Source organism: Beta vulgaris, chromosome 7, assembly GCF_026745355.1.
Source record: "Beta vulgaris subsp. vulgaris cultivar EL10 chromosome 7, EL10.2, whole genome shotgun sequence".
NCBI classification, from domain to species: Eukaryota; Viridiplantae; Streptophyta; class Magnoliopsida; order Caryophyllales; family Amaranthaceae; genus Beta; species Beta vulgaris.
The window spans coordinates 43,932,308-44,076,486 of NC_079208.1; the positions used below are offsets into that span (position 1 = coordinate 43,932,308).

The following is a 144,179-nucleotide window of genomic DNA, read 5'->3' on the forward strand; positions in this document are numbered from 1 at the left end:
CCTTGATTCAAGAATCCCCCGTTTTTTTCCACAACAATGGCGGAAGATCCAGTTCAAATTCATAGAACCCAAATGAGGAGAGCGAAAAAAACTGATATTTTTAAATAACCAACTAATATTTTTATTTTTAGCTGTAATTTTTTAAAATTTTGAAATTTGAAATTCAAAATTGAAAAAGGACTTTGGAAATAATTTATGGAAGCGATCTCAATTATATATTTATTTATGTTTCAAAAATTTGTTAAAAATGAAAAATTAAAATCCTATGTCACAATTGATTTTCATGTTTTTCAATAAAACACAATTAAGAAGCACAATCACATCACTACAATTTATTGCTAAAATAATTATCAATTATATCATCTTTAATAACTGAAAATTATATTATATGTTTATATGAGAACAACTTGCAATATTAGATAGTATTTATGTATGAGTTATGAAAATTGTGTAGCTGATATATTGATTATATAATTTAATCCATACATCTTTAAACCAAAAATGTACAATGTACGGGTGATAAGACAATTTCAATTATTCTCAATACAACAATAAGTATTACAACAACAAACACTTCTCCCTAAAATCATAACTACACAACGACGTACCAGTTTTAATTATTCTTAACACAAGATCATAAAATTTAAATCACATGTTATTAGTTTTAAATTTTAGATAGAATTGTTCTCATGAAGTTCTCAAAGTCTAAAGCATTGACTATAGAGTCAATGATATTTATGGTAATATGTAAAAAGTAGTCCCTCTGTTCTTATTTATTGTTCTCACTTAGAATCTTGGCACTATTCATACTTAGAGAGAATCTTCTCAATTTTTTTCAATTTATAAGAAAAAATATGGTCATGTGGGATCTTGTTTGATTCGTCTCAATTAGTACATTATTAATACTCAATCGTTATAAATTTTTACTAATATATAATGAAAGATATTTAAGTTCAAAAATGTGCGTTGGGAGATGTGCACATGAAAGTGAGAAAGATAAAAAAAACAGAGGGAGTATTTCATATTACCAATTTAAAAGTATTGAACAAAATTTTCAAGTATCAAATTCATTTTTTACAAAAATCATAATTATATACATAACATACGGGTCCTAGTCACTTTTAGTACTCCCAATACATGATCATACAATTTTAAGCACATGTTATTAATTTTAAAATTTAGATAGAATTATTCTCATGAGTTCTTAAAGTCTAAAAATATTGACTATAGTCATTGAAATTTATAATAATATGTACAAAATATTTCATATTGCTAATTCAAAAGTATTGAACAATTTTTGTTCTTTACACTACAAAAAAAATTGGCTATAGAGGCACATCATTTGGCCGACTTGCCTCTAAAACCCCCTTTTACCATCACATAAACATGGTTGCCTCTAATTATATGGTTTTTAGTGTCAAGTACATTCTGGTGCCTCTAAAGATACATTTTAGCATCAGTCGAATGTTGGTTGCCTCTAAAACCATGTTTTTAGCATCACATGAATATTGGTTGTCTCTAAATCCATATTTTTAGCATCACATGAATTTAATTGTCTCTAAAGCCATTTTTTTTAGCATCAACTGTAGTTAGTTGTCTCTAAAGCCATGTATTTAGCGTCATATGACTTTAGTTGTCTCTAAAGCCATTTTTTTCAGCATCAACTGTAGTTAGTTGTCTCTAAAGCCATGTATTTAGCGTCACATGAATTTAGTTGTCTCTAAAGCCATTTTTTCAGCATCAACTGTAGTTAGTTGTCTCTAAAGCCATGTATTTGGCGTCACATGAATTTAGTTGTCTCTAAAGCCATTTTTTCAGCATCAACTGTAGTTAGTTGTCTATAAAGCCATGTATTTAACATCACATGAATTTAGTTGTCTCGATAGCCATTTTTTTCAGCATCACATAGATTATTGTTGCATCTAAAGATATTTTTTAGTGTCACTTGAATTGTCGTTAGTGGTGTCAAAAACAGATCTGACTGCTAGGTCAACCTGATATTGACTAGATTTGAACCTGGTTCGACCTGTGAGGGTCAGTTTCTAGACCTGATCGAAACCTAACCTGGGATTACCCAGACCTGACCGTAGTGGTGTCAGAAACAGATCTGACCGTTGGGTCAACCTGATTCTGACCTGACTTGAACCTGGTTCGACCTGTGAGGGTCAGTCCTCAAACCTGACCGAAACCTAACTTGGGATTACCCAAACCTGACCGACACCTGGCAAGATTATATGTTGACCTGACCAGACAGACCTGCATTCAAACTCAAACCCGACAATACTCAACCAGATATTACTAAAATTTAATTTTTTTTTTATATCTACAAAATCATTTAAATATATAAATTTATTAAATTACATACATTTAATAATTAATTAAATAAAAAAATTAAATTAGATTTAATTTAAGAGTTAACTCCAATTCCTTATAAGTTATAAGCTAACTCCAATTCCTTCAAACAATACTAATATTTCTCAACAATATAATCTATATTCTAATTAAACCCTTTGCCATAAATCATAAAACTGATTTTGTAAGGCTTTTCAATCTTCAATGTTACCAAAAATTCAAGTAATACTAATTAATTGGAATCCAAATCTGAAACTAACCAAACCCTTTAGTAAAAAACAAAGAATAAAGAAAACTAAATTAGAATAACTTGTTGAAAAATTATAATATTACAGCCCTAGATATATATTAGTAACGATGCAACAAATGCAAAAATACTCTTGAAATGCCAAAAATAATTCTCATATATATTTGTATCATAATTTCCAAAACTAATTGAACTAAGAGTATATACGATAAATCCTAATTAATGAAAATTAACGTAATTAATCAAACCCAACTAATAAATATTTGTTTTAGTACCACACATTCCTTTTTACATATAGATCATTTTCCTTCTAAATACCGCTCCACTTGCTCTGTTTTGCTGCTCTCCTGAGTTTCACTAATTAAACAAAGGTTGTCCAGCTCGGTTAGATCCCAAATCTTCAGGAATTTCACCAAGTCTCTCCTGAAAAGCAGATATAGATGTTGATGATTGCCTTAAAAAACAGAAATCAAAAAGTTTCTTCTAAAAAAAAATTAAAAGAAGAAAAAAGTATATAGATGTTGATGATTGCCTTAAAAAACAGAAATCAAAAAGTTTCTTCCAAAAAATAAGAAGTAAAACTATTAGACTGTTCCAAGTTAGAATTCATATGAAGGCAAGGTAGTTTTGATATATTATTAATATATGTTGACTTCTAAGGTGGAATAACAAATGAAGGCAAGGTAGTTTTGATATGTTGAGATGGTAGAGATATGTCATGGAGTGATATCGAGGTTTGTAAAGTAAAATATACACATAAGATCACGCTAATCCAATGAAAGTATGAAGAGAACATAAAGAAGGTAAAAAAGAAGAAGATGACATATGATTCATATGTACGTAAACTCTAATTATAAGGGGAGCAAACAAAATCTACATAGACACCCTCAATTATACAAGATCAACTTGCTCCTTAGCTAGTCAATGATGGAAGAAACAACTTAAACAAGAGCTTCTGATCATGTATCTTCTACATTTTTAAATGCCAACATCCACAGGAAAAAAAATGTTCATTTTTCTCTGACATGACTTAGACACTTAGATTTCACTTCACTTCTTATCATCTGTCAGAATAGTCACCTAAGCAAAGCCAAGACTATGTAAATCTGACCCTAACAACCCCGCTTCAGGTGGCAACAGGCACAATACCCTAGGAAGATATTAAAGACTCCTGGTGGAAAACAAATGCATCAGCTCAATGACACTGTAAGCATTATGAACCGTCTGAAAGTCTCCTTAGTGATCTTAGATTGATCAATCAATCAGCAACCGAGAGTAACAAACAGTTTATTTTACTTGACAAAGAGCTCCATATGTACATAATTAATGCTAAAAAGGCCAGATAAATATAGAATAGTTTCATAACAGAGTAAAATCAGTGTAAGTTCATAACCAATTAGATACCGAGTATCAAACTAAAAACCTTGAGTAAAGATCACAAAAGAGGCAGATAATATAAGAGCAAAATAATTGCAGGACATGCCAATGTGTTCTATCACTTAGTTCACTACTTCAATACATGTTCCCAACAGATGCAAAAGAAATGAAAAAAAATTACCTAATAGTTAACACTTACCCTGAGCAATATGGTAATTAGAACCCTGCAAATCATATTTCACGGCGCTAGCAGGCCACCAGTAGTTGCACACCTCGCGGCGGCGCGCCGAACATCAATGTTGAAGGCAGACGACCGACACCACATAACCGCGTAAAACACTAACCACCAACACTTCTACCACCACCACCACAGAACCGCCTTCACCACCATGAACCCGACCACCATAGACACCGCCGACACCGCCTTAACCTAACAAAACAAACCACCAAAACTCAAATTCGAACTGCAAAGCCCTAATTCGAGACCATCCTAAAAGCCGATTTGAAAAGGTTTTCTTAATGCACAATATGATTATAAAAATTTTACATCACAAACAAATATTCTAACCATGATTTTACGAGACCATCCTAAAATCTTAAATATTCCCGTGCATTTTTATGTGTTTTTTTGTTTCATTTACGTACTTATCAATTTATATATCATAATTATAAGATTTTCAAACTTTAAAATGTTGTAATAAATATCGTGAATATAATTTTAAGTTTTATAGTCTTTAAACTATAAATGCATGAATTTAATTAATTATGAATACAATAAATTTGAAATAAAAATACTGCTTACTAAATAAAATGCAACCCATTTATTATACAAGTGTAACAGCCCGAATCTCCCCGACCATCTTAAAAAGGATTAAGCATAGCGGAAGAGACTCTAGTCGAGATAACCTCGACTATTACCATCACACTCACCGAACTATATTGGAGAGCGTGGAACTCAATTCCTGATTCTATCCAAATTGATTTACTATTAAAACAACGCTCTGATTCTCAGGCTCTATTCTCATAAATTTCTACAGAAAATCCGACAGAGTTTTTTTTGAAAATAGGACAACGCTAAAGTGAGAAATAATTTAAACCTGTTTGCAATATCAATAAATAAAATACTCCAAGCTCAACAACCTCAACGCTTTCGCGGAGTAACAACCAATCAGAGAATCAGGAGCACTAGCTAGCAATTCTTAAATAAATAATTATTCTATAACTAATTTAACTACTAACTACTACAACGTCGAACGTCCTCACTTCGATAAAAACTACAACACTACTCCAGCTTGTATTAGCTTCAACTTGCAAAAGGTTAACTTACGGCTTCAACGTAAAACATTTAGGGAAACTGCCACCCACCTAGTGACAGACCACAGAAATGACAAAACGACATATACACATCAGCAAAGCTGAGTACTAGACCCGTAAATAAGCTTAACACATGCTTTGGTGGTTTTTACTTGAAAATGACTCTCACACAATCAACATAAGTTCAACAATCACACTAAGCATAGCATGCTTAGCAGCAATATTCTTGTTGAACATTACATATTACATTTCCAAATTCAACGTTTCATAAAACATCATCAATCACATAATAACAAAAATAATAAGGTGACTCTCAACAATGATATGTTTCTATATTCTCATTTAATCAACCTTTCAACTCACCACGATTCCATAGTAGGAATTTGAGGTCACCAACTTTGATATAAACAATATCCTTCATTTCCTTTTAGTCGATTTCTTAACAGAAATCCAAACATAAGTTTTCATACTCAATCAATCCCTTTCTTATATTTTATAAACAACCTCTTATTAGGTAATAAATATCATAAATTCTCTCACTATAACGATTCCTTACCGGGAATCCACATAACAAGATATGATTCCTTATTAGGAATCTAACATTAGTATCACTTACCATGATATGCCTCCTTAGCAGGAAACTAATATCGATATTCATATACGTACTGAATAAACACTCATTACTTACTTGATATGATTCCTTATCGGGAATCTAATATCAAAACAACTTTCATACTTTGAGATAACATTATTTTTTAACCAGGCGGAAAGAGAAGGCGACGGTGGAGACAAAGCTTACACTTCGGCAGTGGGGGTCGTCACCCAACCATTCGCTTTACTTTTAGCCAATAACCGCGACTAGTCCGGAATATATTCTTTCGCTGATTTCATCAGCCATCCACAGGTTTCACATTACATGATATATCACCCGATTATTGCCCGCACAGAACAATGGGAAGGTTTCCCTATGGGACCCTAAGGTTCACAATCCATGAGGTACTGTTCGTGTCACCTCATCCGTCGACTCAGACGAGGCTACTTTCCCCTTTTAGATTCCTTTCGATTATCATTCATTACTCATCAATCATTCTTGGACTCATCCAATAATACTCATGATTCTTAACATCTTTTGAACAAGCAACCTTACTAGGAGATTTGACTTTAGAAAACTATAAATCACATGTCATAGTTCTTCCATACGTAATTGAGGTTCAATATATATATGTATGCATTTAGGTTCAATCCAATTCCAGTCATAATACTTACAGATCAATTAATCCACAATCATATTCAATAGCACATCCAATGACAAAAGTCGCTCAATTAGAATTAACTAACGAGAGTTACTAAACCAATTACGCACGCATTAACTTACTCATTAATAGATAGCTTATACTCTTTTACAAACTTTATCAATCTTCATGTACCTCAACAAAGACAATAACCATTGTCAAACACCATCAATAATTACAATAAGTCTCTCTCTTAGAATTGATCAAGGAGAGTTAGCGTAGATTTCACAACTTGAGATTCATGAAATAAAGGTTGATTAGACCTAATCAGCTATGGGCCATGTTATCTCGTAAGTTCGATTCCAATACCATTATAAATGTCAACCATTGACGGATCATATTCTTACATAATATAGCGAGTCAACCTCCCTTCTAATTAGAAGTCATTAAATTATATAACTTAAACTACTTTAAAGTAATGCACAAACTTGTACTTACTTAAGTAATCTCATTTATTAACTTGGCTTTGTGAATATCCATAAACGATGTAACTTTATTATATTACTTCATTGTCAATTATTCAACTAAATCCCTTTTCAGAAACTCTACCTTGGTAATCTAGTCCACAACTAGTTAAGTAACTCCAATATCTTTTAATTTCATAACGGTAATAAATTATCACCTTTTCTAACCTCTCATGAGGAACTAATTAAGTCATCAACTTTCATAGCTCAATTAGGTGGTTCTTCTTCATAACATTATTAAGCAACTTTAACCATAATGTATACTCCTTTCATATTACCTCCATTAATAAATGATAAGTATCTATAATTTTTTATATTAACTTAATTAACTTCAACTTAACGACGAGATTTATTATCGTTTTTTGCGTGTCCCCGGAAATTTAGAGTTGATGCAAATTCTCCTAATTTATGACCTACCATGCGATCTGTTATGTAAATGGGCACGTGTTCATGAATACACCTTATTGTAGCCTCTCATCTAATTAAACACCTTCTTAAAATTATACTCAATTAATCTATTTGTAGTTATAACATTATCTTAAGATTACGAGGATTATTAAACTTATTACTACAATATAACCTTATAAACTAACAATTCATAGTTTCACCTCTTACTTTTTACTTACGATTATATCTTCCATAACTTAATAACCACATTCCAAACTCATAACCAGATTCGACGATCCGAAAGAACGAAACTTGAATTGAACATAATTTCGTTCTTGCATACTTTATCTCTTGGTCACATTAGACACCAATACAAATTACTTACCCAGATCACATTAGACAAATAACTAAGAATATTATAAAGTGATAAACAATTTACATTCAACCCAGTTGTTAAAATCAGATACAGCTTACAATACCAACTAATCCAGCTTTCTCACGTTATTAATTAGAAATGCACTTTTGATGCATTCACAACAGTCTATCATCAAGTAAAGTTAGAAAGTAACTAGCTTACCAAAAACAATAAAGTGTGTCTAATTGAACTAGTTATTGTTTTGAAATTATAAATAAAGCCACTAATTCCTTCGTTGACCAATTCTACCAAGACACTACAACCTAATCACCGAGAGCATCTAAGTCTTATCTTTAATGTTTATAGTTCATATTGTCGAAATGAGCTCAATAAACAAACTCACTAAACAATAAATAAGACTAACTATTAGTTATACTTCAAACAATAACAACATTTAACTAGCGACTTTATTAAACTAAATTTATCACTCATAGTTATAATTATTTTCCAACCATAACAAATCCTCAATTGAGATTATCACTCTATCTTAAAGGGTTCCTATAATTTAGGATTCCTACCAACAATTGTAAACATCCACCAACATCACAATCATCCGATAAACTAACACAATGTTATTTCATTTCCCGATGACCACAACTACAACAACAACATCATCAACCACACCGACAATCATAACAACAATAACAACATCATCATCAACCACACCAACAATCATAACAACAATAACAACACCATAGCATAGAGGACGAAATACAGAACAGGACACCAACACAATAGCAACAACGACACAGCAAGAGCAACAACCCAACAACCACAACAACTTCGCAACAACCACATTATACAACTAGCATCCACAGTTCATACTCAAACTATTAACTTCAATTACAATTTCAAGGAACCAAACAAGATTAAAGAAGCGAGAGAAAAAGGTGTAGTACCTAACAAAATCAGAAGGGGAACAGAGAAGGAAGAAGATAATAACAGCAAGTAGAACCAACGAGGACCAGTAGCAACACGATGGCAGCGACGACGACAATCAATAAATGTATACCGGAGGAGAGAGAAACACGGAACAGGGAAAAACCATGACAACAACCCACAACAAAAACGAAACCAACAACAACGAGAGCGGAGCAGAGGGAAGTTCCGATGAAAGAGACGGCAAGAACATCAACAACCGCAGCGACGAACAAACAACAGCAGCGTGGTGGCTTGCGAGCAGCACCACGCACCACGCACAACAGCAAGGAAAAAAAAAGGAAAACTGGCTGCAAAGAGAAGCTCCGGCGAGATTGGGACACCGGCGAGCTTAAGGGAACGCCCGCGAGGCAGGAGCACAGGCGAGAGAGAATTCGAGGAATATGGGTTGCGAGTTTTTACGATGAAGGTGAAGGGCTTCGGGTTTTCACGAAGGGTAGATAGATATGGGATTTGGGGTTTTAGCTTCTTCAATTGATTGAAGAATCAAAAGGTCAAATTGGAGTGGGTTTCTGATGATTTTGTGAAGAAGCTTTGTGGCACCTTCAATTGAAGACACGAAACCAAGAGGAAGGAGTGCTCTGGTTGTCTCACAATGAGACACGAAGTGAGAAGGGAGTATAAAGTAAATGGGTTGGGGTTCTTTTTCCCCTTTTTCTTTTAAAACTACAATACTTAACCCCATTAGACCTATTTTATGAAAACATGAAATATAACCACACCTTGACTTATGAAATTTAATTTCGTAAATAACTTTAATATATCATAATAAATATAATATTCATAGTTCAACTCAAATCAAATAAGAACATATGATAAATAATTACAATTATCATTAATAAAATCTTTTAATTTTCAAGGCTGTTACATACTACCACCCTTATCAAAAGTTTCATCCTAGAAACTTGTAAAAAATTATTTTTAGAAAACCAAAAACCTCATGCTCCAAAGACACGAATGGCCAGCCTCCATTCTACCATCATCTTTTGTATCTCTACTTCGACTTGACTCGCGAAGTCAAGGAGCAAAGAAAATCTCTACTTCGACTTAACATGCAATATCAAGGAGCAAAGAGCAAAAGGGGCAAACTTGTTGGCATTGGATTTCAATCATCCCATTTGCAGACATCTCGTTTGACAATCATTTACTTAAGCAAATCATATAAGTTTTCTCGAAATACACACTTTTAAGTAACTAATATCATAGATAATAATCTCATACCAAGATAACCTTATACACATTAGCAAGTATACACACAAGTAAAACCTATTCATATGAATGGATCCATATAGCACACGCATAAGCAGAAACACTCATACGACTTGATTCATTTATACCTAACTCTTTAGTCAATCCATTAAACCTACTTTTTCAACTCTTGCACTATGATATGGAGATCACAGCGTATCCAAAACTACTCAAGCTCTGAGACCACTTGTAACAGCCCAAATCTCCCCGACCAGCTTAAAAAGGATTAAGCACGGCGGAAGAGACTCTAATCGAGATAACCCGGACTATTACCATCACACACCGAACTATATCGGAGAGTGTGGAACTCAATACCCGATTCTATTCAAATTGATTTACTATTACAACAACTCTCTGATTCTCAGACTCTATTCTCATAAATTTCTACAGAAAATCCAACAGAGTTCTCTTTGAAAATAGGACAACGCTAAAGCGAGAAATAATTTAAACCTGTTTGAAATATCAATAAATAAAATACTCTAAGCTCAACAACCTCAACGCTTTCATGGAGCAACAACCAATCAGAAAATCAAGAGCACTAGCTAGCAATTCTTAAATAAAGAAATATGCTATAACTAATTTAATTACTAACTACTACAATGTCGAACGTCCTAACTTCAATAAAAACTATAACACTACTCTAGCTCGTATTAGCTTCAACTTGCAAAAAGTTAACTTACGGCTTCAACCTGAAACATTTAGGGAAACTGCCACCCACCAAGTGACAGGCCACAAAAATGACAAACAACATATACACATCAGCAAAGCTGAGTACTAGACCCGTAAATAAGCTTAACACATGCTTTGGAGGTTTTTACCTAAAAACGACTCTCACACAATCAATATAAGTTCAACAATCACACCAATCATAGCATTCTTAGCAGCAATATTCTTGTTGAACATTACATATTACATTTTCGAATTCAACGTTTCAGAATACATCATCAATCACATAATTACAAAAATAATAAGCTGACTCTCAACAATGACATGTTTCTATATTCTCATTTAATCAACCTTTCAACTCACCACGATTCCATAGTAGGAATTTGAGGTCAACAACTTTGATATAAACAATATCCTTCATTTCCTTTTAGTCGATTTCTTAACAGAAACCCAAACTTAAGTTTTCATACTCAATAAATCACTTTCTTCTATTTTAAAAACAACCTCTTATCAGGTAATAAATATAATAAATCCTCTCAGTATAACGATTCCTTATCGGGAATCCACATAACATGAGATGATTCCTTATCAGGAATCCAACATTAGTATCACTTACCAGGATATGCCTCCTTAGTAGGAAAGTAATATCGATATTCATATACTAAATAAACACTCATTACTTACCTGATATGATTCCTTATCGGGAATCCAATATCGAAACAACTTTCATACTTTGAGATAAAATTATTTTTTAACCAGGGGGAAAGAACGCGACGGTGGAGACAAAACTTACACTCCGACAGTGGGGGTTGTCACCCAACCATTTGCTTTACTTTTGGCCAATAACCGCGACTAGTCCGGAATACATTTTTCGCTGATTTCATCAGCCATCCACAGGTTTCACATTACCTTATATATCGCACGATTATCGCCCCACAAAATAATGGGCAAGTTTCCTTATGGGGCCCCCAAGGTTCACAATCCATGGGGCACTGTTCGTGCCACCTCATCCATCGACTCAGACGAGGCTACTTTCCGCTCTTAGATTCCTTTCGATTATCAGTCATAGCTCAATCAATCATTCTTGGACTCATCCAATAATAATTGTGATTCTTAACATCTTTTGAACAACCAACCTTACTATGAGATTTGACTTTAGAAAATAATAAATCACATGTCATAGTTCTTTCATACCTAATTGAGGTTCAATATATATATTTATGCATTTAGGTTCAATCCAATTCCAGACATAATACTTACATATCAATTAATCCACAATCATATTCAATAGCACATCCAATGACAAAAGTCACTCAGTTAGAATTAACTAACGAGAGTTACTAAACCACTTACGCACGCATTAACTCATACTCATTAATAGATAGTTTATACTCTTTTACAAACTTTATCAATCTTCATGTACCTCAACAAAGACAATAACCATTGTCAAACACCATCAACAATTACAATAAGTCTCTCTCTTAGAATTAATCAAGGAGAGTTAGCGTAGAGTCCACAACTTGAGATTCATGAAATAAAGGTTGATTAGACCTAATCAACTATGGGCCATGTTATCTCATAAGTTCGATTCCAATACCATTATAAATGTCAACCATTGACGGATCATATTCTTACATAGTATAACGAGTCAACCTCCCTTCTAATTAGAAGTCATTAAATAATATAACTCAAACTACTTTAAAGTAATGCACAAACTTGTACATACTTAAGTAATCTCATATATTAACTTGGCTTTGTGAATATCCATAAACGATGTAACTTTATTATATTACTTCATTGTCAATGATTCAACTAAATCCCTTTTCAGAAACTCCACCTTGGTAATCTAGTCCACAACTAGTTAAGCTAACTCCAATATCTTTTAATTTCATAGCGGTAATAAATTATCTCCTTTTTTAACCTCTCATGAGGAACTAATTAAGTCATCAACTTTCATAGCTCGGTTAGGTGGTTCTTCTTCATAACACTACTAAGCAACTTTAACCATAATGTATACTCCTTTCATAAACTAATTATTCATGAGTACACCTTATTGTAGCCTCTCATCTAATTAAACACCTTCTTAAAATTATACTCAATTAATCTATTTGTAGTTATAATATTATCTTAAGATTACGAGGATTATTAAACTTATTACTACAATATAACTTTATAAACTAACAACTCATAGTTTCACCTCTTACTTTTTACTAACGATTATATCTTCCATAACTTAATAACCACATTCCAAACTCATAACAAGATTCGACGATCCGAAAGAACCAAACTTGAATTGAACATAATTTCTTTCCTGCATACTTCATCTCATAGTCACATTAGACACCAATACGAATTACTTACCCACATCACATTAGCCAAATAACTAAGAATACTATAAAGTGATCTTCAATTTACATTGAACCCAGTTGTTAAAATCAGATACAGCTTACAATACCAACTAATCCAGCTTTCTAACGTTATTAATTAGAAATGCACTTTTGATGTATTCACAAAATTGTATCATCAAGTAAAATTAGAAAGTAACTAGCTTATTAAAAACAACAAAGTGAGTCTAATTGAACTAATTAATGTTTTGAAATTATAAACAAAGCCACTAATTCCTTCGCTGACCAATTCTACTAAGACACTACAACCTAATCACAGAGATCATCTAAGTCTTATATTTAATGTTTATAGTTCATATTGTCCAAATGAGCTGAATAAACAAACTCACTAAACAGTAAATAAGACTAACTATTTGTTATACTTCAAACAATAACCACATTTAACTAGCAACTTTATCAAACTCAATTTATCACTCATGGTTACAATTATTTTCCAACCATAACAGATCCTCAATTGAGATTTAGGATTTCTGCCAACAATTGTAAACATCCACCAACATCACAATCATCCGATAAACTAACACAATGTTATTTCATTCCCCTAACCACCACAACTACAACAACAACATCATTAACCACACCAACAATCATAACAGCAACAACAACAACACCACAACACATGGGACGAAATACAGAACATGACACAAACACAGTAGCAACAACGACATAACAAGAGCAACAACCCAACAACTACAACAACAACTTCGTAACAACCACATTATACAACTAGCATCCACATCTCATACTCAAACTATTAACTTCAATCACAATTTAAAGGAACCAAACAAAATTAAAGAAGAGAGAGAAAAGAGGTGTACTACCTCACAAAACCAGAAGGGGAACAGAGAAGGAAGAAGATAACAACAGCAAGTAGAACCAACAACCACCAGTAGCAACATGGCGGCAGCGACGACGACAATCAATAAATGTATACTGGAGGAGAGGGCAACACATAACAGCGGAAAACCAAGACAACAACCCACAACAACAACAACGAGAGCGGAGGAGAGGGAAGCTACCACGAATGAGGCGACAAGAACATCAATAACAACAGCGACGAACCAACAACAACAATGTGGTAGCTGGCAAGCAGCACCACACACTACGCACAACAGCGAGAAAAAAAACGAGGAACACTGGCTGCAAAGAGAAGCTCCGGCGAGATTGGTACACTGGCGATTTTAAGGGAACGTCGGCGAGACAGGAGCACAGGCGAGAGAGTATTCAAGGAATCTGGATTGCGGGTTTTCACGAGAAAGGTGAAGGGCTTTGGATTTTCACGAAGAGGAGATAGATATAGGATTTGGGGTTTTGGCTTCTTCAATTGATTGAAGAATAAGAAGGTCAAATTGGAGTGGGTTTGTGATGATTTTGTGAAGAAGCTTTGTGGCACCTTCAATTGAAGACACAAAACCAAGAGGAAGGAGTCCTCTGGTTGTCTCACAATGAGACACGAAGTGAGAAGGGAGTATAAAGTAAATGGGGTTGGGTTCGTTTTCCCTTTTTTCTTTTAAAACTACAATACTTAACCCCATTAGACCTATTTTATGAAAACATGGAATATAACCACACCTTCACTTATGAAATTTAATTTCGTAAATAAATATAATATTCATATTTCAACTCAAATAAAATAAGAATATATAATAAATAATTACAATTATCGTTAAGTAAACTCTTTTAATTTTTAAGGTTGTTACAACAAGGGTCTAAATCATATCTACATAAAATCTCTCGTACATTTTTACACGGGTTTAAGCTAGTTATGTGTGTAAATGTATTTTGTAATCATAAAGAGAAAACAAGAAAAGATTATCTCAAGCTTTTTTTCTAAAAGGAACACATAATGAAAAGCAAGTTGATTCAAATCAAAACTTCCTCCAACTCGATCAACCAAGTTGAAAATTCAGAGATAAATTGTTGAACGATGTAAAAGTTGATGTATTGTAGATCGATTCTGAAATTTGAGAACTCGACAAGAGTAGTTATAATTTTTTTTTTTATTAAAGTACTTCGAGATTGTGTTTGGATCTTGTAATATTTTGAATTTAGTAGTCACAACTTTTTTTGGCATGCAACGTTAAATTACGCCATAGACCCCTTTCCTGAGATATTGAGGCAAATAGAGTTTAGTGTTTAGTTGTTAGAGTTTAGAGTTTGTTGTTAGAGTTTTAACTTTTTGTTCATCAGATTTGACTGCTGATTTGACAAAAAAAAAATTATAAATATATTTGGTAACAATTAATTGATTGCTAAAAGCTTATTGTCATTTGTTTGAGTAAATGACATTTATAGACATTTCAATTCAATGTGTAGTAGTATTATTAGAGGCAAAAAAGTCATTGGACATATTTGTACCTTATTCTCTAAAGATAAAGCTCCTATTAGGAGCTTTTTTATTTCAGTGCGTTTTTTGTGCAACACACCACACGGAACCCAAACCGTGTGGCCACATTAACTATAGCTCTTCCTCCTTCCCCACCCAATTTCTATTCCCCCTCACATTTTTCACTTTCTCTCTCCTCCTACCCCAATTCCTTTTCGATCCTCCTTCACAAGTTGCTTGACATGAATTGCCATCATTCATGGTCTCCACTCACCACCTTCACAACCTTCAACCGAAACAACGTCATCTTCTTCCTCCTCAACATCATTGCCAATGTCGAACAGAGATGAAAGAGAGTTACGACCGCGCACATAGCAAGATCTCCCCTGAAATGAAAAAAACAATCGAACACCAGATTAAGCCTTCCGATGAAGGAGAAGACGACAAATTCCAATGTAATCGAGATCGGAATCCACAATAATTGGTTGAAGTAAGCAACTAAAAGTTCTGGATCTATACCGTCTGAGTATAGATCTCCAATTTGCTGCCCCCATTGCATTTTGATAGCTTGGAGATCAACTTCTTGTCGCCGCCATAGTTGGATTTAAAAGATCACCTCGACGCTCAGTCTACCTCTACCTTGACGTTTGTTGTCTAAGTCCCCTTTTTTTTCAACAAACTCTACATCTTTTGGAAATGATAGTGCTTCTTTGCTGATTTTGAGTTTGATCTGAATTGGGTACTTCTGTTTTTATCAATTTGTATTGCTTGCTTTTGTTGCATGGAAGGAAATATGGCTTGACTCTTTGTTTTTTTTTCTTCTGGTCTTTATTTATTTTGATGGAGATGGTGTGTCATGTATTTCCTATATCACAGGCCCATAATTTTTTTTAGAGAGAGTGGAGATTCAAAGGAGTGAGAGGAAGTGTTTTAAAAAGTAACCCCTTACCATTATTAAAAGTAACCTCTATTTATAACCCCTTATAATTAAAAGGAAAATTTGCACAAAACCACCTTAAGTTTTCACTTATTTAGAAACTCCCACCTTTATATTTTTTTCCTAAATTTCCACCTAAACTTTACAAAACCTTTATAAACTCCCACCACTTAACGGATTTTGCCAAATTCCGTTAGCGGTGGGACCCACATCAGTTATTTCTTTTGTTTTTCCGTCCAAACAACTCACTTCCCCCTTCTTATATAAAAGAATTTCCCTCCAACACAAGCAACAAAGGGGGCAGACCTCCTTCTGATAAGATGTAGGTGAAGGATTAAAGGGTGAAAAGGGAAATTCTCTCATATAAAAAGGGGGAAGTGAATAGTTTGGAGGGAAAAACAAAAGCAATAATTGATGTGGGTCCCACCACTAACGGAGTTTGGAAAAATCTGTTAAGTGGTGGGAGTTTATAAAGGTTTTGTAAAGTTTAGGTGGAAATTTAGGAAAAAAAAATATAAAGGTGGGAGTTTCTAAATAAGTGAAAAATTAAGGTGGTTTTGTGCAAATTTTCCTAATTAAAAAGTAACCCTTAATTTCAATAAAAGTAACCCCTTATAATTACAAAAGTAACACCTACTTTTAGTAGAAGTAAAGTAACTCCTTAACATTACAAAAAGTAACCCCTAGTTATAGTAAAACTAATCCCCTTACAGTTACAAAAAGTAACTTATACTTTCAGTAAAGTAACTCCTAATTATTGGTAAAAGTAACCCCTATTTATAGTAAAAGTAACCCCTTACAGTTACAAAAAGTAACCTATACTTTCAGTAAAAGTAACCCTTAGCATTATATAAAGTAATCCCTAGTGTCGGTAAATAACCCCTTAGCATTCGTAAAAGTAATATCTAATTCACTAAAAAGTAACACCTTAGCATTGAAAAGCAAACGTCGATTTACTTTATAATGAATAATTAAAGATTACTTTAAATATATAATTGGGATACTTTTTATGAACTAATTAATGGGTTAGTTGTACATTTCTTATTATTATGATTACTTTCCATAAATATTTTAAGCTATTATATAATAATTAGAGTTACTTTTGCAAACATATGAGGTTACTCGAACAAAAAATTAAGGTTACTTTTATTAACTAATGAGGTTACTTTTATAATATAATGGGTCATTTGAAAAATATATGAGGGTTACTTGTAGAATAAATGGGTTACTTGTATGATAAAATAAGAGTACAAATAATAATAGTTACTTATTATGAAGTAATGGGTTCCTCGTAAAAAGTAACCTCTACTTTCAGTAAAAGTAATCCCTTATAATTATAAAAAGTAACCTCTAGTTTCAATAAAAGTAATCTCTAGTTATAGTAAAAAGTAACCTACACTTTCAGTAAAAGTAACTCCTATTTATAGTAAAAGTAACCCCTAGTTATAGTAAATGTAACCACCATATAGTTACAAATACTAACCTATACTTTCAGTAAAAGTAACATCTTATAGTTACAAAAATTAACCCTTATTCACTGTAGAAGTAACCCTTTATAATTACAAAAGTAACTCCTTATAATAACAAAAAGTAACCTCTATTTACTGTAGAAGTAACCCCCTTATAATTAAAAAGTAACTCCTAATTTCAATAAAAGTAACCCCTTATAATTACAAAAGTAGCACCTACTTTTGCGAACATATGAGGTTACTCGAACAAATAAATAAGGATACTGAAACATGTAATTAGGATTACTTTTGCTAACTAATGAGGTTACTTTTATAATATAATGGGTCATTTGAAAAATATATAAGGGATACTTGTAGAATAAATGGGTTACTTGTATGATAAAATAAGGGTACAAATAATAATAGTTATTTATTATGAAGTAATGGGTTCCTAGTATCATAAAATAAGGTTACAAATAATAAGGGTTACACGTACATTCAGGTAGGGTTATTCAAAAACGGATTCATGTTTGGGCTTTTTTTAAAGGGGACATGAGCATCATTATAAGGCCTAGCTTGGACTTATTATTAGTTGGCCACGTCCTTATTTATCAATGTGTTAATGGTAAAATTATAGAGGAAATAAGAGGAGAAAGAAAATAGGGAAAAAAAAAGGAGAAATAAGAGGAGAGAGAAAAAAAAGGCCAAAAATAGGAAAAATGAAAGACGCATCAAAGAGAAAAAAAAAAGAAAAAAGAAAGAGTTTTAAAAAAATGAGAGAAGGGGGGGCGTGAGAGAAGGGGAGGGGAATTAATGGTAAAATTCTAGAGGAAATAAGAGGAGAGAGAAAATAGGGAAAAAAAAAAAGGGAAATAAGAGGAGAGAGAAAATGAGGTAAAAAAAAGGAAAAATGAAAGACACATCATAGAAAAAAAAAAGAAAAAAGAAAGAGTTTTTAAAAAAAAATGAGATAAGGGGGGCGTGCGTGAGAGAAGGGGAGGGGATAGTGAGATGAAGGGGGTGGCTACACCATTAGTTGAAGGTGTGGCCCGCCTCATATAAAAGTTTGTGAAAAAGTAATCCCTAGTGTCAGTAAAATAATCCCTTAGCATTCAATAAAGTAATCTCTAATTCACTAAAAGTAACATTTTAGCATTGAAAAGCAACGCGTTTTACTTTTTATGCATAAATGAGATCATTTTAAATATATAATGAGGATACTTTTTATGAACTAATTAATGGGTTACTTGTACCTTTCTTATGATTACTTTCTATAAACATTTCAAGCTATTATATAATAATTAGAGTTACTTTTGCGAACATACTAGGTTACTCAAACAAATAAATAAGGTTACTCAAACATGTAATTAGGGTTACTTTTATTAACTAATGAGGTTACTTTTATAATTTAATGGGTCATTTGAAAATATATATGAGGGTTACATGTAGAATAAATGGGTAACTCGTATGATAAAATAAGGGTACAAATAATAATAGTTACTTATTATGAAGTAATGGGTTCCTCGTATCATAAAATAAGGTTACAAATAACAGTTACACGTACATTAAGATATGATTATCCGAAAATGGATTCACGCTTGAGCTTTTTTTAAAGGGGACACGAGCGTCTTTATAAGGCATAGCTTAGACTTATTATTAGCTGGCCACGTCCCTATTTATCAATGTGTTAATGGTAAAATTCTAGAGGAAATAAAAGGAGAGAGAAAATAGGAAAAAAATAGGGGAAATAAGAGGAGAGAGAAAATGAGGCAAAAAAATAGGAAAAATGAGAGACATTAGAGAGAAAAAAAAAGAAAAAAAGAAAGAGTTTAAAAAAATGAGAGAAAAGAAAATAGGAAAAAAAATAGGGGAAATAAGAGGAGAGAGAAAATGAGGCAAAAAAATAGAAAAAATGAGACAGACATCAAAGAGAAAAAAAAAAGAAGAAAAAAAAAGAGTAAAAAAAAAAATAAGAGAAAGAGGGTAGGCGTGAGACTTAGTGAGAGAAAGGGGGAGGGGTGGCCACACCATTAGTTGAAGGTGTGGCATGCCTCATATAAAAGTTTGTGTTACTTTTTATAATGCTAAGGGGTTACTTTTACTGAAAATATAGATTACTTTTTATAACTATAATGGGGTTACTTTTTTTATAAATAGGGGTAAAACTGAAAGTATAGGTTACTTTTGCTATAACTAGGGGTTACTTTTACTATAACTATGAGTTACTTTATATATATGCTAAGGGGTTATTTTTACTGAAAGTATAGGTTACTTTTTGTAACTATAAGGGGGTTACTTTTACTATAGGGATTACTTTTACGATAATTAGGGGTTACTTTTTATGAAAGTATAAGTTACTTTTGTAACTATAGGGATACTTACTATAACTAGGGTTATTTTTGTAATGTTAAGGAGTTACTTCTACTAAAAGTATGTTACTTATAATTATAAGGGTTACTTTTATTGAATTAGGGGTTACTTTTTAATCATAAGGGGTTACTTCTACAGTAAATAGCGGTTACTTTTAGTAATGATAAAGGTTACTTTTGTGATTATAAAGGTTACTTCTACAGTGAATAGGGGTTACTTTTTATATTATAAAAGTTACTTTTACTGAAACTAAGAGTTTTTTTGTCATATACCTTATATGCACGCTATGCGTCCGAGAATCGTTATTGAATTTAATTAATTGCATAAATTTAAGGTTTGATGCATAATTTAAAATTTCTTTTTTACATCATTTAAGGTTTCATGTGTTTTATATGCAATTTATTAAAGTAACATATCTAATACTTTTACTTACTTCTAATGCTTTATCATAATTTTTTATACATTTTATGAGTAGAACTTGTTCTGTTAATCTGATATGTTTTATAAAGAGTAGAACTTGTTCAATATCACACTTCTTAGCTTTAAAACACTTCCTCTCACTCCTTTAAATCTCCAATCTCTCTAAATGCTTTGCCCTTCTCTCTCTTCCTTCCTCCACCACAACTACCACCTTCCACCGTTCGTCCAGCTTGTCATCACTTTACTAACACCACCCTATCCAACGCCACCATTCCACGCCTTCAACACCACCACTCTGTCCAACACCACCGCCGACCACCTTCGTGCAATCGGTATGGAGGTGGTGGTAATGGAGGTGGAAGATGAAGAGGAGAGAGAAAGTAGGTCCCAGGAATTGAAATGGGAGAAATTTTACCAAGAATGGTGCTCAGTGTTGAAGCAGATGATTCTCCATTATTTTGCATAAATTCATTTCTTATCCACTGCATATTTCAAGTAATTTGTGAAAAAAAAACCCTTTTTTTGTAAAAAAGAAAAAGAAAAATGTTGGGTCAATGTACAGTGAAAGAAAGAAGAATAGTGAGAAATTAGGTGGTAATTAGATGAGTCGGTGATGATTGATTTTTTTTTTGTAGGTATGGTTGATTTTTGTATGTTGAGGACGATGAGTCGGTGATGATAATTTGATGAAGAGCTGTGAGGTTTAGGAAAGGTGGCGTGAAGAGTGTTGTTGCTGTCGTCGGATATTGGTTTGGGGAAGGAAGAGCTACAGGAAATGTGTGGCCGCACGGTTTAAGTTGCGTGTGGCGTGTTGTACAAAAAACGGACTGTACATTATATATCTATGTATCTCTTTAAAATTTCATTTAACTGGGATCATTTAAATGGCATCACTTTCTTAATTTATGTGTATTATTATCTGTGACACTTAATATTATTAATTGATGTCTAATGGAGCAAGAATTGCCAACAAGCAATAATTTACCCCATCGCTTGGGGTCTTGAGTGTCTTGGGGTATGCCCTTGGGGGTTAGTTACCTTTTATAGCAAGGTCCCACTAACGTACAAGTTATATTAGTGTCAAATTACCCAAAATAATACTTAACAAAAGGGATCAACGAGAAATAAGAGAACTACTTTTATTCAAATACATCCACAAGCATATATAAATTCAAGTTGGACAATGGTAGGGAGTCATGGTGGAAGACAAAATTACTTCACCTTGACAATTGAAGAAGAGCTAACCAAATGATTATCCCAAGAGTGCATCTTGGGTATTAACATGTTACACCATAACTTATTGTGTAACAACGTCTCACATTTATGAACTAATATCAGTGTTTCACAAAATTGTTACTGATTTTTATGTCATTATTGGCGTATTTTATATCATCTATGATCTATTTCATATCATTTTTTATTAAATTTGTTTTATGTCTCTTATTAAACTCTTTCATGTCATTATTACTGACTTCTATGATACTTTTCAGCAAACTTTTATCATTTTAGAGCTTTTTCATGTCATTTTCCCGAATTTCATTATTTATTTGTCACTCCTTATGTATCATAACAGTGTACTCATATCTATGTCACTTTAACTCATTTTAAATGTCATTTTTCAGCAAACCTGTATCATTTCCCCCTATTTTAATATAAATTTGTAAACTATTTATATACGACGTCATTATTATTACTCATTTTTCAGCAAACTTCCCTAATAGAGAAATGATGATTTGTGTCGGTTGCTAGTCCCCTATTTGAGCCAGTTCCGAATTCGACGCAACAACTTTCAACGCAAATTATCCTGAAACTGTTTGAATCGATTGATAGATCGACTCAATACATGTGTCATTTGCGTCAGTCGCAAGGCATAAACCGACACAAATGACTTTTTTATATATGTGAAAAAGAGTCATTTACTTTGGTTCTTATTTAGAACGGCGTAAATGAATCTTTTTCACATATAGAAAAAAGCTATTTGCCTCGGTTCTTCTTTAGAACCGAAGCAAATGACTCTTGTTCATATATTTAAAGAATATGCATTTGCGTCGGATTTCAAGATAGCCACCAATGCAAATGTCAAATCTTTTTTAAAAAAAAAATCACGCAATCAAATATGCAATTTATCACCATCTGGTTATATATAATCACCAAATTAATATATGTTACACAATTTTTTTTGCTTTAACCATATTACTTGTCAAACCAAGCACAAGCAATGTAACTAAAAAGCTGTAAGAAATAGTCATAACCTACTAAGACATGCATTTTTTAAGATAAGTTACACACATGACATAAAAAAAGGAAGGTAACGCGAATATAGCATTCCCTTTGATCGAGATGAAATATATAATGTTCAAGTTGCACAATGTACTATAATACCCTATTTCAGTGACCATGAACATAGTTCCACAAAATAGTTGTTACAACTAAACTTTTTCAGATTGAAAATCACAAAATAAATAATGAAATTCGGGAAAATAAATAAGGCTTTGATTTTTCAACATCAACATAAGCTATTGCCAAGATCCAAATTACGTTAGATCTTTTGGATCTGACGTTAGATCTTGGCTATCCCACATAGAAAGTTGAGGAGAATGAAACATTCTTTATATAGGGTAGATACATGAACCTAGTAGAGGCCTTTTGGGTAGAATTACAATTCTGCACGAAAGCAAATCCTTGTTGGCTAGGGCCCTAGAGAATGTAATATCAACTAGTGGGCACCGGATGGTATTATACGCATGAAATAATCAATCCATTTGATATCAATCTAATTCATACCATAATTTCAATTCAACAACTCAATCCAATCATGAATCACCATAATCTATAGCCAATTCCAAACTCCTCAATTATTGGACATTTACACTTAGAACATACAATACTCGATCAGAACTTCAAATAAATTCAAGATATATTAGTTGATTCAAACTCATGTCTAAAATTTAACTAAACAAATAGATACTATAGTCAATTAATTTCACATTCTACACTCAAAATCCATAATATAAATAATAATAGACAAGTATCAAGCATTAGAGAAAGATGAAGAGGAATAGTGCATGTGGCACCTCACACTAGTGGAAAAAACCTTATCTCTCACTTAGTAACAGATTCGGTTTTTGTAAAACCCATCCGAAAATCAACATAAAATTTGGGACAGGAAGCTGGGAGGACAATCTGATGCGGTCCACAAGTGGACCGCATCAAATTTTCTTATTTTAAAAAAAAAACCGTGTGGCCCCGTTTCTTGTGCCCCACTTTAAAAAAATTGTGTGGCCCAGTTTCGTCCTAGCCTCACACCCTCTTCCCTTTCTCCTCTCTTCGTCCTCTGATCTTCCTAACCCCATTCAGAGTGCATTCTCTTCCCAACCAACCTTTGCAAACCCTAATTTTTACATAACCCCTAAATTCCTGAGCAATCATGCCGTTATTTCTCAACGACGACGAATTCGAGCGCATCAATCTCGCCGGCGACGCTTTTGCAGTGGCGGAGAAGGCAGATTCTTACATTCGAGACCTGAATCTAGGAGTGAGAGGAAGTGTTTTAAAAAGTAACCCCTTACCATTACTAAAGTAACCTCTATTTATAACCCCTTATAATTAAAAGGAAAATTTGCACAAAACCACCTTAAGTTTTCACTTATTTAGAAACTCCCACCGTTATGTTTTTTTTTCCTAAATTTCCACCTAAAGTTTACAAAACCTTTATAAACTCCCACCACTTAACGGATTTTGCCAAATTCCGTTAGCGGTGGGACCCACATCAGTTATTTCTTTTGTTTTTCCGTCCAAACAACTCACTTCCCCCTTCTTATATAAAAGAATTTCCCTCCAACAAAAGCAACAAAGGGGGCAGACCTCCTTCTAATAAGATGTAGGTGAAGGATCAAAGGGTGAAAAGGGAAATTCTCTCATATAAAAAGGGGGAAGTGAGTAGTTTGGAGGGAAAAACAAAAGCAATAACTGATGTGGGTCCCACCACTAACGCAGTTTTGCAAAATCTGTTAAGTGGTGGGAGTTTATAAAGGTTTTGTAAAGTTTAGGTGGAAATTTAGGAAAAAAAAAACATAAAGGTGGGAGTTTCTAAATAAGTGAAAACTTAAGGTGGTTTTGTGAAAATTTTCCTAATTAAAAAGTAAATCTTAATTTCAATAAAAGTAACCCCTTGTAATTACAAAAGTAACACCTACTTTTAGTAGAAGTAACTCCTTAACATTACAAAAAGTAACCCCTAGTTATAGTAAAAGTAATCCCCTTACAGTTACAAAAAGTAACTTATACTTTCAGTATAAGTAACTACTAATCATGGTAGAAGTAACCCCTATTTATAGTAAAAGTAACCCTCTTACAGTTACAAAAAGTAACCTATACTTTCAGTAAAAGTAACCCCTTCGCATTATATAAAATCAATCCCTAGTGTCGGTAAAATAACTCCTTAGCATTCGGTAAAGTAATATCTAATTCACTAAAAGTAACACCTTAGCATTGAAAAGCAACGCGTTTTACTTTATATGAATAAATGAGATTACTTTAAATATATAATGGGGATACTTTTTCTGAACTAATTAATGGGTTACTTGTACATTTCTTATTATTATGATTACTTTCTATAAACATTTTTAAGCTATTATATAATAATTAGAGTTACTTTTGCAAACATATGAGGTTACTCGAACAAAAAATTAAGGTTACTTTTATTAACTAATGAGGTTACTTTTATAATATAATGGGTCATTTGAAAAATATATGAGGGTTACTTGTAGAATAAATGGGTTACTTGTATGATAAAATAAGAGTACAAATAATAATAGTTACTTATTATGAAGTAATGGGTTCCTCGTAAAAAGTAACATCTAGTTCCAGTAAAAGTAACCCCTTATAATTATAAAAAGTAACCTCTAGTTTCAATAAAAGTAATCCCTAGTTATAGTAAAAAGTAACCTACACTTTCAGTAAAAGTAACTCCTATTTATAGTAAAAGTAACCCCTAGTTATAGTAAATGTAACCCCCATATAGTTACAAAAACTAACCTATACTTTCAGTAAAAGCAACATCTTATAGTTACAAAAAGTAACTCTTATTCACTGTAGAAGTAACCCTTTATAATTACAAAAGTAACCCCTTATAATTACAAAAAGTAACCTCTATTTACTGTAGAAGTAACCCCCTTATAATTAAAAAGTAACCCCTAATTTCAATAAAAGTAACCCCTTATAATTACAAAAGTAGCACCTACTTTTGCGAACATATGAGGTTACTCGAACAAATAAATAAGGTTACTGAAACATGTAATTAGGGTTACTTTTGCTAACTAATGAGGTAACTTTTATAATATGATGGGTCATTTGAAAAATATATAAGGGATACTTGTAGAATAAATGGGTTACTTGTATGATAAAATAAGCGTACAAATAATAATAGTTACTTACTATGAAGTAATGGGTTCCTCGTATCATATAATAAGGTTACAAATAATAAGGGTTACACGTATATTCAGGTATCGTTATTCAAAAACGGATTCACGTTTGGACTTTTTTTAAATGGGACATGAGCATCATTATAAGGCCTAGCTTGGACTTATTATTAGCTGATCACGTCCTTATTTATCAATATGTTAATGGTAAAAATTCTAGAGGAAATAAGAGGAGAGAGAAAATAGGGAAAAAATAGGAGAAATAAGAGGAGAGAGAAAATGAGGCCAAAAAATAGAAAAAATGAGAGACACATCAAAGAGAAAAGAAAAAGAAAAAGGAAAGAGTTTTTAAAAATGAGAGAAAGGGGGGGGGGGCGTGAGAGAAGGGGAGGGGAATTAATGGTAAAATTCTAGAGGAAATAAGAGGAGAGAGAAAATAGGAAAAAAAATAGGGGAAATAAGAGGAGAGAGAAAATGAGGCAAAAAAATAAGAAAAATGAAAGACAAATCAGAGATAAAAAAAAAAGAAAAAAAAAAGAGTTTTAAAAAAAAATGAGATAAGGGGGGTGTGCGTGAGAGAAGGGGAGGGGATAGTGAGAGAAAGGGGGTGACTACACCATTAGTTGAAGGTGTGGCCCGCCTCATATAAAAGTTTATGTTTTTATTTTGAGAGTTTTCATTTCTAAACTTTCTCTAAAACTCTATTTTACCAAACACCACTTTTAAAGTTTTTGACTAATCAAAACTCTAAAAGTGGAAATTTCTCTTTTTACTCCAAAACTCTAATTGCCAAACACCTCCTAAATCCTTCCTTATTTGCAGCCAAATCCTTCCTAAATCAATGATATTTTCTACTATATATATCAATGATATTTTCTACTATATATATCAATGATATTTTCTACTATATATCTAATATCAATGATAATTTTCTACTATATATGGAGTACTACACCGAGAATAAATAGTTTCGATTCAAATTCTATCTAAGTTAAATGTTATGTGATTTTAGCTTCTGCATTTAAAAAAATAATAGAAAAAAAAATTCAGAACGAAGCAGCATGGTTAACCCAAAAAGTTGTTTAATGGTGTTGTCTCTACTACTTTTGATGAGTCAACTATGCAATAGCGTGCCTTATCAACCTCGTAACGGTGTACCTTCTATTAAAAGCTCATTATACCCGAAATTTACAGTGCATGTAATCAACGACTTGCCCAATCTTGAGATGCTTACGGTCCATTGTAAATCAGATGATACCGATCTAGGTATTCACACACTCGCTGTGTCACAAGATTTTAATTGGCATTTTAGACCAAATTTTCTATTGACAACAAAGTTTAACTGCTACCTTCAATGGTCAAAGGGCCACGGTGACGACACGCTATTTTTCTGCAATGAAAGACTCTGGAAAGAATGTAAGTTCAGTGATTGTTCATGGTATGCAAGAAATGATGGTGTGTACTTGCACGATTTGAAGACGGATACCTATGAATTAATTTATGATTGGCAGTCTTTGTAATTGTTATGTCATATGAGCAATAAGATTAATGAAACTTCGTTAATCATTAACAATATGGTGTATTCTTGCAGCTCCGTCTGGATTTAATAGTCATAATCACAAAACTCACAAGATGACATTATTCAAGTGACTATATTAAATTCATAATAAAGAAAGAATACATTACATATCTATGTATCTCTTTAAAATTTCATTTAACTGGGATCGTTTAAATGGCATCACTTTCTTTTTGAGGGGAAAGGGTTAATTTATGTGTATTATTATCTATGACACTTAATATTATTAATTGATGTCTAATGGAGCAAGAATTGTTGCAAGCAATAATTTACCCCATTGCTTGGGGTCTTGAGAGTCTTGGGGTATGCCCTTGGGGGTTAGTTACCTTTTATAGCAAGGTCCCACTAACGTACAAGTTATATTAGTGTCAAATTACCCAAAACAATACTTAACAAAAGGGATCAACGAGAAATAAGAGAACTACTTTTATTCAAATACATCCACAAACATATATAAATTCAAGCTGGACAATTGTAGGGAGTCATGGTGGAAGACAAAATTACTTCACCTTGACAATTGGAGAAGAGCTAACCAAATGAATATCCCAAGAGTGCATCTTGGGTATTAACGTGTTACACCATAACTTATTGTGTAACAACGTCTCACATTTATGAACTAATATCAGTGTTTCACAAAATTGTTACTGATTTTTATGTCATTATTGGCGTATTTTATATCATATATGATCTGTTTCATATCATTTTTTAATAAATTTGTTTTATGTCTCTTATTAAACTCTTTCACGTCATTATTACTGACTTCTATGATATTTTTTAGCAAACTTTTATCATTTAAGAGCTTTTTCATGTCATTTTCCCGAATTTCATTATTTATTTTTCACTCCTTATGTATTATAACATTGTACTCATATCTATGTCATTTTTACTCATTTTAAATGTCATTTTTCAGCAAACCTATATCATTTCCCCCTATTTTAACATAAATTTGTAAACTATTTATATACGATGTCATTATTACTCATTTTTCAGCAAACTTCACTAATAGAGAAATGATGATTTGCATCGGTTGCTAGTCCCCTATTTGCGCCAGTTCCGAATTCGACGCAACAACTTTCAACGCAAATTGCCCTGAAACTGTTTGAATCGATTGATAGATAGACTCAATACATGTGTCATTTGCGTCAGTCGCAAGGCATAAACCGACACAAATGACTTTTTTATATATGTGAAATGAGACATTTACTTTGGTTCTTATTTAGAACGGCGTAAATGAATATTTTTCACATATAGAAAAAAGCTATTTGCCTCGGTTCTTCTTTAGGTCAAGTTGTTTTGTACCTAAAGGATGAGGTTGATTTATGGTGGAGAGAAAATGGGACTAGACTGAGTGCTGTAGAAGGTTTTAATTGGGATTCTTTTGTTACTGCCTTAAGGGGGAAGTTTTATCCTGCTTTTATGAGGAAACAGAAGGCCCAAGAGTTTATCAACCTTAGGATGAGGAGTTTAACCATCTCTGAGTACTATAACAAGTTCATAACACTGTCTAGGTTTGCACCTAAGGTAGTAGCTATTGAGGAGTTAAAGGCTCAAAGGTTTGAGCAAGGTCTGACTAAGAAAATCCAGCTAGGGTTAAGGGGTGAGACTTTCTCATCTCTAGATATTGTGTATGGAAGAGCCACCCACATTTATGGTCTTTAGTCGAGGCGTGACAAAAAGAATGTTTTAGTAGGCGAGAAAAGGAAGGATTTCAAAGCTGGGGGAAATCAAGGGAACTTCAAGAAGATTAGGAATGGAAATAGGAATTTCTAATGGAGGAATAATCACGGCTACAATAATAAGGGTCAATTTAAGAGAGTGTACCACTATAAGAAGTGCAGTAATAACCATCCTAGTAGAGATTGCAAGGGAGACTTAGTGACCTATAACTACTACCATAAGAAGGGCCATATGGAGTATGAGTGCTTCGCTAAGCAAAAGAAAGAGCAAAATGGCAATGGGAGTGGTAACCAGGTCAGATATGGGTCCAACCAGTTGGGAAATCAAGGTTTTAAGCTTGTAGGGTCGCAGAACAACCAAGGGAGCTGCAATAAGCCTGCTAGTGAGAACCACACGAGAATAAGGCTCCAGGTAAACTGTTCGTGATCAATCGCGATGAAGCTGAACGATGTGCGACGTAGTTTCTGGTACTTTTTCTATTAACTTCGTTCTCGTTAAACCATTATTTGATTTGGGGGCGACTTATGCATTTGCTTCATCGTCTGTTAGTAAAAGTTTGGGGTTAGAAGATTTTGAGGTGATTGATTTGCCAATTAGTATATATACCTAGTGGAGAGATCATAAGGGATACCAAGTTGTTTAAGAATTTGCCACTGAAGATAGGAGATTGTGTTTTCCTTCTGATTTAATTTAATTCAATTTAGGGGACCTAGATATTATTCTTGGGATGAATTGGTTAGGTTTCTACAAGGCCAAAATAGACTGTCAAGCTCATAAAGTAATGTTAAGAAGCCCTTTGAGGAAAACGACTTCATATCAACGATTTAGGAAGCCTAAGAACATTGGGATTGTCTCTGGAATACAAGTTAGGAAGTTGATGACGAAGGGATGTGAGATCTTTTTCTATAGTGTACAAGATGTGAGTAAAGAAGTTGGGGTGACTGTTGAGGATGTTCCAATTGTGAATGAGTTTATGGATGTATTTTCGAGTGACATTTCGGGTATGCCACGTTTTAGGGTTGTTGAGTTCACCGTAGAATTAGTTCCTGGAACTGCACCTATATCTAAGGCCGCTTATAGAATGGAACCTCCGGAGATAAGTTAGTTGAAGATGCAATTGCAAGAGTTGCTGGATTAGGGTTATATTAGGCCCAGTGCATCACCTTGGGGAGCTCCTGTACTATTTATGAAAAACAAGTATCCTTTGCCTAGGGTAGATGACCTATTTGATCAGTTGAATGGAGCTAGCGTGTTCTCGAAGATTTATTTACGTTCGAGGTATCACTAGTGTAGGGTAGCTGATAAGGATGTACATAAGACTCGTTTAGGATGTGTTATGGTCATTATGAGTTCACTGTAATGTCGTTTGGGTTAACCAATGCTCTTGCCATATTTATGGATTTGATGAATAGGATTTTCCATGAGTTCTTAGATAAGTTCATGGTGGTATTCATTGATCTTTTCGAGGAATGAAGTATAGCATGATGAGCATTTGAGGATTTTAATGGAGACACTTAGGAAGAATTACTTGTATATAAATTTCTCTAAGTGTGAGTTACGTTTGGAGAAAGTAGCATTTTTGGGTCACTATGTATCTAAAGAAGGAGTCTCTATAAATCCTACTAAGATTCAAGCTGTGAGTGAGTGGCCAACTCCAAAGAATGTGTCAGATATTAGAAGTTTTATAGGTCTAACTGGCTGTTATAGGAAATTTGAAAGAGATATCTCGAAGATAGCGAGGCTAATGACCAACTTGGTGAAGAAAGAGTTAAAGTTTGAGTGGAGTGAGAAGTGCGAGGAAACTTTCCAGATTTTAAATGATCGTTTAACCTCTGCACCTGTTTTGACCCTGTCTAATGGAAATGAGGGATTTGAGGTGTATAGTGATGTTTCAAAGAATTGTTTGGGTTGTGTGTTACAACAGAATGGGAAGGTAATCGTGTATGTGTTGCGTCAGTTAAAACCTTATGAGGCTAATTACCTTACCCATGATCTAGAGTTAGCTGCTATCGTGTTTGCGTTGAAAATTTGGAGACATTACCTTTATGAGGCAGCCTGTAAGATATTTACCAACTATAAAATTTTGAAGTATATTTTCACCAAGAAAGATCTCGATATGAGACAGAGAAGATGGTTGGACTTGATTAAGGACTATGACCTATAGATTCAATATCATGAAGGGAAAGCAAATGTAGTTGTCGATGCCTTGAGTAGAAAGTCGAGCCATAGCATGAATGCCTTCGTCGTTCCTAAGGAATTGTGTCGAGATATGCAAAGGCTTGGCCAAGAAATCTTAAATCTTGGGGAGATCGAGGCAAGATTGAGCGCTTTATCATTAGGATTGTCAGTTTTTGACGAGATCAAAGAGGGTCAAGTTGGGGATAAGCACCTAGACAAGATTAAGGAGAATATGAAGCAAGGTAAGGAACTCGATGTTAAGATTCATGATGATGGTAGTTTGAGGTTTAAGGGAAGGTGGTGTATACCACAAAAATGTAGTGAACTTAAGAGACATCTTATGGATGAGGGACATAACACTCCATATTTTATGCACGCTGGGGGTGACAAGTTGTATAAAGACCTGAAAGAGATCTATTGTGGCCAAACATGAAGTGTGAGGTTGTTGAATTTGTGTCTAAGTGTCTAACATGTCAGAAAGTGAAAATAGATCATAAGAGACCCGTGAGGAAGGTTCAATCCATAGAGATTCTGAGATAGAAGTGGGATTCCATTCAATGGATTTTGTGACTGCTTTGCCTAGGACGAGAAATGACAATGATACTATTTGGCTTATTGTGGACCGTCTAACGAAGTCTCCCGTGTTCATACCAATTAAAGAGAAATGGAAGAAAAAACAACTTGTGAAAGGCGTATATTAAGCATGTAGTGAGATTGCATGGGGTTCCAAAAGATATCATTTATGATCGCGACTCGAGATTCCTATTGAAATTTTGGAAAAAGATCCAATGAATCTTGGGACAACATTAAAAATGAGTACTGTCTTTCACCTTACAACTGATGGTCCGATTGAGAGGACTAACCAAACTATGGAAGATATGTTGAGAGAGTGTGTTATTGATTTCCAAGGTAGTTGGGAAGACCAATTAGACTTAATTGAGTTTTCATAGAACAATAGTTGTCATGCGAGTATTTAAATGGCACCTTTTGAGGCAATGTATGGAAGGAAGTGTAGAAGTCCCATTTGTTGGAATGATTTTAGTGAGAATATAGTGTTTGGGACATAATTTATTGAGGAGATTGTTAAGAATGTCAAGTTGATTCAGGCTAGAATTCAAGCTGCTGAAGATAGGCAAATAGGTTATGCAGATTTAAAGCAACGAGAAGATGAGTTCGCAGTAGGTGATAAAGTGTTTCTGAAAGTATCACCAACTAAGGGAGTGATGATATTTGGGAAAAAGGCCAAATTAAGTGCCAAATATGTAGGCTCATATGAGATTTTGCAAAGAATTGGAAAGGTAGCTTATAGGTTGGCTTTGCCAATGGAGTTTTAGAAGATGCACGACGTGTTTCATATTTCTCAACTCAAGCGCTACATCCCTGACGAGCGTCACGTTTTGGAGCCTGAGAGGATCCATATTGATAGCAGCCTCACATACGAGGAAAGGCCTGTGAAAATTCTTGATAAGAAGGTGCGTAGTTAATAAGGATCTAAATATCGTGAAAGTGCTTTGGTCTAACCATATATCTGAAGAGGCAATGTAAGAAGCCCAAGATGAAATGAAAAAGAAGTATCCAGATTTGTTCCTTGAGGTAAGTTACGATGGGGTAACTCGTTTTCTTTAAGGGCGGTAGAATGCAATAGAATTTCGTACTTTTTACCTATTTTTATGACATTCTATGCATTTTTATGCTCATTTTGGCGATTTGCACATATTGGTGCAAAAATTAATAGATTCTCCACATGCAAAGTGTCACTACTACATAAATGAGCTATTGCAACCCCTGAAAACCGTTGCAATAGACTCAATAACCGTTGCAATAGAACTATTGCAACGGGTAGGCAACCGTTGTTGTTGATGCCCTTGCATTAGATCTAATGCAACGGTCTTGCTCGCCTAATGCAATGGCCAGTTGCAACATCAAATACCCGTTGCAATAAGTCTGAAGCAATGCATGTTTATCGACTAATGCAACGCCTCTATGGTATCCCATGAACCGTTGCATTACATATGATGCAACACATATGAAAGTCTAATGCAATGCCTCTATGGTATCCCATGAACCGTTGCATTACATATGATGCAACACATTTCAAAATCTAATGCAACGCCTTTTATAGTATCCCATGAAGCATTGCAATTTCCTCTTTTTGCATATTGAAGCGAGGGATCTATAAATTAAATATGGATATATTGACCTATTAATTTGATGTTGATGCAAAGCTGCAATAGTACAAAAAATTCCAAATAAACATGATGATAATTTAGATTTCCAAAAAGAGCCATAAATATATCCAAATATCATCCAATCGGTCGACGCTTTACAATACCAAGTACTTAATATAATACTATCGTATATATATCAAATCCCAAGAGTAGTTTGACCATCAAAACATATTTACTTCCAACCTAAAATGTATGCACCAAAAAATATCTACTTGTAGCGTAAATATATTACCAAAAAAAATAAGATTTATAGCTAGTTGTCCAATTAATTCCAAAATCATGCTCCACTTTTAAGCGAGATCCACAAGATCTATACCAGGATTAGCTTCTCATAGTTATTCTACTAACCCCGTTTGAATGCTTTGTAGGAATTCTTGAGGAATTATGTAGCGACATTTTGTGCCTCCTTTCTTTAGATCAGTTTTGGTCACACCTTTCCCGCAGAGGCGGACACGTCCACTACGCCCCACCTTTTTAATCACTTGATTGTATGGATCCTCACTATTAGCACCTTCTTCATGTTATTTAGATGCTAAAGTCTCCATTTGTTCCTTCCATGAAAAAATGTTGACAAATTACATACATATTAAATATATATATATATATATATATATATATATATATATATATATGTATATATATATATATATATGTATATATATATATATATATATGTATATATATATATATATATGTATATATATATATATATATATATATATATATACACACACATAACACATGCAAGCATATAGTAAATATAACTCACAATATTGTCTTTTGTTTTCACGAAGCTTGTTTTGTATGTCTTTTTCGAATTTCTCAACCTTGATTCTTTGTATACCTTCGCTCGAGATGGTTCTTGCTTGTGTGGATCAGCTTGTTGTACATACAAAAGATTTTAGGGTATTACATAAGATTATTTTTTGTCAAAACCATCTCTACCGAGCAATAAATAATCAGATAAACATATTTGACCACATGCATGGCAGTAGATAATGAGTGATGAACGTAGCTTAGTAGTAGAGCAGAAAGAAGATGAAATAAATTACAGGTTACGGCAGTTGGAGATGCAAGAAAAAGTAATCACTGAAAGTCTAAAAGGGTTGGAATTGATAGAGAAGGAAGTTGATGAGCGTTTTCGAGCAGTAGAGTTGAAAGAAAGGGAAATAAGCGAAGGTTTTCAAGCTCTTTACTTGATAGAGAAGCAGAAAGATGATAGTCATAAAGGTCTTGAGTTGATAGAGAGGGGACTGGATGAGCGGTTTCAAGCTGTAGAATTAAAGGGGGTGGGAAGTGAGTGAAAGTATTGCATAGCTCTTGAGTTGAGTAAGAAGCAATTAGATTAGTACTGCAGAAGACTAAAGTTTAAAGAGTTAAATGTTGTCAGGGGATTAAACTGAAATATCACCAAGCAGCAATATCTTGTTGGATTCTTGAGTTCCATGCAAAATTGCAGATTTTGGACTAGCCAAGATGACAGACCAGACAGGTGAACCTCACACTGCATCTGCTGTTGCCGGCTCTTTTGGTTACATAGCTCCAGGTAGGAACCATTTCATATCACAGTTTCTAAAATTTTCCCTTGTCATGACTGTTTAATAAAGTGTGTTACATCTGAAATCTATTTCATAAACAGAAAGCCACAACAATAATCAAGTATGTATCCTGAGATTACACGATTCTACAGAGGTGTAGTTACCCTCGGAATCATAATGGTGACAGAACTGCATCATGCAATTTCATGTTTAAAATCAACTTGATAACTAGTCATTGACTCGCAAGACACTCTTTTTTTAGGATAGTAAAATCAATTCATTAATAAGCATTCATATGACATCTACGAAAGAAATTTGAAACTAACAAATACGTAAGCAATTGAAAACAAATTAAGGATTTCTACATTAAACTATGAAATCATCCTCGCTAACAAATCATTACACTATCTCTCCGAGAAAACTCACAAGATACATGTAAATCCTCAACATAGATTGTATCTTTCCTGAATCATATACTTCTCCCTATTTTTTTCTTTTCAATGAAAAAGCACCACATTAATTTTTTTTACTAATCTCTACTTTTTTGCAGATTAATCTGCAGTTGTTAGTGTAATTAATTAGTTCTCCCTATTTATTTATTTTCAATGAAAAAGCACCACATCTTACTTTAGCGTTCTAAAATCATTCTTGGCTACTATACTGTAGAACGAAGAGATGAAGCAAAAGGTATGCAGCTATATGAATGTAGCTATGTAATTCATTCTTTGGTTTTGTTACCCAATCTAACATATAGAACCATCTTAGTTGTATTAGACAATGGGACCAAATCTAGATATGCATAAATTATCGCTAACTGTGCTACCTCTGAGAGGCACATGGGTTGGTTGTTTACTGTTGTAAAGAAGAAGTTGAAGCCTAAATCTTTCTAGGGAGTTCGAAGTTCTCAGATTGCTGATAAAATAAAATAAGATTTCTAGACTTAAATCTCAGTTACATGTACTTATGTTTGTAAATGGTCGCATATGGATATCACAGTCTTCTCAGTCAAAGAGTAGGTGCTCATATACACAAGTAAGAAACTAATCAAACGTAGTGAGCACTACAAGAATTTCTACTAGGCATTTCATCGAACACGTAGTGGGCACTACAACTAACATTCAAAAATAAATCCAACAATTTCAAATAATTCAATAAGTTTTTATATCAAACAATATACTTATTCTTGTGAATTATTACTAACAAACAATGAACAAAATCCAACTACATCATTAATTCTCATTTGGCAATCAATTTGAATTAAACCCCTCATTATTTACAACTAACTATCAATTCTTTGTTCTTTTGGCAGGAACTTGTTATAAATAATTCTAAATTGACACATTATAATCATTTTTTTAGAGATTGAAACTCAATATGTAGATTAAGGAGAACAAATTAACAATTAATTAAAAGAAATAACAACTCAACGACAATCAATTAACGTTAAATTAAATTTCGATTACCTAAATTCGAATTTCTGGAGATTAAATGGTGGGACTCGATGGAAAAAGGCTAAGCACTTATGGCCGACTAGATAGCAGTGGCAACAGGCAGGGACGCGTACATTGCAGTGACAAGTTTGGTGAAAATCTTCGTTGCTCGCATAGAGGAGATCAAAGAATGACTTCGGCACCGGCGAACTGGTGGCCTTGTGCAATACAGTGGTGCGACTTACGAGAGAAATATGGTGTGTGCGGTGGTTCGACTTGCAAGAGAAATATGTTTTGGTGTTGCTTGATGTATGTTAGGAGATGGCAGATCAATGAAGGAGAAAAGGTTTTTTTTGTCTAGAGAAAAAGAAGGCTCTTGGGGTATTAGAACTTTTGGGAAAGTTTGATGCAATTGTGGAATTTAATCAAATGTCATGGTTATATCATAACCGTTGCTATATTTAGTAAAGGTGTTGCATGTCATGGTGTAATGCAACGGTTCCTAAAAATCATTGCAATACCCGTTGCATTAAAGCAAGTCGTTGCAAACCGTTGTTGCAATAGCTGATGTCGTTGCAAATAGCCGTTGCAATAGCTTATACCATTGCATTAGACTGTTGCAATAGCTCATTTATGTAGTAGTGTGTGTTCATGAGTAACACAAGTGATTTTAAAGTTGGTAAAAGTGTGCACATGAGTGACACAAGTATTTCTCAAAAGGAAGCTGAGTTAAAAACTTTTGAAAATTTGTGAGATTTCGTGTCAAGTTTCTAGATAAAACTTCTTTAAGATGGCTAGACTGTAATCCCCCGTAAATTTATGAATTTTATAAATATATTTTAATGTATAGTTATTTATATTTGAATATATTTTAGCATTTAAATGATTCATTTTTTCAAAGGTTGACTATTTGAAAGTAAAAGAAATTATTTTAATGAATTAAAGAAGTAAAAATATTTTGTTTAGGCACGCTTTGAAAAATATTTGAAAAGCTTAAAACACTCTTTATATTTGGAAAATGATTTCTAAGTGGGTATGAGGAACTCAAACACTATTTGGATTAGGAAAAGAACTCCTAATTGGGTAGGGGGAGCCCAAACACTGATCTCATTAATCATTAAACTCTATTTGAGCCCAACCACCTTTTTATAAGCCCACGAAGGGGAAACCTATAAACCCCCATAAACCCCAATTTTTTCCCACACAACTTTATTGCCTCTCTCCTTTTCCCGAAAAATTCGGCTTGGTCTCCTCTCTCTTTCTTTTTCTTCTGCTCTCGATTTCCTTCCTCCCCATGTCGGACGATGCCGACTACCAGTGCTGGTCACCGCCAACTGCTAGCGCCGTCAGCGTCGACCGAGGTTGTCGTCCCTTGCTCCGACATCCTTCCTCCTTCTCTTTCCTTGGTTTGGTTTAATTTCTTTTCTTCCTCCTTAAGTTTTATTTAAAGTTTATGTTTTTAAGATTTATTTTTAGTATGATTATGTTTAAAAGCTTTACTTTGGTGATTTTATCATGAATCTAAAATTATATAACTTATGTATTGAAGAAATAAAAATTCAGATTTATTTATTATACTGGAATTAGATTTTAATTATCAAAGCATGAATTTTTAATGGTTTAAAAGGTTGAAAATCATAGTAGTATAGTATAGTTTATGAAATTGATTATTCTTATAATTTTAAATATGTTTAAGCATGTTTAAAAAGAGTTTTAATGTAAAGTATATTGCTGAAAATTTGAAAAGACAATTGTTAATGGAGATTTATGATTTTAAAATATGGGTTTCGAGAGTTGTTGGCAACCAGTATAGTACTACTATACTACGATGCTTTAATACTTAAGCTCTAATAATGAGAAAATTTTTTAAACACTTTTAAGAAGGTTTAAAGTATCTTATTATTGCTGTAAATTCATCGATTGATTGTGGATTTATATTGGTTACATAAGGTAAGTACATACCTATGTGTTATTTGGATTGGTATCATGATTTTAAGCATGAGTATTATGCAGTAATATGTATAGGGAACTAATTGAGTTCATATGGGTTTAGTGTTAAGTTGGATTTGCATGTTTTATGCCGTTGTGTGAAACATGGTTTTTATGAGATTTATATTATGTGTGTATGAAAGATTGATGCAAGCATATGGGATTTGGGAACTTTATTGTATTAATTCATATGCGGGATTAATATATATTTATTAGTTTGGATCATAATTGAGTCATGTTGTTTCCTTTTTTATTATTTCATTAGTGTATGAGGACCGAGGGCCTTATTTGGTAAGTTGATATTTTATACCTTTGAAACGTTAGTTGGTTATTGTCTAGGTTGAACAAATAAAGAATATTGGATTGAAGTTGGAATTAATCTTGGGTTTTTAAGTTGTTTGATCACTTATCTAATACTAAGATAAAAAATGGAAGTTTATGATGCTTGTTTGATGATTGAATTATCTGTGTTGCTTGTGAGTCATAACAAGTAATAAATGGTTAATCATGTAAAGTAAAATGTGGATAACAATAGCTTTAGACTTGTGCACGTCTGAAGTGTGGGACAAGTAGAGAGTTGGAGTACATGATGGTAGCACATGGCTTTTCCTGGGATCGGATTGATCATTCTTCCTATTTTTATTTAAAGGTTCCTCGATATCATAGGTCATAAGAATATGGAGTCGCGCCCGTGTTTCATCTTCCAAAGGGAAGGCCAGTTTTTAGTCAGACAACTCGTTCCATTGACTATTCCATTTAAAGTACTTAAATTATTGTTTGTGAAGTTTAGTTCAGCAAAAGTTATCTGCAATGTTATTATATTATTATTTATTCCTGTTTCTTATGTAGTATCATGTTAGGATTATTTATTTATTTTTTATGTAGTACTCAGCTTTGTTGATTACATACATTTGTTTGTGTATGTTGATCATGGCTATGCTTTATTGATCTTGTGATGACCCATTTTGGTGAGCAGTCTCTTGGGATCAATAATCCATTGTCCATCTAAAGGGTTGAAGAAGATGCATCATTGGGTTTGGGATTATTGGAGAGCTTGTGTAGTCTATTTATCATACGTTCAGTTTATATTTTTATAAGTTGGTTTGGTTTTGAGTGATTTTGTTGGTTTGTCTTTTGGAGTTGACATTGTAGTTTACTAAGTTTTATTACCCTTCATTATAAGTGTTGGAGTAGGGGTCAAACTTAGGACCATGTACATTATTCATAGCATTCACTTGCTCCATAGAAGGGGTGGGAGAACAAGGATCATTCTTCAACAAATAGCAATCGGAAGGAGCATGATCATTGTTTCCACACAATTCACATGGATTGAGTTGCATGGGCATATTGTTATGAGAAGAACTTGAAGCATGCATGTGTTTGGGAGGGGATGTAAATTGTGCATCAAGCCTAGATGAGAGTGCATCAAACTTGGATTAACATATTAATTGCATTAACATCATACCTCTTCCCTTTTATAGGGGTCTCTCGCTCTCCTTTGGTCCAATCGGCATAGTTTTGAACGACATCCTCAATCATTCGGAGGGCTTCCGTGGGTTGTTTCTTCATTATGGGTCCCCCCCGATGCCGCATCGAGGCGCAATCTGTTCTATTTTGAGAGCCCCCTATAGAATGTGTGTAGGAGTATCCAATCATCCATCCCATGTTGGGTACAATCTTCCATTAAGCTCTTGAACCTCTCCCATGCCTCAAAGAGAGTTTCATCTCTTACCTCATCAAAGCTAGCAAGCCTTAACCTTAATTCGGCCGTCTTCTCAAGAGGAATAAACTTTGATAGGAAAGCCGATGTGACTTGGTCCCAAGTAGTCAATGAATTCGGGGGCAGCTTATCAAGCCAATCCACTGCCTTCCCGGTGAGGGAAAACTTGAATAAACTCATTCGGATGAACTTCGGGATGACTCCATTTGCCTTCACGGTGTTGCAATATCGCAAGAATTGTCGGAGATGGGCCCGGGGGTTCTCATGTTTTGCTCCAGAAAATTGGTGACCTTCAATAAGACCGATGAGGTTAGCCTTGAACTCGTAGCTGTTAGCCTCGGTGGTGGGAGTAGCAATCCCGCTCACATCTTCATATGGTGGTGGGGCACCAAAATCCCTCAATCTTCTGTTTTCCGCCATTCCAAACATATTTGCGAAGTCCTCGGGCACACTAGACCTGGGTGAATCTAATGGAGTGTTACTACCACTTGATTCGAGTGAGTTGAGGGTTTCGTGCACCGAGTCCTGCCTAGGACCCCTTTGGGAGCTGCTTGAACCTGGTGTATTAGCTATCGCTCTTCTTCCTCTTCGGATAGCCTTCACGGTTCTTTCAAGCTCAGTGTCAAAAGGTAGAAGTGGTAGAGCTCTATCACTGCGCCTGGGCATACAACAAAATAACTAGAGTGGAGATTAGTTTCCGTTAGTAAAAAAAATAATCAAAAAAAAGAAAACAATGAGTTAGGCTCATAAATTTCACAAAATACTCAATGCTTAAACGCCATTCCCCGGCAACGGCGCCATTTTGACAGAGTGCGAATTCTAATTTGTTGCACAATTCGCTCAATCAAAACCTATCTAACCAAATAACAAGTATAGGGCAAGTAAGGATCGTATCCACAGGGAATGACTTTGAGACACCGAAATTTGCGAAACAGCTACAAGCTAACTCGATCAGTAATTTGGGTTTGTTAACTAGGAGTACACCGATTAATAAAATTAAGACATTTCCAAGACGGAAAAACGTTAGGGGTAGACAGGATCCAACACCAACCAAGCCAATGAGTCAACCAAGTTCGGGTGAAAGAGTAACAATCCGGGGTAATCTATGAGATACTTGAGAAGCCTTCTCTCGAAGCACAAATCAACGATGCATAAACCAAATAGCTAGCTAGAAAAAGAATTTATAACTCAAGGAAATGAAGGAGATTTTACTCACTGGGTCTCACGATCTTGTGAGAAGAATTAAGCACAAGCAATTGGGGTCTCCCTCCTACATTACTTTGACTAATGCATCCACAACCATGAATTAAGCAACTAAACTCCGACTAACAATTTAATCCAAAAATCCAAACAACGACCCACAACCTAACTTCATCTCTCAATTCAAGATTAGGAGTAGTAGCACAAGCATCTTGTGGCCACCAAAACACATGCAATTAACCAAAACATGAATAATCGTAGTTTAACCCGAATTCATCACAAAACACCCAAAGTTATCCAACCCATGGCTTAGTTGGGTTTTCACCCAACCCCTAACTAGAGAACTACTCACACATCATATTTAAACTGAAATCAAAGCTTAAACACAATCATTAGCAATATGGAGTAAAACTTAGTTCAAATCAACATGCAACAAAAACAAAAACAACAACAAAATAAAGTAAGGGAAAGAGAGAGTATACTAATAAGCTTCAAATGTAGAGATGAGAAACCGAAAATGCTTGAATAAGTCTTCAAAGTTGAGCTACAAACTACTACTAGTAAGAGTTTTTAGGAGAGAGAAAATCTAGATCTAACAATGGAGGAGAGAGATAAACTAAAGGGTAAGGAGTAAGAAGGCTAAGAGTTAGAAGATTTTCATATCACAAGCCAAAAACTCTTATATACTCCCCCAAACCGTGCAAAACATACAACCCAAAAACACAACTAAACAAAACGACGTAGTACAAAACGTCGAGCAGAGCAGACCCATACGGTCGTGTCAAATGTGGCACAGTCGTGTGAGGTGGTTGCAGAGAGGCCAGGACCAAATTGAGAGTTACTGCCTCCCGAAATCATCAGCAACACGGGCGTGTCATATGTGACACGACCGTATGCTCAGCAGCAGCACAAAAATATAGCATCACGTCCACACGGTCGTATGAAAAGTGACACGACCGTGTGGCTTCTCCCAGCAGCAATCCAAGGACTTCCTGCCTTCGAACACACTTCCTGGAACACACATACACGTGCGTGTCTGATTTGACACGACCGTGTGGCCTGGAGCAGGGGCAAGCTTGCTCCATTTCTTCAACTCAAAGCTTCGGGGCATGGTCCATTTGTCCAACAATCGTGCGTAAACCGAAGCCCGTGTAAGCATGACTCCATAGAAGATGACCTACAAGAACCAGACGAGACCAAGTGCAATAAACCATAACCAAAATAGCAAAAACACACATATATACAGAACATGGTTAAAGTGGTTAAATATTGCAAAAACTAACAAAAATAAACTAAGAAAATTACAAAAAATACTACCTAAAGTGGGTTCAAGAACCCACTTATCAATGGACTCTTGTTTGGTCTGGTTTAGGTCAAGGCTGAAAAGGGTCCATGACTAAGAGATTGATCTCATGCTTTATACCCCTGCTTAAAGAGGTGGCCACATATAAGACGCACTCCAGTTCTCAAGTCAGGAACAAGAGAATAATGCCATGGTTGGGTAGGTTTTCTTATGACTAAGATCTAACATCGCTCATGAAGCTTTTTGGAAGGACAAAGCACAAACCCCCGGGGGGTGACCTCACACATAGAACATGTGCTAATGAGGCAAGTTAGTTTCTCCTTATGGTGGCTGAACAATAGCCATGCACATGCAAAAGAGTATATTATTCTAAGGCATAAAAATAATAACTAATCTTATTTTTCATGTTTCACCCACTCATTTAATTTTTTTTTAAATCCTCCCTAGTGGAGTTGTCGAATTATATGCGTGGATTTTGTTCCTTTAGGTCTACACGCGGTGTGAACGCGTTTATCTGACTACCCCATTGTTAAGGTTTTATTAAAAAAAATATTTTTGAAGTCGCCAACAATTCTTCAAAGAAAGAATCATAAACATAATTGGATATTGGAACGGTATGGACATCTTAGAGACTTATCCAATGTAGATATCTCCATCATGACTCCATAGATGGTCAGGAACCAAAAATTGAGTTTGGGGTGAGGGTACAATATAGTCAGGAACTATATTGCACATTGCTGGCCTCTACTAAATACTGAATCATTACATATTTAATGCAAAAGAATAATCAAATGACGTTTTAAGCACTCTAAAAATAATTAATCTAGGTTGGTTCAAGAAACACATAAAAGGACTAATTATTTAAAGACAAGTTATTATGCAATCAAGTTACAAAGTTTCTAGCAGGTTGTCCAAATTATCAGAATTAATTAGAACATTTCTTTAGGTCTTGTTTAGCAATAATAACATGAGAGTGATAAAAAAATCATGCTGAACAATCATGAATTGTTTGTGCTGTGAATTGTTTGTGCCGTGTGATTTTGGTGAGGACGAGTGATATTAGTCGGGAGTTTTTGAGTTGTTAGTCGAGTGAGTATTATGTGAAACGTGGGTTTATGAGAGTGAGAGATATAGATAGGTTTAGGTAGTTGGGTTTTTAAAAGGTTAATTTAGAACGTTTTAGAAAATGGGCTTTTATAAAATTATTTATAAAAAGAGTGCTCGGAAATGGGTTAATAAAAAGAGGTTATTAAATGGTTTGGTCTTAAAATATTTTATTTTATATTTGTTCTGTATTCTTTTCTCTATCCGGACCAATTGGAGCAAGGTATTAGTCATCATAGGATACTATATGAGGAGACACAATTATGTTTCCACACTTATCACTGTGTGATCTTATAATGCGTCTGAGCACCTACCCATGGACTGGTTATTAGGGTTTTGAACCAAAAATCTTTATGCTTTTCAATTTTTCCATTGATGAGACATGATGAAGTCCTCGACAGAAGACCTTGGTGCTTTAATAATATGTTATCTGTTGAAAGAGGTCGACCGTGATGAACAAGAGGACAATGTAACCATTAATCAATCCCCTCTTCTAGATTCACATTAAATATCTTCCTTTTAATATTTGGTTGGGTGATGTGGTTAGGGCTTTGATTGGGAATATGGGTGAAATCTTCAAAATGAATAAGGATGTTCTAGGTTTTAGAAGGTATAGGCGTGTAAAAGTGATGCTTGATACAGTGGCGGAGCCACGTGGTAACAAGGGGTAGCACTGTTTTTTCAAAAAAAAAAAAAAAAAAAAAACATCGAATCGAAAAAAATCCAAAAAACCAGGAAAAACCTAAACTTTCCTCTGGGCCGTTTCATTTCACATCTTCAGTCTCTCAAACTCAGTCACTCTTTCGGAGATCGGTCGTCACCTCCTCTTTCTCGGCTTGTTGGTCGTCGGTCCGTTCAAGTAGTGGTCGTCGGTGCGGTCGGTCGTCGCCTCCTCTCTCAGTTTCTGAGCAAACTTACTCGGCGAGTTCACTTACCGGCGACTCGGCGAGGCCTCTTGCCATCTTTGACTTCGAATACTTGGCGAAGGACTTATTAATTGTTCTTCCATTCTTTGCTGTTCTTCGCCGTTCTAGCCTCTTCGCCATCTCCGTGTATCATCTCTCTCCTTCCCTATCTTCTTGTTCTTATTTGTTGTTAATTTTCTCATGTTTTAGTGTAAGTAGCAAGTTGGTGCTAAATTTATCTCTAGTTTAAAAGTTTAATGCCTTTAGATCTTATGATTTTTGAGGTGATTTTTGGTGATTTTTTTCGATTTTTGATTAATATATAATTGTTGTTGATTGTAATTCAATTTTGCTTGTTCTTTTACTGTTTTAGTTAAATACCTAAAAATTGTTCGTTTACCTAAAAATTCTAGTGTTGTGGGTTTGTGATGAGTTGTGAGATTGTTTTTTATTGTTCTATTGTTGAAATACAATGGGAGTAATAAAATACTAGTTGAGTTGATTAGTGAATTTTTTATTTGAATGTATGTAAAATCACGAAAAGAAAACAAGAGAAGGATATGTGAAACTTTTTTTTTTCCCCAAAGGGATACCTAACAAAAATTGAGTTATTTCTCCTACAAAAAACCAAGAAAAAAGAATTTGCTCCTTCAGATGTAAAACTTGATGCGATTGTAAATTGGTTCCAAATCGGTTCCAAATTTTGAGAACTCGTCGTCAACCCTTTTTGTTTTTCTTGTATTTATCTAAGTACTTTGAGGTTGTATGTGTACTATGTAACATTTTGTATTTAGTTATTTTGGCTATTTTTGGTATGTGATATTATGCAAAATTACGCAACCCCTGACTAGGAATCTTGGATCCGCCCCTGGCTTGATATCACAAAACCTTTAAGGAGATCCACAAAGATGAAAGATAAAAGAGGGAGGGAGATACAAGTGGATTTTGCTTATGAAAGACTTGCTTTATTCTGTTTTGCTTGTGGAATTATGGGCCATTATGAGAAAGATTGCCATTGCTGTTCTTGAAGAAGATAAATATGAAAAATTGGGATGGAATTTAAATTTCAAAGCAACATGTCAATTAGGGAGAACAAAAGAACTGGAGGAGGAGGCAAAGTTTTGCACCCATTACAGGAAAAAAAAAATGAAAACAGCCACGGATTTACATAGGATTTCATTTTATCTACTAAAAAATAAATCCTTTTGAATAGTTAAATTTTCGTGAAGACTAACTTTTTTCAAAACAACTACTCCCTCCGTCCCAAAATATAGTTCTCATTTCCATTATAAGTGTCCCAAAATATAGTTCTCATTTCCATACTTAGTTTCACATTTTTTCGTAATTTTTCTAGAAAAACCGTATCCCATCATATATTTGCTTCTTGAATTTTGTTTTTTTCTTTGTTTATTCAACCAAAATGTTACAATTAATACTCTTTCACCAATTATTCTCCATTCTCTCTCCTAAAATCATCTTTTCCCATAAAACATTTATTTAAATAAACAAAAAATCTTTACCATCCCTCTTAGACTCTACTTGCATAAATTAGCGTGAATAAAGAGAAATAGGAACTATATTTTGAGACGGAGGGAGTATTATTTTTTCCTCACAAAATAGCGCATAGATTCAAATAAAGTGGAAATCTTACAATGGACACAACTAATTAACTAAACAATGTATGATTATGGGTACATAAATCCTATATAAAATCAAAGAATAAAGCTTATTTTAAAACCTAATATTATAGGTAAATCTATTTTATAAACATGTATAAGGGTCTAATAATTCGTGAAAAATTCCGGACATATATGAGAATATTATTCCAATTCAACTCCACACGTAGACGAGAAATCTAAAAGTGCCTTTTGGGAGCTCGAAATATCGAATTGATTTGGTGTAATTCCTTACTTTATATTGGAATTTACGATTTACCACCCGTATCTACAAAACACAACCCTTACTTTTATACCTATTTTTGTATTTTTTATTTTACTTTTTTTACCTCAAAAATATAAAATTTTAGAATTTTTTAGTAGGAACCAAATCAATTATTCATCTCCACCATGGTGGAATTGACCATTTTCTCCGGTTCCATCATGGTGGACACGAAATAAATTCGGTTCCACCATGGAGGAATATAATTTTTTCGATTTTACCATGGTGTAACTAATAAACTCAGTCGGTCCCTTAGAATCGAACAAACTGCTCGATTTTTTAGTAAAGACTTTTCGAAAAAAAAATTTAGAGTAGGGGAAGAAGAAGGGAGAAAAAGGCAGAAAAGAAGGGGTGGGAACTGCGAGGGGGAAGGGGGTTGCCAAGGGAAGAACACGGGGGGGCTGGGTTGCGCATTGTGGGAGGTTACGAGGGAGGCAAGGGGGGAAGGGGCTGGTAGGGGATGGTGGTAGTGGTGGTGTTACTAGAGGAAGCAGAAGTAGAGTTGAAAGAAAAAGGAAAAAAATAACGTGTAAGCATAGATGTTATATGGTAAATACGGGCGGCAAATAGCATGGAGATCTATATCTTAAGGAATTGTTAATCGTTGAAACATAAACAGTTGATTGAACAATACAGATGATCAACAAACAAATGCCAAAAGAAGTAAAATAAAAGAAAAAAAACAATTCATCAAAAACTAGTATCATGAAATTTTCAACGAATGAAGAAGTAACAACCTAAGTGACATAGAAAATATAGGATCAAAATGAATCGAACCCTGTAAATACTTGGTGTCGTAAATGAAAGAAGTGACAAGCAAAAAAATCTTTTCCAATTTGATCTTAATTGTTTTTGTCCTTCTTCCCTAAAATCACCTTCAGTTCTATTGCTAGCTCAAATACAAATTAACTAAAGAAAAGCAAAATGAAAATCAAGGAATTGACTTCGAAATTCACTAAAATCTAATGAGATAGAAAATGTTTTTTTGATTTGCCTAAACTGCGAAAATAGATATCTTCCTATTTAAATTCAATGACGATAGATTGAGATCAATAATTTTATTGGATGCTTCTTTTTCTAATGGATGAGGAAATTCAGAAGACTAGAGGATGGGTACAAACCGTGAAGACATTGCTTGGAGAGAAAAGGTAAATCTTACCTATTCTGCGTTAGAATAAGGTATTATTTGGTAAATAACATGTGGAGCAAATTTAACAAAAAAGCACATTTAACAACATATTGTCAAATTATCAAAAAAAAACACACCTAATCTAAATGTTAAAAACAAATATTAAAAAATTTATTTATGAAGTTCATTGCACATTAAAGATAAAAATTATTGTTCCCTCCTTTTCATTTTATTCTACATACTTACATTTTTCACGCATGCCAATGCAAAACTTTGAGGACATATATTCTTAATTTTGTACTTGTAAAAATTATAAAAAGTACATATTAATAAAATACATGTTATGATGAATCTAACAAGATCTCACACGACTATATTTTCATCCGCATATAAATCACAAATGATGATCAAAGTGAAATTTGTGAATAGTGTAAAATATCAAAGTGTAACAATTAAAATGAAACGAAAAAAGTAGTAAATATATCATCCGTTCTAAAATAATTGAAATTTGGGGGAAATAGGAATTAAGGAGATTAGAGACATAGAAAGAATTATAAGAGGAATCCCCTCAAAAAAAAAAAAAAAGAATTGTAAGAGGAATCCATATAATGAAGATAGAAAAAACAAATTTTTTTTTGTCTCAAATTAACTTGAACTTTGAAATTTTTACTACCTTGTACAAAATCCAAATTACCTTACTTTTACCACTTTATTGTTGACAGCTACATAATGCTAGTTTTCAACGTTGATTTTTTTTTCAGTTCAAAATTATGGGAGAAAACAAAATTACCCTTATGAAAATTAAAGGAGACTGAAAGGGTGATTGTTTCAATTTAAGTTTTAAGTAGTTAAAGAAGAATTTAGTGATGTATTAGTTGTACAAAAATGCCAACACAAATATGAGAGAGGGCGCTTACAAGAAAATTTGAGCAGATAGACTGAGGAAAAAAAAAGGGTTTAAAGAGATCAAACAATATTACGTAACATTAAAAAAAAAACTCTACACCGATAACCGGCGCAAGATATCTATCAACAACAAAATGGTAAAAGTAAAGTACTTTGGGACAATATTTTTTTTATAAGGTAATTTCCCACAAAAACTTGAAAATTAAATGTAATTTGGGACAAAAAATCAAAAAAAAAAAAAAAAAAAAGAGGTATTGCCAAAAAAAATATAAGTTCAATTATTGAACACAAAATTCCTGTGCATTATACACGGCCAAAAGCTAGTAGCCGTATGATTAACAAATTAGTGAATTACTATACACCGAAGGTACACACTGCAATTAAGTCACATACTATGGTAACTGGTAAGTGGTAACAGAACACTACCCAAAAAAAAGTGTGATCACTACTTCCAACACGAAAGCCCGTTTCAGAAAAGAGTTGTGGAAAATGGCTAATTAGGCCAATTGAAACTAAAATTAATCAAAAGTAAACCAAAATCGCTTCACGTTTTTCATCAGACTCATCACTGATTGCAAAACATCATAAGCTAATCATTCAGAACCTATGTCAACTCCTTTTTGACTTAAGAATCCCTTCGCTTCAGCAATGTCCTAAGAAAAAGATGACATTAAGGTTATTTTGAGTAACAAGAAACTCAACAACAGAATATGTAATACAAACCATCATTCATGAAAATATCAGCCACCGATCATGACAAATGATGCCCACTTTAAACATCATTATCAGAAACTAATTAAGAGCACTAAAACGTAAAAATGGAGAAAGAATTCATTACTTATTCTATACATGTTAACAGGGTGAAGAGAAGTACACAGGAATATAAAAATAAACCATTTACCATAAAGGAAAAGGGCTTACAACAGACTGCCATTTGAAATCAGGCAAGAAGAAATACACATATGCAGGCTAATATGACAAACATTGCGACTTGAATTTCAGGCAAAAGAAAGAGCACTGGAATAGGGAAATAGCCTATTGAGAATCAACCAGCTTCTAGTTTGATGACAATTCAATTAGATGAATTTTGATATACAAAAAAAGATCCGTCTCTTTGACTTTGATAAAGCTCCTTGCTCTACTCTATCAAGCAAATTGAGTTACCGTGACTATTGGAAGAAACTATGGGATAAGCAAAATTGAGCTAACATGACATTGCTTACTTTATGACCAAGAAAATGCAAGCTAAGAGCACGAATTTTACACTCTTCTTTCACAAGGGTTTTAGAAAAAAAATGTGTCCCCTCATCCTATGAGGCCATAAGATCAGAAGTTAGAAAAAGACTTCAAAATCCAATTAAATCCCTCTTCTACACAAAAGCTGGGTCTCCTTTTCTCTCCTCAAGCAAATGTGCACAGTATATTTCCAATGGAAAAGAATAAATGGAATGCCCTCTTCTTTGATTAACGGGATCTATTAGAATGAAAGCCTTCCTTCCAGAAAGTATTAATTTAGACAACTCCCAAATCCTTTAGGATTTACTCCCCCTATAAATGCTGCCACTCTAGTCCTCAACCCAACCCCACCCCTACACCACTTTTTCCTTACCCCAAGCAAGGGGGAAAAAAGTGCACCATTAAGTACATCTTAAACTTAACAAATAAAATAAGGAAAAAGAAAGCCTTGTGCGTTTTAAGGGCCAAAATGAAAAACTAAAAAATGAAACATAAAAAGAAAAACAAGACTAACTACCTGTTGTAGCAACACTGCTTCTTCAGGACAGGTTGGAAAGCGCATCAAACCTATGCCAACCATCAATAGGCCATAACATGCCAATGATATAATCAAGTATAAGGGCAGCTGGAAAGCAAAGGCAACTTATACTGAGACATGTATTATGTTATAACAGTAAACCAGCAAAAAAAAGTGATAAAAAATAAAAAAAAAAATCCACGAATTGAACAAGTAATTAGAGGGAAACTCACCAGCCAAGCCTGGGTACGCGGAACTATTGAAGTATGAAGAAGACCAATCCAGAATGCAGCAACAGCCACCAGTATAGACAAGATCTTCACAATATGCTTCATTTAACTAAAATTAAATAGATATTTCCCTAGTCCTCAACCCTAAAGATGAATCACCATTGCAAGACAAGGTGTATCAGATTAAACCATCATAAAAGTCTGTTGTTATTGTGGGGGGGGGGGGGTCGCATCAGAGATTGTCAACCACTCAACTAGTATATACTCAATAATTCAGCTATTACCCATGAAGCTGATCCCTCTCAGCAGATAAAGGATTGCAGGTCAGTTGCAGAATGATAGACAGCTAAAATAGAGAAAAAGGGCATTTGTCAACCACTCAACTAGTATATACTCAATATGTCAGCTATTACCCATGAAGCTGATCCCTCTCAGCAGATAAAGGATTGCGGGTCAGTTGCAGAATGATAGACAGCTAAAATAGAGAAAAAGGGCATTCAGATGAATATGACACACATGACACAGAGAATAAGATAAGCCAAGGGGAATACTATAAAAATAGACCACTTGAGCCTTATCACAACAATTGAATTGCTGCCATCAGAACTTAGCAAATTTTCATGTTCACTTTAAGAAATGAACTCAAAGCCCATGCGCAATGTTCAAGTATCATCATTTGGCAACTCAAGAGGTGTTCAATTTGGAAAAAAATCTTGAAGTAGGCCAGAGCTGTACCCATCAAGAAGAGCCAATCCACAGACAATCCCAGGTAAGGTCCCATCCTAAAGCCAATAAGCAATGGAAGAGTGACTCTCTAGGTTTAATTCTAGGCATATCAAAATGTAGGACAACCCCCATGTACATACATATCACAGGTTGGGCAGATGTCATCAAATATTTCATACTGAACATAATCCCACAGGCTTGAACTCCAAGAAAGTCTAAGATGACACAATTTTATCCAAACCAGTCTAGAGCACTACAGCAGAATACCACTCCCCTCCCCGCTAAAAAAATAGATCCATAGATAAAGAATTTTGCAGGTCAGTTGCACTCAACTAGTATATACTCAATAATTCAGCTATTACCCATGAAGCTGATCCCTCTCAGCAGATAAAGGATTGCAGGTCAGTTGCAGAATGATAGACAGCTAAAATAGAGAAAAAGGGCATTTGTCAACCACTCAACTAGTATATACTCAATATGTCAGCTATTACCCATGAAGCTGATCCCTCTCAGCAGATAAAGGATTGCGGGTCAGTTGCAGAATGATAGACAGCTAAAATAGAGAAAAAGGGCATTCAGATGAATATGACACACATGACACAGAGAATAAGATAAGCCAAGGGGAATACTATAAAAATAGACCACTTGAGCCTTATCACAACAATTGAATTGCTGCCATCAGAACTTAGCAAATTTTCATGTTCACTTTAAGAAATGAACTCAAAGCCCATGCGCAATGTTCAAGTATCATCATTTGGCAACTCAAGAGGTGTTCAATTTGGAAAAAAATCTTGAAGTAGGCCAGAGCTGTACCCATCAAGAAGAGCCAATCCACAGACAATCCCAGGTAAGGTCCCATCCTAAAGCCAATAAGCAATGGAAGAGTGACTCTCTAGGTTTAATTCTAGGCATATCAAAATATAGGACAACCCCCATGTACATACATATCACAGGTTGGGCAGATGTCATCAAATATTTCATACTGAACATAATCCCACAGGCTTGAACTCCAAGAAAGTCTAAGATGACACAATTTTATCCAAACCAGTCTAGAGCACTACAGCAGAATACCACTCCCCTCCCCGCTAAAAAAATAGATCCATAGATAAAGAATTTTGCAGGTCAGTTGCACAGCAATAGATAAGAGAAAATGGCATTCAGAATTCCAGATGAATATGAGACACTGAAGAGGGTCATAGACAGAAATAAACCACTTGACGTTTATTGCGGACACAACAATTGAATTGCTGCCATCAGATCCTAGCAAATTTTCATGTTCACTTTAAGAAATGAACTCAAAGCCCTTGCGCAATGTTCAGGTATCATCATTGGCAGCTCAAGAAATATATTGAAGTTGAAAATAATCTGAAAGTAGGCCAGGACTGCAACCCAAGAAGATGAGTCAATTGATATACAATCCCAGGCAAGGTTTCATTCTACAGCCATTTGGTACTGGGAGAAGTAACTCCCTTGGCTTATTAAGTGGTATTATTCTCTTCTCCACCAATTACAAATAACCCCATGTACATGCATATATGGGGTGGATCAGATAGAGGAAAGCAAATCCTCAGTAGCCAATCTCAAGTGCATTACATTCCCTACCTATCTCCCGAGTCCGGATCCTCTAGAATTTTAGTGAAACTTTACAAATAAGAGTTGTGTCTGAGCCATATATTTTAAAATCAAAGGCTCATATTGGTAGAAGGGAAAAATTTAGGTGTAGATTTTGATGAAATAAAATAGGAGGGATTTTGGAAAGAGAATATATGAGCCATCGATTTTTTATTCAATAATTGATATTAACTCTAGAGGATCCAAACACCTACCTCCCCCTTCAATGTGCATTTACCGGTCCCTATGTTGTAAAACTATCTATATCACATCATAAAAACAAATAAAACCAACCAGATCTCATATGTATATTATAATTCAGAGAAGAATAGTCAAACACTACGTATTGTACCAACTATTGATTATCATCATCCAAGTAATATTTTCTTTGAAAAGAACTACACTATATAAACTTTGAGATTTGTGAGCTAACATAAATCCTAAAACAGCGAGAGAGGAAATCAGAGGAGATAAAGATTTATGACCAAAAAAAAAAAATTAGAAGCATACTGGTATGAAACATTAACCTGCAATAGCTGCATTCATATATGATCTACCCACAAGATTGATAGGCAAATACTTAATAACATCCTAACTTAACACCACCTTTGAATTTTCCTTAGTTAAATATGTCTTTCACTAACACCACCTCTGAATTTTCCTTAGTTAAATATGTCTTTCACTCTACAGTAACATTCAACAGCCACATGCTTGTGTTTCTTATTGAACCCTACACACAATAAACATTCAAAAGCCACATACTATCATTTTACAACAAATATGTAATCTGTAGCTTGATTTTTCACAGCCTGCTTTCGAAATATAACATAATCAGATTTGAAAGAAAAAAAGCAAATTAGAACTATCAGATTCACACAATCAGATTTGAAAGAAAACAAGCAAATTAGAACAATCAGATTCACACAATCAGATTTGGAAGAAAACAAGCAAATTAAAACAAGCAGATTCACACTCAAATCAAGCAGATTTGAAAGAAAACAAGCAGATTAGAACAAGTAGATTCACATACAATCATAATTGAACAAAGAACAAATTCGAATTCAACGACAATCAGCTACAAAATATGAAGATAAAAACGATAATCAGATCTACTCTCAAATTCGAAGAGAAAATATAAACGAGAAGAAAACAAATCAAAAGGACTGCAATCTTCGTCGAAATTTTTAATACAAATTTATTTACCGAAAATCTATTCAAATGACTTAAATTCTCACCTCAGATTCACTTCAATTCAACTAAAAACTCGAGCAGATCGTGATGGATGAAATCATCCGGCAGCCATGGATGTAGATATGAAAGGAGAGAGAAAACTAGGGTTTTTGATCAGGCTGAGATTAGATTATGGGAGGAGAGAGAAAATGAGGGTTTTTATATTACACGTGTCTAATGAAAGACGCGCGTGTGTTGTTCATTACCTTAGGAATGATGCATTTTCATTCCCTTCTAATAAAAATAGAATAACTAAGGGGGAGTTTGGTTCATATAATGGTATGGGTTTAGAATCAGGAATGAAACCAAGATGTATGGGTTTGGAACTTGATACTTAATATCTTGTGTTTGGTTTCATTTAGGAATGAAAAATCTTCTTTTATTTGATACCTAGAGGTAAGATATGAGTCATACCCACCTCCCCCCATGGGTTTCTAAACCCATACCTTATGGGTTTGAGGTATGGGTTTAAAATTTAGAAATAAGTTAAACAAACACTAGGTATGGGTTTTGTTCATTCCAAACCCATACCTCATATCTAAAACTAGTGAACCAAACACCCCCTAAGCCATTTCATTACTAGATCTTATTACTAGGCATTACCATTCCAAATTACCAAACATCCAAAACACGGTAATAAAATTTTCTACCAAACGAGCCGTAATGGTTTGTGAGAAATGAGTAAAGACTTCAAAATTGAGAGGCCCATTAGTGCATTAGCGTGAGATTAGAACAGAAAAACGTGGGCCACTGTTAAGCGAATCAAAACATTAAAAAAAAAATCATACATTTGAGACTCGTTGGCCCTTGCCTTTGTTAAGGTATGACAATTTTTTATGGATTTCATAAAATGTGTCAATAAGATTATAAATAGCCTGAATCACATTATTAATAATATCAAACTTCAAGAGCAAAAAAAAATTAATTACAATGATAATTTCTAGAGTAAGAGAAGTAAAATATTTAAGTCAATATAAAGAAAAAATTATCACCATAAATCACATAATTGGTGTTTCTTTCAATATTAATTTGAAATCCGATTTAAGTCTATTATATACCTAAACGCACATATTAAGGTTTCGTTTGATTTAACTTATTTTGACTTATATTATTTTATCTTTTAGTTTATTGTGCTGTATGACGTAGTTAATCCCTTTTCTTCAACTTATTATATCTTATCTTATCTGAACTTGTTATATCCTTATTTAGTTTAAAATAAGTTAATATAAATTAAACAAAATAATGTATAAGATGAAGATCAAACTTGGCATCTTTTTTGCCAAAATCGAACAAAAATCCCAAAAGAACAATATTTAATCAAGGGCATGGTAAACCCTAACTGGAAAGTTATCGTCTCATGATATCTAGTATAATTAGAGAAAGATTATTTTTAGATCTATACAAATATATTGAAACAATGTGCAGTTACTAGGCTTCGAACACATGACCTTTGAAATGAAAGGTAAAGTTTAACCACTAATCCACTGCAATACCAATACTTAATGTTTAAAGTAAAACATAATAAAGTCTTATAATTATATGTAATTATAAAAATATGCTAGACAAGCTTTTTGATCTTTAACCCTTTTATTAAGTAATAACATTTTTACCCAACTTTCATTGAAATTGATTTTTATCCACAATTCTTTAGAAGTTTTTTTGAACAACTTATCATGCCATAACGTCCATTTTCTGATCTCGCATTAGACAAAACACTATGAAAAGCTAATAGTATCAATTATGAAATTTATGAATAATAATACATTTGATAACTATAACTGACCCGGGCCATCGCCCAGATCAAAAATACTAGTTTGTTCCAAAAAAGCACTATTGTGGAATCTAGTTATTCAGTTATTCTTTTGTGTGCCAATGAGCACAATCCCCTTATATTTAAAAAACTTAAGTGATCTCAAATTTGGTGATAGCCTGTTGCATGTGGTAAAAACAGATATTTAAAATTTGCAAGAGCAGCGATATTCGTGAAAGGAGATGAAAACACAAACACTATCAACTTCCACAACGAGTTTACATGTATAGCTAGCTACATTTTGGTTTCAGCTAAAATACACACCTGTTAGCCAAACAAACTAGTAACTTGGTATCTAACTAAGACAACAATTGCAGCTTTGCCTACAGCTTTACAATATCAGGAAAGAAGAGACACAAGAGAGACAAACTCTAATGTCACACGTCCCTTGGACCGCGTATTAATGACAAAATGTTCTGGATATTTTCTCAGCAACATCAGCAAGCCATACCACGGTTTTCCTTTGGATTCTGGACCTGTCCAGTCTTCAGATGTGAGGTATCTCCTTACCCGGCTGTGATGCCAAATACTACCATACTGCTCCATTAACTGCAGAAAGATAGTACACAGGACGATATTAGACCATTTGGCACAAAATCATCCTCCCTAGATCAAAGATCTGCCATAAACTGCTTCAAATTGGATGAAACATTTATCAATTAGTACATGTTTGAGGTGGAAGGGGAGAAGGTGACTTAGCAGAACATATCATAGGAGAGGCAAAGATACAAATGTCCCCTGAAACAAATACATAACTGCTTGCAGGCTGCAGCTTAAAGAATAGTTGCATAATGTATACAAGGGAAAACAATGATCTACCCGCTACTATTACACAACTCACAAAATTAACCCACACCCACCCCCATCCCCCCCCCCCCCCCACCACACACACAAAAAAAAAAAAAAAAAAAGCAGAACAGGCCCCTCTATACAGCACTACACTACAAATCTGATCCTTCACTTGCAAGGCTTATCAGAGCTGCCTACTATGTACAAGGGTAAGCAATCCAGGATTCAGTATACAGATCAAGTTTGACTTAAGATAATCGGGGTTTCTTTCATAAAAAAAAAAAGATATTGAAGTTTCACATATTATGCTATGGAGAGGCGCAACAAAAGCACAATCTTTGCTCCCCTTGCCTATAAGGTTTGTGCATTCTGCCCAGAAATACATTATTAAGACCAACAGGCCATGATCTGCGTATCCTCAATATTTTGACAATTTCAACATGGTAGAGATCATTTTCTTGGGTAATATACTAAAACCCTTACAAGACACAGGTCTTTGCTCATGCACCAACAATAGCAGTCAATGGAAATATGCTTACTGATCAATGAAGAAACCAGTGTGACAAGGCAGTCGTGACTCGTGAGGAATGAGGAATTTATTCATAAACACATAATGCTAACCAAATAACACACAGAGAACAAATGATAATGGAAAAGAAGGGAGAAACATAGACCAGTTTAAAGAGCATCAAGTATTTAGATTGTATAAGACATCCTTAAATTACAAAACCAAGTCAAATTAAAAGATGCTCCTACTACAAGGAGTCTGGATACGTAAGAAGGACCTTCTACTCATTAAGCTCGGAGTTCTTTCCTATGAAAAGCCAAACACACACCCTTTCCCCCTCCCCCAAATAAAAGTAAAGGCTTACAGGATCGTAAAGCAAGTTCTGCATTGCTGGCTCTGCCACATACATATATATACTGAAGAAAAGAAGGGCAATCCAAGAGGTCATAAACTACACATGTGGAAATATACACTGCTGACATAGGTATGTAATATGGTAGTAATTGCACCATTTACAAGTTACAAATGGCAGAAATGCACAACAGTGAACCCAGAAAAGTCTTATAATTTGCTGAATGACTATTGTTTCATATTCTTTACTCTCATTAAACTAGCATTTTTGGCATGCGATGCGTGCGTGCATAGGTTTTAGCATTTATTTTGAGCACAAGTAGGTAATTAAAAAGATGATATCATTAACTTATGCTTAATCACAATTTTATGCGCAACATAATGTGGAATAAAAAATTATCATTTTTACATTGACATGTTTTTACATGTAAAACCGTAGATTTTGAAATACTGTGTTCTTAAAAACAAAATTATAGTAAACTTAATATGTTTAAAGGGTAGAGTGCTTTTTTTTTTTTAACTATTATCACTCCCTTACCATTCCTTATATGATAGAAATTGTAAATGGTAGGCAATAAGCAATATAATATGAGTGTATAAGTTTGATATTCTGTAAAATAATATGAGGTGAAAATGTGACGTTATTATTATCAATATTTGGAAACTATTTTTTAATTGAAGATTCTCATTTTATCAATGATCTTGAAATTTTTTTGTGTAAAGCTTTTCAATCAAATTCATTTTTTTTACTTGTGTCTTAATTAGGTAATTATTTGTTTTAATCTTAGCTTGTTTAATATGGAAGTAGCTTCTATCTTCTTTCTTTCCTAATATTTCTTTTTCTTAAGGGTATTTTTGCATTTCCAAAGGAGGACACCATGCCTCCTCCCTTCACTTATATAATAGAGATTACGACTTCCCCCTGTACTGGCATCGATCAGACAATGCGCTTACCACAGACTAATAAATAAGTAAAGCAATATATCACTTTGACAAATTCAAGGATTCATAAGGTTCCATGAAGTCCTTAATATTTGCTGAATACTCAATGAATAGGTATTTTAATATTCATACTAAAACTAACCTCAGTGTGAAGTTTCTCCATAGGCATCCATTCGCCTGGACCACACAGATCGGACAGGACAGTGGCTACAGATGATACAACATCTTTTTCCTCCAATTGCATAAGTTGCTGATTATCAGCTTCAGGATCAATTCTTGATCTCCCGTCAGATTTCTTTTCTGCAATAGCAAACCCAGAGTAAATAAATTGGAGATAAAATAATGGAAACAACATATCAAAAAAAAATCAAATAAACTTAAGCCTCTGTCCAACAGGTCAAATAGCTACACAGAATTAAGCTAGGGGGGAGTGACTAGTGACTGAGAATCCATGCAAAAATGCAAGAAAAAAGTTTCACAGAGGGCACTAGCTGACTGAAAGCAACACTCCACTGATAAGATGGAAGATAAACCGCTTGGTAGAAGCATGACTCCACTGATAAGATGGAAATGGACCGCTTACTAAAAGCAACACACTATGATCAGATGGAAGATAAACCGTGAAACTAGTGACTAAAAATCTGTGCAACAATGCAAGAAAAAAGTATAACAGAGGGCACTAGCTCACTAAAAACAACACTCCACTGTAATGGAAGATGGACAGGTTACTAGAAGTGACACTCTATGATCAGATGGAAGATAAACCGCTTGATAGAAGCATGACTCCACTGATAAGATGGACAGATGGACCGGTTACTAAACGCGAGATGGAAGATAAACCACTTTATAGAAGCATCCAACATTAGTAATATATCACAGAGCTATAACCTATGGCAACTGGCAAGAACAATCTAGAACCCCCACCCCCTCTGCTTCCACTCTTTATCACTCAACTAGTCTTTAGGCCCGATAAGCCCAGGGTAATTATATCCTTCATTTATTAATATTAAACTTTAAAATGATAACATCAAGTATCACTTGGTTTAGTGGTTAAGACTTTAGCATATATGTTTGTAATCACGGGGTCAAATCTTATACAACGCATTTCCTATTTTGTTTTATTGTACATGGATTACATAGAGTTGAACACACTAAGGGAAGCGCCACATGGCGCCGTTCCTTGTTTAGGAACGTCTTTTAATATATTAGTATAGATGTTGTCCACCAATCCTCGCAACTGCCATTTCATATAGAGCCAATAACCCACAATTTGCATTGCAGCTTTATAAAGAGCAAAGACCACACGTAATTCCTTGAAAATAATGTATATTGCCCTTTCACTGCACAAATCTACCTTCCAATTTATTCCAAACCCTACGCCTCAAATTTCGTCATGTGGCTCAAGACTGGCCATGGTTCATGGGTCATAGAGTCATATCTTTCACGTCTTAAGTTCAACAAGTTCACAGGGTCATACTGAGAAGTGACCAGAAAACGTGGGATAAGTATGAACTTAATAATATCATATCTACCTTCCAATTTATTCCAAACCCTACGCCTCAAATTTCGTCATGTGGCTCAAGACTGGCCATGGTTCATGGGTCATAGAGTCATATCTTTCACGTCTTAAGTTCAACAAGTTCACAGGGTCATACTGAGAAGAGACCAGAAAACGTGGGATAAGTATGAACTTAATAATATCATAGCTACCATCCAATGTCCACCTCTGGTAAACATGACAGCAACTTTGAATTTCTAAATCATTACAATGTAGATAGATTTAAATCATGCAAATCTATTTCTCATCATGTCCTCATCCTGTGATGTTTTACATGCAAGAACAATGTGGTACCACAAGCCATAGCTTGATTTGACTCTCTTTTGCATATTCAGCTATATGTATCAAACGTCTTAATGAGCTACATAGTTCGAAACTTAAGGAGATAACAGAGTTAATCATGCCAGTAGCATGGTCTTCTGATCTTCTCTGAAGAGCATATTTTATAACATAGATCTGGTACCTATGACATATTTGCTCATGGTCCATGGATTCACATTTTAAAGTCCACAGAAATCTAGTTCAGCAACCACTTTTTACATCTTATCCATTAGGCTTGTTTTCAAAAAGTACCGACCATTTGACTTACAAAAATGGCACCGTGTTAGAAATCTGATGATTGTCAATTTAATTCATGATATGCTTATAGATTGATATAATTACAAGAAGCACATTCAGACTAAGCCATGCTTTTAAAGCTTGGAAGAACTGTATTCCGTGGAGTGTACTGTAGTATACTAGTATGTTCACAAGTATAGTTTTGCCTACCTTTTATTGCTTGAAGATACTGTTAACCTTCTGATACAAATGCCAATAAGGTCAGTCACCTTAGATACAAATCAGATCTATTTGCATTTTCACGTGATTTTCAGGCTGAGAATACCTTAGGTTCTGAATTTATAAAAACAAGCAACGATTACCCGTATCAATCTAACCCAACAGGTTAACTAGAAGCTTTTGATCTTTATTGTTCTCTGATTATCCCATATATTTCAGATCTTTTAAGTCAGGGTTAAAGTAATATCTTTTCTTGACAGGAGGGAAATACCCAATTCCTGTACTTTCAGAAGTCAGTTAATTTGTCCTAGTCTAATAAATAGAGCGCTAATAAGTATATTGCCTATGTTATTAATACTTCTTCCAATGCAATAAGCCAATGACTTGTAGGAAGGCTAAGAATAAATTGGAAGGAGAATGACATTTAAACAGAGAGAGAGTATCAATGAAGAGAACAAGTATAATCATGTCATGCAAAATGAAGCACAATGCTTAAACACGCACCTCAAAAACAGAACATAATAGTCACACAGTATTACCAATCCCATTTCCCGTTGTGCTAAATTTGAATTGCACATTCATAAAGACATGGTTGATTTAGTCATGAAATATTGGTCGATCTTCAACACGAAACACGGAACTTTCCAGAACAAATGGATTCAGGCAGAACCAGAGAAATAGTTTGATTGGTTAGAAGTACTTAGAACTCAAAGAGAGAACAGAAGGGAATCAAACTTATAAAGGAAAGAGAAGACGAAAAATGAGCTAGGATTTTACTTGCTAAGCTTCCCAGCATTTAAAGGAATTGGTTCATTAAAGAAGGAAGGAAAAAGGAACTCTCTAATTCTCTTCCTTTCCTTACGTCCGTTCGATATCCATAGAAGGAAAGGTAAATTCTTCACTACAGTTATTTCCCAAACTTACTATTATCTCCAAATTCTCTCATCTAACACACTGCAAGTGTTAAAAATTGCTGTTTAAACTCCAAAAGGGAAGATGTCTATACTCAACTTTTAATGTCATAGGTACTCTATCATTCTCTTCCCTTCCTTTAGCCCATTCAATATCCAAATAAGGGAAGTAGAATCCTCACTCGATTACTCCCTCTCCTTCCATTCTCTTCATATTCCCTCATTCAGCACATTGCATTGTTACTCAACTTTTACACTTACCTAATTATCTTTATTAATTATAATCAATGTTACTTTAAAAACCTCATCAGTCAGATTTTCAACAATCCTCACAACCTTCTTACATAGTATGTAGCAGACCTATACCCCCACACATCCAAGATCTTAAGGGAATATATAAGCCACTGACATAAAGAGGAAAAGAGCACAGGAGGTTCTTCACTATAACAGCTCCGAAAACTATTACAACTAGGAAAAAAAGCTCAAGAGGAACTGAAGATTGTAATTTTTAAATGCCAATGACTCAAAGAAAAGCAAATATGTCATGTTGCTCTAAGAATGTACATGACCAGACTACCAGAGAATCAAAGGATATCAAAATATGGACTGAAGTCTGAAGTATCAAGCCAAACAAGCAACAATTCTATCAGCAATACTACCTCTGATCCTTTTTAATAGTTACACTTTCACTTTTGACACTATTCACAAATTTTCCTTTGACTATCATTTGTGATTTATGGTTAAGAGAATATATAGTCATGTGGGGTATTGTTTGATTTGTATCGATATGAAATTTTAGAATATCGACTTTTTATATTTTTTAAAAATGCAAAATTAGAGATATAAAGGCTCAAAGTAGTGTATCCGCATGCGTGAAAAGTGTAAGTGTAACTATTAAAAGAGGAATGGAGGTAGTACAATTTTACAATGTCAGACTGACGGCACCACAGCTGCACATCCCATATACACAAGAGACAACTGGTTTGGCAATATCCGAGACACAAGTAATGCGTGTCATACTGTCATTCATATATAGATATATATGGTGAAATATTGGTCATCTATGTAGGACTGAAATTGTTTACAACTTGAACAAGTTATATCTATTGTTATCTGGCCTTTCAGCCTCCACATCATACCTATAGGCTCTACGCTGTGCCACAATGATAACTAGCAAGAACTATGAAGTCAAACATGAAGTCAAACATCTGACCAAGTTTGAGAGTTTATTGGACACAACTCTATATATAGCTGATATTGATGTCTCGATGAGGGATATTATAAAAGGTCATTCTAAAACATTAATTTTTCTGAGAGTCCTAAAGGATAATGCAAGTGAGCAATTCTCTAAGCAGCGAGCAGCTTGAGAACACCCCTCTTCTCAAAAAAAAAAAAAAGTGTTCTTTTTCCACAATGGTAGGTATAATTTGAAACTATGAGTTCATCTATACAGTTGCATGTTATGAACTGAGAAGTTCCTGGCTCAATATTACTCAACTACAGGTAACTAAAGAAATCAACTTTATATTCAACAACTACAGAGATACGAAAATAAGAAGAAGAAGGAATAGAAAGAAAGATATGAGAGGGGAGGTTGTTAATATTAATGGTAGCCAGATAACATTCACAGCAATTCGAGAGGCTGGACACTCTCCATTACAATACTATGAAAACACTCAATTTCTGGATACCCTTCTCCTCCTTTTCATTCTCTATTTAAAGGCTTACTCCTATAGGCTGCCCTAGAACATTCCCTGCCAACGGAATTATTCTTCACTGAAAGACAAAAAGCTTACATCATAAAAAAGGACAAAATAGCTGATGATATTAGGATTCCCAATCAAAGGCCAGCACACCAAAACCAAAAGCTTCTAGAAGATTTCCTCTCTTTTCTTTTTACGCCTGGAATACACATACCTCAGTGGAGGTGTGACATTGCACTTCATAGCCTTATCCCCAAGCACAAGCTTTCATGCCCAAAGGCACGTATAGGACTTCCATTGTTAACATCAACTTGAAAACTGGAGCATAGATGGCAATACTACCAACCAAACAAGGGGTCAACTGGCCAAGACATAGATGATAGATATAGAGAAAAGCGAAGAGGAAACCAGAGATAGAACAACTTAGGTTTATGTTGTTATGACACCACACCAGGAAATAATTGGACTTATAAGAGGAGCACGATCAAAGGACGGAGAGAGAGAGAGACCGGAGGGGGGGGGGGTAGGCTATAGTGTTTGGGGGAAAAACGAGGCACAACCCCTAAATAAAGAATGAACTAAGATGGGGGCTTGCTTAGCCTTAAAGACTGGGAAGGAAAAAGAGGAAATTTTGTATCATAAAGATGAGGTAAAGGTTAACTACTAGGTACACAATAGCATAGAGCCATAAAGGTAGGAAAGAAGGAAGTACAGCTCATCACACTTGTCATTCGACTATTCGGGTAATCATCCACACAAGGAAATTAATATCCAAGGATTTAGAAAGGCTTTCTAGATCTACTAAACATCAACCATTAATACATAAACACAACCTAAGGTATGACCATATAAAATGTGATCAATATGTGTGCTTATGCGAGAACCATGGATTTTACAAAGAAGTACCATAAACAATTGGATGGTACAGACCGAGCAATCAACAGTAACGAGCCAAAAAGAAAAAGAGAGAAACTCTATCATTAAGTTGATCTTCTATAGTAACCAGCAAACAGCTAGACCCTTCTATTCAAAATTCTTGGTTGCTCTGAAGTCTGAACTCTGAACTACCAATCCACTCTCCAATCAACTGAAACAACTGCTAACTTTTCTTTGCCTAATTCTGTAACCCCCTATTCTTACAAGGGACACTGTTTACTTCCTACTAAACCCCAATTCACCACTTAAATTGATCCTTCCTTCCTCATAAGAACCCCAGTGACAACTTTTCGACATTCAACAGACATACATACACGAGGAAATAATTGATTTATGGGATCTCTATTGTTGGTGTGGCGACTCATTACTAAAATTATTGATATTGCTATTGAGGTGAAAATTGTGGAGCTTAAGACTTAAGTTGTGTTGATAATCAAGGAAGAGTAGTTATTGAGGATCAATTACAGTGTTGAAATGATCTCACTATCAAAGTATCAATTCCTCGGTATTAAACATACATTATCCCTAGAGAAAAGAGATTGCCAACCTCAATACTTCAACAACTCATACTCAACTAATCATCATAGCACCACAAGCATAATCAAACATACCAGATTGCACAATCAAACAAAGGAATTCAATGAACAATCCAATATAAACAACAATACTAACCGAGAGTTCCGGAAAGGCCGCCTTTACCACCACTACCACCACTATAACCATAACCATCATGTCCACCACCACCACCACCAGTACCATCACCATACCTCCTCATCTTCTTATTAAAACCTCCACCATCATCTCCCACTCTCTCCCTTCCTCCACCATCATCTTCCTCATACTCCTCGCCTGCCACTCCTGCCGCTGCCGCCGCATAATACTCCTTCATCCTCCCCTTCTTACTCCCCCCGCCACCACCGCCACCACCGCCACCACCACCACCACCACCACCACCGTACCCCGAATTTCTCGCTGGAACAACCGGCGGAGGAAGTGGAGTGTTGTACGCATGATGACGTGGAGCGGCGGAGGCGGCGGCAAGAATGTTGCGCACAGGGAGGAGAAAGTAGAACTCCTTATCGCCGATTTGAAGGAGATCTTGAGAGTCTAATTTCACCGGAGAATTTCCAGGGAGATGGAGAACACCTTCGACGAGACAGCCGTTTTTGCCGAGGACTTCTAGAGCGAAACGACGGCGTTGGAAATCGTAGAAGATGCGCGCGTGGTGGCGAGAGATGTTCATTCCGCCACCTAAGGACGCTAAATCGACGTCGACGGTGGATTTCTTGGAGTTTCGACCGAGGATAATGGAGTAGGTTTGCATGTAGTACTCGAAATCTTCGCCTTGAAGTTTTGCGAAACCGGCTTCCACATCGCTTCCGCCGCCACCGGGTGTTGCGGTGTGCGCCATTGTTGACGATTTAGGAGTGGAGGTGTGCGAGATGTGGATCGATCGCGGGTAAGTGGGGGGTTTCAATGGGCAGGGGCCAGGGGTGGGGGAAGGGAGAAAGAGGATCCGTGGAGGGGGAGGATAGAGAAACAAGGAGGGGGAAAAAGTAAAAACAACAGAAAAAAAAAGAGCTAGTTTAGTAAAAACTAAAATTTTTTGCATGCGTGCTTGAACTTTTTTCAAACAGAAACTCAATTTTCATCGACATAAGAGTCAAAATTTACACATTATACACACGAATTATAATCGTTTTTAGTTGCAAAATTTGATTGGTTTAGTTTCTGTCACTTAAGTCTCTCACCATTCTTTTTGTTTTTTTTTTACTTTTCAAAGTTAAATTCTATGAATAAAATAGAATTTTTTTTGAATTTATTTATAATTTCTAATATTATAATTTTTTAGTTGATTTTTGAATTAAGTACAGTACTTTATAAATTGTAAAGAAAGTAGACACTTTGATTTTAAGTCAATTTTTTCATAGGTTGTAGTTTGTAAGTGATTTTTAAGTTTTTGTAAAGTTTCCTCATTTTAATGATTTGCATAACGTAAATTATGCAATTTTATGATTTTAGTTGACTTGTGAGTGATTATTATAATTATATTTTTGATATTTTTGTTTGAAGTCCCCTTTGATTTGTAAGTGAATTTGTAATTTAGAATGGGAAGGGGGTAAGATAGTCTCTTCATTCGGGGACACCATTAACTCCCCCCTTCCCTTATATAATAGAGATATGTTGTACTTTAATTCTTAAATGATATTTTATATAAACCTTTTTACCTTATAATTTATCGCTATTATATAATAGAAAAAATACGTCCAAATATATGTAAAAGTTTCATTATATATAGGAAACACTATAAAAAAAGTAAATAATTTTTTTCCTTGTCTAATTTCTAAATTCTGATTTCACTACAAATACACCTCTATTTTTTTTAATCATGACCCACCATTAATTGTGAATGGTTCTTGAGAATAGTGATTTGTAAGTAAGTTTTTGTAAATGTTTTTGTATGTATTGACGTTCTAGGTTATTAGTTTTAGTTTGTATATTAATTTTAAGTTTTAATAAAGTTTCCTGATTATTTGAGTGATTTGCGTGATTTTTATAACGTGATTTTTTCAATTGTATGGGTGATTTGTAAAGTTTCTTCTTTTAAGTGATTTATGAGTGAGTGTTGTAAATTTATTTTCGGTATTTTGATTTTGACATTCCTTTTGTAATTTAGAAAGAAAAGGGGGGCAAAATAGGCGTTTCAAAAGAGGACATCGTTGCTCCCCCCTTCCCTTATATAATAGAGATTTTTTTGTTGAACACAAGTAACCCAAGTCAATTAAACATCGCTACACTCCGCAAGATACAAATCCAAACAATAACTAGGGAGTTGGGGAAAATCCTAGTTATATTTGCATCATCTACACTAATATGACAGTTTTTAACCATGCCATTCGCAATTTTGTTATGTTGCCTTTTGCAATGCTTAATCCTCACATTCAGGAGCTCCCTCCATAGTTTTCTGCATTGACCAAGAACACTCACATAACTGTCAGAAAAACTGTCATTTTCACATAAGAGGTTAATTACTTGGATACAATCCGAATAAATAATAGCCTTATGGATGTTGTATGTTCTTGCAATCTGTAGACCTAATTCAATTGCCTTTAATTCGGCCATGAAAGAATCCGACGCATAAGTCTTTTGGGTCAATCCCATTACCCATTCTCTACCACTGTTTCTAATTACACCCCCCACCCCAATGTTATCCCTGATATTAGTAAAGGAGGCATCTACATGTATAGAGAAATCACATGCCTCAGTTTGCGTGGAATTCATCAAGGCTAAAAGACTCGTTATACTAAGAATTTGTGGGATTCTAGAAGCCTGATCTCGCAAAGCAACCCAGGCAATGGCACGGGAAAGCATTACGTTGGGTTGGGCCGGAACTTTATCACGCAAGCAACAATCTATCCTATCTTTCCAAATTTCATGACAAACATAAGGAAATAAGTCCCTCCACCCCATCCCTCTGAACACCCTATCACTATTTAAGTTTTCTTTCAGCCAATCAATAAAAGTAGTCGTAAGACACGATGACTGGGAACACAAAGCCGAAACCGCCATGGAAAAGGAGCAGTTCCTAACAATATGGGCTGAATCTTCCTCTTGTATCATACACCGAGGGCAAGTTGCACTTTCAGTGATATGCCGAAGGTGAAGGAGACATTTATGGGGGAGTCGATCTCGCCAGAGCAACCAAAAGAAAAATTTCAGCTTTGGTTCCATGGAATGTTTCCAAATCCAGTCCATATTCACGTATGGGATGCTTAGTTGGGCTTCGTACGCCCGAGCCAATGAGAACCCTTTAGGTGTTGTTGTAATACCTCGAACCTTAATATCGTTTTATTAATTACTAATTATGTTTATTAGCGTAATTACATTCTAATTTTTATAATGATGGTTACGATTATTTTGTAAAATAAATATATTTACTTTAATTATTGCAGAAGTGATTTATTTTATGATGAACGATTTTATAATATAGTTTATGAATTTAATAAGAAAATCCTACATTTTTACTGTATGATTTTGAATTGATATTGTGAAGTCCAAACTAATCTAACACTTGTAAAAAGATCCTAGTTTGACATTTTATTTTGACATTCAAAGAAAATAATAGGAATGAAGAAAGCTGATGTTCAGCTTCTCCAAACCAACACACAACCGACCACCACCTCCCCCTACTTCCCTCCTTGTTCCCTACTCCAACCTCCCCTATGGTGAACCACCATTCATCATCTACCACCTCCATTTTTGTCTCCAAACCCTTTGCTTATAATTACACACAAGAACCAAGCTTGAAATCAGAAAATCAAACTCACAAAAACTCACAAAAAAATTCTCTTCTTCTCACTCCTCTTTTCACGGCACCACCTGGCCACCACCATTGAGCGCACCACCACTCTGCGCGCCACCACCCCCTGACCAACGAAGTCGCGTCAGTCCTCGCCGGCGACCCACGTCGCAGCTGCAGCCGTCGACGCTGCTCACCCCTCTCCTCTTTCCTTCGCTTCCCCTCTCTCTCTTCTGCTTCGTTCGCTCGCTGCTGCTGCCCCACCAACGAACATGATGTTATGGTTTTATATAGAGTTTTCTCCCCTAATTATATGCTAAAAGTTGTGATCATGGTGCTCTTAGGAGCCATTTGGTACTAACTCTCTCCATCTAGTTGTGGTTTGCTATTTTGTATTGAATTGTAGGTTTTGGAAGCTATTACCTACATTACATGATTGCACAGTGGATTGGAGGGGTTAGATGCCGAGTTTCTAGATCCCGAGGATGATTTCCGGGAATTTGAGTAAAGGAAGAACAAGAAACGAAGCATAAGCTGACCGGCCCGACAGGATCAGGCGGCCCGGCCCGATCGGGCGAAAATACGGATTTCATATCTTTGCTGCGGGCCCGATCGGGCGTCTTATGCCCTGTCGTAATTCGGTCTTCGGCCCGATCGGGCGACTTGGCCCGACGTCGGGCGCCCTTCCAGATGCTTCTGCCTACCTTGTCTTCAGACCGCCCGATGCTATCGGGCGGGTCAGCCCGATCTCATCGGGCGACTGACGGTTTTTGCATTTTCTACTCTTTGGAGCCCGATCCCGTCGGGCGACTTTGGCCCGATCGGGCGGCTGGCGAGACGCGAGATTTTTAATGATTGCGGGCCCTTTTTCGAGATTTTCTTCTATTGTTTTAGGGCTTGTATAAATAGAAAAATCAGAATTATTAACTCCTATCTAGTTTTTATTATTAGTTTTCTCCATAGAGTTTTCAAGAACCTTGATTTATTGCTTGTGATTTCAATTCAAGATCAAACCTTTTGCTTATTCATAGTTCAATATAATTCGGTAATCTTTCTTCTTTACTTCTTTGTTATTTCTTCCATTGTTAACTATATTGTTTTCTTAGTTATTTGCCATGTTTCAAAGTATGAGTTTTTATATGATTCTTGTTATTGATTTCATGATTATGAGTGAGTAGTTCTATATCTAGAATTGTGGAGATCTATGTATGCAATAAGGGATTGATAGATTAGTTTGATTATCTGGTATTTCAATTGTTTCCTTTGATTGATTCTTCATGCTAGGATTATAAGTTAGGCCTGATTTATATTTCTACTGTTGCAATACTGAATCTACTTCGAGAGGAGAGATACCGTATAGGCTTTCAATTATTAGGCAAAGTGACCCTTGACTATGCGAGAGCGGCTGGGTGATCTTTGAGGGAGGTAATGTTCGAGAGAAATTACATGTGCCCTAGACATTGACTTACTAGGTGGTTATCGTATTATCCTTGATTTCCCGAATTGTATGCATAGTGATCCATGATTCTAGTACTTTATTGATATATTTACACCTTCATATTTAATTCTGTTACCTGTTTAGCTTAGTAACACAACCATTCATCTGATTTTGTTAGTATAATATTAGAGTTCAGATACAATAGTATAACTTCTCCCTGTGGATTCGATCCTGACTTCCCTGACTACTAGTTAGTGGACCTTTGGTTATTTTTGATTAGGTGATACGACTTTAGCCTGTCAGAACACCACTTTCTGCCGCCGTAGTGCGCTGCCGAGCCTCGCCGGTGTCCCCCTACTCGCCGGAGCACAGCTTCCCTTCCCTGCCTCTTCTGTTTCGTCCCTGCTCCAAGTGAGCAGAGGTACTATACCCCCTTCCCTCCTTTCATTTCCTTTTTAAAAATCTGATTTCAAAATGTTAATGCAAGCCCAATATTTACATTGTTAAATGCTTTAGTTATAGGCCTAAAAAGACTGATTTGTTTGGTTAATTAATTTAGTTGAGTTTGTTGCTTCCATTTGATGGGATTAAGTTAGATTTCTATAAGAGATGACTAAAGTTATTTTGTTAATTAGTCTACTTGGGCCTAGAATCTGATTTATATTTGCAAAACCAATTCAATCCAATTGTTGCATGTACATTAGTTGGGCTAAAATTTGATTTACTCTACTTCATTGTTGCATGTGTATTAGTTTGGCTCAAATCAGATTATTATAATGTTAAATGAGCCACCTAGTTAATTGTTGGGCTATTAGAGTTAAACTAAACTGATTTGTCCAATTAAACTATCTAGTTGATTTTATTCTTTGACTTATTGGGCTAATGAAAGACTAATTTGATTTAATTAATTCAATTAAGATACTTGGTGAAATCCTTTTAATTGGGTTACTGTATTCTTATGATTAAGTTATGCTGAACTAAATATTTTATTATAGGAAATGGTTATAAATGGTTTATGTTAGATAGTTTTCACTAATCAATGTTGCTGACATTATGTTACACTTAAGATGTATTTATTAACTATATCAGATTATCATTATATTTTAGTAATTTGGAAAGCTAAGTGTATCACTAGACTAATGTGAAGATTATTTAGAGTTTGAATTATGTTTCAATGACGATAGTCAGTTATGTGAACTATGTCTTTAATAAGTATGTTTTATGGATATGAAAGAGTATTACATAAACATGTCTTTCGTTTAGTAAGTCAACCGAACGTGTGAAAAGATGACTCTTGTTCTCATGAATGACGCATATGAAATGTTTACTATGATGAATGTTCATGTATTCTGAATATGCAAAGTATGCCTTTTACTTCTAAAATAATTAGAAAGTATGAATGACTCTCAAATAATAAGAAGTATGAAAAGACAACTATGTTTTTGTTATGCTTTTGCTATGATTCTGAAAAACGTATAAAGTTATGAGGTATCCTTATGGATTCCCGAATTATGCAAAGGTTTATGTTATGATCATCCTGAAATGAACTGAAAGTATAGGAAATGACTCTGGTATGGAATAGTTGCTATATAAATGATGTTTATCAAATGATTTTAGGCTATGTGGTATGATGATCATGTTGTTGTGAAAATACGATTGTGATTACTCTTCCTGATTATGTTTATGAGAATAATTGTGATGACGTAAGGTGATTATGGTATTTCGCACTATGATGTAGATGTGTGGATTGCGAGATATGAAAGATTTTATTAATATGATAATTTCTGATGAAATGACTTTGATGTTTATGAAAATATGAGTATGATAATACTATGATGTTAATGATGCTTCATGATTATGATTACGATGATGTAATGTAATTATGATATCTATAAGGAACGAAACATGATAAAGTAAAGTGGAAGATGGTTCTTGGCAAGTATGTGGGGACCGAAAGTGTCACCTATGTTGAGGCCGCCTTTCTGATAAAAATCCGGGCACCGCAAGTGTCACCTATGATGTGACCGCCTGACTGTTATGTTAAAAATCCGGGCACCGCAAGTGTCACCTATGATGTGACCGCCTGACTGTTATGTTAAAAATCCGGGGACCGCAAGTGTCACCTATGATGTGACCGCCTGACTGTTATGTTAAAAATCCGGGGACCGCAAGTGTCACCTATGATGTGACCGCCTGACTGTTATGTTAAAAATTACGGGCACCGCAAGTGTCACCTATGATGTGACCGCCTGACTGTTATGTTAAAAATTACGGGCACCGCAAGTGTCACCTATGATGTGACCGCCTGACTGTTATGTAATGGAAGGCATTCCATTTATGATACTTGCCAAGTTACCAATGTAAATAAGTAAAATGGAAAGATAAGGATAAAGCTTATGATATGATATGAATTATTGAGATGATTCTTATATGTTATGACACTATGAAGTATGATGACTCTAACGTTATGAAAATGTGATTGTGAATGTAATTGTGTGTTATGATTTCACACACTATGTTCTCAATGTATGAGGTGAAATATATGGGCTGACTTATGCATATAATGATTACGATCAGTGACACCATGAGTGATTCTCAAAGTATATGTTTAAGAATGGTATATGTTATGTGTAACCTTCATGTTTAGCAATTATGCATGCTCGTAGATGTTATGTGAAGTGATGAGTTCGAATTTGTGAATATGAATTTGTAATGATATGATTATGTGATGCTATGACTGGATAAATGCTCATGAATGTTATGAATAAGCATGTTTATGAAGTATGGTTATATGAATTATGAATCTAGTATGACTTATGGGTATTGTACGGAAATATGGATATTTGCAAATTTGTAAAAGTGGATGGTTCTGCTGACTTGACATTATGAACTGAACTGACAAATGGGTAAGTTACAGGTGGAAGAATTATGTGATATACGAATGAAACGGACCAAAATGGTCATATGAGAATGTTAATGTTATGTCCAAAACCTGTACTTGTCAATGAACTATTATCATGCAAATGTTCCTTGTCAGCAGACTATTCAATGATGACGTTTTCTGGTAGTATTTCCGAACAACTACCAATACAATATATGGTTTATGATACCCCTCGTTATGTCAAACACATGCTATCGCTTGTTATATAGAATTGGACATAATTAAGCTACAATATGAGGTACGGTATTGATTGTAGTAAGTTATATGTGTTGTTATGAGTTACTAGCAAAAGACTAAAGCAACAAAGTTGTAGAACACTGTCATGTTATCTTAAATTCCTGATAATGAGTCAACATATGGAAGTCATGATGAAATGTACTAAATACTTATAAAAGGGATTAAAGATAGTGATGTGATTCTCCCATGCTAAGTTGGATTAAGGTGTGCATCGATGTTAATATTGCTATGTGGTTGTAATGTGGTTATGAACAATGTGAACATGATGATGATTACATGAGAGTCGTAGACACCAAAGCATGTCTTAAGAATGTTTTATGGGTTAGTACTCAGCGTTGTGCTGATATGTGTCAAATGTTTTGTTTTGTCACTACTGTGGCCTGTCACTTTGGTGGGTGGCAGTGTTACAATGGTTTCAGGTTGAAGTCATGGAGCACTCCTTCCAAGGTAGAAGCAGTTACATGCTAAGAGTTCAACTATGTTGATTTTATATTTCTTTTGAGGCAAGGACGTTCCACTTTGTATTAGATAATAATAAATTAGTTAGTTTTATTTCTAGTGCTGGATGAGCAATATTGCTCCTGTTTCACTTTAGCTGTACTCCGCAGAAGCGTTGAGTTAAGGATTTGGGAATGTTTCATTTGTAACAGGTCTCTCAAGCATTTTTCCCATTATGGGTTGACCAATTTACAAAGGAGACTCTGCCGAAATTTATAGAGAATAATTAAGTTATTAATAAAGTGTTTTTGTAAAGAGTGACAAATCTAAGAAATGTCCATGTAAGTTAATGTTAAATGTTGCCTTGTATTTTCCCTTAGTGGAAAGTACGGCGGTAACGCGCCGACTAAGTTAAGTTTTCCGCTGCTAATCTTGATTAGTTGACTTAATAAGGATGTATGAAAGTCGGGGCGTTACAATTGTGAAGGAAGGAATAAGCATGTCGTCCCGATTTTCGTCGGAAGGAGGGTGAAAGCTATCGATAATGTTAGAAGGAAGGGTAATTGAGATAGTACTAAAATCCCATCGATTATCATTCACAATGTTACACATCCTCATGTTTTCCTCCTCAAGAGTCAACGGGCCGTGGATATTCGACCTGAGCGAGCCTACACCTAGCCAATTATCCTCCCACAGGTGAATTGTTCGCCCATTACCAAAACTCCAGCAACAATTCTCCTGGAGGAGATGCCAACCTTTACCTATGTTTTTCCCAGTATTCGATCCTTGGGAGAATTTGGTCACTTTGTTGCCCTGCACATACTTGGAACTAATTTAGCCATGTACGCTCTGTTAGTTTTTTCCTGATTGCGAATGCCCAAACCCCCTCTATTTTTGGGTTTAAAAGTTTGATCTTTTCCTACCAGATGGATCTTCTTATTATCAATTGTATCCCCCCAAAGAATATTGTTATACACAGAATCCAAATCTCTAAGCGTGGCCGAAGGGAGATAAGTGGCTTGCATATAGTATGCCGGAATAGTAGAAAGGGTAGAATTAATTAAGCACAACCTTCCTGCTTTAGAGAGGTATTTTGTCTTCCACTTAACCAATTTATTTCTCACCTTCTTAATCACAAATTGTACTTGGGATCTAGAAGGTCTTTTGTGGGAGAGGGGAAGGCCTAGGTATGTCCCTAGATTTTCACTTTCCCCCATGTGGATGGTATCTTAAAAGAGCTCTCTACAATCATTCGAGGTATTTGGAGAGAAGATCAGCTTGCTTTTTAGTTCATTAATTTTTTGGCCCGACACAGCACATAAATTTTTAAGCGTATCTCTGACGGAGAAAGCTGTATTTTCATCCACCCTCCCAAACAAAAGAAGGTCATCAGCAAAAGTAGGTGTAATATAGGAACTTTCTTTTTTCCCACCCCAAAGGGGGTCCATATCTTCCTCTCACACGCTTCGTGGATTGCTTTAGATAGGGTTTCAAGGCATATGTTAAAAAGATATGGAGACATAGGATCTCCCTGCCGAAGGCCCCTAGAATGATGAAACGGGTCTGTCATCCTACCATTTACAAGCACAGATGAAGATGCTTGGGACACGCAATTCATGATAAGCTTAACAGAGTGGGGGTCAAGGTTGCAATCTACCAGACATTGACGAACAAAATCCCATTCCACTCTATCGTAGGCTTTTTCTAGGTCAACTTTTAATGCGAACCACCCCCATTTTCCTTTCTTCTTATTCATGGAGTGAAGCACCTCCGAAGCAACAACCAAGCACCTCTGAAAAACATAAGGACAAGGACGTATTCAAATAGCTTGAACCCTTAGCACTTGGTACTCCTCGAACATCTTCTTAGCAAGATCATCTCTAAAATTATTCCACTCATTTGTTGACCGGGCGGTTGAAATGAAATCATCATCTTCATTTATATCATCATTTGGCTCTGCATCAAGTAAGTCTTGGTCTACCTCATGTATAAGTCTTGTTTCCTCCATCTTTTACTCCCTTAAGAAATTATGGAGAATGAAACAAGCATTGATGATTCTAATTTGAGTCTTTTTATCAAATAAACTAGGATCCCTAAGTATAGCCCAACGTTTTTTTAATAGTCCTTTCAATTGTATCCCTTGCAGACGAATGACGCAAGTTAAAAAGCTCTTTCTAATTTGTGGGAGTGTTTCCTCGCCACAAATTCAAGTGATACTGAGTACCTTTGTAAGGAGCTAAGAAACCTTCACCATTTGTAAAGCCCAAATCCACAAAAAAATATCTATCTGCATCATAGAAATTTAACATTACCCTTTTGGATTTTATATGCCATCAACTAATTATAAGATAATAAGTTATAAACTCTTATTTTTTGGTACTTTTAGACCATTGGGCCTCTGGAGAGCATCACGAAGAACACGAGGGTCAGATGCAGATCCTTCCCAACCAGGTAAAATATATGTGAAACAAAGGTTGCTAGCATATTGGTGCTAATGCCTCCCTTCCTATCTCGATAACAAGCTCTATCCTCAACGGGGACCGTCATATCAATGTGTGTCCCATCAAGAGCTCCAAGAACTCCCTCAAACCACTTCCACTTGTTATCCCCGTCATAGCTAATACTTTAGTCAACTGGCTTGATATAATACTTTCCTATTTTGAGCATAGATCAAAGGACCACATGAAATTGACGGCTTATAGTCTCTCCTGAACGATCAAAGAGGGCTTGCATTGTTCTATTCTTCAAATGCAATTATTTCTTTTATGGTAAAGTTTCTTGTAGTCAATCAAAACATAATTAACAAATTTCATTAATCTTACTCCAGTAATATCACCAACAACTTTAATTCTTCTTCATCAAAATTAATCAAAACGTCAATGCACATCAAATAAAATCCAGATTTAAATTTAAATTCAACATTATATCTTCCAATTACATAGCAATGAAAAAAATATATTACCATAATAATAATACTCAAATTCACAACACAAAAAAGTCAAATTTGCTATGAATTTCATCAATGAATCATTAAAGGAAGAAGAGATTTTGCATATTATGAACCCTAATTATAACTCAACCATCAAACAATATCGCAGCAAATTCATGGTAAAAAAATTAAGAATTGAAAAACTAATCTTAGCAATGAAACTTCACAGTGTAGGAGGGGAGAGAAAGCTCATGACGAGAGAAAGTTTGAGGAGAGAGAAAGATCGCGACGTGTTAAGGGGAGGAACCACGAAGAGAAAGACGGAAAAAGAAAAATAGGCTATTGGATTTCAAATGACAAGTTGTGATATCGGATTTCAAATTCTTAAAGATGGGCTTATGTTTTAAGTAGGTTAGAATTGGGTCAATTCCAAATCCAAATGTTTGGGTTATCCAAACATGTTATTTGGCCAAATCCAGCATTTCAAATGAAACTAGTTATTAGGCCCGGGCTATGCCCCGGGTAAGAAAAAATTTCATTTATTAATATGATACTTTATGATAATGACACAAAATACAACTTAGCCTAGTGGTTAAAACTTTAGTATATGTATTTGAGGTCTCGAGATCAAACCCTATACTATGCAATTTCTTAATTTTTTTATTGTACACGGATTACATGAACTAAAACTCCCTAGGGAGAGCGCCACGTGGCACAGTTTCTTATTTTTGCACGCCTTTTAATATATTTACTACTCCCTCCGTTTCCCAAAGATCTTCCTTGTTACTACTACTACAAATACCAATGAAAATCAAGTTGTGTAGGGTGTGGGGTGGGTAAAGTAAGAGAGAGAAATGGGTTAATATAAATAAACAAATAAAAAGGACTTAAAGTAGGAGAGAGAAAGGGAGTAAATTGAATTAATAATGTAATGGTGGACCATATGATATAGACATGAGAGGGTAAAAAGGGGAAAAAAATTCAAATAAGGAATAAAGTAAAAGAGGGAATATCTTTTGGAAACACACTTAAACGGAAAGAGGGAAGATCTTTAGGAAACAGAGGGAGTAGTTATTAGGCCCGGGCTACGCCCCGGGTACGGAAGATATTCATTTATTAAAATTATAATTTAAGATGATAATACTAAATATTATTTAGTCTAGTGGTTAAGACTTTAGCGTATGTTCTTGAGGTTCCGGAATCAAACCTTACACTATGCAATTTCTAATTTTTTTTATTGTTGTCCGTTACATGGAGTAAAACTCCCTTACGGAGAGCACCACGTGGCACCGTTTCTCGCTTAGGCACGCCTTTTAATATATTAGTACTAGCATTTTTTGCACACGATGCGTGCTTGGATTTTTTTCAAAAACAGAAACTCGATTTTTTTCGACGTATGTAAAAGACAAAATTTGAACATTAGACATACAAAGTATAATTATTTTTATTTACAAAATTTAATTGGTTTAGTCTCTGTCACTTAAGTCTCTCACCAGTCTTTTTTTTTTTTTTTTTACTTTTCAAGGTCAAAATTCTATGAACAAAATAGAAATTTTATTGTATTTATCTCTGACTTCTAATATTATAATTTTTTAGTTGATTTTTGAATTAAGTACACTACTTCATATATTGTGAATAAAGTGGACACTTAGATTTCAAGTCAAATTTTTGTGAGTATGTATTGACGTTGTAGTGTATTGGTTGTAGTTTGTAAGTTAATCTTTTGGTTTTTGTAAAGTTTCATCATTTGAGTGATTTGTATAATGTCAATTATACAATTCTATGATTTTAGTTGACTTGTGAGTGATTGTTATAATTTTATTTCCAGTATTTTTATTTGAATCTCTCTTTGGTTTGTAAGTGGATTTAATTTGTAAATTTAAAAGGAAAAGGGATAAAATAGTCTCTTCATTCGGGGACACCATAGCCCCCCCTTCCCTTATATAATAGAGATATGTTGTACTTTAATTCTTGAATGATATCTTACATAAACCTTTTTACCTTTGGTAATTAATAGCTATAATATAATAGAAAGAGATAGGTCCAAATATATGTAAGAGTTTCATTATAGTGAAAGTATTAGGTCAGACCGTCTGACCCAATGCTTTCTATCAGACGGGCTCTCTCTCTCCTTATTCCTCATCGTCCTTTTGACTTCCCCTTATTCCAAACCACCTCCACAATAATGGTCATCACCGTTGCTCTGATCTCCCTGTTGAAGGAAACGTGTGGGTGACACATTTCCTCATTCTTGAAAACCAAACCCCCACAAATTTACCAACGCCGTAGTAATAGTATACTTCATTATCCTCGCAGTTTTACTTCCTTAGCCTAAGTCTTAGTATACTAACGCCGTAGTAATAGTGTACTCTCTCAAGTCTCAATATACTATCCTTTCATTATTTCCATGAAATTCCATCCATCATCGTCTTTATTTCACGTCCGTTTTACTTTCGACGACTGCCTTGGCGGAGAGAAAGCTGGAGAGGACACCATTGTTTGAGAAGAAGGTGCGATTCTCGCAGGACTCGCCATAGCTGCCGCCATGGAAGAAGGAGAGGAGAGAGAAAATGAAGGTTGATGATGAGAAATCAGTTCATTGGTCTATTCTTTCAGTTAGTTCTTTTATTCTTTCAGTTGTTTTTTTATTCTTTCAGTTAGTTCTTTTTTTCTTTCAGTTGGTTTTTGTATTGTTTCAGTTAGTTTTTGTATTCTTTCAGTTGGTCTTTTTATTCTTTCAGTTAGTTCTTTATTTCTTTCCGTTAGTTCTTTATTTCTTTCAGTTGGTGTTTTATATGTTTTAGTTGGTGTTTAAAAAAATTTGAAACCAACTGAAAAAAAAAGACTAACTGAAAAAAAATGAAAACTACCTGAAAAAAAATGAAGACTACCTGAAAAAAAAACAAAGACCAACTGAAACCCAAGTGCGTCTAACTGAAGCACAAGTGCTTCTAACTAAAGTGGTCCGACCAGTTGTATTGTGTCAGACGAGTCTGACACAATACCTTCTCTACATTATATATAGGAAACACTATAAAAAAGTAAATAATTTTTTTCCCTCGTCTAACTTCTAAATTATAATTTCACTACAAATACACCTCAGTTTTTTTCCTTGTCTAACTTCTAAATTTTGTTTGCACACGTTGATATTTAAAAATTTCCATCATTTCAAATTTGGTCCTTTTCTAAATTTTAACACTTTCAGCTTCAATTATATTTGAAATGAAATTTTGATTTTTTCATACACAATTTGATATTGGAATTTTTTTTTTCAGAAAAACAAAAATCGTTACTTTTTGCAAATTAATTTAGTTTTTTTTTTCTGAAAATGGATTTTTGCAAAAAATTGTTTGCAAAAAGTTTGATATTGTTTTGTTTTTCAAAATTTATTTCTGAATAGATACAATAGTCTCTTCATTCGGTGACACCATAGCTCCCCCTTTCCTTATATAATAGAGATATGTTGTACTTAGCTTTAATTCTTGAATGATATTTTATAGGAAAAATTGTTTTAAATAAGTCAACCTTTGCGTGATCTTCCCAATATAAGTCAAGCTATGGATTATTCCTTATTAGGTTAAGCTTGTAGTGCCATTATCTTGTTTTGAGTTTTGACCGGTTATCTTGTATTTGTGACCTGTTTTAATAAGTTACCTGGCCACGTGTTGCAACATGACAGGTTTTGCTAAAAAAAATTTAATTTTCTACCTAAAAATAAAACAAATTCATTTTTACTCTCACTCCTCCATCCTCCTCTCATCTTTCTCTGTCCTCCCCTTCACCTCCAAACACCACCACAACTCACATCTCCAAACACCAGAAAATTAACACATCACCCATCCTCTTGTTTTATTTTTCTCGCCTCTGTGAGTCCACCCACACCACCATCACCCATTTTCTCTCCTCCTCCCCCCCTCCACCGCTACCCATACCAAATCACCACCCCTCTGAACCTGCCACCAATCCACACCACCACAATCACAAGCACAACCTCACCACCCCTCTGGACCTTCTTCCTTTTGTTTTATTTCTCTCTCCTCCGTGAGAGCACCACACCACCACTCCGTCACCCCTCTCTCCTCCGCGAAGCCTCCACCGTCAACCAAGACTGTCAATATTCTTCCTCGCCTCGATTTTTTCGTCATCTTCGCTTGTTCTCAAGAATCGTGATTCTTGTCTCTCTCTCCTCCACTGGATCAAGTGGAAGAAGTTGTATTCGTGGAAATGGGCGGTGTAGGGTGATAATATATATGTTGATTTTTGGGTAACATACAGTTGATTTGGGGGTAAATTTAGGATTTAAAGGTTTTTTGATTTTCCATTTGGGGTTGGAAAGAGAAGGGTTTAACTGTTAGGGTCAGCAGCCCATGTAGGGAGAGGGGAGGACAGCAGGGAGACATAAGGGGGAGGGAGAAGAGGAGTAGCGAGAAAGATAAGGGAGAGGTTGAGTAGCACGGGTGAGGCAGAGGAAGGTGATGGCGGCAGGTAGTGGTGACGCGGGACTGGGCGCACAGACGGGTGAGTAGCACGGGGGAGGAGGAGAATGGTGATTGTTGGTGGTGGTTAGTTGATGTGAGTTGTGATGGTGGTTAGTTGGTTTTAATGGGTGGCTCGGTGGTGTATGTTGGGTTGGGGTTTGAGGGGTGGTTGTTTGATTGTGGTGGTGGGTGAGAAATAAAAAACCAAAAGAATAAAAAAAATAAGTAAGAAAAAAACATAACCTGTTGTGCAGGTTGTAAGTATTTTGCCTCAATAGAAGAAAACAGTCCTACAAGCTTAACTCAATCAGGAATAATTCATAGGTTGACTTGTTTTGAGAAGACCACGCAAAGGTTAACTTATTTAAAACAATTTTTCCTATTTTATATAAACCTTTTTATCTTGATAATTAATCACTATAATATAATAGAAAGAGATAGGTCCAAATATATGTAAGAGTTTCATTATATATAGGAAACACTATGAAAAAGTAAATAAGTTTTTTTTTCCTCGTCTAACTTCTAAATTATAATTTCACTACAAATACACCTTAGTTTTTTTTTCCTTGTCTAACTTCTAAATTTTGTTTGCAGACATTGATATTTAAAGATTTTCATCATTTCAAATTTGGTCATTTTCTAAATTTTAACACTTTTAGCTTCAATTATATTTGAAATGAAATTTTGATTTTTTCATACACAATTTGATATTAGAATTTTTTTTAGAAAAACAAAAATCGTTACTTTTTGCAAATTAATTTAGTTTTTTTTTTTCTGAAAATGGATTTTTGCAAAAAATTGTTTGCAAAAAGTTTGATATTGTTTTGTTTTTCAAAATTTATTTCTGAACATGGATTTTTTGCAAAAGTTTTGGGCAAAAAATTAAATATTGGCATTTTTTTTTAGAAAAACTAAATTTGTTTTATATGAAAATGAATTAAATTTAAGTCTGATTGTATAAAAGCCCTTTTGAACTCATTGTTGTCATCTCCATTTTTTTAACTACATAACAATTAACTAATTTCCTATTGTTTATTTCAACTAATGTGAAATAATTTGGAAGTTCGCAAATTATGCCGATGGATGAATGTGTGATATCACTGTCAAAATCTTACGTTTTTCTGAAATTTGTGTTTATAGGTAACTTTTGTGAGTAATTGTGAATGGTTCTTGAGAATAGTGATTTGTAAGTAAATTTTTGTAGTAAATATTTTTTTATGTATTGATGTTCTAGATTATTAGTTTTACTTTGTATGTTAATTTTAAGTTTTGATAAAGTTTTGTGATTATTTGAATGATTTGTAACATGATTTTCTTAATTGTATGAGTGATTTGTAAAATTTCTTCTTTTAAGTGATTTGTGAGTGAGTATTGTAAATTAATTTTTGGTAGTTTTTTTTGAGTCTCGATTTTAATTTTGAGATTTCTTTTGTAATTTAGAAAGGGAGGGGGGGGGCAAAATAGTCAGTTCAAAAGAGGACACCATAGCTCCCCTTCCCTTATATAATAGAGATAAATATAGATATACATATAGATGCTTAAATCCAAACAGACCATTATGTAATTTGTATTTTAATAGTTAGAAAGAAATGTCATTATTTAGTAATGAAATAAATTTTTAAAGTTACAACTTTTTGCTAATTATATAATTTTGGTACATTAACACACGCATCACAGTATAAATGAGTCAAAGCCCTCGTTCCCCGGGAGCCGTAATATAGTGCCTTTAACTTGAGCTGAGAACAAAAGAAACGAGAGATAAAAACAGAGAGAGTGTACAAAGAGCAGCGAATTGAGAAGCAAACATGATTATTCCAGTTCGTTGCTTCACCTGCGGCAAGGTAACATCTTTCTCTCTATGTTTGCGTGGTTTTTTAATCCCTTCTTTTCTAGGGTTTTTATCGGCCACCAAATTATTGATTTAGGGTTTTTGCTAAACCCTAGTTGATTAAGATTTTAATTAACTTTTTAATGGTTAACTTACGGTTTCAGGTGATCGGAAATAAATGGGACACTTATCTTGACCTTCTTCAAGCTGATTACACTGAAGGGTACTTTACTTCTTTTCTCATTGGTCTACTCATACTTAATAATTAGTTTGTAAATAGAAGTAATAATTTGGTTTGGATTTTTTTGATAGAATTTTGTGCAATTTTTGTTGGGTAATTGTGGTTGTGGTTTGAAATTATTTATTCATGTTATGTAATTGTTGAGCGTGGCTGAGGTTTTTTGTTGGGTTAACTGAACTTTTTGGTTTTGTGTTGTTGGAAGTTATGTGCGTCAAAGAATCGATATTTATGCTTTTTTCCTTTAGAGGGGTTCTGGGATAATATGAGTCTAAGCTGGAATTTTGAACCCTATTGTATTCCAACTCTTTGATTCTCTAATTCGGATTGGTTTGTGAAATGCTATGAAGCACGGGGACTAATGGTACTTGAGGTTTCCCTTTTCATGGAAATGTTTCTGCTTTCAAAAAAAAAACCAGCTGTTTTTGTCCTAATGAAGCCTGAAAATTGCTGGGATTCGTGGTCCATCAGGAATTTCAGCTGTTTTAATGTTACTTTGGTGAAATGCAACCTAATTGTGAAAAGTTTGGACAAACAAATGAGATTGGCATTAGAAGTTAAGAACCTCATAAAAATATGGCTGAAGTGCAGACTCAGATTTTACTACTAACAAGAGCTGATTCCAGATGTTAGAGACAGAAGCTGCTTAACTAGAGGAATTGTGTCTGAAGTAAAATAACGAATAATTAATCCATGACTTGTGCGGTTGTGCATACATTCGATTTGCTTATATCTCCATTTTGGTCTTTATATATTTGCTTGTGTGTTTACTTTTAGCTGCTAATGTACGGAGTGGGGAATCTGGTGGTGACGCTTATTTTGTTGGTACATAGGATATTTGCGTGCTTATGGATATTTGTGCTTGAGTCTTCTGTTATTCATTAAGGACTGTCTAGTAGGAAGAGTTTACCTTGGTACTGGAATGGGAGAAGCTTAGAGATCTGGTCATTGGTATACAGTTCGTATAATCTTGTGGATTAAACCAATTGAGGGTTGATGTCTGACTGTCTGTGGCTTTGTATTAGCTTTCTGCTTTCTTTCACAAGACCTGCATGATAGAAAGCGGCCAAATAGGCTACATTTCATAGTTATGCATTAATACAGGCGACAGAGTGTTGGTTTCAATAAAAATGCTTGCTGACGTAGAATGCTTTTGCACAGGGATGCCCTTGATGCATTGGGGTTGGTCCGCTATTGTTGCAGGAGAATGCTCATGACCCATGTCGACTTGATTGAGAAGCTCTTGAACTACAACAGTAAGTTCCCACCCTATCCTACCTTGCTCATACTCATGCACTCAGAGGACTTCTGCTCCTGTATCTGCGTACTATCTGCAATTTAGGGCATTTTATACAGCAAACATACACGTTTGAATTTTTTTTTCTCCCTTTTGTCTGTCTCTTCAAGTGTTTTATTGTTTCAGTCAAGCCGTTTGAAACTTGCTACCAACTACTTCCTCCGTTTCTAAATAAGTGCAACATAGAGAAGTGGCACACAAACCAAGGCATCTAAGGCATCTAGAGAGAGAAAGTTGGGGACCACACTTAAAAGAGAGATTAGGCAACTTAATAAAACACTAAACTAATTACCCAACAACTTTCAGCCCCACCACCTGTCACCTGTCACCCACCACACCGCCACCACCGACCACCGCCACCACCACCGGAAAACCACCCCCTAAACCAACCCTCATCCCCTTCTAAACCACCCCTGAAACCATCTTTTCAACCGAACGCATCAACCACCACCACCACCGGCATTTTACGTCTCTCCCCATCACCACCATTGCAGCAACACACGGACCACTATCAATTACCCGGAAAACATAATTCTTCTTAGATCTCAAACCTAGAAAAACCAAATAATTTTCCTCCAATTTCACACACGAATCAGTCAATAAACTCTTAAAATCCCCCAAAGTAAGCAACCCAGATGCCAATTCGAACCCCAAGAACCTGTCAAATGAGCTGCCCTTGGTGGCGTCGGGTTCGAATTGCACGAAGAACCCAGATGCCAATTTCACACACGAAGAACCCGTGGTATTGAGGATGGTGGTGGTGCCGGTTGGTGGCGTCGGGTTGGTGGTGTTTTGGTGGTGGTGTCGGGTTGGTGGTGTTTTGGTGGTTTGCATCGGGTTGGTGGTGTTTTGGTGGTGGCGTCGGGTTGGTGGTGTTGTGGTGTGGGGTTGGTTGGTTGAATTGAGGAGATGGAGAGGGTGGGTTGAGTTGTGGAGAGAGAGAGAGAGATGGGTGACTGAGATGAGGGTGGGTAGGTTGATTAATTAATGGTTTTTAGGTTGGTAGTTGATAGATTAATTAAGTGGTTGAGGGAATTAAGTAATGGCATTTCTGTAAATAAAAGGAAAAAACTTTCCATTTTGAGCTATGGTGCACTTGTTATGACAATTCCTAAAATGGGAAATGTTGCACTTATTTAGAAACGGAGGAAGTATATATTATATGTATGTGTGGTGTTGTCCAGACTTGATTGTCAAGAGAGTATGCATTCTTAAGTAGTTCATATGCAGTATTGGATACGAACAGTGGATCATAGTATAGTAGCTTGTGTTTTAGAGCATTAGACGATCCCTCTCATTTGGTTACCATGCTACAAGCCTATTTTTACCTTGTATAAGAGGTCATCCTATGCAGAATTATCCTATTGGTTTGTGTGGTTATCCCAAATCTTCTATCCTGGTAAACAAAGTCATGGTGAAAATCCTAGTAGTATTAGTTTATCGCAATGTACTTGTTTGAACCTTGAGTAGAGTAAAATTGCTTCTATGATAACCCTCTCTTCCATAACTTGCAAGCAAAGGGAATATTGTATGTTCTTTCCTTGCTTTAAGAATACGAGTTTTGGACTTGGGACTTGGGAGTATAGTTTTCACTCAGTTTCTAAAACCATTTTATTTTTCCATTACCTGATTTGCTTTATGTCTCCATTTGATTGGGTGGAATCAAGAATTATATATACTATTGTTTATGCTTTCAATTGAAAAGAACTTGACTCTTGTAGAATTTCAATAAATGGCTTGGGGGAAAAACTTTTCTATTTAAGTGGTCTAAGGACAATGGTTGGATTCTTGCTATATGGCCCTAAGAACACAAGCCATATTACATGAGAGGTGACTTTTTGACTTGGTTTGGAAATAAAGATACTAAGAGCTGAAAATCAACTTCTCTTGAAGATTGAAAATAGTAACCTCTGATTTAATTTAATTTTACCAGGAAACACTCTAATATATGTCTAATTGACGAGAGCCTGGTTCTGCATTTCCACTTCTTACCTTTTGGAAATTGGGTTCTTGCTTTCTTATTTTGGAGAAGGGGGCGGGGATTAGTACTGGATGTGACAGCACATTGATGTGTTTTTTTCTCTCTGATGTCTCTCAACTCAGAATCCTCTTTTAACATTTTATCTTCGATTTATAATTAGAAATTTGATCTCCTAAGTAATCTTCATATGTATGCTATTTGACCCGACTTGTTCTGTGCAGCTCTTGACAAGTCTGATACTAGTTAATGAAGCTTGTGGAGGCAGCGGTAGAACAGTATTTTGGTGGGGGAACAGCACTTGCTGAACAGTATTGGGGTAAATTTTGGTGGGTTAGAGCTATGGTTCTATGATAATTGTAATGATACTGGATGTGACGATGAAATGTTATCCTGAGTAGTAGACATTGTGGTCTATTGATTTCATGAATTATTGACCATCTACTAATCTAAAAAAAGATGTTCATGTCATGACAATTTGTCACTATCCTCTTTTTCTTTAGAGGAGACACTATCCTCCATTTTCAGTTGCTATAGTTGAACATTCATTTCTTCACGGTAATGTTTGGATTGGGATAATGCATTAAAAGGTTGGTGAGAAGTGAGAACAATATGTTTTACAGTTGCCAAAAAAACAATTAGCTTGCAACAATAACTGGTAATCATAAATTAGATGTGTTCTTTGCTGTAAATTAGAAGCCAGAATCTCGCTGAAGCCCAGAGAGAAGAACAGGACATGTTTCTTTGAGAAGATCTTCGTGTTTTTCTTTGGCAAAATGTGAACCTGATTTTAAGTGAAGGTGAAAGGCTTTTGTTTCCTTTGAGAAGAGACGAGGTTTAAGAGCACAAAAAAAGTATAACCTTGCATTGTTGTACTTCATCAGTTTCTACATTTTTTTTTTTGTGAAAAGTGGCATAGCATAGCATAAAATTAAACCGAGTTTTGGCCTAAAAGCCTACAACAATTCGACAATAAAAGGTTCATACAAACATTAGGGGTTTGGGGAATCATCCTAACAACATTTAAGCAAGGCAGGTGCCTCTTACTCTCTCAAGTAAGGTAGTTTGCTATTTTGTTCTTGTCACGCCTCAAGTGTGCGCACTTGACTTCCTTGAACTCTTGTTTGCATGCCCTATATTTTTTCAACATATTACAATAAGCATCATTACGGATTATATCTTGCGCAATTAATTCAATAGCTTTCGAATTGTCTGAAAGTATAGTTACAAAATCATAGAATTCATGTTCTGCTAGGGAAAGTCCCTCGATGATGCCAAACAATTCAGCCATCAACATATCTGAAAAATAACAACATTTTTCTGAAATTTCAGGACCCAATCTTTTCTAGAGTCTCTAAGCCATCCACTAATGCCCGCATGTTCAACGCACCCGACAAAGGATGCATCTACACTGATCACAACACACTGGGGAGGAATGATACTTGGATTATACAGGGACAAGTTAGGGGCGGTCGGAGATTTTTGATGAGCGGAGGAGTTAAATTCCGCTGAAAGAAAAAAGGCTCTTTTACGAAGGTGTTCCGGTGATGGAGTGGGGGTAGTTTCAAACAATTTCTTATTTCTGGCGATCCATATTTCAAGACACATGAAGGGAAAGAACAGAAGCCATTGGGTGCCTTTAAACAAGCCAGTATTACGAAGGTTTTTATACAACCAGTTCTCGCGAGTACCCCGAGGAGGGTTATGTTGAATCTGCATATGGCCCCAAATTTCGCGCACAAGGTTGCAATCCTAAGCACATGAAGAACATCTTCTAATTCATTACCATCCATAGTACAAATAGGGCTACTAATAATTTTCTAATGTATAACATATTTTGGGTGGGTAATTGATCTAGCCAACTTAGCCATATGAAAAACTTCAGCTTTGGAGGGTAGCAACCTTTCCAAATCCAAGAAAAATCATGACAATCCCTCCCCCTATCCCCTATTACGGCATTGAATGCTTTGGTCAAGGAAAAAATATTTTATTGGGTAAAAGAGGAGTAGGGGGTCTGAGTCCTGCGATGGACTCCATACCAGGCTTCTAAGCCTTTCATGAATGTCCTCCGGGAGCATAATGGAAATATCACTACCATCCCACTCCCCGTTATTTCAAACATCTCGCACCGTAGCCATGTTATCCTGTTTAGTTAGGGACCCTTCTATCAAATCTCTCAAATCCCCACTTCCCAACCAATTATCATGCCAAAAGGAGGCTACCGTCCCATCACCTAGGTTCCATTAATAGCTAGTTTAAGAAGAGCCCAACCTTTGCCTATCTTTGCCATATTTGAGAGCCGTTACCAAACTATTAGTAATGTGTTGGTTCTTAATATACTTAGATTTTATGCAATCTTGGGCCAAGTTTGAAAGGCCTTGACACATTTGCCAACATAGCTTAGCCATAAGGTATGTATTGAGGGCTCTATGTTCTCGGAATGCCCAAACCACTCTTATCTTTAGGAAGGAAGGTACACTCCTTTGAGATTAAGGATGCGTTTGGTAGGGTGTAAAATATTTTCCATGAAAATGAGTTTTCATTTTTCGCTCATTTTCCGTTGTTTGGTTTGGTAAAGGGTGTAAACAAGCTTTCCATCAAGGGAGCTCTAGGTGTAAATCATTTTCCTTTAAAAAAGAAGGGAAAACACATTTTCGTCCCTCTTTCTTAGCAACCTTTTACTCTCCTTTTATCCATCCTCTCCCTTCCCTTTCCATTTTTCTCTTTTCCATAATTTTTTTTACATTGAACTAAACAAAGGAAAATTAGCTTTGTATTTGAATTTTCCATTGTAAAATATTTGAAAAAATTATTTTAAATAAGCTAACCTTTAGGCTAACTTCGCAAAACAAGTGATTCTTTGGATTATTCTACAGTAAGCTAAACTTTTAAGCGTATTTTCTAAAATTTGACCTAATGACAACCTGTTTTATAGGTTAATACGCCAGGAGATAAGGCTACCACCAAGAAAGATGGCATAACCAGTGGTATAACGACAACTATCCGGACAACCTGCCCCAATCAGCATCAGAATATGCAATCATGATGGACATGGTTTTAGAGGGGCGAAGCCAGAGACCATAGTCAGATATACCCTGCACAGATTGAGAAGGTGTAATAGAGGATATTAAGGATATCCTCGTCATTATACTTATATATTGATATTATATATATATATGAGCCCAGGCACCCTCATTAGGGTAAGTCGTATCATTATTTTCTCACAGACAACCAGATCATTCAAGGGAAAATTCCTCAAGTACCCCTGAAGTTTGTTGTAATTCTTAAATTACCCCTCGTATTTGGGGAATTCCTCAAATACCCTTGAGGTTTGTATTTGTACTCAAAATACTCTTACTCTTGACGAAACCGTAACACCGTTAACTTTTTTTTTTCTCTCTCTCTCTCTTTAGTTTTCTCTCTTTCCTCCTACCATCCTCCATTGATGAACCTCGAAACCTTCAAGTGCTCTCTGTGATCTCCTCCCACCTCCATGCCATTCTCCCTCCTCCTGATCTTCATCTGCCTTCGTCCATCGATTCTTCGTCCATCAATTTTTTGATGATTCGATATACTTTGTGCGAACCTCCAACACACGACCACCACTAGAGGTGGCAGCACCACCAATGCATCAGCAGGGGAAAGGGAGAACTAGGGATGGCAACGGGTGGGATTTGGGTCGGGTGAGCCATCACCCGCATCCATCACCCGGTTAGATTGACTCTCATCCATTCATCTATCACTCGCTTTACCCATCACCCGAAATCCATCCATCCATCATAACCGGGTGATTCGGGTGGGTCGGGTGATTAACGGGTGAAAAGTCTAAATATCAAATTTAGATTATAACTATTAAAAAAATAATGTACCCAATTTCCACCTACACTTTCCGAAATCATAAATAAATACGCTGATGTTTTTGGCATAAAGAAAAGGTGATGTCGCACCATACAAGTTTTAGGAAGTCGTCTTCACAATAATAAAGTCTCGACAACAATATGAGTTTCAAAAATAGGAGTTTGAACAAAAAATTATTAAACGGATGGATAATGGGCCATGTTCTTAACCGGGTGGTGGATCGGGTGGTGGGTGAGAAATGGTCACCCGGATCCGTCACCCGGTTCACCCGTCACCCACTCTTCATCCGTTTATTACGGTTTTCACCATTTTATTTAAACAGGATGGAGCAGGTTACTGGATATCCACTGGATATTGCCATCCCTAGGGAGAACATAATGTAGCATCACCATCAATGGTAGACACAACAACACCGACGACAAACACACGCGAATAGATGAGGGAGAATTCGAGTAGCACGCACAGCTCCGGCGGTAGCTGCAACAACGGTAAGAGAAGAGGTGGGACCAGCGACACCAACGCAGAAACGGCACGGAAGAAGAAGAATCTCCGGCGAGATCAGTGTTCAGCGAAAATGGAAGCAGGGGGAGGACAAAAGAGAGCTGCGGGGGAAGATGATTTTTGAATTAATTTATCAAACTGAATCTGATTTTATTTTTTTAATTTAACAAACTACTCGAAAATTCAAGAAAAATAATAATGGGGGATGGTGGGAGGAGAAAGAAAATTCCGAGGTTTAGAATGTCACAAATGGAGGATGGTGGGAGGAGAGAGAAAACTTGGAGTATCATCAATGGAGAATGGTGGGAGGAAAGAGAGAAAACTGAAGAGAAAGAAAGAAAACGCTAACGACGTTAGGGTTCCGTCAAGAGTAAGGGTATTTTGAATAAAAACACAAATCTTAGGAGTATCTGAGGAATTTTTCAAATGTGAGGGGTAATTTGGGAATTACGCCAAACCTTAGGGGTACCTGAGAAATTTTTCTATCATTCAAAGCTAAATTCTTTTTTGCTAATAAATGAGCAACTAAGTCCGCGAATTTGTAGGTGGTCCAAAGACCACCTAGAGCATCATGCTCTCTATGCAAAACGCATAAAATGAAGAACAAAACGCGATGTACATGCATGATTTGTAGGTGGTTTTGCCGCTAAAACTAAACAAATTCCTTAAATTATGCCGGCATGTACATGCATCGGTTTAAAAATCTTGAAAGTTATCTTATCATCTCCCACATCAGGTGGAAGGGCTTTCAATTAATAATAATAATAATAATAATAATAATAATAATAATAATAATAATAATAATAATAATAATAATAATAATAATAATAATAATAATATCCTAAGCTACATCACAGCATGTGCATAGTATTCCAATTATCAAATATTTGTTTTATTATCTAGAAAATATGTTTTTTAATTAATTTAAATGGGTAAATATTTTTACTATAAATATTTTCGATGTCACACCACTCACAACTACTCACAAATGTTCTTTTATGAATAACAACAAAAAAATTTTTAAAATACTTGATTTTTTTACCTAAAATATATGTTCTTTACCATTATACTATGTTTTTTTTTCAAGTATATTTTTTTTTACCTAGAAAGTATGTTCTTTAAAAAAATTATGATTACCTATTTTTTATGTGAATGAAAATTATACAATTCTTGATATTGAAATTCATGTTCTTTTTTAGTACTCATGTTCCTTTATAGTTGGAGATTAAACACCATATAAATTACAAGAAGAACATGTGTATATAATACTCGAGAAACAAAAGACTATTATAAATTCATAAACATAAAAATAAGCATGAAAAGAACATTAAGGTATAAAACAAAGAACACCATATTATTGTAAAAGAACATAAGCATATAAGACTTTATAGCTTTCAATTTTTTTGTTTTATTTTTCCACTTCTCTGCCTGTCATTTTCATTACTTGTTTTTTTAGTCCTTTGTTGAAGAATGCATATCAAGCATTTTTTGTTTCTGAATTACATATTTACATATGCATATGTTCTGTAATTCTTTTTATGGTGTTCTTTATTTGATATTTTCATGTTCTTTTTATGTTTATTTTCATTTTGTTGTGATTTTTTTTTAATATTTTGTATTTCAAGTCTTATATGCTTATGTTATTTTATAATTAGTATGATGTTCTTTGTTTGGTACCTTGATGTTCTTTTGTATGTTTTTATTCATTTTTGTGATTTTAAAAAAAAAATTATAATTTTTTTTTGTTTCTTAAGTCTTATATGCTTATGTTCTTTTACAAAATGAATTTTTGGAGGTTATACCATTTTTTTATATTTTCTTTTCTTCGAATTGCGTTTGATATTCAAGATTATGCATTTTGGAGTAGGACCACGTAGAGGAAAGTGGTCTCTAGTCCACCATCCACGCTTTGTATGGGTGGTGCTACTATAGGAGAGAGAAAGATGCGAGAAAGAGAGAAATCCTAAGTTTAAGGTGGAGCTTTGGGTGGATTTTGTGATGATGTTTGGAAGCGACAGTGGTTGGGTGGTTGATTCCACCATGCAGCAACTCGAACCATGATGGATGATGATGATGAGGATGATTGATGATATTGATTCAAGATGATAGTGATAATTTATATGGACTTGATAGTAATTACTGGACCTGATGCTAATTCACTTGATTTATGAAAAAAAGAGTCATTATATAAAAATAAATAAATATAAAATATGAGTAGATATAGATTGTGAAGTCTGACTATGTGGAAAAAAAAGTTACTATATCACAAAGTAAAAAAATTATCATGATAAACAATGTAAGAAAAAGTGACTATATTAAAAAAAACGATCACTATGATAGATAGTAACTATATAAGGTTAGTATATGAAAAAAGGGGACACTATGGTAAATAAGTGGTTTTGATCCACAATAATATTATTGTAGACCACGCAAGACTAACTCTCGCTTGTGATAGCTGAAAACATGATATTCCTCCTTTAGTGCATCAAGGGTTGCAGTACGTGGTGGTGGCAGGGTATGCAGGTACGGTATAGGAGGAAGAGAGAGAGGCAGTGGTGGTGATTTTGATAGAAGAGCCCAGAAGCAAATGATGCCTAAGGAGAGAGGAAAGGGGTTTGGGTAAAGTCAAATATAAATTTAACAAGTTTAATTACCGGTCAATCTGGTAAACCGTCATTAAACTTAATAAAACCTAATGATGATACAAAGTTAGCTTGCTCAGGGTTAATCAAAAGTTTGCCTTATTTCGAGAAGATCACACAAAAAGCTTTTTTAAACAATTTTTCCAAAATGTTTTACATGAGATTACATTGAAAATATTTTACATCCAACCAAATGGAGCCAGTGCAAACAATTCTTCCCCTCCTTTTCTCTCCAAAGAAAATTATTGCAAATTTTATCTAAGTCCGAGAGAGTGGAAATGGGGAGGAAATTTGCTTGCATATAATAGTTAGGAATGGTATATAATAGTTTCTACACTTTACTTCAACCTTTTTAAAGATTCACAAAATATTTTGAAGCTTATTTATTAAAATTTACAATGCCTGCACTACTAAATAGACGCCATTAATTTTGTTTACTTTTTGCAATATAGTGAAACTAATTTAACTTATAAATATTCCCTCCAAAAGTACTATGTATAAGTTAAAACTAGTTTCACCAGATAACAAAAACTAACAAAAATAATGGTGTCTAGTTAATGTGGGCACATTGTGCATTAAACAAAGGGAAATTCAAGGGGATCGTGTGAAATATTAAAAAAATTGAATTACAATATAAAAAATGAAGAAACACATAGTATAACATAGAGAAATTCAAAATAAAAATTAAAGGTTATATGATTATTGGAACTCTTAGAAGGGAGTCTTAGCTAGAGATTTTTTTAATATTTTGAGAGTGTTACACAATAATGTGCCCAAGACTTTACTTAAGTCTTGAGAAATTCTTGAAAATCAAGACTCTATGCTTTACATGAGTTATATTGTACCACCAAACAATTACTTTTCTTGTCCAATTAAATTGCGCTATGCCAATACTATATGGAACTTTTTTTTCACGAGTCTGAGAAATAAACTAAAAGCTAGAGTAAATTTTGTGAGTTTGAACAATAAAAAAGTTAATGAAAAAATCTTATGTGGCATAGTCTCTACTCTCTAGACTAGAAGAAAATCTGACGGATAAACAAGGTTGAGATTTTCCATAGTATGGGAGTGGAGTCTTGCACCGAGGTTCCTTCCAAGACTTGCAATAAAGAATTAAATTCTTGGAGAGGGTAAGTTTACAAACTATGACAAAAACTCCCAAGAAACAGTCAACACATTGTTGCTGCCCAATTTCACACCAACTTGTTGCAAGCTTGTGTATTTTTATTCAATTTTTTCACCAAATACCCCCGACAAATCACAAAATTCACCATATACCCTCAATGTTTCAGATATTCACCATATACCCCTGAGTTTTCAAAACTGTGCACAATCTACCCTTTTTCTAACGGATATTAAGTCACTATTAGCTTTAATTACGATATTGTAAATATTAACCCATAACCCTAAACTCCTAATCCCTAAACCCTAACCCCACCCCTAACCCTAACCCCCCTGCCAGCCTCCACCACCTCCCCCTTCCCCCCACCCCAGCCCCCACCCCTCCCCTCCCCTCCCCTCCCTCCACTCCACTCCACCGCTGCAACCCCCAGCCCCTTCTTGTCGATTTCCCTAGCCCCTCCCCGCCGATTTCCCCATCCACCCCTCCCCTCCGAATCCCCCTACCCCCATCCTCCCTCGCATCCCCCGTCTCCCCCTAACCCCGACAGCCCTCACCCCCACCCCCTCGAATTTCCGCAACCCTCATTTGAAGTTAATAGATGAATTTCGCAGCCCCCCTTCGAATTATCCCCTCCTTGAATTTTCGGAAATCAAGCGAGAGATCTGAAACCAGAGAGGCGCGAGAATGAGAGAGACGCTGAGCATGAGAGGGGGTAATTCGAAGGGGGGATGGGGGTTACTTCAGCTCGCTGGAGAGAGAAATCGTGATGCTGGCATTTTGCATCAGGGAGGGGTGGGGGCCGGGCTGGCAGAGGGGAGGAGGCAGGGTGGGGGATGAGCTGGCCGGGGGGAGGAGGTAGGGGTAGGGGATGCGACGGAGTGGATGGGGCTGGGCTGGCAGGAGAGAGGGGGAAGGGGGTTGCGGCGGTGGAGGGAAGAGGGGAGGGAAGGGGGAGGGGGTGGGGGTGGGTTAGGGATTAGGATTTAGATTTGGATTTAGTATTTTAGTGTTAGGGGTTAATAATGGCAATATCATAAATAAAGCTAACGGTGACTTAACGTCCGTTAGAAAAAGGATATATGGTACACATTTTTGAAAACTCAGGGGTACATGGTGATAATCTGAAACATTGATGGTATATGGTAAATTTCGTGATTTACCGGGGGTATTTGGTGAAAAAATCGATTTTTTATTTGTATATATTTACACTCCAACGGTGATAAGTTGTTAGGAGGTTGTTTGACCTTTTTTTAAAATTATTTATTATTAGGTATTATTATATATTCGAAATATATTTTCTCATGACATTAGTATATATCTAATATTAAATAAATATAATAAAAATAACAAAAAGAGTCACGAATTAAAACGAGTTGATAGTTGACGTGGCACAATCTAAAGTTTGGATTGACGGTGATGGATAAACTCACCCTAATCATGGGGCCTTTGGTTCATATAGTGGTATGAATTTGGAATCAAGAATGAAACCAAGGTGGCACAGGTTTGGAACTTGATACCTAATACCATGTGTTTGGTTTTATTTGGGAATGAAAAATTTTCTATTTGATACCTTGAGGTATTGGTATGAGCCATATCCACCTCCCCTTGTGTTTCTAAACCCCATACCTTATGGATTTGAGGTATTGGTTTTGAATCTATTAATTTTGTGTTGGTGTTCACTCACCTTCAGCATCAGGCCCAAGTCAGCAGCAAGCTACAGATCAAGCCCAAGCCAGCAGCAAGCTACAGATCAAGCCCAAGCTACATAAAGATCAGCCCAACTTCAATATTACAGCTCAACTTTTGTTTGTTAGAAAGTTTGTTAAAGTTGTTATAACAACTTTCTGTTTCTCTAGCTTGTAATAAGAGGATATGTTTTAGATCAGTATAAATAAACTCCTCATGATATAAGATTCATTCATTCAGAATTATTACACAAAAGCTTATTCTTTCTCTCTATATATTCAATCTACTTTCATTCACATTTCTATGTCTGAAAATAAGGCAGATTATTCTTTGAATGTGAAGTTCAAACTGTGATTAGTTTGCAAACTTCAATACGGTATCAGAGCAAAATTCGCATAAATTCTTTGATTTCGCTTCAGATTTTGAGTAGAAATTCATCCGGATGTTATCATACAAACTTTCACAATCTTAGGTTTGTTCTTATCATCATTCTCTGTTTTCTTTTGAATTTTCTTCATAATCTGGCGAATCCTTTCTTCTTTGATCAAGTTCTAGTTAGCTTGAATCAGTTCTTGAAATTTCAAGTGGTATTGACTTGAAATTGTTTGTCAAAATTTTTATTTCAAGTGGTATTGACTTGAAAACTCTGTCGATTCTGGAAATCAAGTGGTGTTGACTTGATAGTTAATTGATTCTAGATAATCAAGTGGTATTGACTTGATAATCATTTCTTGATTGATCATTTAATTGATCATTTTTGTGGTAGATTGTTCAAAATTTCTTGAAATTGTTTCTGTTAATTCTTCATTTCAAGTTGAAAATGGCTGACATTCCTGAAAGCAATTCAAGCAACCTCTTCTTCTTTACCTCCTACACAAGATTCAACTAGCATTTACTTCATATATCCCTCTAAAAATCCTATTGTTCCCCTTGTATCTGAACATTTCAATGGAGTAGGATATGGAGAATGGAAGAGGAGCATGATTATTGCTCTTTCTGCTAAGAATAAAATGGCATTTGTTGATGGATTAGAAAAGCCACCTGAAACTGACAGATGTTACAGTGCTTCGGAGAGATGTAACAATGTTATAATCTCATACATTTTGAGGTCTCTTGACACTAGTATAGCAAGAAGTGTAATATATTGTACTACTGCAAGAGAGATTTGGCAAGATTTAGAAGAAAGATTCTCTCAAAGTTCAGGTCCTCAACTGTATTCTTTACAACAAAATCTTCATGATCTCACTCAAGATCCATCTGATTCAATTGCTGAATTCTTCACTCAGATTAAGAATATTTGGGATGAATTAAGTGTTGCAAATCCTATTCCCATTTGTAGATGTACTGGTTGCACATGTGGAATCACCAGGAAGATTTTAAAACAACAACAAGAAGAGAGGCTGATACAACTATTGATGATGAAAATTGATAACAAATACAACAATGTTAGAAGTAATCTTTTAATGATGCAACCACTTCCAAACGTTCAACTGGCTTACATGCTACTTAGTCAAGAAGAGAAACAGAGACAAGCTAGTGCATTAACCTCTGAGAGCATGGGACATATGGCTTTCACAACATATGATCAGAGAGAAAGAAATCAAGCCTAAAACGCACATAAACTCTCAGCAAACAATAAAAGTTTTTCTTCTACAGGAGGCTTTTCTTGTGACTTTGGTCATATGGCAGGACATACTAAAGGAAAATGCTATAGGGTACATGGATTTCCACCAGGATATGGTTCAGGAAAGGGTTATAAAGGTAAAAGTAAAGGGAAAAGAGTAGCTGTTGTTGCTCATGGTGATCCTGAAATGGAAAGTATTGATGATGAAGAAGATGCTCCTATCTCTATCAGTCAATACAATCATTTACTTCAGCTCATCAATAAACAAACATCTGAAGTTCAGAAACAATACCCAACCACTCATGAATTACAAGGTGCAAGTGCTCATGTAGCTGGTACTTGCTTACTCTCTTGCTCTCATTCAAAATGGATTGTTGGCAGTGGTGCTAGTAACCAGATTTGTTCTAATTTAGAACTCTTTGCAACTATTCACCCTTTACAGCCACTCCTAATACTGTTACTATAGCTGATGGCAAGACAACAATAGTAGAGAATATTGGCACAATTTTTTTGATAATGGCATTAAACTTAACAATGTTCTCCATGTCCCAGGATTTAAGTTTAATCTTATATTCACACACAAATTACGCAAAAACTTATCATGTGAAGTTGTTTTTTCTCACAATAAATGCATAATTCAGGGTCCCAACATGAATCCTTCCCAAGTTCTTGGTGAACTACACTCTGGTTTGTATGCAGTGGAAGATAAGTCTAACCTGAGTAATATTCAAGATGGTGCAGCATGTACAACAACCCTTGAAGATGCCAAGTTATGGCACTTGAATTAGGGCATATGCTTTTCAATAAACTCCACTTTATTAACAGTTGTTATACAAACAATGTTGCTTGTGATACTATTTGTTAAATTTGTCCAAGAGCTAGACAACCTAGAGTTTCTTTTCCTAAAACTTCTTCTTCTACAATTGTTAAACCATTTGAATTGTTACATGTTGATGTATGGGGGCCTTATAAGGCTAAAACTCGTGATGGTTATAACATGTTTCTCACTATTGTAAATGATTTTACAAGACATACTTGGGTGTTTTTAATGAAACAAAAGAGTGATTATGTTAACATTCTTTCCATGCTTCTTGCTGTCATTGAAACACAGTTTAATGCTCATGCTCTTTGCATAAAGACTGACAATGCTAAAGAGCTATGTGACTGAGGGAAATATCTTGCAGCTTTACAGAGTTAAAGGCATCCTACATCAAAGAAGTTGTACTGACTCCCCACAACAAAATGGTGTTGTGGAGAGAAAACACAAACATCTTTCAGAAACAGCAAGAGCTTTGTTTTTTAGGTCAAGAGTTTCTACAAGATTTTGGGGAGAATGTTTACTTTGTGCAACACATCTCATAAATAGAATGCCTCTCAGCAATGTTCATTTTCACTCCCCTTATGAGCTTTTACATGGTCATATACCTTCTCTCAACCATTTAAAAGTCTTTGGTTGCCTATGTTATGTTTCCACAATCAAAACACACTGATCAAAATTTGAACCTAGAGCCATACCTTGTATTTTTTTAGGCTATCCTTCAGGGCAAAAGGCTTACAAGGTACTCCCTCCGTGTTTTATTAGTTTACCCCTTTTGACTTTTGACACTATTCACATACATGACTTTGACTATCTTTTGCAATTTGTATTTAAGGAAAAATATAGTCATGTGAGATCTTACTTCTTGGATTCGTCTCAATGTGCATTATCCAAATATCAACTTTTTGTAATTTTTGCTTATCGAAAATTAGAGATATTAAGGTTCAAATTAGTATCTCGGCAAATGTGCCCCAAAGAAAGGGGTAAACTAATAAAAGATGGAGGGAGTATATGATTTAGAAAATCATAAATTTATCACTTCTAGGGATATCATATATCATGAGAAACATCTTCCATATCACTTCTCTTCTACACCTTCTTATCATACCTTTGATCCTTCTTCCAAACCTATTTCTCCACCTATTTTCCTACCTGCTCACACTACCTTTGACATGGAAGATTTTCTTGATATCCCTAATCCTTTCGTAATCTCTACTTCACTAACTTCATCTTCTTCTCTTTTTTCTCCTTCTATTTCACATCATATTCCTTCTACATCATCTACTACTGTTTCTACTGATCCTACTCCCACCTCTCCTCCACCACCCAGAATTTCTACAAGACCTAAATACACACCCAAATACCTTGATTCTTATGTTTGTGCTGCACAACAACTTACTTCTCATTGGTGTAACATTGTCCTTTATGATCATCTCCCTCAATCAAGTAAAGCTCTCATCAGTATAACATGCTCTTTAGTTGAACCTACAAGCTACCTAGAAGCTTCTCAAGATGATGGTTGTGTTCAGGCTATGCAAAAAGAACTCACTGCTCTAGAAAACACTGGTACCTAGGAACTTGTTCCTCTACTAAAAGGCAAAAAGGCTATTGGGTGCAAATGGGTGTTCAAGGTTAAATTGAAGGAATTGAAGGATGATGGTACTTTGAAAAGATTAAAGGCAAGGCTGGCAGCCAAGTGTTTTACACAGAAGTATGGAATAGACTATGCTGAAACATTTTCACCAATAGTAAAAATGGTTACTGTTAGATAGGCCTGTCAATCAGGTCGGGTTGGGTCGGGTTCGTGTTCGGGTCAAGTAAAAACGGGTTGAAAACCCCCCAACCTGAACCTGATCTATTTTAATTTTCGGGTCAATATCATCAACCCTAACCTGATATGAAAATTATCAGGTCAACCTGACCTGATCTGTTTGACCTGAATTTTTTTTAAACGGGTTGTAAATGGGTCAACCTGAACCTATTTAACCCAGTTTTTTCAGGTTGACCCGACCCATATAACCTGATTTTTTTTTCAAAACAATTGCATAGTTCATAATTGGGCCTTGAAATTTCATCAAAGTATTAGGCTATTAGCTAACCAAGTTTATACTTGGCAATATCAAGTACTTCTACCAAGTTCTAGCTAACCAAATTAATACTTGGCAATATTACAAACCAATTTAACAAAGTTTTATAACATAAAACAACATTAATGTATCCTTAATGTTTTAGACTTATACAACCACAAGTCCACAACTGCAAACAAACATTGTTGAGGTTTCACAGCATTTGTAGGAGTGGAGTCAATCTCGTCCTCTGCCTCTGATGAGAAAAAAGGAAAATAAACAGAACATTAATACTAATTGGTAGGAAAAATAGCATAAAAAAATTAAACAGAAAATAAATAACATTAAACTGGAAAAACAGCATAGAAAAATTAAACAGAAAATGAATAACAGAACATAAAACAGAGAATTAAACATAAAAATAGAAAATTAAACAAAAAAAAGAACATTAATACTAATTGGTAGGAAAAATAGAAAATAATATAGAAAAATAACATGAAACAGAAAAATAGCATAAAAAAATTAAACAGAAATTAAATGACATGCAGAACATTAAATAGGAAAAAAATAGAACATTAAACAAAAAAAATAGAAAATTAAACAAAAAAAAAAACAGTATACTAAACAGAAAATAACATAGAAAAATAAATGACAAAATACGAAAAAAACGGAAGACAAAATATGAAAATCACATAAATAACAGAAAATAAATGACAAAATACGAAAAAAAAGGGTCAAAATACGAAAATCACATAAATAACAGAAAATAGCAAAAAAAAAAACGAAAGAAAATAAATGAGAATAAGAAAATAAAGGACAAAATAAGAAAAAAAAAATTGACAAAAGAAGAATACCTTGAAGAAGAGCAACGAAATTGCGACTTTTCAAGACGAAATTGAGAGACTTATTGCGACTTTGCGAGACGAAGAACATCAAATGTTGAAGAAGAGCATCGAAGAAGACTGAGAGAGAGAGTGAAAGACTGAGAGATTTCACTATGAGAGAGAGAGAGAGGCGTTAGAAATTAGGGTTAGGAGAGAGAGAGAGAGACTAAGAGAGAGAGTGAGAGTTGAGAAAGAAAGGGGCTGGGGAATCTTTTAGGGTTAGGAGTTAGGAGACTGAGAGAGAGAAAGAAAGTGTTAGAAATTTAGTTATTGGGCTCGGGAAATTTTTTGGGCTGGGAAATCTTTTGGGCTGCGCAAAGTGGCAAACACCAATATTTTTTTTTTAGTTCGAGAATTCGGGTCAGGCGGGTCATGGTCAGGTCAAAAAATTCGACCTGAACCTGACCCATTTAACTTTCAGGTCGGGTTCAGGTCGACCCATTTAACTAATCAGGTTGAAAACCTCAACCCAAACCCGCTATTTTCAGGTCGGGTTATCGGGTTGGGTCAGCTTTTGCCAGGCCTACTGTTAGATGCTTGCTTGTTGTTGCAGCTTCAAGAAATTGGCATATCCATCAACTTGACATAAATAATGCCTTCCTCCTAGGGGTGATAATGAGCCTGACAAGCTCGCGAGCAGCTCGGGCTCGGCTCGGTCAAAGCTCGGTCAAAGCTCGGCTCGAGCTCGGGCTCGGCTCGAGACTTAAACGAGCCGAGCCGAGCTAGGCAAAGCTCGGCTCGTAAAGCTCGTGAGCAGCTCGTTTATTATTTTATATTAAAAAAATATTCTTATTAAAAAAATATTTTATATTAAAAAATATTTATATTAAAAAATTTAATACTAATTTATATTTAATTAGATTACAAATTATATATTTTAATTTGTGATCCAACTTCACCTCTACTCCACTAGGCACTAAAGTCCCACATTGGTTAAGAAAACAAGGATCAACCTTATTTTCTTTATAAATAGCTACTATTCCTTACTTCAACTTAAAGTTTAATTTTGTATCTCCTTGGTTGGGAAACAAAAACTATACTTTATTTTCTTCATAGAGGGAATGAAGTATAATTTTAAATAGTTGATTATTTAATCATTAAAATATTTGATAATTTTTTCTTTAGCAAAACATGGAGTCCCACATTGAAATTTTAACAATGCTAGGAGGGATTCCAAGTTATAAAAGCATATGTAAACAAAACAAGGGTATAATGAGTTTGTTTTCTTAACAAAACATGGAGTCCCAATTGAAATTTTAGCAATGCTAAGAGGGATTCCAAGTTATATAAGCATATGTAGAATGAGTTTGTTTATCTTAAACAAAACATAAAGTTCCACATTGAAATGGGGATAGTGAGTTTGTTTTTCTTTAACAAACCATGAAGTCCCACATTGAAATCTTAGCAATGCTAAGAGGGAAATCAAGTTATAAAAGCATATGATGGGTGAGTGAACAAGCTCACCTACTTCGAGCCAAGCCGAGCTCATTAGTCGAGCCTAAACGAGGCTCGCGAGCCGAGCCTAAACGAGCTCGCGAGCCGAGCTCGAGCCCCAAATTTCCATCACGAGCCGAGCTCGAGCTCGGCTCTCCCAAGCTCGGCGAGCTCACGAGCCGAGCCGAGCCTGGGAAATTATAAACGAGCTCGAGCCGAGCCCAGTGCTATTCGGGCTCGGCTCGCTCGATAAGCACCCCTACTTCCTCCATGGTACACTAGAGGAAGAAGTCTATATGAAAGCCCCTGAAGGTTACCACAATCCATATAATCGTGTCTGCAGACTTAAGAGATCCCTCTATGGTCTCAAGTAAGCATCTAGGCAATGGTTTGCTAGATTGCAAGCTGATTTGCTTACTCCCCATCTCACCATTGCAACCATATATGTGGATGATATCATATTAACAGGCCCTCATCTTCCTACTATTAAACATCTCAAGTCTCACTTGAATCTTGTATTCAGTATTAAGGACTTGGGGATCTTAAATTATTTTTTGGGCATTGAGGTCACTCACCTTCATGGAGGTATCATTTTAACCCAAAAGAAGTTCACTAAGGAGTTACTTGAAGATTGTTGCTTGGATGTTTCAAGGTCTGCTAAAACTCCTTTACCTATCAATGAGAAACTTCTCACTGATGAAGGAGAATTCACCGATCCAGTCCAGTATAGATGTTTAGTGGGCAAACTAAACTTCCTAACCCACACCAGGCCTGGTATTTCTTTTGCTGCAAAAACACTGAGTCAGTTCATGCATAAGTCAGGGCTGCCTCACTTGCAAGCTCTCATTCATGTTCTCAGATACATAGCTCACATTAGTGGTCAAGGCATTCTTTTACAAGCTACTAACACTCTCATCCTCCAGGCTTACTCTGATTCTGATTGGGGATCTTGTCCCAACACCAGGAGATCTGTCACGGGCTATGTATTGTTACTAGGCAACTCTCCAGTTTCTTGGAAATCCAAAAAGCAAGGCACTATTTCCAAGTCTTCTAGTGAAGCTGAATATAGAGCAATGGCTGCCACTACCTCAGAAATCACCTAGATGGTCAGATTACTTGCTGATCTTCATGTCAATACTCTTAAGCCTATTGTCTTAAACTGTGATAATCAAAGTGTCATTCATATTGGCAAGAATCCTGTTTTCCATGAAAGGACAAAGCATATAGAGCTTGATTGTCACTTTAAAAGGGAGAAAGTTTTGGAAGGTTTAATTGAACTCACTTATTAACCTACTGCACAACAATTGGCAGATGTGTTTACTAAAGCTCTCTCCTCTCCACAACATAACTACCTTCTTTTCAAGATAGGCATGTCTACTTTGCCACCTCCTAGCTTGAGGGGGGGTGTTGGTGTTCACTCACCTTCAGCATCAGGCCCAATTCAGCAGCAAACTACAGATCAGGCCAAGCTACATAAAAATCAGCCCAACTTCAATATTATAGCTCAGCTTTGTTTGTTAGAAAGTTTGTTAAAGTTGTTATAACAACTTTCTGTTTCTCTAGCTTGTAATAAGAGGAGATGTTTTAGACAGTATAAATAAACTCATGATGTAAGATTCATTCATTCAGAAATATTACACAAAAGCTTATTCTCTCTCCCTATACTCAATCTACTCTCATTCACATTTCTATGTCCGAAAACAAGGCATATTATTCTTTGAATGTGAAGTTCAAACTGTGGTTAGTCTGCAAACTTTAATATTTTGTAAACAAACAGTAGATATGGATTTGCTAGCTCATTCTAAACCCATACATCATACAAGAATCAGATGAACCAAACGCCCCTCATAATTTTAGCTTGTAAAGGTATTTTTGGACAACGCACGACCTCGTCCGGTCTCGAATCATTCCCTGAATAACCTTTTTCAAAATTTGATTAGAAATAAGCATGTCTCAAATTCGAGTTTTTCTGTATCATCAAGAATTTATACTCTCAAGTTACCCAGTTGCCAGCAACCATTTACAACTTCGTTAGCCAGGTTCGTTCCCTTCTTATTCCGAGTACTAAGTTCATTTCCTTGCTTCATTTAAATAAAAAATTCCCATTAGTTATACTACCCTTAATTAGATAAAATCGAAACGATATGTTAGTATCGCTCAACTAATCAGAAAAGTGGTTTTGGGTTTGATGCTCTAAATTTGGATTATGGGTTTGCTAGATTACTATGATCTGCTGTTCAACTCCCTTGAATATACTATTCAAGATTCAGCCTTTAGGTTTTCATGCTTTAATTGTTTGCCTAATGCCTATTTTGCCTGATTTTGATGTTGTCATGTAAAAGTAGTATGCTGATTTACGATGTCCAGCTTGGTAAATTATTGATCTTTCTTATCCTCCACTTGAGTTTTATGTGTAATTTCAATTTTGGACTAAGGCTTCGTTTGGTTGGGTATAAAACATTTTCAGTGTAAAATGATTTTCATGGGAAAAAATTTACAATGAAAAACACAATTCCAAAGTTAGTTTTCCGTTGTTTGGTTCCATGTAAGAAAAATGATGAAACGAAAGGAAAATGAAAAGGAAAGTAAGGAGGTAGCGAGGGGAGTTTGCAAGAGAGATAAGTAAAATGAAGGAAAACAGTTTTTCCTTCGTTTGAAAGGAAAATGGTTTTCCATCATTAGGAGAACAATTTTACTCCTAGGAAAAATGTTTTACACTCCTCTGCAAACCAAACAATGTAAAATTAAAAATAAAGAAAAATAGTTTTCCAGGAAAACGTGTTACGCCCTAACAAACGTTGAGCTTTATGCTTTGATATATACTACTCTTTGTTTGTGTTTATAGTCTATACTCTATAAGAGTCCTTTTTTTGTTTGGAGTGTGGTAGATAACTGGGAATTATGGCACAATTGTTGCACCACGTGGCTATACAACCTTCTCACAACCCCCAGAAAATAGGGTTGGGAATTAATGAAAGTACAAATAGCTTTTACAATATTTTGATTTGTTGAGAAGGATATGGTTGTACCATGTAGGATTTGCAAAGGTTGTAGGGGATAGTTTATGGGAAGTAAACAATTTGTCCCATGAGCTAAGACATAGAATATAGTAGTATGTTGGTTAAATTGGGATGTAAATAGTCGATGGACTATTTTTCGAGCATTATCAAACATTTCTGAAGAACTTTGAATATTTTTTGTTTGATTAGTGTAGTTAGAGATCTTTTTTTTGCAGAATTTGCTAGAAAAGGTATCGATAGGGACTGTTTTGTACTTGAGTAGTTTACTTTAGGTCCATTATATCTTAGTTTCCAAAAGAGAAAGGGTGTGTTATATCTTTAGTTTTTTGAACTCTCCATGAAGTTGTCGTAGTCAATCGGTTATGTGAATGATTGTGCTATACTTGAGTAGTTCACTTTAGGTCCATTATAACTCAGGAAAGTAACAAATAGGAGATACATTGTGCTATATGAGTGAAGTAGAGGCTGGGTTGCCTACTAGACCCATGCTAGAAACTCATCCCTCCTAGTTAGCCCTTGCTTGGCCATGGAGTCTGCAACAAAGTTTGATCTCCTTCCTTTGAATGTGATCTCAATAACACCCTTCAAGGTGAGGTCCCTAATGAAGTTTAGGATAAAGTTTAGATTCCAAGGCACTCCGGAGGTTGCATTGCACCATTTGACGGCATTAGCCGAGTCAGATTCAATGCAGAATTTCAAATTCGATGTGTGGCTGCTGCTCATGTGGATTTTTATGGCTCAGTGAATTGCTAGTTCTTCGGCCCAGTTAATTTCCATGAGAGGGATGGGCGTCGAGAAGAGGCAAATAAATGATCAAGAGCTATCTCGCAATACGCCTCCTATAGCAGCTTTTGCACAGGTTGCATCCATGGACGCGTCTACGTTCCATTTTAGCCGATCATTTGGTGGGGGGACCATGCAATCAGGTTAAGTTTTGGGGAGTGAGACGAGATTAGGCCAACCGAAGGAGACCATATTAGACAATGAGGATTCCGAAGGATTTCCTCCGAGCTATATGGAAAGGGATCTCCCCACCCTTTAATCCACCATGACAATCTCAATAGAATAAGATCTTTTAGTTGGCTCAGAGGGGATGACCGATTCCTCGATTGAAATAATGCCTAATGAGGCAAGTTTCATTCTTGTGTTTAACCTGCCAAGAATAGCAAACCACGTAAATATTTCAATTATGTATGGAACAATTCCACTCCACATACCTTTTATTGCATCGAGATGATAATGTGAATGGGCCTTGGCCAATTCTCGGGTGCAAGATTTCACGGTAAACACACCGGACTTGTCCGGTTTCCAAATGAGGCTATCTTCGCCATTAGCGCGGAGAATAACCCTTCCCAAGATGGAGTTTAGGGTAGCATTCTCCTGGATATCACGCGGCCTTAGGGCCCTTTTCCACGAGAGGCTCAATTGCCATAGACTACCATCTCAAAAGCTACATGAAGCCATAGTTGAGTCCGGGAACTGGCTAATGATAAATAGACGGGGGCACGCAATTTTTAGGGGTAATTCACCTATCCATAAATTGTGCCAAAAGAGTGTTTTGTTACCATCATCAATTTGCTTCCTTACCATGCTGGGGATGAAGGATTTTGCTATGTCATGGGTGAGTATTGTAGAGCATATGGATTTCCAAGGGCCACCACTTTTAGGGAGAGTAATATCATGTATCGAGAGAGAGGATTCATACCCATACTTATGTTTGACCACCTCATGCCATAGGGAGAAGTAATATAAATTAATTGATGATAATAATAGGTTTTAATAATATAATATGTTTTCGTCTCTTTGCGTAATGATAACGGCAGACTTCATTTCTTCAGGAAGCATTGTGCACTTTCAATTGATGATGTGTATAGGCCAGAGATGCTTATGGATGATGATAATAATATGTTTTATGATTGAGATGGTTGCGAATGATAATCTAGTTAAAACTGTGTGACTTTATGGTGGATTGCTTTTAAGTTAGAACTTTTAGTTATTTTATGTTTATGAGGATTTTATATGTGGAACTTATAATTATTATTGTATTTTATATGTGGAATTTATTGTGGAACTTTTAGTTATTATTGTATTTTATATGTTTGTTTAAATCAAATTGCATTAAGTGTATATGTGCCTATGTAGAATGAATGAAGATTTGGTGCAACAAAGTTTGACGCATATAACATTACATGAGTTTAGGAGATTGACAACCAAAGTTGAACGAATACCTTTGCATTTGAGGGAGAGAATCGAAACATCATTTCATACATAGGATCTTGATTGTTGACAGACCATCATAACTTTGTAAAGAACAACTTCAACTAAGTAGAGAAATATTTGTAAGTCTTGCTAATATGCTTAGAGCACAACAGCTCATAGTATATGGTAGTAATAGTAATAATAATGATAATGGCCGGTAATGGTAATGGTAATGGTAATGGTAATGGTAATGGTAATGGTAATGATGATAATAATAATATTAATATGATAAAATAATCGTAATTGTAATAATAATAGTTATTATTATTTTATTATCAGAGAGATAAATTAGGAACTGAACAAAACTGATTGGAATCGAGGCTCCATTTGGTTGGATGTAAAACATTTTATATGAAAAATCCAATTCTGAAGTTAATTTTTTTTTTCTTTGGTTCAATTTTAAAAGATGGAAAAGATAAAAATAGAAGGGGAAGGGAGAGGATGGATAAGAGGAGAGTAAAAGGTTGCTAAGGAGAAGGGAGAAAAATGTATTTTTCCTTCTTTTCTAAAGGAAAATAATTTTCACCTATAGCTACTTTGATAGAAAACTTGTTTTACACCCCTTAGCATACCAAACAACGGAGAATGAGAGGAAAAAGAAAACTATTTTTCATGAAAAACATTTTACACACTGTCAAACGGAGCATTAATCCAAACTCAACTGAAAATGAAATAGAGACAACTAACTAAGGGTCTGTTCTGTTTGGCATAAAACAGCTGAACTGAACTGAATTGAATCGAACTGAACTGAACTGAACTCAATTGAATTGAATTAAACTGAACTGAATTAATTGAATGTAACAAATATATAAATAATATTTAAACAATAATAATATGAATATTAAATAATAATAATAATAATAATGATAAGTTAATAATAATGAATAATAATAATAGTATTTTGGATAATTTTAAATGATAGTTATGAATAAATAATATTTTTAATCATAAATTAATAATAATAACAATAATAATTAATGATAATTAATAATAAGTAGGAAAAATTGTTTTAAATAAGTTAACCTTTGCGTGGTCTTCCAATTTCAAGTCTAACTTTTGATTATTTCTGTTCAAGTTCACCTTACATTAGTATTAACTATAATTAAGGTTTATGACTACTTACCTGCACAATAGGTAATTAAATAGGTTGGTTGGAAGTCTGACTTTTATTAAAGTCCTCCACAACTAACAATACCCACCCAAGTAACATTACCCACCCAAAAACCCACCCACATAACCATACCCACCCAAAAACCCACCCACATAACAATACCCACCCAGAAACGAAAACCCCAAAACAAAACAAAACAACTTCTATCTCTCTCCTCCATTTTATTTCATCAGAGAAACAAGAGAGAATTTCGGAAATTAGCGAAGGGATTTGCTGAAATTTGCGAAATTGTAGGTGCGTTTAACAGCGAATTGCGAAAAGGGTGAAAGTTCCCATCATCTTCATCATTGTAGGTGCGTTTAATTCCTTCTTTGAAGTTTTTTTTTTTCGATTTCAACATCTTATGATTTTGAATTTTAGTCTTGATTCATGGCTTATATTGTTGCTAAAATGATTAAATTTAGCTTATAGTTTTACCTCACATGTTGAATTTAGGTTAACTTTTTATTAAATTCATCTTTCATGGTTATTAGGTTGCAATGTCAGATAGTTTGTTCAAGAATGTAACTTTACGTTTCTGGCATGGAGGAAAATTTATTAAAGCTAATACTGGGGAGATGATATACCTAGGGGGTAAAGGCAGAACCTTTGAAGCAAACCCAGATGAATTATGTTATTGGGGGGTCCATGAGATGGCTACTAAAACTGGAAAATATGATGACATAGAGGGGGTTTGGTATCTTAGGCCAGGAGAAGCCATGGTGGTTGGGTTGACAAAAATTGAGGGTGATGCTCAGGTGTTTGAAGCTGGGGAATTAGCCATTAAAAATAGGTCAATTGACTTATATGTGCAACATAAAGGCAATGATGTGAGTAGTTTGAAGAATATTCCTGGTCCCCAAACAAGTAAGAATATTATTTCTTCCACCCAAAAACCAAAACCAATTCCTGTTCCCAAACCAATGTCTGTTTCTCAACCCATTAAAAAAACAAATTGACACCAAGAAGGGGTCCACCTGATGTGGCAACTAGACCTAGGTTGAGGAGTGATGATGTGTGCATATTGTTGGACTTTGGCACATCATCTTTGACTGACACCTCACCCAAAGTAGATAAAGCTCCAAAACCTGTTCTTTCTAACCCTAAAATCCCACAAAAAACACCAGAGAAAAAACAACAAAAAACACCACAAAAAACACCAAAAAAAACACCACAAAAAACAATAACTCAACCCTTAGTCACAGAACCTCCTTCTAGCAATGATTTTCTGGAAAATTATCAGTGGATTGACCCTAGACCTAATGACAGTCCATTGAGGTTAGATCAGCTGATAGAGCAGTACAGTGATGCATCTGAGGATTCATTATATGAACCAGATGAAACTTGGGAAGAAGAACAATATGGGGATGCAGATTTGAGTGAGGGAGGTGAAGATGCAGATCTGAGTGAGGGTATGAGGAGGAATTAGGGCCAGAAGATGAAGAGGACCCTGTGTTAGAGGAGTCTGATTGCATGAATGAGGAGTATCACATTGCTAGGGATAGAGTGAGGAGTGCTAATAACAAGTTATTACAAATAGCTAGCTAACTACAAAAAGAAGCTGCTGAAGGTACATTAAATACCCAATCAAATCCTACAAATGGTAGATCAACTGTCACAAGGGAGTGTGGCTATGAGAGTGAGTACTTTGACAGTGATGAGGACCTAAACACACCTCCGAGAGTGGTGATGAGGCAGAGGAAGTGTTAGACCTAGGAGAGGAGTGTTAGTTAGTCCTCAAACAGATTTTAGTAATTTGAGTGGAAGCCAGGGCAAAGGTTTGCAACCAGGGATGATTTTAAGCAGGCAGTGGCAAAGTATTCTATTTTGCAAGGAAGGAACCTCACTTTTTTGATAAGCAACAAGTCAAGGAGGCAGGAACTTGGGGTGAGGTGTGTAAAGGGGTGTTCCTTTTACTTGTATGGGTCTTGGCATTCATTGAAAGCAAGTTTTTTAGTCAGGAAGGTGAAGGGAGTGCATAAGTGTCACAGAAACATGAAGAAGAATAGGCAGTTAAAGGCTACATGGGTAGCTAAGGAAATGCTGGAGGTTTTCAAGGCTAGGCCCCATTGGCCAGCCAAGGACATTCAAGAAACAATTAAGAGAGCTTATAAGGTGCTGGTGAAGAAAAGTTTTGCCTACAAAGTGAAGTATCATGCCCACAAGCTACTTCATGGGTCAATTTAAGATCATTGCCTCAAGTTGGGGAGATACATTGAAGCAATCAAGCAAACAAGCCCAGATACAGTCTTGGATTTGGTGGTTGACACAAGTAAGAAGTCAAATCCACCTACATTCCAGAGACTTTTCACTTGCTATGAGGGTTTGGCCATGGGGTGGAAGGAAGGGTGCAGAAGGATCATTTGCATTGATGCTGCATTTTTGAAGACCTTCCTTGGTGGTCAGATCTTGTCTGCAGTAGGGAGGGATGCCAATGAGCAGATGTTCCCAATTGCTTGGGCTGCAGTTGAGGGAGAAAATAATTCATCTTGGGTTTGGTTCATCACTCACCTCCAGACTTCCCTTGACTTGGGAGATGGTACTGGATTGGCCATTGTCAGTGATGAGCATCTTGTAAGCCTCTAAACACACTCTCATTATGTTACTAATTTATTATGTGAATCTCAATTACACACTAATGTTATTGCACACTAATGTTATTGCACACTAATATTAGCTTGCCTTGTGTTGCTATTTAGGCTATACTACATGCTGTTGCAATTGTGTTGCCAATGGCAGAGCACAGGCATTGTGCTCGCCATGTCTTTGCTCACTGGCATAAGCATTTTAGGGGAGATGACATGAAGTTAAAGTTCTGGAGCATAGCTAAATCTTATAGCATGGCTGACTACAATGAGTCATTGGATGAATTAGAGAAAGAAAATAGTGATGCTGCAGCTTCTTTTAGGGCATATAACCCATCTTGCTTCTGTAGGGATTTCATGAGTGATGAGATTAGATCTGATGCAATAACTAATAACATGGCAGAGACATTTAATGGTTATATAGTCAATGCTAGGACCAAACACTTAATCTACATGTTGGAGGATATTAGGGTTGCCCTAATGCAAAGACTAGTGACCAAAAGACAAGAAATGGAGAAGTGTAATTCAGTTTTATGCCCTAGGATACAAGCTATGTTGGATAGAGAAGGAAAAAGCTTCACTATGTGATGTTATCCCCTCAACAGATTTCATTTTCAATGTTAAGTACTATCTTGATCAGTTGATAGTAAACCTTGAGGATAGAACATGTACCTGCAAGAAAGGGACAAATTAGGTGTACCTTGTTGCCATGCTGTGGCCTGTATTGAGTTCCTTAACAAAGAAGCAGAATTTTATGTTTATGAGTGTTACAGAAAAGAGGTTTATCTGAGAACCTATGCTGCTACCATACCACCTATTGAGGGTGAAAGACATTGGCCTCGGGTGGAATGTAAGTTGGATCCCCCTCCAATTAAGGTGGGACCAGGGAGGCCTAGAAGGAATAGGATTAGAGATCCATATGAGGATCCCAAGAGGCCAGGACAGCTAACAAGGCATGGCATGGAAATGACATGCACCTTGTGTAGGGAAAAGGGACACAATAAGAGGGGCTGTCCTAAAAAGGATACTGCACAGCCACTTGAACCCCCAGCTAAGAAACAAAGAGGAAGACCTAAAAAACCTACTTCAACTCCTACAGAAGCATCAACATCCCACCATTCAGTCACTGCACAGCCTACACAACTAGGCAGGGGTGGGAGGATGATATTAGGTGGGATAGGAGCTAGAGGGTCAACAACTGGAAGGGGCAGAGTGGTGGCTATGCTGCAAGAGGGGCTACAATTGGAAGAGGCAGAGGGAGAGGAAGAAATCAGGTATAGCTGCACTAACTTCTTTTTTGTCAATTTATTAATTCATTAACTGTACTAACTCTTTGTTTTTTTTTGGCAGTACCAGTAGGTGTTGGTCTACTAATTATGGATGATGGAGCCCAGATCATCAACCCAACTAGATCAAGAGGGGGTGGAAGAGGCAGGAACTGGTGGAAGAGCCAGAGGTGAAGGGAGAGGCAGATCTGGTGTGAGAGCAGAGGCAGGGTGCAGTTTGGTGGAGGAGGCACAGAATGCACCCAGTTAAGCCAAGGATCCCAAGTTGTTGACCCAACTCAGTAGAGTTTGCTGTTTTGTGGACAAAGTTGCAATTTTTTGGAGTTAAATGTACTAGTTTTTGAACTTGCAATTGTTAAATGTATGAATGCTATGAATTTGCAATTGTTGCAATTAGTTAGGGATGAGACAAATTTAGTCACTTATGGCCTGAATGCTATGAATTTGCAATTGTTGCAATTTTTTTGAACTCATGTAAGTATATTTGCACTTAGCTTCCTGCTGGAAATTGAAGAAGACTTTCAATGCAAATTTGAAGCACTGCAATATTGTTGTCTAATTATCTATGCACTGAAATTTTGAACCAAAGGTTATCTTTATTAATACCATCCAAAGTCAGCACAATAATACAAAGTACATTCATCCATCCACCAACCTCTACTTAGGGTAGTAAAAAATACAAAATAACAAGCACAACACAATGAGAGCAAATTTCAGATTCTTCTCATTTGTGGCACTTTGCACCAAGTTACAACGCAATTGAGCATTTTCTTTCTTCAATGCAGAAATTTCTAATTCCAAGCTATGCTTCTTTGTTTGCAATTTCATGATTTTATTGTCCTTAAATGTCTGAACAACCTCCAACTCAGCTATGTTAGTATCCTTCTCAAAAATCTGAAATTGAAGATCTTCATGGGCAGTGCTATCATCAATGATTTTGAACATTTCACATTTAGTATCCTACGAAACAACAACATGAATCAGGTTCCCAATTGAGAAATTAGGGAAAAATTAAGAAACCTATAAATTGACAAAATTAGGGAAAAATTAAGAAACTACAAATTGACAAAATTAGGGGAAAAAAATTGGGACAAATTGTACTTACTGGCCATAAAGGACAACCATAGAATCTGGAACCAACATTAGGCCCATTCTTCACTGTTCGCACCACTGCATTGTTCCCACACTTGCATTTAACCCTTTGAATTGGAGGAGCATCCTGAGCCAAAGGAAGCTTGCTTCCTTCCTGACATAATTTCGAGGAAAAAAAGGAAGACAGAGGAGAAGAATAGAGGGCTGGAGAAATGGAAAACCGAAAAAGGAGAGAATGAAGAAAGAAAAAAAATAGGAGAGAGAAAATGTTCAGTTGAAGGGGGGAAGGGAGAAAGGAGGTAGAAGGAGTTAAAAAGAAGAAGAAAAAAAATTAAACCCAACGGTCATGGACACGTCAGCATAATTACCGGATACAACTTGCGTTTCCAGGTTAAATAGTCATAAACCTTAATTATAGTTAATACTAATGTAAGGTGAACTTGAACAGAAATAATCAAAAGTTAGACTTGAAATTGGAAGACCACGCAAAGGTTGACTTATTTAAAACAATTTTTCCTAATAAGTATTTTATATTATTTGTATTAATATATTAATTCTTGATGATGATTATATAATAACAATAATATATAAGAAGTAAATTAATATTACTATTTTAATAATTAAATTTAATAATATAATAATATTTAATAATAAAAATAATGATTGGGTCGGACCGCGCAAAATTGCATCATAGACCGTTGTGACGCCATTTGATTGGTTTATGGGCTAAAAAATGTGGGTTTATTTGTGCTTTTGACCTAAACCATGTTCCATCTAATAATAATGAGTAAAGCTATCATAAATAAAATAATATATAAAAAAATAATAATAATACTTATGATATAAAAGTAAATAATAATAAGAGTAATTAGTAAAATAAATTAGACCAACATAATAATAATATTTAACAAAATAGATATAAAAGAATGGAGCTGAACTGAACTCAGCTCAGCTGAACTGAACTAAACTCAAAATAAGTTGGGGAGACCATGCCCTGAAAATAATAATCGTATATGTTCCGGTATGGGACAAATTACAGGGTCTTGAACCGCTAAGTCCTTGTATTGAAGCCGGTTTGAATCCCTGCAAAAGAGAGTAAGTAAACTAGCCTCGGGGGTTGATCCGAGGAACGCCCCTCCGATGCCTAAGTCAGTATTAGGTTAAAAGCCGGTAGCTCTCAAGTGTAATGTATTGGGATTCGTGAATGTACCTTATGACTCACATCAACAGAGTATTTATAGGGACTCGAATAAGCCCATATCTTAGTTGGGCCCGGTATTTGCGGGAGATATCCCCAGGAATATTCCCTTAGGATATATTCTTATCTTTTACTGAAAGTATATCTTTTAGGCCCGTAGGCGTTGGAAGTATAGACTGGATTTAAGCCCAGGCTCGTAAGCCCAAAAGCTATTAGACCGGTATAACTTAAACCGGTATGGAACTTAGTCAGCCCCCATAAAAATTGCCCCTAAGCCGGTATGACTAGCATAGACATATCCTGCTTAATAGGTTCAAAACCGTTATGGGAGATGCTGCTTTATTTTTTGCGGGAGAATGCGAAACGTTGGCCAGAGAATTCCAAACGTTGCCTCGAGCTGCGCACCTGCATTAAGAGCTCTTCAAAGAGTAACTGCTTCACAGCTGGGTGTTACTGAAACACGTGGCATCATCAGGACGGGAAGACAAAGAGTCACTTAATCTCGACCGCGACTTCTCTTATAAATACCCCTTGTGTGACATCCGCTTCTCATTTCTCACATTCTCTCTCTTGTGTTTGCGCTCATATCGGACTTTCTCTCTCAAAAATCCTTTTGTGTCTCTGGCGGTATTTGCTTGATCTCTCATTCCGGCCTCACGCTAACTGTTGATTCCGGTGAATTTTCTCTTCGCATCCTTGTTTCCAGGTATTTCATCAAAACTCTTTCCCATCTTTCATACCGTCTTATTTATAATGTCTTCCAATTCTGAAAATTCCGATTCACAAGACATCTCTAGGAGTCCTTCTGTCATGACGGAAAGTGACGTAGAGTCAGATAGTACCTCTATTAGATTTGTAGAAGTTAACAATTCTCCGATAATCAATCCTACTTCGGAACTTAGGGCCCGTAGCCAAGATAACTGTAGTACTTCCGGTAGGCAAGATGATGAACCGGCAATACAAGCCTCTCCCTTAGGAATGGTAGTAGATCAGGCCGCAGCCCTGGGAGTGAATGTATACGGCCAGTATGGGACCATGGTGGGTTTAGCTGAGAGGTCGCCGGAACTTTTTCCTGCCGTGACATCTCCAACCCCTAGATCTACGTTTGAAATAGGGGAAACCTCCACCAGACCCAGGCCTAGAGAGATACCGGCCTCCCCTGTGCATTCTGATGCCGTCGAGAGTGTAGAGAGGCATTTAGAGGAGTCGGGTGAAGAGTCCACCACTTTGGAAGCTGAGGACGATTCTGACCGGGAAGACTCTCCCGAAATAATTCCCGAAGAGTCAGATGAAGAAGCCTTGGCGGACTTGTATATGCCACCAAGCGATGCCGGGAGCGCTGCCGATGTCCAGCTAGACAGTAACTGGGCCAGGACCTGCCGGCAAAGCAAATTTCTCACCAAGGGGCCCCATTACTTTGCCTTTCCTGACGAGTATCGTCTCGTGCTTCCGGCTGAAGGGAGCCGTGTGACCGATTGTCCTGCCGGTCACGTGGCCATCGATGCTCACATGCTTGATTTTGGCAAGAGGTTCCCTTTAGACCCCTTTTTTGTTAAGGTTTTTAAGGCCTGGAATATTTGCCTGGCTCAACTGACCCCCCTTGGCTGGCGGAATTTAATGGCTTACGCCTGGGTGGTCCGCTACAAAGGGTTTCCGAAAATGTTGAACCTCTTCCGGAAATTACACTGGATTAAGGAAGATGGTTCCGCCAAAGGGAAGGGAGCCGGGAAAAAGAGAAAATCCCGGGATGATGAACTTGACGGCCGAGGCGGATGGATGTCTCTGTATACCAAGGCCGGTAAATTAACTGTGTACCCTAAACCGAGTTCCCTCAAGCTCTGGAGAGGCCGGTTTTTCTGGGTGCACGTGCCTGACGACTTTCCCTTGAGGCGCCAATGGACCAAACCCCGATCTCGGATGGAACATATACGGGATAGGGGTTTAACACGCTGGGAAAGAATCGCGTTTGATTACTTTGCATCTGATTCCATTCCTACCTTAAGAGGCCAGAAGGGGATCCCGGTTCCCAAGTACTGGCTTCCTCATACTTCCTATGTGTTTACCAACCCCGCCTTGTCGGCCTTAGGTTTCTGCCTTTCCGACCCGTATGGTGTGTTTATGATCCTGCTTTGTTTCGTTTTTCTTTCTTCTTTTCATTCTTTTTTGATGTCTCGAAATATTCTAACTGTGATTTCCTCCTTTTTTTTTCAGGTCGGGACTTTTTAATCCGTGAAGCCCTTCACGTTGACAAGAAATACCGGCCACTCAGCAACATGCCTCCCAAGCCTGCCCGTCGTTTTGTTCCCATCCAGCTGCTGGCTGGTGGTGGCCGCGGAGGTCGCGGAGGTCGCGGTGGTCGCGGGGGTCGAGGGAATGACCGGAATCCCAGTCCGAAAGAGGACTCCAGGGATTCCATCCCTTTAGTGCAGCGTCAAGCTGGGATTTCTTCCTCTTTAGGGAAGAGGAAAGCCGAGGCAGCGAAGGAGCAGCCTGCACCAAAGAAACCGGCTTCTAAGGTTGGTACTAACACTATGGCTAATGCCTCCACTCCCCTTCTTACCGGCCGAGTAGCCGAGGTGGGTAGCTCTTCCTTGCGGCCCAAGATTTACAAGCAACTGACCCTGTCGGAAATGGTTCCCGGCTGGGAGTCTTTTGCCAAGCCCAGGAAGTTGGGCTTCCTGGAGCGTACCCGGCTTGAGATGCCGGAGATTCTCAAAAAGCGCTGGACGCGCTCACCGGTGAAGAACGGTGAAAAGTTCGATCCAAAGCTTAATGTTTTGGATGACGAGTCGCTGCTCCTGGACCGTCCTTTAGAGGGCGGGAACCTGGGATACCGTATTTTGAAGGCTACGCAGCTCAAATACGACATCCCGGTGGACGAGGTGCATACGCTTGCTGCAACGCACGCGCATAACTTGGCCCTGGTAAGATTATCTATCTTTATCCTTTTTCTTGCAAGTATGCTATCGGTTTATTCCTTATGTTGACCCCTCTGTTTTTCTTGCCTTTTGCAGTCTGCCCAGTCCGATAAGGAGCTCTACGACTTTTACCGGTTCTTTCAGACTTCTTACTTCAATGAAGTGAAGGAGAACAAAGAGCTGAGGGGCCGGATGGCTGTTAAGGAACAAGAGCTGCTCCTGGCCACGACCGAGAAGAACGATGCTCTGGCCACGGAGAGCAAGGCTGATGCCACCCTTACTAAGGCGGTGGAGGATCACTCCTTGGTTCTGTTCAATAAGGACGAAGAGATCCGGCTTCTCCGAGAGCAGATCCACGAGGCCAAAGAGCTGGAACGCGCTGCCGTTCAGGAATACCGTAAGAGCATGGACTTCGTGACCCGCCTCCTTAACCGGTACAACGGCGGCTGGTCTGCGGCCATGAGGTGTGTCCGGCATACCCTTCCGGACTTTGACTGGTCCGCAATTGAGGAAGCCCACGTCCGGCTTGTTCATGCGCTACCGGTCGAGGGCGAGGTCCTGGACCCCGGTTTTTCTGAGGCCGACATTGCTAATACGGATCCCAAGGCAGAGTTCGAAGAGGAGCCGGAATCTGTCAACGACGCTGCTGAGATTGCCAACACTGTTGCCGGTCCTAGTCCGGAAGAGCAAGTGGTGGTCGTTGACGGCTCTGAGGAGGAAGAGCAAACCAAGTAGACTTTCAGCCTTCCCCCTTGCCCTTCTTGTACTGGGTCACTTTGTGTGTGGTGTGCTTTTTGCGATCATACCACATTTTCCCTTGGGCAGCCAAACTATCCTTACCGTTCTGTAAATCCGTTCGCCTGTGATCGGTCTTTTATTTTTATTTTTCGGGTCATACCATCTGTGGTTGACTGCTTAGTTTTAGGGCTGTAATCTTTCATTGATTAATGAAGCACATTTTTTGCTCAACTTTTGTGTCGTCTTTATTGAATTTTATGTTTACTTTGTTGTGAGATGTTTGATTTCGGCAAATCCAAGCAGGTCATTGACCGGTTTCATACTATTGATTAGTTTCAGCAGATCCACTAAGGTCATTGACTGACTAATCAATAATACTTAACGTGTTGATCCCGGCAGATCCACGAAGGTCATTGACCGGTTTCATACTATTGATTAGTTCAGCAGATCCACTAAGGTCATTGACTGACTAATCAATAATATTTAATTTGTTGATCCCGGCAGATCCACGAAGGTCATTGACCGATTTCATACTATTGATTAGTTCAGCAGATCCACTAAGGTCATTGACTGACTAATCAATAATATTTGATTTGTTGATCCCGGCAGATCCACGAAGGTCATTGACCGGTTTCATACTATTGATTAGTTCAGCAGATCCACTAAGGTCGTTGACTGACTAATCAATAATATTTGATTTGTTGATCCCGGCAGATCCACAAAGGTCATTGACCGGTTTCATACTATTGATTAGCTCAGCAGATCCACTAAGGTCATTGACTGACTAATCAATAATATTTCTTTGTTTGGGCAGTATTGAGACTTTATGTGTGTGGAAGATGCTCATTTTATTAAGATAAAACGGCTCTTCCCGGCTATGCCGGAATTATTGCCTATAATTAAACTGATAAATCTATTCGGCATAAGCGCCGAATTATTCACTCCTACTGGCAACATTGCCCTCCCGCTAACTACACATAGTATCTCTTAAGGACACTGGCGTTCCAACTATTTTTCAATAGCTTGCCTGCCATGTCTTCGAGCCGGTAGGACCCTGGTACTATTTCTTCTTTAACCAAGTATGGCCCTTCCCAATTGGCCGTAAGCTTTCCATCCACGTGGGCTTTTCCCGTTGCTGCCGTCCGCCTGAGGACGAGGTCTCCCTTGGAGATAGGACGGCTTCGCACTCTTTTATTGTAGGCCTTGCTTATCCGGTCTTTATATGCTGCCGACCTCAGCTCTGCTGCCAATCTAATCTCTGGTAAGAGGTCTAGGTCCTCCTTGTGTATCTGCTCGTTTAAGCCGGGTTCGTAGTTCAGGATCCGCCAGTTGGGTAACCCCACTTCTACCGGTAATACTGCCTCCGCTCCGAAAGCTAACCTGAACGGTGTTTCTCCGGTGGCCTCCTTTTCGGTAGTCCTATTGGACCATAACACTGCTGGTACTATGTCGGCCCACGCGCCCTTCAATTCATCAAACCTCTTCTTCAGGGCGTTGAGGATCTGTTTGTTAGCAGCTTCAGCCTGGCCGTTGCTTTGAGGGTGGCAGACTGAAGAGTAGGCAAACTTGATGCTGTAGGGACGCAAAAAGTCGTGTATTGGGCCGCAATCGAACTGGACGCCATGATCCATTACTATTCCCATCGGGATGCCGAACCTAGTGATGATGTTCTGCCAGATAAACTTCTTTACCTGATTAGCCGTTATATTCGCTGTTGGTTCTGCCTCTATCCATTTCGTGAAGTAGTCAATGCCCACTATCAGGAACTTTCTTCCCCCGGATGCCGGCGTAAAGGGCCCTATTATATCCATCCCCCACTGTGCGAAAGGGATTGGGTTTAAGATTGGCTGAAGGTCATTGGCCGGCTGGTTTATCACCGGTGCAAACCTTTGACACTTGTCACACTTTTTTACATAGGTTTGGGCATCCGTCAGCATTGTGGGCCAGTAGAAACCTGCCCTCAGCGCTTTGAGTGCCAACGCCTTTCCACCGATATGATTCCCACAGACTCCTTCGTGAATCTCCTCAATTATTTTCGTTGCTTCGTGGGCCGTGACGCACCTTAGCAAAGGCAATGAGAATCCTTTCTTGTACAGCTGTCCTTGAAAGAAGTAGTACCAAACAGAGTCTCTTTTTAACTTTTTCGCCGCCATCTTATCTTCCGGGAGCTCACCCTTGAGCTTATATGCCAGTATACCATCGTACCACTCCGGTTCAGAGGTGATTGTATTAACAGACGCTTGGGTAACTTCTATGCTTCTTTCTTTCAACGTCTCTACCATGACGTTCCTTTTCTTGTCGTTTAGACTGGAGCTTGCCAGTTTTGATAGGGCATCTGCCGCCATGTTTTCTGCTCTTGGAACCAATTGCACTTTAAAGCTCTGCAACCCTTTTACCATGCTTTTGACTAGGTTGAGGTACTTCTGCATTACCGGTTCTCTAGCCTCGTACGTCCCTTCTATTTGGCTCGAGATTAACTGCGAGTCCGTTATCATGATGACGTTTTTTGCGCTTGCCGCAATGCTCAGACTTAGTCCGGCCAGGGCTGCTTCGTACTCAGCTTCATTGTTGGAGGCTTTAAACCCGAAACGGATGGCATGCTCGAAGATTTCCCCTTCTGGGGACGTCATGACCACCCCGGCCCCAGCCCCACTCTGGGCAGCTGATCCATCTACCTCAATTTTCCACCTGCCGGTGGAATCTGTTGCTTCAGTATGGGTCGTCTCCACTATGAAGTCTGCTAAAGCCTGGGCTTTGATTGCGGTACGCGGCCGGTATTCTATGTCGAACTCCGAGAGCTCTATTGTCCATTTCAATAGTCTGCCTGTGGTATCCAACTTGTGGAGAGCTTTTTCCAAGGGTTGATTGGTGAGGACTTGGACAGTGTGAGAGTCAAAGTATGGTCTCAGCTTTCTTGCGGCAATCTAGACGGCATAGGCCATTTTTTCTAGTAACTCATATCTTTGCTCCGCGTCGGCAAGCACGTGACTGACAAAGTATATGGGGCTTTGCTGCCCCTGCCGGTTTACTAATAATACTGTTGCGACCGTCTTCTTAGTTACTGACACGTACAGCTGCAACTTCTCCCCCAACTCTGGCCGGGTTATGGTGGGCAGTTTCAGGAAGTGCTATTTTACCTTCTCAAAGGCTTGCTTCTGCTCCTCTCCCCACTCAAACTTCTTGTTTCCTCTGAGTATTTTAAAGAATGGCAAGGCCTTTTCAACCGACTTGGAAACGAATCTTGTTAGAGCCGCCATCCGTTCGGTCAGCTTTTGAATGTCCCGGATGCTCTTTGGCTCCGGGAGATCACTGATGGCTTTGATTTTGTCGGGGTTGGCATCGATCCCCCTTTCACTCACCATGAAACCCAGGAACTTGCCGGATCGTACCCCAAACACACATTTCCGATTTAGCTTCATCTGGTGCTGCCGGAGTGTTTCGAACGTTTCCTCGAGGTCTACTATGTGGTCTTCTTCTGTTAAGCTCTTGACTATGCTGTCGTCCACATATACCTCTACGTTTCTGCCTTTTTGCCGCTCAAATATCTTGTCTACTAGCTTTTGGTAGGTAGCACCGGCATTCTTGAGCCCAAATGGCATGGCCTTGTAGGCATATACTCCTGCATCTGTAATGAAAGCTGCCTTATTCCTGTCGGACTTTAGCAGGCTTATCTGGTGATATCCTGAAAAAGCGTCCATGAAGCTCAATAGTGCGTGGCCGCTAGTTGAGTCTACCAACTGGTCAATTCTTGGCAAGGGGTAGCAGTCCTTTGGGCAGGCCTTGTTAAGGTCGGTAAAGTCTACACACATACGCCATGTCCCATTGGATTTTTTCACCATCACCACATTTGCCAACCACTCCGGGTAATCGCAAGGTTCGATAAAGTCTGCTGCCAGCAACTTGTCCACTTCCTCCTTTATGGCTGCGTTCTTTTCGGCAGAAAAGTTACGCTTCTTCTGCTTTACCGCCCGACATCCTCATTCACATTTAGACGGTGTACCATGAACTCTGGGTCAATATCGGGCATTTCATCTGCCGAGAAAGCGAATATGTTGGCATGACCTCTTAGCAGGGAGATTAAGTTAACCTTAACCTCTTCTCCTAAATCGGCCCCAATTTTCACCGTTCTGTCCGGTCTCTCTTCTTTCAAACTGATTTCTTCAGTCTCCCCTTCTGGGCTGGGTCTCGGCTGATCTGCCTGCCTTGCCGCAAAATTCTCCAGAGACAAATCCTTCTTGGCTTTGTTTTCCAGCCTTCTCCTTTTTCTTTCGTACGGTGGTGTATCAGCTGGCCGTTTATGGTCAGAGTGTTTTAGCGCGGTTAGGTAGCAGACCCTTGCCGACTCTTAGTTTCCTCTGATTTTCTCGGGATTGCCGTCATTGGAAGTGTAGATCATGGTAAGGTGGTATGTGGAGACGACGGCTTGCGCGTCATGAATTAGCGGTCTTCCAATGATGGCGTTATACGCCGCTGGGACATCTACAACCAAGAACTCCACCATGATGTCCTTGGAACGGGATCCTTCTCCTATTTTGACAGCCAGCTTTACCGTCCCTTCTGGGACAACAGATGCTCCTGTGAAACCGATAACTGGGTAGGAGACCGGCTTCAAACATGTCTCATCAAAACCCATTTTTTCAAACGTCTCTTTGTAGAGAATATTGGCGGAGCTTCCTCCGTCGACCAAGACGCGATGGACCATCGCATTGGATATCTGCAGAGATACTACCAAAGGGTCGTCATGGGGGTAAACGATCCCTTTAGCGTCCTCTGAAGTAAAAGCCACGGACGGCATTGATGGAGGTGCCGGCCACTTCCTGGCGTTGTTGTAGTTCACCTGGTGGCGTACTTCTTTCAGGCTAGCTTTCGCCCCGTGAATGCTGCCGCCTCTTGTCTGTCCTCCGCTTATGACATGAATCTCAGTGATCCTATCCTTTACCGGCCTTCTGTTACTATTTTCGTCCTCCGTAGGAGGAGTTTTGCGATCAGTCCTTGCTTGGTACCGGGTGAAATAACCTCTCCTGGTGAGGTCTTCAATCCCGTCCTTAAGGTCTTTGCAATCATCCGTTTTGTGGCCGTAATCGTCATGGAATTCACACCACTTGGACTTTTCTCTACCCTTATAATACATCTTTCTCGGCCTTTGCCATTTTTCATCTTTGCTATGCAGTTCGAAAATTCGGGCCCGGGATATCGTCAGTGGTGTATAATTGTGATATTTGTCCGGCCTTCCTTCAAATCCTTTTTTCACCGAGTTGTTCTCCTCTCTCCTGCCGGCGGTCTCGGACTTTTTATCCTTTCGGTACTTATCGTCCCGGCGATCCTTATCCTTATCCTTCTCCTTATCTTTTTCTATAGTTGCCGGCCTTTTCGTGTTAGCTGCTTTGTCAAACTCTTCTCCCCTGATAAAGTCATTCGCCTTGCCCAAGACCTCTGTTAGGCATGTCATCTTTTTTCTGCCGAGATAACTGCGAAACGGGGTCCCTTCTCTCAGCCCAGTCATCAGGGCCAGTATCGCTACTTCCTGCTGCAGTGTTGGGATGGTGACGGCTTCAGCATTGAAACGCCCGACGTAATCCCTCAAGCTTTCTGTCTCCCCTTGTTTAATAGACATTAGCTCGCCGGTTGTTTTCTCACGCCGCTTATTACTGACAAAGTGTGTCACGAACATGGACGTGAGTTGACGGAAGCCAAACACGGTTGCCGGCGGAATACTTTTAAATCAGGTTTGCCCTAGTCCAATCAAGGTAGATGGGAATACCTTACACCACACTGAGTCGGTGTCAGTGTATAACAGCATATGACCCTCATAGGCCGATATATGGTCCTCTGGGTCAGTTTTGCCGTCATACTTGCATGTCGGCATTTTCAGCTTCTCCATGGGCTCCTGTAGAATCGCAGTAGAAAACGGCGAATTCCGCAGTGATACCGGCGCCCTACGCCGATATTCACTTCCCTTTCTCGGCTGGGAGGAATGCTGCTGGACCTCAGTGTCCTGCGCCTCCTCCTCTTCTTGCTCTTCACCCCCCACCTGCTCTGTGGGGTCTTCGAGTTTGCCACCTGATCCTGATCATCCGGTCTCGCTCGCCCTGGCGGCCCGTCCACAGTGAGCGGAGCTTTCTCACTGGGTTGTGGGCTCTGCTCAGAGGTCGCTTTGTCCGGGGACCGGTCGGTGGGGTACCGCTAGCCATTGCTTGGAATACCTCTGTCGCACTCCTAAGTTGTTCTGGGGTGAACATATTCTGCAAGGTGTGGAGGATGTCTTCCTGGGGAGTTTCAGGGGTCTTTCTAGTTGTGTCAACAGGTGGCCGACTTTGTCTAGCGGCCGACAGTGGAGTTGAGAACCCCGGGGGTGCTTTGTCAACGGGAACATTGTTCTCATCAGTTTCCGGCATCCCTAATTGCTGCTTAGGATCCATAAGGGTTTTTGTTTGCAAGAGATGGCTTAGACTACAAGGTATTGTTCGCCTCTCCTTCTAGCGCCAATTGTTCCGGTATGGGACAAATTACAGGGTCTTGAACCGCTAAGTCCTTGTATTGAAGTCGGTTTGAATCCCTGCAAAAGAGAGTAAGTAAACTAGCCTCGGGTGTTGATCCGAGGAACGCCCCTCCGATGCCTAAGTCAGTATTAGGTTAAAAGCCGGTAGCTCTCAACTGTAATGTATTGGGATTCGTGAACGTACCTTATGACTCAGATCAACGGAGTATTTATAGGGACTCGAATAAGCCCATATCTTAGTTGGGCCCGGTATTTGCGGGAGATATCCCCAGGAATAACTTAAACCGATATGGAACTTAGTCAGCCCCCATACAGTATCTATAATCTATCTCTATTATATAAGCCAAGGGAGGAGGTGTGGTGTCCTTTTTTGAAGTGACTAAAATACCCTTAATGATCTAATTAATGGAATGAAAAAAAATTACAAAGCAAATCATTTAAATTCTCATTCAACTTGCCATTTAAAACAAGTTTAAATTCTCTATTATATAAGCCAAGGGAGGAGGTGTGGTGTCCTCTTTTGAAGTGACTAAAATACCCTTAATGATCTAATTAATGGAATGAAAAAAATTACAAAAACAAATCATTTAAAAATTCTCATTCCAACTTGCCATTTAAAACAAGTTTAAAATGGTATATGCATCAAATACTTCAATCAAAAATTAAATGGACAAAATACTTATACCTTATAAAAAAGATGGCATACATAACGTGCACATGAAAAGTCTGAACATCACTACCTTTGATACTCTTTAATTTAGTTAAACCAACTCATTATTTTGTTCTTCTGTTCAATATTCATTCACAAAAAATTAATATCAACAATCACTCACAACCTTTTTATTTTTTTACATTAGCGATTAATATATCTAAATTCATCTAACTGTTGAATTTTTCACATTTAAGTTTAATCATAAATAAAGTACGATTGGAGTATCTAATAGAATAATAAATTTAAAAATTAACGCACGCATCGCGTGCATATAAAGGCTAGTATGATAATATTTAGAGTCATAACAAATTTACGATACACAATACATTATTATAAACTGGTCCATTTAAATTTTTTCTTTTTAAATCTTTTGGTGTCTTACATTTTCGGGTATTTTGCATCAAAAGAAAAATCTTAAACTAGGTACAGGCGCAAATTCAATTTCTTTAGAACTCTAGAACCACTTCACTCAAAAAAAAAAACCTCCAGAACCTCTCATACGCAAATTCGTCGCTCATACGCTAATTCCAAAGCTCGAATTGCAGGTTGTTGTTTTGTTCCTTAGATGAATCTACTTGTTTTGTTGCGGATTTTGGTGTGGAATTGCGATTTTAAGATCTACTTGATGTGATTATTCATGCGATTGGTTTTATGCGGTTGTTATTGTTTGTTCTTGGAATTCAACTTGTTTTTTCTTTATCTCATATATGTTATTTCATGTTTTTAGGGTGGATAATTTACATGCTGTAGACTTATGATTCAAATGAATTTCTGGTATAACTTGTTAATTCATTCATCAGATCAATTTTTCAAGTGTTGTGGCTGGAAATCAGGGATTAATGACCTGTGATCAATTTTTTCATGGGGTGGTTTGCAAAGACGTTATTCTTTAGTGCACTAGCCGCAATCTTAGTGGAAGACATTTCTAAAGCTAGAATTATTACTTGGTTGTTCAATTGGCTTGAGTAGTTATGGGTGGATGCTATTAATTTTTTGTGACAGTATTACTAGTCCATATGATCATATTTCTATTCAGACTAACTTGAAACACCTTTCGCTATTTAAATTGTGTTAGTGCGGTTTTCACTAAAGAAAGAGAAGCAGAAGGTATATCTAGAAAAATGACATTATTGGACTGGATTTAACTGTTGCATTCAGAATCCCGTCTCATTCATCTATATTCATTTACCTTAGGTGTAGTAGCTGAATAAAACACTGCTGTAATACCAACCTTGGTATAACAAATCTTTCGCACTATATAACAACTGATTGAACACACCTATGAAGCACCTCCCTATACCCTGCATGGACGAACTCTTGGGGTGAGTTCGAGGTAATGTTGTATTGATGATGCTGTAAAATGCGTATTTTTGTTTTACCAATCAACTTGGTTGATCTGATATTCTGATCAAGTAGGTTAATTCATGTAAATGAAAGATACATGGAAATGAAAGCTAGCAGTGCCATCAATTATGGGGGTTGGGTTTAGGACATAGGATAGCAGTATAGCACACAGTGATAGGTATGTGAAATTAGAATTCTTCTGAAAATTTCATCTGGAGATTCAAGCACGGAGAGACTAAAGTGATCTGTAGTAATGTCATTACGTTACGTTACATTACATTACATGATTCCTGTTTTAATATTTTTCACTTGAAGTCTGAAGGTATGAAATTGACGGTAGAATGCCCTTATCATGATTGTTTTTTACCACGTAATATTGTGCTATAAATCAATATTATGGACAGGGGTACTTTGGGTAGTAGAATTGTTATCAACTTGCTAGTAGCTTGAAGAATAAGATAGGTAGTTTATAAGAGGAGAAGCACTATATATAAGGCATATTAGGGAGAGAGAAAGTATGTTGTATATTGTTGAGAGATTAGTTTGGTTATTGGGAATGTGCAAGCTTCTGAAAGCTTGTAGTTATTATTTTATTCGGCTATTTTCAATCAAAGTTCATCTTATTTCTATAATCAGTTTCTTAATTCAGTCCAAGCTATGTCAGTTCATTACATAGTGGCATCAAGATGTGAATAACTTTTGTGCTTATTGATGTACTATCTTATACTTCATTACACTTTCCTCTGTAGAAAGTTATCTTCCTTGAGTACTGACATGCCATTGTTTGTGGATATCAATCTTCTTGATTTGCCAACCATTATTTATCCACTGTCGACATTCCTTGTAGCATGCTCAGTGTGTCACATGGTATCAAATCACGCATATCTTAAGCGTTGACAATTATTTCTCCTCCTTGACAGATCTGCAGGAGGATTGAAGTAATGTAGTGATTCCTAATCAGTAAGAAATTGCATTGCTTTAGAAGGAAATCATGGATACTGCTATAAGACAGTTACCACAAATGTTTTTAGCAATTTGCTTCTTTCACATTTCTGAATATTTCCTAGCCATCACTATTCATGGAAGAAGGAATGTGACCCTCCAATCTCTTTTGATAAGCAAAAACTATATAGTTGCCATGTTTTTCTCATTGCTAGAATACCTGGTCGAATATTCATTCTTTCCTGAATTGAAGGAACGTTGGTGGTTAAGCAACTTGGGTCTTTTCTTGGTTGTGATTGGCGAAGTCATACGCAAAATGGCGATTGTCACAGCTGGAAGGTCCTTCACACACCTCATCAAAATTCGTCATGAAGAGCATCATAAATTGGTAACCCATGGTATCTACCGTTTTGTTCGGCATCCAGGATATTGTGGCTTTCTTATTTGGTCTGTGGGTACTCAAATTATGCTCATTAACCCTATATCAACAGTTGCATATACTTTAGTAGTTTGGCGTTTCTTTGCTGGACGAATACCGTATGAAGAGAATTACTTGAGGCGCTTTTTTGGAAATGAGTATGGGCAATATGCACAAAGGGTACCTTCAGGCATACCGTTTGTGAAATAGTCTACCGTGGTACATGTTGATCGTGCTTGAGTTAATGTTCTGCGGCCTGCATGTTGATATTTGAGCTGCTTCCTTTCTGAAAGGGTTGTCTTAGAACTACAACCAATTAGAACAGTAACCCTACTGTAGGAGAGGTGGCTGCTTTTGTAATCTGACTGTAGCTGTGTCCCCGAGTTCTGTCTCAAAACCGAAACTTGTGTTTATTGCTAAGATCCATCGCCATGCTAACACAATGACCATCTAAAGCAGAAAGTATCTGTCACTGGCTCTTCAGTGCTGGTCTGTTAGATCTCTTACTCCTGATACCATGGTCTGTAATTTTGTATATTCTAGTTGCTAAAAGGGAACTGAGAGAAGTTGTGATCATATACTCATTATTGATTAATTACATTTATTTAATTACTTCTTCACTGTTTTGGATGTTTAACCTTTTTCTTTTGTCAAAGACACCTCCATCCAAGGAGAACTGGAGAAGAATTTAGACCTGACAAAATAGACTTGTGCCTGTTTATCTTAACCTTGAACTAGGTTTACAACTATTACACGATTTGATTTTGACCCGAAATCGAAATCGACACAATTAGAATCAATGCCGACTGGAAACTAATATGATTAATATTTGATTGATCTATCGTATTAAGAGAACTGACAATAAACCCTAATCTGATAATAACAAACATAAAAACTGAACTGGATGACTCATCACTCGAGTATGAAATATAACCTATTTGCCAGATTCTGAATATGCTGTTAACTATAGCCAAATATTGATACATGCTAAAGATGGTTATTGGAATCTGACCTACAATGTGAATATTAATGTAACAAAAATCTGAAGTAAGCTAGATATAATTGAATCAACAATAATGCCAATAAGGCGGAGGTACTATATAATAGCCTATGCATCAGTATCTGCTTGGCAGCAGAGGTAAGTTCTATAACTGGCCTAAGAGAGAGGGACTTAATATATCTGAGGCTGATTAACTAAAGAATTAAGAATCAGTGAAAATTCACCCTAAATCTAGATATAAGATATAAGCATTCAGGAGGTGGATGTGTCTGCATCATCAGAAGCAGAGAAACCCTTCACTCCATGTTCACCTTCCCAATCAGAATTCTGAACTGAAGGTGCCCCTTTTCCTGTCACATTCCCTCTTCTGGTTCCTGAGACAATCATATAAACAAGTTATTCAAGGATACATATGATCAAATGGCGAAAGGAAAGAACAATCAGATAATCTAGGATTATTACTTTTGCTATTTATAGCACTGCGCGTCATTGCCAGAAATTCATTCCACTTGAGCTTTCGAAGTTGTTGCTTCTCCTCCTCTGAAAGCTCGAAATTGGGTTCCCTCCCACACATAAATGCAGCTCTGCACAGAAAGTAAAGCTTTAGTTTTTGATGATTTGGGTTCACGCCTTCACAGATTTCGTTGAGCATACCACATAATATGCAATGATGTCTGCTCCAGAATTAGAAAACCAAATCTTAAGGACAACCGGTTTACATCTTATTGTGCCTATCAGCAAAAATGTATTGCAAAATAGCTCCATTTATCATCTTGCATCTCCAACAGTAATAACAGAAAATCAATATCATGCATCTTTAGTGCATGTGGCTAAAAGTTCTTAATGGGAATACAACTAAAAACAATAAAGTCGACTAATTTACCTTGTAATCAAAGATGAACGAAAATGTCAACAAAAAAAACAAATTTACCAAAAACTTTTTTTTATTCATTTTAAATCATCCAAATAAGTAAAATGTACTAAAAAGAACAGTTTCAAATGAGTAAATGAAAAAAAAAAATTAGTATATAAAAACTATACTCGATCTTTCCTAGACTACATGATAAATATTGTGCTTAGATTAGATACAACAAAAAATATTCAACTTCTAGTAAAGCTTAAACATTCACTGATTATATGCTTAGATATCAATGTACGCACTATGACTTGTTAATTTTAGAAATTAATCCAATAACTGCCATTTTAGAAAATGATAAGTATTTATTTTAGAACAAAAAGGGTTAATAAAAGTTTTTCAAGTAGGGAATGATATCTAATTCTAGTGACATTTGAGAAGGAAGATAATATTGGTCCCTTTATTACCACATTAATTAAAATCAAAAGGTACAAAGATATTTTAAGTTAAATTTTGTATTATAAAATAGAATATACTGACACATTAACAGTAGTAAAGGTACCCTTTAAATAAGTTGTCTCTTTAACTTTGCGCTCCATTGATTTTAATTTATTTGGATCAAGGCAAGAGTTTATAGGATGATTAGCCATGTGTTACAATCTTGCCTTATACTATCTATTTAATGTTACTCCCTCAGTTTCACAACAGTGTGCACAAATTTTCTATTATGTTTGTCCTAAATTAGTTTGAATGCTTCCATTATTGACATGGTCTCACTATTAATATATTATTTTTTATATACTCTTTTAGCCCACACTTTTCCTTTTATCAATAAAAAATTACCCAACTTTCTATATCCTCTAACAAAAAAATTACACACCAACCCATATCACAACCGGCAATGCTACATCTACTCGGTCGGTAGTTAACCTACGAGAAATAGAGTATTAAAAAATTATTAGAACTGATGAGTTGGATTCCACTATTTATTCATTTCTATTAGTAGTGGGTTGTTGACCCACTGGGTAGATAAAGTTTTTTCCTATCAAAACTACTTTTTAAACCCCGAGAAGCCCCTGTGGGATTTGATCCCAAAATCTTTACCACTAGACCAATATTTTTTAAATAACTACACTATCACTTATCACCTTAAAATATGTGTCTCAACAAGTGTTCAGATCAATGTGGGATAAAACGGTTAATACTTAACAAGCTCTAGTATTAGTAAAAGGTATTAATAGGTTACAAAGTGTAAAAAAAAAATTCTTTTGAATTATTAATTGAGTATTAGGGTAGATAAGGGAAAGGTTTACATAGGCACACAACTAAAATAAAGCTAATATGATCGAACATTGACAGCCATACCTATCATATAGACGAGCAGCTTCCTCTTGTGAACTCACGGTACCTAGGTGAATTTGTTTTTTGTCAACCTTTATGGCAGCTTGCCATTTCATATTCTTGAAATAAACACCTGTGAGCACATATTGCTCTTGATTGTTTATTCGCCTTCTGCGATGTTGCTTTCTGCGCTTCACTTCTAGCTCTATAAAGGAAACATTAGTTATAACAGGTAATATTGATCTTTTTAGTCTCCCTCCTTTAGTGTAAGGATAAGGATAGGACAAGGGTAAGAAAAAAAAAAAACCTGTAATGGGTTGACCATACAGCTCTTTCGATGAGGTTGAACCACTAATATTTGGTTGATTTGGTTGGTTACGCTGATCATACGAATTGCTAGAATCAGAAACATTTGATGAGCCAATTTCTCGTGATGGATCATTCACCTAGTCACAAAAGTTGCATATACATATATCAAATATACACTCGATTAAATAGAGATGGTGTTAATAACTCTACATCATACATCCCAAGACATCAAACTACTAACAATGCACCGGTTAAAGAGTTGACAATGTGTTCCTTACCATAAGTGCGTAATCCATCAAAAAGAATCTATAAGAATTTTGATGATATTAAACACTTAGTATGCTTCTAGGAGACCAATGGAACAGGTAAGAACTTACCTCCTGTGGATGACTTATATTCAAATCATCTAAAGGAATGGGATGTACACTCCCAGGGTTTGAGCAACGAGTAGCATCTTCCGCCGGTGCATTTCCATTCTTCAATAATAGTGGAAGTGGAGCAAGAAAAGAATTCTGCACACCTGCAATATAAATAATTTGAAGGTAGTGTAAGTTGAAGGTAAGATGATACAACTTTTGAAAGTACTACTTAGAGTAAATATCCACTTAATCATAATTCATACCGGTGCAAAGCCCTAACAGTTTACGTCTCCTTAAGCTCACCATAGTCCTATCAGAAAAACACATAAGCACATAAATATAACATTTAGTATGTGTGGTCTTTCTAGTATGTGTGCTATAGAAAGACCATGACATACATACGTGAGTCTTCCCAGACTTTAATTCATTGAACAAAACACAACAAAAATAATTGTGAAATTCAAGGTCATCTTATGCACCAAAAAGCTAAAATATATGCAAAAGAAAAGACAGTCAAATTCATAAGACATTCAAAGTCTCCCTTAGTCCGTTTCTTTCTTCTTGCCGTGCCTTCTCGTTTCATCACTTTTCACCACTTTTTGAAAACAATATCAGTTAGTGCATCACCATCTTATCTGAAAGCTAATTGGGTAACCCGATAGCAGATTACGAACTAATTAATGATGATTATAAAGAAATCTTGCAACATGATCATATAAAAAATGACTTATGGTAAAAAGAAAGAAGAATCAAAGCGCAAAACGATTATACATATAAGCATGGTCCTCATCAACAGTAAAATTCAAACCCCCCACAAAGTGGGCAATGTAAGCATACCTTATAAAGAACTCAACACAATCACAAAGTGAAAAGTAAACTTCCAATTATACCAAAGTAAGTCCATCAATTATCATAGGTTATATCATCAAAATTCATATTTACCCAAAAAGAAAACAATGTGGAAATTGGAATTCAAAGAAAAAGACACAATCTAATCAACCCTTTTTTTTATTTTTATTCAAAGTCTTCCTTAAAGTCAAGCCAACCAACATACCACCTTTGCAAAGACAGAGGAATCTCATAACCCCAAAAATAAAATCTTCACCAAAGAAATAAATACATAAAAACACAAAACCAGGAAAATTGCAACAAATTAACCAAAGTTATATATAAACACTTAACAATCTTCTCTCGAAAAAAAAAAACACTTAACAATTCAAAAAAATTTAGAAGAAAATAAATTCTTTAATATTATCACTCAAGATCAAAACTTTACACTAATGAAACAAAAAAAAATACAACTACATTATCTGAGGTACATTAACGCATAATTTGACGAATACCCATTAAAAAAAACTAGCACTAATCATCAACAACATGGTAATTGAGATATTAATTAGCAAAAACACATATACATTAAAAAAAAAATTACACCATACCAGTAATAGTAACGACGAAAAAGTCTAATATTTGGGCGTTAGCAAATAAGAAGAAAAAAAAACTTGGTTATTCAAGGAATTAGGAAAAAATATTGGAAGGTGGCAAAGGGTAAAAAAGACAAAAAGAGTTAAGAAAGTAGAAGTTGTTGATGGTGGTCATGCATCTACCACCTCCCTATCTCCTTCACTTATGATGGAATTGTCAAATTTACCCTCTTTTTGTCGGCATTTTCTTAAGGCCGTGTTTGGTAGTGGACGGTGGTTTTGAGGTGGTTGAGAGGGAGGAGAGAGAAAATAGCGCATATAAACAAACAATATGTGTGTGTGAGAGAGTGGGGACTTTTTTTGGGGGGGAGGTTGATGAATGAGAGAAGGTAGAACGTATGTATGCAAATGCAACTATAATCTATATGATCTATCTAATGTACTTTTTTTTTTAATGAATAATGAGTTAATGACCACTTTTGCCCTTGAATTTTATTTTAAAATCCTGTTATGGAAACTTTTGAGGGCCAATAGTTGGGTTTGGGTTTGATTGGAGTTTTGGGTGTTTTTCTATGTTTTGTTTTTGTATGATACTAATGTTATCTTGAAAGATTTTGTGCATTTAAGGACTTTCCCAATTTACTAAGGAATAATAATGGAAAGGATGGGAATAGTGCACTTTTATGTGGTTTCCAAATTTCGATAACACTCCAAATTATTCAATCATCATCAAGTTTAATGATACAAAGTTGGTGGCGATATTTGGTAGCAATTAGCAAACAACTTCCACTTATATTGAAAGATATAATTTTATTTTTGTTGTTAGAAAGTCATAATAAGATGCAAGTACAATGGTAGATAGGATTCGATCTCAATATCTCATATATTGGGTATTATCTCATAAAAATTTGCAAATTAAGATAGATACCATCCACATAAGTAGATATAATATGAAGTGTGGACGTGAGAAAAAAAAATATGATTTGATAGTTCGAAAAGTTTTTGATATAAGTTCATATAAGTTTCAATGAGTTCAACAAAATGCAAGTTAACCAAACACAAAGTGAAGGGGAACACACAAAGACGTTCGAAGAATAATCCATTAATAGGAAGCGTGAACAAGGTAGTCAAGTACTCATATTTGGACCCAAAACTTGTCGCAAAAGCTCGTTTCAGAATGTAACCAATTATATCGATTTGATTCTAAACACAAAAGTCAGAATCGATTGAAACATGTTCTGGTTTAAGTTTACAACTTTCTAAAATTGTAACTAGTTATACGATATAATATTAGATACTTATAGAATCGAATTTCTTTGGATCACAAGTATTCAGGTATCAGGAGATTGAATTGTCGTGGTGGACCTTTTGTTGTGCAACTAAATATAATTATAAAGTAAAAGGATATGAGAAAATTACATGAAGATATAAAGTGGAAAGGACAATATCAATTTATTTGGTGAAACTATTCCATAAAAGAACGTTAGATAATGTAATTTGTACAAACAAATATGGTAAAGCTATACTCTTTTTTTGACTTTTCAGTTTTCCAGTTCAGTTTAGCTTCATTCAATTCAGTATAAAATAATTTTTCCTCACAAGTTCAATTAGATCCATTCAATTTATTTTAATTTTATTGAGTTCGACTCCATTCAACTCAATTGTCTTCACTCCATTTAGTTCATCTTCGTTAAGTCAAAATCTGTCTAAAAAAATAGAGCCTAAGATGGGAAGGACATTAAGAGCGAGACAGTGAGCAATAAAAAGGAAGGGGATACAAAGTGCGCCGAATTTATTATGGGGATTAATTTATAATAAAATGACAAATGTCATACTAAACTAGCACCTTTAACAAGTAAAGCAATCCATCTTATTTTATCATACCCTTTTGGAGTTAGGGAAAAAGGAAGGAAATCTCAACCCTTACAAAACCTTGGTGGGGTTCTAGCCATACCCTTTTGGATTGAGAGGAAAAGGATAACGAATTTCAAATTCTCAACCCTTAGGAGCCCCTGGTGAGTTTGATCTCATGATTTTAAAGTCATAAGGAGCATTCTTTGTCATTGGACCAAGTATTACAAAATTACATAAGTGATATAACTCTAATAAAAAAGTGATGTAACTTCAAAAAAAAAAAAAGAATATTAGAGAAAAAAAATTCAAAATTTGAATTTTTTTTTTTGGGTTCTAAATTTTTTAGGTGGGTATAACTCTAATGAACAAATGTTGTAACTCTAATCCAATCGTGTGGTTGAGATTCATTCTTATTTCTCATGTAAGGAGCATTCTCGATCTTGCCCCTATATAGATACATGATTGGATTAGAGTTACAACACTTGTTTATTAGAATTATACCACCCTAAAAAAAAGTTGGGCCCAAAAAAAAATTTTGAATTTTTTGTTTCTAATATTCTTTTTTGGGAGTTACATCACTTTATTATTAGAGTTCATCACTTATTCATAAGAGTTATAGCACATAGAGTTCATTCTCATTTCTCATATAAGTATGCATTCTCATATGAACTCACTTCTATATATATATTCCCTCCATCTCAACACTAGTAGAATAAAATACTTATTGTTGCGGTCATGACCTATTGCGATTTTGGCTCTGCAACAATTAAGGGCGCATCAATAGGTAATCTTAAAACCGCGGCAATACGCCAACTGCGGTTCTTACCAAAAACCGCAACAATAGGTATTTCTTTTAATAAAAAAAATGAAGCATATTGCAGCGGTTTTTGGTAGAAACTACAACAATATGTTAACTTATTGCTGCGATTTTGGAAAAACCCGCAGCAATAGGTGCAAGTACAAAAAAAATTCCATTTTTGAAATTTAAATATTATAGTAGTTCTCAATAAAAATTACAACACAAAAATAACTCCAACAAACTACACATTAAATTCATATATTCAATAAAACGACTAAACAAGTTTAGAGTTTTATAATATAACTAGTTGTTATACTTTTCTCTCTCCCCTCTCTCCTCTCTACTTTCAAAACCCTAGCCTCCATTGTTGATTTTTAAAGGGGCTTCCATCGGTTTTTACCGTTGGAAAGCCCCCACCTTTGTTTTTTTATTTGTTTTTAGGTTTCCAATAACGATTTATCTCTCGAAAGAAAGGGTTTTCGATCTCCTTCGTAAGAAAAGGTTTTTCGATCTCCTTCGAAAGACAAGGTTTTTCGACCTCCTTCGAAAGACAGGGTTTTTCTCCTCTTTTAGAGGGGGAATTTCTACAGGTTACAATCCGGGATACTAGATCTAATGGATTGCCGTGAAATTATTTTGTTGGTGAAGAATTATGCGGGATCACAAAGGTTATCAATTTTTCGAATACGGTCAGATGAATCCGACGGAAATCATCCTCACGACTACAAGGGATCGTTAGATTGTCTCTCCAACAAGGCTGCATTTTCCAGCAATATAAGCGGGAGATGTTCCACATTGCAAGATTTGTTTGACGATCGTAGTTTTTATGAAGGAAATTTTTGTTTGATTCAACTTATGTATTTGTTTGATTCGATTGCTTATATAGATGTCGTATGACTTTTTATTAATGAATTAATTTTACTATTCAAAAAAAAAAAATCATATATTCAATAAACATAATAATCTTACAAATTTACAATAATTACCAAAAATACAACAAACTTAAAAATCGAAAATATAAAATGAGCTACACTAAAAAACAAAAATACAAAAAACTTGAAAGAAATGAAAAGTAACCAAGGATTAAGAGATATGAAGAACTCCTAAAAAAAATCTGAAAAACAAACTAAAACTAAGAAATCAACTTACCGAATAAATCTAACAAAAACAGTCAAGAATGAAAAATAAACCACCTCTAATTCCAAAATATAAAAACTGAAAATCATAACACATCTATTGCGAAGAGGAACCCGTCGTTCAAAGAGGAAAGATAAACTCATCGGTGGTCAAGATTAGAGACCTGAACTGGCTTTCGACTAGAGATGGCAATATCCAATGGATCACCAGACTATCCGCTCCACCCGGTTTATTAAGTGGGTGAAAAACCCGGTTTAAAAGGATGATAGCCGGGTGACGGATAAACGGGTGATGGATGCGGGTCGGGTTCGAGTGATATTTTTTCATCCATCACCCGACCTATCATCCGTTTACCACCCGATCTGTCACCCGTTTAAAGTAAAAAATATATAATTTCTTTAATTTTGGGCTTTTTTATTTTACAACTTTATTAATCTATAGCCCAAAAGTTATAAGATGATAATATAAGTATATAAATGTTAATAATGTGGATTAGGGTTAGTTTGGAGACGATTTTACATAGTAAGTACGTAGAATTATATAAATGGATTAGTGGTTCTTATTAGGAATTTTTCTTTCTTCTCCTAATACTATTTGATTTCACCCGTTAATCACCCGATCCATCTGTTTAACCCGGTTACAAATGGATGGATGGATTCAGGTGGAGATGGATGCGGGTGATGGATGGATCGGGTGGAGTGGGTGGATGCGGGTGACGCTCCACCCGCCCCGAACCTGATCCATTTACATCTCTACTTTTGACGGTGATGAAGAGGAACCGCAACCGGATTTCGACAAATGCACCTATTGCAGGTCACTGTTTTGACGAACGAATCAGATCTAAATTGGAGTAAGGCTAATGGCATGAAAGGCTGATGGCGCGAAATCGAAGATGGTGTTGAGGAAGCAAGGAAGCGTCGGTGGATTTGTTGTGGTGCGGTGGTGGTGTTGGTCGTTGTTAGGTGAAATCGAGCAACGAAATCTCGAAGAACGACGAGGAGATCTAGAGAATCAGCCGACGATCTAGAAAAACGGCAAAGTATGAGAGAGGAAGGAGATCTAGAGAGGGTGAGGAGAGATAAGAGGAGGAAGGAGATATCGTGAAAGTGAATAGAGGAAGGAGATTCGCAAAGTGTTTGAGGGAAAATAATAGGAAACAACGCCCTTAATATTTAAGAACCCTAATGACCCTATTGCTATAGTTTCTAGAACGAACCGCAGTAATATATTAAAATAATATTTTTTATATTTTTTTAATATATTATTGCGGTTCTTGCAGAAAACTGCAGCAATATCTCTGGTCAAATAGTCAAAAAAAATTCAAAAAAATTTCGTTGAAACCATATTGTTGCGATTTTTGGCCGAAACCGCAGCAATATGATTATTTTATATTTTTCTTTCTCTTTTTACGTGATATATTGCTGCGTATTGGTAAAACTACAGCAATAAGCAATTATTTTACTAGTGCAAAATACTCTTTACTCTTTCCTTTTTCATCTGTCTCAAAATACTCTTTACTCTTCTAGTTTTGGATATGACCCCTATTATCTCAATATTTCTACCTTTTAACCATCGGTCCACACTCTCTCTCCTCCAAATAAAAAATACCCCTCATACTACCTACTAACTATCCCCATTTGCCCACACTCTCCCTCCACCAAATAAAATAATACTAATCGACCTACTACATATTAACTCATATCACATCAGTTTTCAATAAAATAACAGTCGATGACCAAACAACAACTTATTGGTATATTATTAAAGCACATAATCTATCTATACAAATATATTAAAAGGCGTGCGTGACAATGTATACACGCCACATGACACCTCTGTTACTCCATTAGAATTGTCCAATGTGCACATAAGTCATGTCAATTAACAAAAGTAAAATTAGCTTGCAACAAGATTTGAATCCGTGACCTCTTGCTATTATACTTGACATAATTACCATCTCAACCAACTTTTAATCATGCTTTAATTGGCGTGCGTAACAATGTATACACGCCACATGGCACCTCTGTTACTCCATTAGAATTGTTCAATGTGTACATAAGTCATGTCAATTAACAAAATTAAAATTAGCTTGCAACAAGATTTGAACCCGTGACCTCTTGCTATTATACATGACACAACTACTATCTCAACCAATTTTTAATCATGCTTTAATTGTCCACATTATTATATTTGTATCTTTTAAATGTTATGTTTTCCTTAATGTATTTTAATGAGAATGGAAAAAAATGCATATCAAGTTCGAAAAACAGTACCAACCCGGAATAATGTCCGAACCCAAATACTAGTTTTATATGATAAGGTGTTAACATATGAATAGAAAATATTGTTAGCCAACTTGTATAACTTTGGCACTTTTTGGTAGGGCGTAAAACATTTTTGCGTAAAACATTTTTCCAGGAAAACTGTTTTCCTCTATTTTCAGTTTTACATTGTTTGGTTGGCAAAATAGTGTAACACCATTTTTCCTTGGGATAAAATTTACTCTCCCAATGATGAAAAACTATTTTCCTTTCAAAATGAAGGGAAAACTGTTTTCCTTATCTCTCTTGTACACTTTTCTCACTACCTCTTCACTTTCCCTTTTATTTTCCTTTCCTTTCATCATTTTCCTTATATGAAACCAAACAACAGAAAAGTAATTTTGAAATTGTGTTTTCCATTGTAAATTGTTTTCCATGAAAACCATTTTACACTAAAAATGTTTTTACGCCCTACCAAACGGAACCTTTGTGTAAAATGCAGTGCAATAATATATTGATGTCTTACATATAGTGATCATTAATCAGTTTTATTAAAAGTTAATTGACAAGTTGGGAAATAAAGGGGATCCTAACTTGCCAAGGGTGAGAATCAATCCCAAGACCTCCTGGAACCAGGAGGAAAACTCTAACCACTAGGCTATTCCTAACTCTCAAAATTTTGTATAGTAAGCTTTGAACATAGGACCAATAAGTTGTAAAATAGACATCTTATTATCTTAATCAATTATTAGATATAATTAATTGAAGAATATACAAAATGTACAATACAAGTAAAACAAAATACAATCTAACAAAATCAAATACAATCTCATTGATTAATAGTACTCCTTTATTTATTTTTTTGTTATGTCTTTTTTTTATTTGCACATTCTTTTCTATATGATCAAACTTTAACAACGCATTATTAGTAAAGATTCTGAAAAGAAGGCAGTGGCTTTTATAACTCTATATGCCCAAAAACAAATACTAATATAAGGCAGTGATACTGTGATAGTTGGAAAAGTCAATCAGGAAAAAGGAGGCTACATTCTCAAAGGACCATGTGTTTATATAGAAAGAAAACAAGTATTTAACCACCTCATATAAAAAATAAAAGGTAAGTATGTAACCAATGACATTTTAGCCAATAAGTACAATAGTTTGGTGTAGGTGGGTAGCTAGGATTTACGAACATAAAACAATATGAAACATTCAAATGAAAAAAAGGACAATTATAAGGAAAGATGAGAGCATCGCCAATTGGCCACCGACGGGTTTATGATTGGATGGGTTTTTTCTTGCCATTCAAGCGTGTGGAGATAACGTCTTCCAACTCAAACTCCCCTTCATTTCTCTAATCTTTGGTTGAGAGTATTTATTACTATAGACCTAGTATTATTATATCCAAGTATTTTACTTCTTTGGGTTGCATTAAAAACCATACAAATAAGGCACATTTTTAGTGTGTGCCCATTGCATAGCCATTTTGATTTATATTAATAGTACTACTGTACTAGTGCAGTAACACTGCCTAAATTTTTATTAAACTAATCAAGAATTTCTATGGTAGCTAGTCCTTTTGCTGTCAGTCAACTAACTCCAATGGTAGAGCAAAATGATAATTGGCTTAGAGTGCCACATAGATTTTTCTAGCTACTCCACTTTAAGCTAAAACTCCCCCAATGGTTAGCTAATATGAGTAGGTCCCACTTGAAGTAAGATAGTTTTTTTTAAAAGAGAAGAGTATAGAAATTGTTCACCAAAATTTCCTCATGGCCCACAATTTTAGCTCAAGCCAATTGGCTTAGTTAAGCTACATTGGCTAGCAAATGAAATTCTAGCTAGTTACTCCAATGGTTGGGCTAATTGCTTAACTTTTTATTTATTTGCTAGCAAGTTCCTAATGTTCACCATTGGAGTTGCTCTTATTGGCTTATTCCATTGGTGTCAACATTTCACAAAAGAAGTAAAAAGGAATTGTTTATATTAAAATATCATTATAGATAGTCCTCTTTAATAATAATTTCTGTTTTTAAAAGTAGTTAAGAGGACCACTAATTATTATTTTAAAAAATCTTTGTGGTTTTTTTTTGTCTATTACTTACAGATCAGATACTTCAGTAGAAAAAAAGGTAAGATCATTCGCACTTCAAAACATTTTCGTTTGATAAGATTCGAAGTGAGTCGAAACTTATTTGAAAACTAATATGTCAATAAGAGTAAAGACATGTCGTGTGTTACAGAAATAAAAAGTAAGAAAGGTAAAAGTTTGATTACTGATTGGTCACTAGAAGAATGGACTACTAACCACCTAATAAGAACAACTTTGAGATTAAAAACTGAAAGTTAGATGTAGTAAAAAGAACTAAGATTTAGAACACGATTATGTGGCATAAATATACAATATATATTTAATATCACAACCATATGTGGTAAAAATAACTAAGATTTGGAACATGATCATGAAGTACAAATATACCATATACTTTGTTATTTCCCTAGGAACACTACAAGACGGGGGGGTGAATTGTAGGTGTAGAAATAAACGTAACTTTTTGCGGAAATTAAAACTTCAACGAATAAACAAGCTAGAGGAACACAAGAGATTTTTACGAGGAAAAACTTCTTGGGCCCAACAAGAAGAAACAACCTCGACCACTAGGGATTTTAAACTCAACTCTTTCACTAATTAGGCCAAACAACTTTGTTACAACCTAATTCTAACTCGAGCCACACCTTGAGTTCCTAAACTCAAGTTCCTGAGCCACTGTTCCCTTAACAGCAGTTCCTCTCAACTTCACTCGAAGTTTTCTCACACATACAAGCTTTACTCAAAGGCTCTCTCTTACAGAACTTCACTCAAAGTTCCCTTACCCTAAAAACCAAAATACAATTGATCGAAATAAGCTTAGTGGAATTAGAGTAAGAAAGCAAAGAACAAATGGCTATTATGAGAGAATGAAGGCACTGACACTTAATTAGTTAAACTCACTTAATTACTTAGTCAGATACACTTTGGAACTCATTTAGACTTCAATATTTATAGTGATAATCACAAAGAACGTGGGAGTAAAATTCGATTACATGTTAAGTCCATTAACCCATGATGTTCCTTCCCCTAAGGAACACGTTTCTCATCATGTCCCATGATCCCATGATCTCAATATGAACGTGGATATTTTTAGCCACAACTCCTAAGTAATAGGAGTTCCTTGAGCTTTATCCGAAAATCAGTTAGTTATAAAAACAGCTTTTATT

The 144,179-nt window shown here is 36.0% G+C and overlaps 7 protein-coding genes, 1 long non-coding RNA gene and 1 other non-coding gene across 12 annotated transcripts; 5 read left to right on the forward strand and 4 right to left on the reverse strand.

The window, feature by feature from the left end:
- Window positions 1–33,750: 33,750 nt before the first annotated feature.
- Window positions 33,751–37,065, reverse strand: LOC125499473 (uncharacterized). Its single transcript, XR_007276338.2, has 3 exons — window positions 36,688–37,065; window positions 34,456–34,565; window positions 33,751–34,237 (listed from the first exon to the last, which is right to left on the reverse strand). It is a non-coding gene; the product is annotated as an uncharacterized LOC125499473 (long non-coding RNA).
- A 3,236-nt stretch (window positions 37,066–40,301) lies between these two features.
- LOC125492136 (small nucleolar RNA R71) lies at window positions 40,302–40,408 on the forward strand. The gene has a single exon (XR_007268581.1). It is a non-coding gene; the product is annotated as a small nucleolar RNA R71 (small nucleolar RNA).
- Window positions 40,409–49,102: 8,694 nt separating this feature from the next.
- On the reverse strand, window positions 49,103–54,563 carry LOC104908815 (dolichol-phosphate mannose synthase subunit 3). Its single transcript, XM_010697974.4, has 4 exons — window positions 54,404–54,563; window positions 50,835–50,975; window positions 50,602–50,709; window positions 49,103–49,501 (listed from the first exon to the last, which is right to left on the reverse strand). Exons 2-4 carry the CDS (start codon window positions 50,934–50,936, stop codon window positions 49,442–49,444), a joined length of 270 nt encoding a protein of 89 aa, XP_010696276.1. The 5' UTR covers window positions 50,937–50,975; window positions 54,404–54,563; the 3' UTR covers window positions 49,103–49,441.
- Window positions 54,564–56,377: 1,814 nt separating this feature from the next.
- LOC104908814 (hypothetical protein) lies at window positions 56,378–66,223 on the reverse strand. Its single transcript, XM_010697973.4, has 3 exons — window positions 65,356–66,223; window positions 58,941–59,098; window positions 56,378–56,757 (listed from the first exon to the last, which is right to left on the reverse strand). Exons 1-3 carry the CDS (start codon window positions 66,092–66,094, stop codon window positions 56,548–56,550), a joined length of 1,107 nt encoding a protein of 368 aa, XP_010696275.1. The 5' UTR covers window positions 66,095–66,223; the 3' UTR covers window positions 56,378–56,547.
- A 16,904-nt stretch (window positions 66,224–83,127) lies between these two features.
- LOC104908813 (DNA-directed RNA polymerases I, II, and III subunit RPABC5) lies at window positions 83,128–87,256 on the forward strand. Its single transcript, XM_010697971.4, has 4 exons — window positions 83,128–83,285; window positions 83,437–83,495; window positions 84,672–84,766; window positions 87,010–87,256. Exons 1-4 carry the CDS (start codon window positions 83,250–83,252, stop codon window positions 87,033–87,035), a joined length of 216 nt encoding a protein of 71 aa, XP_010696273.1. The 5' UTR covers window positions 83,128–83,249; the 3' UTR covers window positions 87,036–87,256.
- Window positions 87,257–97,605: 10,349 nt separating this feature from the next.
- Window positions 97,606–98,205, forward strand: LOC104908824 (uncharacterized). Its single transcript, XM_010697985.1, has one exon. The coding sequence runs from the start codon at window positions 97,606–97,608 to the stop codon at window positions 98,203–98,205; it is 600 nt and encodes a 199-aa protein (XP_010696287.1).
- Window positions 98,206–100,208: 2,003 nt separating this feature from the next.
- Window positions 100,209–104,523, forward strand: LOC109133592 (uncharacterized mitochondrial protein AtMg00810-like). Its single transcript, XM_019247112.1, has 2 exons — window positions 100,209–100,602; window positions 103,889–104,523. Exons 1-2 carry the CDS (start codon window positions 100,209–100,211, stop codon window positions 104,521–104,523), a joined length of 1,029 nt encoding a protein of 342 aa, XP_019102657.1.
- A 22,727-nt stretch (window positions 104,524–127,250) lies between these two features.
- Window positions 127,251–130,193, forward strand: LOC104908812 (protein-S-isoprenylcysteine O-methyltransferase B). Of its 3 annotated transcripts, XM_057396230.1 has the most exons (3): window positions 127,251–127,422; window positions 128,072–128,199; window positions 129,142–130,193. In XM_057396230.1, the coding sequence occupies exon 3, from the start codon at window positions 129,213–129,215 to the stop codon at window positions 129,789–129,791; it is 579 nt and encodes a 192-aa protein (XP_057252213.1). In that variant the 5' UTR covers window positions 127,251–127,422; window positions 128,072–128,199; window positions 129,142–129,212; the 3' UTR covers window positions 129,792–130,193. The 3 variants fall into 3 exon arrangements, with proteins under 3 accessions (XP_057252213.1, XP_010696271.1, XP_048504095.1); XM_010697969.4 differs by lacking the exon at window positions 128,072–128,199; XM_048648138.2 differs by lacking the exon at window positions 127,251–127,422 and having other exon boundaries at window positions 127,456–128,210.
- Window positions 130,194–130,611: 418 nt separating this feature from the next.
- LOC104908811 (ethylene-responsive transcription factor-like protein At4g13040) lies at window positions 130,612–135,485 on the reverse strand. Of its 2 annotated transcripts, XM_010697968.4 has the most exons (7): window positions 134,886–135,485; window positions 133,710–133,756; window positions 133,465–133,607; window positions 133,086–133,224; window positions 132,803–132,983; window positions 131,044–131,165; window positions 130,612–130,955 (listed from the first exon to the last, which is right to left on the reverse strand). In XM_010697968.4, the coding sequence occupies exons 2-7, from the start codon at window positions 133,750–133,752 to the stop codon at window positions 130,834–130,836; spliced, it is 750 nt and encodes a 249-aa protein (XP_010696270.1). In that variant the 5' UTR covers window positions 133,753–133,756; window positions 134,886–135,485; the 3' UTR covers window positions 130,612–130,833. The 2 variants fall into 2 exon arrangements, with proteins under 2 accessions (XP_010696270.1, XP_010696269.1); XM_010697967.4 differs by having other exon boundaries at window positions 133,710–135,485.
- Window positions 135,486–144,179: the final 8,694 nt, after the last annotated feature.

Bases quoted from the DNA above. Each gene is read 5' to 3' on its own strand.
- LOC104908815 (XM_010697974.4), bottom strand. From the start codon at position 50,936: ATGAAGCATATTGTGAAGATCTTGTCTATACTGGTGGCTGTTGCTGCA. The intron at 50,710-50,834 runs GTGAGTTTCCCT...TTTGCTTTCCAG, and splicing joins CGCGTACCCAGGCTTGGCTG to CTGCCCTTATACTTGATTAT. The intron at 49,502-50,601 runs GTAGTTAGTCTT...TCTTTTTCTTAG, and splicing joins AAGCAGTGTTGCTACAACAG to GACATTGCTGAAGCGAAGGG.
- LOC104908814 (XM_010697973.4), bottom strand. From the start codon at position 66,094: ATGGCGCACACCGCAACACCCGGTGGCGGCGGAAGCGATGTGGAAGCC. The intron at 59,099-65,355 runs GTTAGTATTGTT...TTGCTATTGCAG, and splicing joins CGGCCTTTCCGGAACTCTCG to AAAAGAAATCTGACGGGAGA. The intron at 56,758-58,940 runs GTTAGTTTTAGT...ATCTTTCTGCAG, and splicing joins TGGAGAAACTTCACACTGAG to TTAATGGAGCAGTATGGTAG.
- LOC104908813 (XM_010697971.4), top strand. From the start codon at position 83,250: ATGATTATTCCAGTTCGTTGCTTCACCTGCGGCAAG. The intron at 83,286-83,436 runs GTAACATCTTTC...TTACGGTTTCAG, and splicing joins GTTGCTTCACCTGCGGCAAG to GTGATCGGAAATAAATGGGA. The intron at 83,496-84,671 runs GTACTTTACTTC...GCTTTTGCACAG, and splicing joins CAAGCTGATTACACTGAAGG to GGATGCCCTTGATGCATTGG.
- LOC104908824 (XM_010697985.1), top strand. From the start codon at position 97,606: ATGGCATTTGTTGATGGATTAGAAAAGCCACCTGAAACTGACAGATGT.
- LOC109133592 (XM_019247112.1), top strand. From the start codon at position 100,209: ATGGAAGATTTTCTTGATATCCCTAATCCTTTCGTAATCTCTACTTCA. The intron at 100,603-103,888 runs GTACCTAGGAAC...TCATATTAACAG, and splicing joins CACTGCTCTAGAAAACACTG to GCCCTCATCTTCCTACTATT.
- LOC104908812 (XM_057396230.1), top strand. From the start codon at position 129,213: ATGGATACTGCTATAAGACAGTTACCACAAATGTTTTTAGCAATTTGC.
- LOC104908811 (XM_010697967.4), bottom strand. From the start codon at position 133,842: ATGTCATGGTCTTTCTATAGCACACATACTAGAAAGACCACACATACT. The intron at 133,225-133,464 runs GTAAGTTCTTAC...TTTTGTGACTAG, and splicing joins ATATAAGTCATCCACAGGAG to GTGAATGATCCATCACGAGA. The intron at 130,956-131,043 runs GTAATAATCCTA...TGATTGTCTCAG, and splicing joins CAGTGCTATAAATAGCAAAA to GAACCAGAAGAGGGAATGTG.